This window comes from Anas platyrhynchos, chromosome 5 (genome assembly GCF_047663525.1).
Source record: "Anas platyrhynchos isolate ZD024472 breed Pekin duck chromosome 5, IASCAAS_PekinDuck_T2T, whole genome shotgun sequence".
NCBI classification, from domain to species: Eukaryota; Metazoa; Chordata; class Aves; order Anseriformes; family Anatidae; genus Anas; species Anas platyrhynchos.
In genome coordinates this window covers 3,387,720-3,507,715 of record NC_092591.1, presented here as the reverse complement: position 1 = coordinate 3,507,715, position 119,996 = coordinate 3,387,720, and the positions used below count along the sequence as shown (strand labels likewise).

At 48.7% G+C, this 119,996-nt stretch overlaps 6 protein-coding genes across 15 annotated transcripts in view; 2 read left to right on the top strand and 4 right to left on the bottom strand.

Annotated features, from left to right (window-relative positions):
• Positions 1-2,438: 2,438 nt before the first annotated feature.
• Positions 2,439-18,785, bottom strand: STYX (serine/threonine/tyrosine interacting protein). Its single transcript, XM_027457738.3, has 11 exons — positions 18,518-18,785; positions 9,946-9,978; positions 9,081-9,134; positions 7,901-7,998; positions 7,153-7,213; positions 5,822-5,858; positions 5,235-5,274; positions 5,086-5,136; positions 4,404-4,476; positions 3,352-3,445; positions 2,439-2,946 (listed from the first exon to the last, which is right to left on the bottom strand). Exons 1-11 carry the CDS (start codon positions 18,572-18,574, stop codon positions 2,873-2,875), a joined length of 672 nt encoding a protein of 223 aa, XP_027313539.1. The 5' UTR covers positions 18,575-18,785; the 3' UTR covers positions 2,439-2,872.
• Positions 18,786-20,732: 1,947 nt separating this feature from the next.
• PSMC6 (proteasome 26S subunit, ATPase 6) lies at positions 20,733-33,452 on the bottom strand. The gene is made up of 14 exons (XM_027457736.2): positions 33,293-33,452; positions 32,698-32,777; positions 32,309-32,348; positions 32,050-32,102; positions 28,330-28,397; positions 27,781-27,895; positions 26,792-26,879; positions 26,266-26,327; positions 26,057-26,180; positions 25,637-25,698; positions 24,489-24,609; positions 24,323-24,403; positions 22,338-22,409; positions 20,733-21,232 (listed from the first exon to the last, which is right to left on the bottom strand). Exons 1-14 carry the CDS (start codon positions 33,417-33,419, stop codon positions 21,114-21,116), a joined length of 1,212 nt encoding a protein of 403 aa, XP_027313537.1. The 5' UTR covers positions 33,420-33,452; the 3' UTR covers positions 20,733-21,113.
• A 2,873-nt stretch (positions 33,453-36,325) lies between these two features.
• On the top strand, positions 36,326-55,071 carry ERO1A (endoplasmic reticulum oxidoreductase 1 alpha). The gene is made up of 16 exons (XM_027457932.3): positions 36,326-36,484; positions 41,523-41,642; positions 42,998-43,081; positions 44,969-45,007; positions 45,462-45,538; positions 46,166-46,239; positions 46,713-46,833; positions 47,204-47,241; positions 47,989-48,000; positions 48,755-48,781; positions 48,974-49,066; positions 50,955-51,201; positions 51,937-52,006; positions 52,364-52,450; positions 52,991-53,124; positions 54,719-55,071. The coding sequence occupies exons 1-16, from the start codon at positions 36,377-36,379 to the stop codon at positions 54,777-54,779; spliced, it is 1,392 nt and encodes a 463-aa protein (XP_027313733.3). The 5' UTR covers positions 36,326-36,376; the 3' UTR covers positions 54,780-55,071.
• Positions 55,072-56,515: 1,444 nt separating this feature from the next.
• Positions 56,516-67,528, bottom strand: GPR137C (G protein-coupled receptor 137C). The gene is made up of 7 exons (XM_027457934.3): positions 67,028-67,528; positions 62,699-62,742; positions 61,737-61,965; positions 60,192-60,341; positions 59,646-59,768; positions 59,425-59,540; positions 56,516-58,821 (listed from the first exon to the last, which is right to left on the bottom strand). The coding sequence occupies exons 1-7, from the start codon at positions 67,397-67,399 to the stop codon at positions 58,653-58,655; spliced, it is 1,203 nt and encodes a 400-aa protein (XP_027313735.2). The 5' UTR covers positions 67,400-67,528; the 3' UTR covers positions 56,516-58,652.
• Positions 67,529-67,772: 244 nt separating this feature from the next.
• TXNDC16 (thioredoxin domain containing 16) lies at positions 67,773-109,598 on the top strand. 9 transcript variants are annotated; one of them, XR_011809392.1, is made up of 22 exons: positions 71,671-71,758; positions 72,999-73,202; positions 73,933-74,015; positions 75,102-75,175; positions 75,866-75,940; positions 76,268-76,389; positions 76,906-76,996; positions 78,322-78,478; positions 79,696-79,862; positions 80,859-80,919; positions 82,284-82,425; positions 83,331-83,477; positions 83,920-83,979; positions 88,342-88,404; positions 91,573-91,741; positions 92,400-92,536; positions 97,521-97,605; positions 102,033-102,171; positions 102,731-102,891; positions 104,533-104,723; positions 106,005-107,458; positions 108,286-109,598. XR_011809392.1 is itself a non-coding variant. In XM_072038089.1 (21 exons), the coding sequence occupies exons 2-21, from the start codon at positions 73,034-73,036 to the stop codon at positions 106,298-106,300; spliced, it is 2,589 nt and encodes an 862-aa protein (XP_071894190.1). In that variant the 5' UTR covers positions 67,773-68,197; positions 72,999-73,033; the 3' UTR covers positions 106,301-108,909. The 9 variants fall into 9 exon arrangements, 7 of the variants coding, with proteins under 7 accessions (XP_071894190.1, XP_027314160.3, XP_071894191.1 ...); XM_072038089.1 differs by lacking the exon at positions 71,671-71,758 and adding an exon at positions 67,773-68,197 and having other exon boundaries at positions 106,005-108,909; XR_011809393.1 differs by lacking the exons at positions 106,005-107,458; positions 108,286-109,598 and adding an exon at positions 103,520-103,825 and having other exon boundaries at positions 104,533-104,670.
• A 7,077-nt stretch (positions 109,599-116,675) lies between these two features.
• PTGER2 (prostaglandin E receptor 2) overlaps positions 116,676-119,996 on the bottom strand; it is a 4,590-nt gene continuing 1,269 nt past the window's right edge. Inside the window, exons 1-3 of one of the 2 annotated variants that reach the window (XM_027458896.3) lie at positions 119,764-119,996; positions 118,873-119,100; positions 116,676-118,076 (exon numbers count right to left, since the gene is read on the bottom strand). The exon at positions 119,764-119,996 is cut by the window's right edge and continues 1,269 nt beyond it. In XM_027458896.3, the coding sequence (XP_027314697.3) occupies positions 117,834-118,076; positions 118,873-119,100; positions 119,764-119,996 (704 nt within the window). In that variant the 3' untranslated portion in view covers positions 116,676-117,833. The remainder of the gene's footprint in view (positions 118,077-118,872; positions 119,101-119,763) is intronic. The other variant, XM_072038084.1, reaches the window with a different exon arrangement.

Genomic DNA, 119,996 nt, shown 5'->3' with positions numbered 1-119,996 from the left:
ATGGCAAATCTACTCAGAGAACAAAGGAACCAAGGATTTTATCAGGAATCATACATGGAAACGCTTTCTAGTAACCTGGAGCTAACTACCAGCTTCAAGGGAGGTTTAATCAGCCTTGGGCTTTCAGCTGGTTGACAGCTCTCTACCCATGAATTTCCAGCTCCTTCACTCAGCTTACCCTAAGCTGGAAAGGGAACTTTGGTACCTTAACATTCAGCTGTTGGTTCCCCAGAGACAGTACTGCAGTTCTCCCTCAGAATCTGGGAAAGGAAGAAAATTCAGCCTGCAGTGGTACCCTAAAGCCCCAGGGAGGGACCCTTGCTGCTGATTGCTGCTGCTGGTTTAGCCTCAGGAAGCAAATCGTAATTGAAATACGTACCAGCAGTAAGCTAAACAAAACGCAAGAAATGACAGCTTTAAATAAAAGGCAGAATAATAGCACATGAGAGGAAACCTAATCTCAGGCTCCCTTAGGATCTGAGAGGCTGGTATCTGCAGGGCAGCAGGCAGACAGACCAGAATGACTCTAAACCAGACCAGGATGACTCTAAGAAGTCCTCAGCAGGGGGTAATGGGATTAAAAAAAAAAGATTGGTGTAAAGTCCTTAGTCATGGAGGCTGTTGGTTTGCGAAACTGTCTCCCCAGGGAAACGCCAGGACCCCAGTGAGGTAACAGAACCAGGCTGCATGAACAAGCCTCGCTGGCAGGGAAGGGTTAGATGAATCAAGTGTTCTTCTGTCTGTGTTTCATCTCTGCTCTTTCCCAAGAGTTCCAAGAGGAGCTGAAATAGGAAGCAGTTTTAAGCAGAAGTTCTGGTTCCCACCCTTCTTTCATCAGCTTGTAGCCGGCAGCAGTCAGGGAGCTGTACAAAGGAGGCAGCCCCAAACTCTGCACTACAGCCAGCTGGTAGTGCTGTGGGGTGAGGCAGCAGGGGATTTATTTCCCAACAACCCCAGAAGCGTTCCTTTAGAGGCAGCTAACACCACAACCACCCCACAACGAGCACCCTGTACTTGGCTGATGTGCCAGAGGACAGCAATAAAGGGAAAGTGCTGCTGAATGTGGCTCAGCTCCCCTGAAGCAGTGAGCCCTCCTTGTACACAGCACTCCAGGGCCCTCACGTGCCACACGAGAGGATGATGAGGCTACAAAGCCTCATCCAAGTGCACAATACTCAGTTTTCAAACCAGAATCTGTTTGTAACAAGGTCTCTAGCCCTCACACAGGAAGAGCTCAGCAGGGACTGTCCCTCTGCGAGCCTTCTGGGGAGCTGCAAGAGAAGGCAGAGGCTCAGTGACTAAGCCAAGATCAATAAATCACAGGCGTGGTCAACGTGCCTTGAATACACAAAGGCAGAAGTCCTCTATGAAGTAAACAGGCAGTCCTCAGCAAAAGGCAGCCGCTGAAGAGATCCTCACAGCAAGTACAAAGCGATATCACTGCTCAGATCCACGCAGGCTGCTCCTTCTGAGGCTGACAGAGCACATCAGCCTTCTGCGTGCAGCTCTATCAGAGTACAGGGAAGGAAGCTGGCTGCTCAGATCCCCAAATGCCTTTTACATTGATTAAACTGTCTTAAGCCCACCTATTCGCTGTTAAAATACAGCCTAATGACAAGATTTCCCACATCCACCACTTCTAACAGCTTTGCCATTTGCTCAGTCAACACGCTGCTCTAAAGGAGCCATCGTTTCTTTCATATTTTTTATGCAATTGACCAACTGGCAAATAAAGCAGAAACGTAGAACTGAGACTGCACTTACATTGTGAGCAGCTATCACAGCTGCTGAGAAGGGGGAAGAGTTAAAGCTGCACAAACTCCCTTAGCAACTCCCAGTCTGAGAACTTTAAAGCACTGATAAATGTGTGGCCTTAATCATCTCTTCAATTTAGAAGAGCCACGGGGAATCCTTTTGGTCTTGATACTGCTGTGGTCACTGCTTCAGGCACCAGTTTTCAATACTCACCCATTTTTTTACCTCAAATGATGCAACTGTTGTCTTATGCTGGGAAATTCTTCAATACCAGTCTGAAAATGCACTATTCTAGTACACAACTCAACCACACTGGTTGTTCAGCTTCTTAAATGAGTGATTTAACAAGCAGCTGTTTAATGCTAGCTGAAAGAATTCAGTCTTGATGTGTGTAAAGTTGGTAGCTGCCTTCTGTATTTAATAAAATAGCCATGTGCTAAGTTATCAGTACTCTGGCAAAGTAAATTAACTTGCATAAAGCAAGTAGAGATTTTCAGAAGTTTTCTCTTAAGTTGGCCTCAGTGTCAGTCTCAAAATAAGTCAGTATATAATAAGATTTTAGAACAAAATAAAGAGTTAATACTGAATAGATCGCTGCTGTTGCTCAGTTGCCAATAGCAGCACACAGTGTGGCTTGTAAAGCTCATTTCTATGAGCGTGACCATAACATAGTGAGAACAAAGTGAGTTTTAGCAAATTTTTTCTTTACTAAAGTCTCTTGTTATAAATTACACAAATAACTTTATAAACAAATCCCCCCCGCTTGCATTTTGTTTAAAGTAATAACTTTATATCATACAAATAAAGAAATTTCAAGTATGAAAAGTGCATTATTGCAATAATACCTCTTTGCAAGTCCAAAAATCTTGGTTTAGAATAAAACTGTAAAGTGTAAAAAAGGAGTAAAACAATCAGTGCCATCTATTCATTCAAGAAGTCCAACATCTTAAAAATGATGCTTAGTGTGTTGCAGAGGCAGATTTGCATCTGAAAGCAACATGTAATTGAAAAGAAGCTATGTGTGTGTTCATCGGTTTGCATTACTAATTTTTTTCCCCTAGTTTTCTTCACCTTTCTTGGCAGGAATTCACAATACAAACAGTGCTGTCCTCAGGTATCATCCGTTCTGTGCTGCTGCCACTTGCATGGTACCAAGTTCTTCGTCCTCTTCGTGCATTCGCTTTAAACTTCCTACAAAAAGGAAAAAAAAAAAAAGAGGCTAAGTAACAGCTGTAATAATACCCATCTGTGAGCAGGGCTACAGGACAGCTGTTACTGTTTTCTTTGAGGAAGTCAACCCTTAAAAGGGGTCAACATTCAGTTTCTGGGACAGGCAGTTGTTTATAGCACTCTTCTTCCCTTGCTTTCCTCCACAACAAAGAGAAATTTCCTAGAACTCACTATTTTGGGGCTCTCTTTGCATCTCCCGCATGCTTCATTTTTCTATTCAAACAGAGCTTGCACATCAACTGCAATTATTTCCTTCCCAAAAGTCTGAGATTCACTGCTGCTGGGGGTTTCGTCTACTAAGAGTGTGAGACAATCACCCACAACCCCAGGCTAAGCAGCTGAGATCACAGAGAAGAGGTTTCTGACCTGTAGTACCAGGTGGAACAGAGAGGGATCTCTCCAGCTGCAGTGGTGACATCATCTGGATGGTTAATTTTGCTAGATAGATGGCTTCATATTCCTGGGGAAAAAGTAATACATATTGCTATTTATTTTTTTTAATGCTTTGTAAGGAGGAGAAGGACTAACTCAGAGTTCAGGACACATCAGAGGGTATTTTACAGCAAGGCAGAGATTTTAAAGGAGTGTTGTTTTGACACGAACAACAAAAACCACTAGGAAGGCAGAGTAAAAGAAAACCCACAGGGTGACAAGAAATGGCTTTAAGAAAGAGAGAACTGTCATCAGAAAAAAATCCCTGAGAATGTTTAGAGAACTTCTTGTTCCCAGCAGGCAATTCAGACAGCAGAAGCAAGCCAAACTGAGGATATAGCGACTGCAGAGATTTGTTACAAGGACAAACCACACAAGGACTTCAAGTTGTGTTCCGCTGACCCATCACGCCTGTTACTACCCAGCAACTCCTCACTAGGGATTACTTAAAAACACACACACACACTCAGGAGACATTTAGTCATCTCGCTGCCAGCCACTTAAGTAACAGCGAGAGTGCAAATCTATTTCACCACACTATCCTGATGCTTGCTGACCACGCACTCAACAGGCTCCTGGAATATGATAAAGCAATTTCGTGGCATTTAAGGTTTGCTGTTTCATACCCGTGAACTTCATCGTCTATGAATGCAAGTGTCAAGAAGCATCATGGATGTGTGCTAAAATATCCACTTCACACTTTCCTTAGCCACCAACTAAGCTATTTCAGAGCCTTTTGATCACTACACAACACTGAATTTTCTTTTTTCTTCCATTCCTGGGTTTGCTTTGTCTGAAGCTTATGCCTAATGAATTAGGATACCCACTCATCTTCCTCCCAGGCTCTGCTCTAACTTCTGACATTTACTTGAAGCATATCTTTACAGTAAATGCTAAACCTAAATAGAAACAATGGCTCTGGAACAAGATGATTCATCAAATGGGTTTTGAGCTATGACCAGTAAAACCAAAGAACAAAACATCACCTGAAGTTGATGGACAAATCCAGCATTAGGATTAATACAGAATCTTCTTTCTTGAACGTAAGTAAATGCATCCCTTAACAAGAGAAGGAGAGAGAAAATTCTTCAGTGGAAAATAGACCGTGACAAAACCATCTGTGATTTCATGAGCATTTCTTCAGGTTATCAGTTCTTAGAAGATATATACAGCCTTCTCAGAATCGGTTTGTGTAATTGAAATTGTCTGGGCAAAACAGGAGGCAGTAGTTGCAGCATGCTCTTTGCCCACCCCCACCTCCAGTCTTCTGCTTGCTGGCCTGCTTTCAACATGCTGCTTAAAACAGCCTCTTGGGGCCTCTCCCATAAAGTCTAACAGTGAGGCATCAATCTGTGTAGGCTGGCATCCTGTTCCCATTCACAGCAGGTACCTACTTCTTCACGAAATGCTGAAAACAAACCTGCAGTGGGAAGAAATGGAATAACCTGCCTCACCCGAAGTCTTCACTCAGTCTCAGTGGGTGACAACTGGCTGATGTGACAGTACAAGACTGCTCACCTTCCCTCCAAATTATTACTCATTTACACTGCTTGAATTAAAACAGCAATACCTACAGATATATCAGACTCTACGTAAGCACTCTTAGTGCCTTTTGAGAGGAATCATTAACTACATGACCACGCAGTGCTGTCCATACTCTGTTCTTACCTGTACTTCACTCCAAATGTTTCCATTATGTATGCAATAACTAAGGCAGCACTGAAATAAAAGACAACAATAAAAATCAGTAGAATATATTCCAATATATTCTAAAAAAAATATTTTTAAAAATATAAGCAGGGTGGGTAGTTTCCTACCTTCTAGAAATCCCTGCGTTTCCATGGACAAGAACTTTTCCTGAGGAAGACAAAAACCAAAACCACACTGGTATTAACTGAGGAAAATCCTGTGACATGTAGTTTTTCCTTGCTAAGAACAACTACACAGCAGCAAGGTACATCCTAAGAACAACATGTGTTGTTCACATATACTCTAGATTGCTAACTAAACTCTGTCCATTACTGCCCCAGGGATACAGAAGCACAATCTTTTGCTCCTCTGGGGATTTTGAGTAACAGAATCTCCATTCCAGGACTGCAACGCAGATTTTAAGGCCCTACATTAGGGAAGAGACAAAACTCATTCCCACACAAACACACTTGTGTTTAAAGTGAAAAAAAAAAAAAAAACAACAGATACATTAAGAAGTTTGTTTTCCATTTGGAGGCAAGAGGAAAAAAACACTTTACTCTGAATTTGTACAATTCAGCTCAAGTTGAACACAATTAGCCTCCCAAATTCAAGAAAACCTCATACTTAAGAGCACGTTATACACACCACCAACCTAGCTATAAAGCTTTAACAGCAATGCAGTAAATGAAGGGAAAAGTGAATCTGATTTTACCTCCACTTTGTAAACTTCCATCAATAAATTCTTTAGTCTAAAAAGAGAAAAAAATTACAAGACTGAAACATTCAGATTATTCTAAGCGTTACTACTACTTACATTTAAATATCATAGAACTTTGTATCAGTCTTTCTACAAAGCAACAACTCACTCTGTATGGATTTCAAAGCACCTGGCTGAAGTGATGTCTATTTTTTGTACTTTTTACTATCCATAAAATGGTCAGTGAAACTTAATGTGAAGACAGGTGCAAAAATGCTTAAAGGTCCATTGTGTGTGCTGTTTACATTCATTCTGTGACACGTTATGCCATTATAATAAAAAAGTGGCTTCCAGACATCTTGGTTAACAGTTTGAGGGCAGGAAAAAAACACATGCATCAACAGAAATGGGGCATAGATCACACTACTGATGCCCGTGTCTTCTGAAAAGTTCTCCAATGACATTTTCAGTAAAAAAAAGTTGGTCTCATCAGTCTACAAGTGGAGACATGATCTAGAAAGGTCTGTGAAATACTACGAGGTTTAGATGAAAAGCAAGAGCTAGATAATATATTGTGGGGAAAGCTCCAATCAGACTCTTAAAAATATGCCAATAGAAATATTAAGATGTCAGTAACTGGGATTTGCAAAGGATGCTTTAGACAAATGGCATCATGCTTTAGAAAAGCTGCAAGCCATCAGTTAATTTGCCACCTTCTGCCAAAACGTGACCACCTCTGCTACATGCAGTGAAGCCAGAAAAGCTTTTTTTTCCCCCTTTGAGTGGGGGAAGGAACAAAATACTTCTGCTCTGTTGCAAACAACCTCAAATAAAGACACAAAAATCGCAGAACAAACCTTTAGTTTTGAGCTATTTCCAAATTTGACTATGTCATGTGTACTGTTTAGTTTTAAGTTACCTTTTAAGTCCTCTACATGAACATGTTTCAAGATGCTGTAAAACTTACCCCCACCAGCTAGTTTCCACGTTCTGTTTAATTTACATCTCTTGTATCAAATACTAAAATAAATTCTTAGGAGATAAAAAAAAATACGAAAAACCCTACAGGCTAAGGGTTTCCAAAATAAATATTAGCTTCTCTTCTTTTGGGACCATAATACAATACAGCTCTTACAATTCTGCCTCTGTTTCTATGCTTGTAAGAATGATTTAATCACCCTTACTACAGTGGCAATAAAAAGGTCACTTAAGAGTTCTCAACCCTGCCACCTGCCTAGAAATGTGCCTCAGGCTGGGCTTCCCACACCTGGAACTAAGCGTGTTAGCTCATACAAATTTCACCAGAGAACTCTGTTCCCAACCCATTCACGTTCACAAATACTCACCATAGGGAAAAATCGTATTATATTCTCAACTGGATTATCTGCAATATCCAGGACTAAATACCTGCAATGAGAACAGTTGCTATGAGTACACAGTAACGCTTACAGCTGACTCAGCCCTGCGACAACACTCCAACCTGCAGAAGGAAGCCAACACTACCCACATGGCTTTACTCTCTGGTCTGAGCTCCAGAACTACTCCGAGCAAGCAGCCTTCTGGGCTGTCCTTACAAGGAAGCAAGTGAGGAACCTTCTCCAACATCCCCAGACAAAAATCACCCCTGGGAGCAGAAGAAATTCATAAATGCTGTGCTATCAGCGACACAGCTGTGTTTGAAAGCAGCACACTGTGTTCTCATATCCTCACCACCAGTATGTGAGTACGGGCCAGCATTCTTTTCTGGGGCTCTCTGTGCAGCTTTTTCGAAGGTAGACATTTTCTGATCAAGTTGTCTCAAGTGTTTTATTGACAGCAGAAACTACTCAGAACTAACAACCTCATAACTCAAGACAGTTACCGGACACTAACAGATACTTTTCATTTGGGGATTTGCTTATGTCTGGAGTTCAGCATGATGAAGAAACTCCACGGCTTGGATTTAAGAGTCTTTCTACACCGTATCACATTTCTCAAATAGTTTTGACAGTGTAAAAGTAATCAGAAAGAACACCAGCACAAAGAGATACCTCATTATTACAGAGTAAAGTTCTTAGAAGTCTTAATTGTTTACACATAATGCTCATTACTCACCTAAATAGCTGTTGGAAGTTTGGTTTAATAAAGTTTGCTTCAATATTTTGCCGTATGCATATTACATGGGTGATTCCATGTTTCTGAAGTATAGGTAGCTGCAGAAAAAAGAAAAACAGATTTTTAAAAACTGAATCCATCTATTACACGGTCATTAAAAGGACTGCTGTACATAAATATGCAATGAGTTACATCAAGTACTTGAGGAAAATCAGAGCTGGCTTTCTAATATTCACAGCATAGTGTGAAAAATTCTCTTTCAAAAAGGCAAAAACACAACCATTAGGATTTGTAAGAAAAAAAAAGCATTTCAATGATGAAAGGAAGAGGCAAGAAAGGCATTCAAAAACTCGTTTGATTTTGCACACCTTTCATTTCTCCTGAAATTGCACGTCTGCATAGGCTATAGCAATTTTTAGCTAGCATTGCTTCTTGCAGGAGTCAGACCATGGAAGGTAAGAGCAGTCAGGCCACAGTGCAAGCTGGCAGATAACAAGCTTTGTTTTTGCTTCTACAATCAAGTCAAGCACTGCTATGAGCTTAATTTTTACTGCAAAAGTTTCCAATTCTGATCTGTGTTGCAACACTTCAGTAAAGGAAACCGATTGCCTGATCAGCAATGTGCAAGTCTGATATTTTTTTTTTAAATGATTTCTTAAGAAAAAAATATTTTAAAGCTTAATTATAAAACTCACACACACAAACGTTCATCACTATTAATTAACATGAAAGTCACTTCAAACCTAGAGTTTGCTCTGGTTTGCAGGGCATTGGTAAAGCCAGTCAGCAGAAATTAAGAGCTTGCACGTGTGTGTACGCATGCATGCACAACTTCCAGCCACATGAAAAATCAATCAGGGCTCTTTTTCACTTTTTTTCAAGATTAAGGAAAATGCAGTCTTTGCAAAGTGTCAACTGCCCCAGCACATGGCTGCAGTGTTCAGGTTCTCTCTGGAAAGAGGGAGGCATCGCTGCCAGCCCCTGCTTATCCTCCAGGTTTAAGAAACCACCCCATAAGAGCATGATGCCTTACTTCTGCCCAGCAGGAAAGATGTCAGAGAACATAATGTTGCAACCAATTTATACCTATGTGGATACACACGTGCACTTGACCACATTGCCACAGTAACAAAGCAGCACAGCAAAGTTTCCTTATGAGACACTCCTCTGAAAATCATACCTTGCTTTTCATAGCCGAAGAATATGGGCCTAAAAATAACCCAGGTAGAATTTCCTAGGGGGACAGAAAACAGACAGTTAATACCAACCCAAAATTATCCGAAATCACACATTGCATTCGACCCCACAGGAACAAATAATTCACACGTTATCAAGTGCTGTTTCAAACAGGCCGAGGGAACAAAATCGGTTTGGCAAAATAAAAGCAGCACGACCTTTGTGCAGGAGATCTTGTTCTGGCACTGGAATTACGTCGTTGTTTAGACTAAGCTCCAGGTTGGCTGATACCTCTTACCCAGCCCCACCTGGGTAATTTAAAAAAAAAAAAAAAAAAGCTAATTTTAAGCAGTTATCTCCTCCTCAATAAAGACATGAAGGTCTCGTACAAAGATTTGGCTGACACGGCAGGAAACTTTTAATTGTCCAGAAGTCCTACATGAGAACAGCTACACCCAACGGGATTTAAGTTAAAAAGCAGAGCTCCAATATTTTTAGTAACCAGCTCCTAAAAACATTCATTTGGGGGGATTCTGAAGGAGATTTTTTCTTTTCCTGTACTTGCACAACAGAGACCCAAGCCCACCTTGATGCTAAGCCAGCAACCCTCTCCCCCTGCCACTAAACCCCTTGCTACCCGTAGTCCCTGATGGAACAACTGGAATCACATTAATCCAGGGGTGTCTGAGAGATATTAAACCTCTGTCCTTCCTCCACCGGAGCAGCACATCTCCCCTACAGTGCTCCCTGATGCTTTAGCCTAAGGACTGATTTTGATACCAGCTTTTTTTTATATGGCTTTCTTTTTTTCCCCCCTTTAGAAGGCACTGTGGGTTTTGACTCAAAGGGAAAATTAAAGTATGTCATACCTGCATCTCTCTCCTCATGGGATAGGTCCAATCCTTCAAAATAAAACAAAAATAATTATATAAACACACAGAAGGGAAAACAAATCCAGGCAGAGACCTATCCATGCACGTTATATGAAAGAATAAAGTCTGTTTTCTGCAGCGTGTACGAGCTACCTGCTACCTCTCCAGGCAGACTCCAGTGACACTCGAGGACAAGGCACATCACTCTTCTGAGAGCGAACGTGCAGAAAAATTCAAGCACCCGATGTCATCAGCGAGGAAGCCTGTGCAGGAGAGCCGGCGTGGTGTATATCCACGGCTCGGCTTTCTGCTTTGAAATGCCTCTCGAGAGGAGAGGAAGAAGGAGGGAGGAAGAAAAAAGGGAAAAGCTTCAGGACATTCTGTATGAGGCACAGAGGCAAGAATCCTTTGGCTGTTACATTCCTACAGCCCTGAACAAACAGGCACAAGGAAGCAGGCACAGCAGGAGCTCCCTTAAAACCCAGAGCATCTATCTCGCTGCCTATGCTCACACCGACTTAGCCTTGAATATTCAGGATTTAGCTTTAACAACCCCAGGAAGTCGTGTTCTGCATCACCACAGCAAGCCACAAAGAAACAGGTTTCCACGTTTCCCCACGCGAGGCCGTCACACCGGGAAGGATCCTCACAGAGTACCCACAGATGCCAGCGTTGGGCTGCATGAAGGTGATGCCCAACGTCTCCTGCAGGATCCCTGGTCCCTTCAGAGCTACCACGAAGTTCAGCTCCAATTATCCCACCTCTGCAGTGAGGTCTCGAGGGCATCGAGTAAGATCCAAGCCCTCAACCCACGGCTTTGCCCACCTCAGCACCGATTTCACAGTCAGCCCCTTTTCAGAAGGATACGCAAGAAAAATCCAGTGCTTCCCCCAGCCACACACACACACAGACACACGGAGAGGCTTTGCTAGCTCTTGGTAGGGAATTAGAAAGGATTTTAGTATCAGGAAAGTTATCCTGGAAGCCACTTGGATTGAATCTAGGGCAGCGTTTCTGAGAAAGCAAACAAACATGAAGCCACGCAAAACAATTCCCTGAATACTACGTAAAATGGTAGTACAAACAGGGACACAACACCACGCTGAAACGGTCTCTGGTACAGACAGAGGGCCAGCTAAGCTGTTTCTGTGTGTTCCAGCTGTAATAATAAAAGCTCCTGATAGCAGAACGTAGAAATCCTGTAACAAAGGGATGATATTTAAGGAACTGTGCCCTTCGAAGGTTGACCCAAGCATGTTTTAGCATAATCCCACTGCCTCACTGCATATCCAAAAGCATAATTTATTCACTAATATGCAAGGAAGTCCCGGTTTTGTCCAAGTATGAAAACAACATCATGAGGAATAACTTCTGAAGAGCTTAAGTTACGCTCCAGGAGCCCACAAGTGCCTAAGTGGGTTTGCTACTCTATTTATGCACTTGGGGAATTCAGAAGTCTTAGTCTGGAGCGTAATGAAAACACAAATTCATCAGTACTTTGGTCAAGGGGCCTTAATGTGTTAAAAATATTCCTCTCAAATGCATCTGAAGCAGGAAACTGGGTTAGTCACAAAAGCTGTAAGCTGTGCACAATAAGTAGGCAAGAATTTAGCGGTATGTAGTCCAAAGGAAAACAAAACCCAAAGGGCAACAGATGCCACAGATGTTCTGAACACGAAAACACGGCGCTGTTAGCTCCAGACATCAGCCACCAGCGTTTTCCACAGAGCCCAAAAGGTACAGCTTGCAAGGATTTTAGTCTGCAAAACAAATATCTGGAAGATGGCATCGCAGATTTAAGTGTTTTCCTTCTGCAACGACACAAACTAAGAGCGATTCCGCTGATTGCCTGACAGCCCTTACAGGCTTTTAAAATTAACAACGCAAGATTATTCAAACGGCATGCAAAAGGCCCTGAAAAATCTATCAGCGTAGCCTGAACACGAGCAGAGGTCTCATTTTAAGGAGTTCATTTGTTAACCGTGCTCTCCACGCTGCAGCACCCCGAAGGCAAACAACAGCTGGAAGTTTCCCTTTAGCAGACCAAAGGGATCTTTGATGCTTGGGAGACAAAATGGAAAGAGGGAATGAAAATAAAATAACACGAAGCTTTCCACAGGAGCCACTCACCTCTGGGGTCTGCCCAAGCTAGGCTGCGAGGGACAGGTTGAAGAGATGCCTCTCGTGGTTTTTTGGGGTGCTCACAGCACTCACCTGCTCGTGTGTTCAGGCAAACGAAAGGGTGGGGGCTACTGTGGCACTTTGTACTGCCTCCATATGGAGTGATAAGCAAGAGAAAAGGGAACGAAGCACGTTTCAAAGCCCTCCCTTCCTCACCTACAGCCAACCCCTAGCTGGAATAAATTCAAGATATGAACAAACGGGCAAGATTTTGCCTATGCTGCAGACAGCTTCCCAGTAGCCACCATCCAAACTACACCACCAAGAGTTACTTCGCCAAGAGTTGTGTTATTGATGTGTTTTGCCATAGCTGTACCTGTTCTTTAGGAGACCATTTTCATGGAAGAAAATGTTGACATGGCACTGATGTGTTCAATGCATGTATGTGTGTGGATTTTTTCCAGCAAGAGCGACCTAGGACTTCAATAACGTGAATTTGCAAGTTAATTTAGCAGCCTCGACGTTGAGCCTTGTCCATAATCAATACCTGCAAGGGAACTGCGTGGTTTTAAACACAGCTCCACAACTCACCCATAGAAGTGAAGGAGCAGAAGTGGATACCCAGCGTGGTATCACTTAGCAGCTTACTAACCTGTTAGAAGACCCCCTAGTTTTCACATATACACATATTTAAAAGCTTTCCTGACTGCTCTGGGATTCTGACCCCCTTTTCAATACTCAGACAGCTCTTTTACTGTGAGCAGCATTGCTCTCTGCACAGATTCCTCATCGTAATCCATCACAGCAAGACTTAGGATTGTTTGTTCCTCACCTACATCAAGAATCTAGGGCTATCAGGATCCTCTTGCCTACGTTTGTTTCCATGTCTAGTGGGATCTTCATATAAGCTATAAAACTCAAAGCGCCTCCTCTCATCCTGGTGCAACGTTCCTCCAGTTTGTGGAATTAAAGCTGAAGACAAACAATCTGGCAACGACAGCCCCACGTCCTGCTGAGCTGCTTCGGGTCCTTTATCTGCTCTGACCGAGTGATCTCTTGCCTATAATCTCGTACCGCTCTCTGCAGGAAAAGAAGATTACTGCTGAACAGAGCAGTCAGGAGATGCGATCATTTTAACCACCAACACTGCTGCTGCTCCCCCTGGCAGCCTGCAGCTTGGGTCGTGGATGGGTCCAACCCCCTGCCTCAACGGTCATCCTGACACAAAAAGCTTCACGCTTAACTCTGTGGAAGTCTGAAGTCTCCCAAACTCTTTGCTTTTCCATTATGTCCTCATTCCTCTCTCCAGAGCACTTTACCTGAGGTCCTACACTTCAAAAGCAGAGCTTTGTCAGGTGGGAAAGCCTGACTGGGCGGCAGCTGGGAAGCTGATAACACTCCAATCCTCCAGCTCTGCCTGGCTCCTGCATTCCGTTTTCTTCCAAGACCACTTCTACAGGCCGACAGCTCGCTGCAGCTCTTCAAGGCTGAGGTTTGTTCTTCTTTGCTTTCCAAACTAGACTCCCCTTCCACTTAAACTCTTCCTTTTCTAGCTGGTTACCAGGAAGCCTGGAAACGCGTTCACTGAAGGCCTGCACAAAAACAAAGCTAGCCACGCTGATGGACTTTGTAAAGTGCAAAGAAGCAGAATAAACTATTACCAGAAGAAATCATGAAATGTTAAAGCAGTAATAGAACACACTCAATTGCAATGTTGCAGCAAGAAAACAGATCAAGTCCTGAAAGCATATTCAAGAAAAACATTTGAAGACTACTGAAGCCTACTATATCTATCACCATGAAGCAGGTTACTCTAAGGGACTCAAAATTAGCTAAAGCCACAAACGAAATCAAAGGCTGTGTCTTCAGTTCTGCTCATGCTTCACGATCTCAGACACAGTTATTCTGGTTAGAAACATAATAAAGTATATGTATTTTTCCCCCAGATGAAAATATGGTGCAAATATATAAATACAGCAAATTAAACCCACTCTTTTTGCTCAGAGAAGCCACGTTCACACCACTACTGAGACAGGGGTAGCGGTGAGGATGAGCTTTGGCACTCTGCTAATGCAATGGAGCACCCAGCTGAAGGCAAGGGCACTGCCAGCTGGTGGTCACCGCACTCAGGGAGCTGACATGATCCCTAAAATCACCTATTTCTACATGAAATCCTTGCTCCAGGTCCCCACAGGAGGGACACAAGGGTGACAAGGCCGGCTGGCAGCGTGGGCACAGCCACTTTTCAGCACTGCCAGCTGAAGGATGGGCTTTGGTGCCATGGCCAAGTGGCCCCAGGTGGCCAGGGCTGGGACACCACTCCCAGAGATGTTTTGGGGATGTTTGTAAGCAGGAGCTGCAGCACGGGAAGCCCTTCTCGTACAGACATCGGTGCTTTTGAAGACACGAGGAAATGCAAAAGCAGGAAGGCGGGGAGAAAAAACAACCCGGGCGGGAATGACAGAGCACACGGAGGAAGGAAGAAGAGCACAACAGGAAAATAAAGGTGGTGTCAGCAAAGAGGACCACGAGCCACAAAAATGACAAAACGGGAGACTAAATGGTAAGTGGAAGCATAAAATCGATGAGAAACATTCATTTGTGTTTGTCCCATTCTGTATCTTTGGGCCAAAAGGCCTCCAGGAGCCTGCTGAATACCGGTTTTGGTGCCCACAATGAGCAGCACCGGCATCTCCCAGAGCGTGGCGTCCCAGCCAAGGGGCAGGGCTGCCATGCTCTTTGGCTTTGTTGTTGCTAGTTTTTATTTATTTATTTTGAAATTTGATTTAAATGGACTCACACAGAGCCAATCCCATCAGCTCCTCTACACTCCCCGGCAAGACTGCTCTGCGTTTAAATCTCCTTTGCTCTGCTTTGTGGGCAGGTGGGATAACACAGGCTTCCTACTTGCTTTAAGGAGTGCGTAGATGAGGAAAATTACTGCTTTGGTAAAAGTTTAAGACATTTGTTCCACCTTTACACGGCCTGCACTACCCATGGTTAAAAGCAGTCAGACACAAACTAGTGTCTCAGGCTAAATATAGCTGCCAAGACGTGAACGTTTCTTGAAGGAGTCATGTGCTACGAGAGCTCACTTTTACACGCAGAATAAAAAGGTGAGTTTGATTACTTCGCCAATAGGCTGATCATTCCACTACAAAAAACACAAACAGCCGTAAAAAAAAATAAAATAAAATAATAATCTACGTGGATCATGAATAGTAGTTTACTCAGCCGGCCCGCAAGCAAACACGGCAACGTCTTAACAAATAATTGCACTGGTGCTGTGTTCCTGCTGCGTACATCTCACCCCTATCATTTTTGGGGTAAGATTTCAAGGGATAACAATAGCCACCGTTCTTCTTAACTGCCCCAGTCCTTATTTACCATCTTTCCAAGCATGCGAAGGTGTCTCAGTGTTCATACAGCAGCATGCACTGCTGCTGGCCTCTTCTGAAGGGTCCCTAGCCACACATTTTTACACTGGGAGAAAAGGACCAGTATTTCCGAAATTTAAGAAAGTTTTAGACCCCGGCTTGGAAAGCACACCAGTTTTAGAAAAAAGGCACATAAATAAATCTAAGCCTAAGTGGTTTCCATGCTATGTTCAATCGGCATTACTCATCGGGCTTTGACATATTCCCTATCAGCACCCTATAAAACAACGCACACTATTTACAGACATTCACAGCAATTACCAGAAAACCTGGGCAAGAACGAGGAGTTACAGCTTCAATCCCCAAACATTACAACTGGAACAACCCGCGCGGCATACGGATATTTAAAAAAGGAGTTCAGCTTCTAACATAGGCTTGCCAGCACGAGACAGAAGCCGGCGGATCCCAAGCTTCGTTAGCTCACGCTGCAGACCCAGACAATTAGGCAGGCAGCACGCAGGGGCCAGAGGAAGCACTAAAAAGCGGCGCTGACACACGCTTGCACCGACGCGTGGCAGGCGCCTGTCTGTGCTTGACCTGCCAGGAACACGTTTTTGCCACCAGGATGAGCCTTAAACACGCAGCAGGTACAGGAAAAGGAGTGACACCCATTGCTAGGAGAGCTTCCAACGTGCTTGGGGTCCCTCCGTGTCGGAGATGTTGTTCCTGAGATGTTATCGGGGGAGGAATGCACAGGAGGCACGCAGGGCTCTCTCCATCCAGCAGGCAAATACCGCCAGCAAGTCTCAACGCGGCACTTCACAGCCTCCAGCAGGTACTTTTGGACGGGGTCAGTCGTTCCAAAATTCAGCAGGTTTTAGTGCTAAGCATGGATTAGGTGTGTTGCAAACCATCCACAGGCCAGGACATCCATCTCTTTTATCTCTATTTAATCTAGAACACCTTCCTGCTGAAGTCAATCCAGCAGCAGGCTCTTGCCACCCTCCCCAAGAGCCTTGCCCACTCTTACCCTTCCTCGTACCAGCACCACGGCGTGAAGCTGGGCAGTCAACCAGACGGGCTCACGAATTGGCTTTTTTTGTTTTAAGCCCTCACACAGATGCTGGTGTCAGTCAGAAGGGAGCTGGCAGCCGGACCATGTTAAAACAACCAGAGTTGTATGTGCTTGTGTTGTCCACATCGGAACGTCCACCAGGTGTTCCTCAAATTCTCCCTCCACTGCCCCTTCTCCAACCAACACCTTATAATCAAACCCACCACGACACCACACCACACTCAACCCTCTTCCTAAAAAAAGAATATTAGGGAGAATCCTCATTGAAGAGCCTCCTCACAGCAAAACAGAAGGGCTGATATTCAGCTCTCCATCAATTTGGAGGCAGAATGACTTCAGTTTCCTGAGGTTGCTTTTCCAAAGCATCTTCTCGAGGATCGGGCTGAAGGCCCACAGCTGCAGCCTCTTACCCTTTAAGCAAAGGGTAAAAGGGAAAAAAAAGCAAAAACTTTAAGTTAGAGGTAGACAAGCTTAGACATTCTCACACCGGCTGCGACTTTTCTGCTTCCCCAAACACTGTGATAGAGTCAGACACAAATGTGAAGCACTGAGCACGTAAGGCATATGGTTTTTAAATATAGTCCCTGAAACTCTCCACTACGGACCTGCGGCGTTTGAAGTTTTAACACTGTACTATCGAAAGAGAGATAAGAAATCAAGCAAGAAACAAACCCCGCTTTGTGAAGGACGCTGTCTTACAACACACCTTACTCAGCTAAGTGTAGCAAAACTGGCAGTGACCTCTCAATTTAAAACTATTTTAGCCAAACACTCCTTTTTAGCTATTCGAGTTAGAAGCAGGCTCGAGAAGTCACCCAGCCTAATTTACTTAACCATCTCCAGAAGCAACCTTAGCTAATGGGATTGGTTTCTCCAGAAAGAAAAGATATTTAAAAACAAACAAATTACAAGCCTGGCGGGGCTGCGCAGGATTTGCGTTCAGATCTGAACACAACGATTACAACTTGCCGAAAACAACCGAGGTGATTTGTAAACACTCGCCGAGCCCTGAAGTGGAGAGGGCGTTAAATCATGGCAACAAAGGCGAGAAAGAAGAAGGCAGGTACCCGGAATGCTGAAGGTACTCTTACCACAATAAAAGCATGCAACACTGGCTCCGTTGACACAGCAATAAACCGCGTTGTGTCTCGGATAATATCCTGAAACGCGGGGCAGCCCGTGGAGCCGTGAGGAGCTCAGACGCCACCAGCTCATGGCATGGATGTGGTGACATTTTGTGCCAAGTTCTGGATGCCACCAAAGAATCACGCTCGGGGCTGCTTGTGGCACATGAAGACACACCAACGGCACCCAGGGCAGCACGACGAAGCTGTGCCAAGCCCCGAAATCAGACACTGGCCCGGCTCAGCCTTGGTGGATATTTGCCACCTGCCTCCAGCCGCTGTCACGTCCCGGGGCAGAAATGCCTCCCGAAACGCCAAGAGGCTTGTGGAGAGCCTCAGAGCTAACTGCTTGGAAGGAAACGGGCAGGAGGGGCTCGTTGGTGTGGAGGAGAGGAGGTTGTTGGGGTATTGGGGCAGAAAGAGGGGCGAGGGAGGATGGGGGGACAGCAGAGGCTGTGAGGGGAGCGTTGTGAGGGGACATTGGGGGCTGTGAGGGGAGCGTTGTGAGGGGGCTCTGGGGGTTGTGAGGGGACTCTGGGGACTGTGAGGGGACCGTTGTGAGGGGACACTGGGGGTTGTGAGGGGACTCTGGGGACTGTGAGGGGTCCCCCATGAGGGGACCCCGGGCCGGGCAAGGACACGGAGCCTCCCAGCGGCGGCCCCCGAGGCCTGCGGGCAGGGCTGGGTGCAGGAACCCCTTCGAGGACCGAGGGAAGGGAGCAGGGAGAGCCGAGCCGAGCCTGGCCAGACCAGCGGGGAGCGGCCGTGAGGAGGGCGGGGAGCGGCCATAGGGGGCTCCCCTCACCCCCCGGGGGCCTCCCCTTTTCCCTTCACCCCGCTCCGCCGGGCGGAGGCGCCCAGGCCGCCCTTACCTCGGAGTCCTCTTTGGCCTGCGGCAGCGCGGGGAAGGCCGGCTTGGCGAGCTCCATGGCCGGCCGGGCTCTCTCCGGGCGGGGCCGGGGCCGGGCGGCTATTTGGGCAGCGGGCCGGCGGGGGGAGGCTCGGCGGTGGCAGCGGGGGGCGGCGGCGCGCTCAGCCGCTCTCGCCCGGCCGCCATGCTGCTGCTGCTGCTGCTACCGCCTCTTCCCTCCTCCTCCTCCTCTTCTCCTCCTCCTCCTTCTCTTCTTCTTCTCCGCCTCCTCCTTCTCCTCCTCCTCCTCCTCCCCGCCTCCGTCCCGCCCCGCCACAACGGCCGCCCGCTCGCCTCAGGGCTCGCCTCAGGGCGCTCCCCTCAGGGCTCCCCCTCACGCCCGCCGAAGTTTCCCCGTTGCCGGCCCTCGCCGCTTCCATTTTGAGGAGAAATCCCCCTCCTTGGTGGGTTTGGGCTCGCTGGCTGGTAGAAAAGCCAAAAAGCTGGGGTACGGCTTCGTGCCAGCCCCGCCGCCCTGCCAACAACACCCCCCTCCCCGTCAAGGCGCTGGTGGCAGCCAAGAAAAAGGCAGAGCCCCACAGTGTGCCCACTTCGTCCCCAGGCACACACACACTTTTGTCTCGGCTGGTAGACAAAAGGCATTTTTTTACCCCATCCAGGGATGGTCCTGGGCCAGGAGCTCAGCCCTGTGCTCTGCTGGGCCCCCTCACCCATAATTATCCTACTGTTTCGCTTGCTGGCTCATCTCCCCCTTGAGAAACCTGCGACAATCGTGTTTGAGCAACAGCTCTGCAATTTCCTTTTAGCGAGAGATCAAAAATGAACCAGTGAAGGGCAGCACAGCAAGAGAAGTGTGCTTCATGGCCCTGGCCGGCACCTTGAATAGGAACAAGGAGGGATACTTGGGACGTTGCCACTCAAACTTCAAAAATATAACCCTTTTCAGTACCTCACAAAACTGTTCTGTCATTTTTTACCCTTCTCCAAGGTAATGGAAGAAGCTCAGCTCAATTTTTACATCATCACAGTGCTCAGAGATTGACTTTCATTGAACATTGACTGTTCTGAGCACACCATACAGGTGTAGCACCCAGACCCAGCAGCTCCGTCTGAGCTGCACTCAAATGCGTGGTATGGAAAACTAGAATTGAAATTTGCATCTTATACTCCTGATACCATCACGTTAGGAAGTTTTCATACCAACCAGAATCCCTAACAGCCATTAGCTGTAAATGTGAAAATAGGGCCTGTCCCGCTGCAGCTGTTCTCTGCCTTCCCCTGCCTCTGCTTTGTCTCATAGTGATAGGGAATGAAATACAATGCTGGTTGTCAAAACTGCCAGGGAGATGCTGCTCAGTGGTGCCTTACCCAGAGAGCCTAGAGTTAATTTAATGTAATTGTCTGACAGCTGAGCATGCCCAAAGTAATCCAATTAGAATAGTGAGAAGTAGCCAGAAGTCCAGTCTAGTACACTGCTGTTCCAGTCTAACACTTCAGTAAGTTCCACTGCACACAGTAAGTCCATCTCCACACACACCCTCTCAGTGGAACTAATTAGAAAACAGAAATAATACATAGTGACAGAAGGCTTTAAGAAAAAGAACAGGTTAGCCACCACGTTTTTATTTCTGTTTGAATGATTACTCAAACAGCTGCAGCAGAAAGTTCCCAGGGAGCACAAAGCCAAGCCCACAGAAGGCCAAATTCCAGCCTTGTAAGATGCATCGCAAAGCATGTTGAGAGCTCCAGGAGCATTAGATATGCCACTTCAAGTGTAAAGCAGCACAGGTTCCAAGCATATCAGAAAGTTCCTGACTGGATGAAGTAATTGAAAGGGGAACTTGGAGAGGAAATCCAGCTCAGATTCTCCACTTCCACTTAGACATTTTGTCAATAAACTGGTATTTAGCATTAGACTTACCCTAGCATAAGGGAAGACAGCAAACATTTTAAAGGACTTCTTCAGTTCTCATACTCCGTGCAATAACTAAAGCTAGCTCAGCTAAATCCTCTTTCCTGACTTCAGCACTGAAGGAGTAAACACTGATTTTCTCTCCTTTGTCCCCAAGGATAAAAAAAAAGATGCTATGTTTTGACATGTAAAGCACAGGACTCAAATAAATACTCACTACACCAGAAAGAAAAGTTCCTCTCCAAATATTGAAGACACATGATTTAACTCTCTCCAAGAGAGTTACAGAGAAGGTACACTGGGGTAAGCCAATTTAAACAAGTTTTATTATTTTATTCAACTGTTTGATGAAAGGAAATTTACTGATATAAAAAAAAACAACAACCAAGAAATGAATTGACTTTCTTGAAGACTGCTAACTCATCCAGGCACATTTATAAAGTCACACCATAATTGCTATGAGAACACATCTCCACGCGTTTTACTTAACCTGGGCTGTAATGAGTATTGTATTTCAGAGTTGTACAGAAAACATTTCTGTAGCCAACTTGCAACTAGTGTTACCAAACTACTAGCTACATGTTATACAAACACCTTATGATAACAATCAAGAGGTACATTATTTCTCTTCTTAGACGTTAACCCAGTATGTCCCCTGCAGTCAATCCTGAATTATATGGTTAACTTAAACAGGTTTGTAGTCGAGCTTGGACTCCAGCTTCTTAGAATCGGCCACTTTTCTAACAGCTTTCATGAAGTCCTCCTGAACTACAAAGTCATGATCAGCGCGGATCGCAAACATACCTGCAAAGAATAATTTAACAGCAAGGGTAAGTTGGTGCTCCTTTCAGTACAGAAATACAGTACCTGAAGTCTCACTTCAACTTAAGTGGAAAGGATCCAAGCTACATTATCTGCACAGACTGTTACATGCAGCTTTTGTGAAGTTGGGAAGAGGATTAAACTACACCACAGTCACTGAAGCGATCAGCAAAATGTACAACTCACTTTAAACAACTTTAATTGTGTTACTCAGCTTTCCAATGTAGGCAAACCTTAAGTGTACAATAAATTTATGAAGCGAAAAAACATACTATTAACTCTCCCAACATGCAGGTACTGAAAAACTTGGATGCTCTGCAAAAAGGAGAAAAATGGGTACTACCAGTGTTTCTGGAATGCATCTCATTCTTATAACGACATGTGTCACGGTGCTTGGCCAGTTAAAAGTGGTTAAAACCAGACATGGGATAGCCTTTTTTCCCCTCTGTAGTTCAAGTTCCAAACAATGGAGAGAACTTTTATACCATGCATGTCACAGGATGGTGCCTACACCCACGTAATTCTGTGTGGATCCAGCCTGTACATGGCAGGGGATATTAGTGAGTATAATGCTGTATCACTGCACTGCTACTGCTCCTGACTGCCAGCAGGTCTGCACACATCAGCTGGAACATCTGTATGTCTAGCTGGTTTATTGGCAGACCCAATAAGATACTTGTCCATAACCTTAGAGGGAAGATGTAAAGAATCAAGTCCATCGTGACTGTATAGGTCATAAGGAAACTTGGAAGAAAAGCTATTTTGTTCAAGTTATTCCATCAAGCTTCAGGGCATACCACCACGTGGCTGCTTACGCTTCACAGTCTAGACACATGGGACATGCTGTGAGGTAAGCAACTGTTTTGGCATGTTGCTACTGATGAGATGCTAGCATTTCCAGTAAGTGCTGTCCACCCCTTAAGAAAGGGGTACAAAAAGTGAGCACCAGCATGCAAGGACCATATTCCAGCTCAGTATTTCTATCCTCCTGATTTTAATCGACTCATGAGATTTTAATCGCACGTGAGAAACAGCTCAAATGTTTAGCATGAAACAAGCCCATCAAAATTAAGAACAAAGAGAATACCTGCTTCGGTACAGACGTTTCTCAAGTCTGCTCCATTAAAACCATCAGAAAGCTTCACAATTGCTTCATAATCTATTCACAAAACACAAGTGCCAATTAGAAATAAATTCACATTTCCCCTTATGGATACCACTGAAACACACGCCCAGCTAACAAAGGAACACTTTACTTTGATTTCAGTGCAAATAGATAGCTGACTACCAGATTGATAAATTTAATCAGCTGAACCAATCTGCTGTATTCTCCCTTTCATTAACAAGGAAAGGTACCTCAGCCAAAAGCTCATGTTATGTAGTTAAATCCCAAAGTCACTAATTTGAGGTTACAAGCATTGACATAAAACGCAAGAAAACACATATCAAGGAAACGTTATCATCATTTAAATGATGTAAAAAGCAAAACAAAAACAGAAAATTTAAATGGAAGTGATCATCTCAGTCCCTTTCTTATTATAACTGCATCTCCAAAAGGCATTAAACGCCTTGACATAGGAAGCCTGGTTATAGTTTCTGTAATGAGTTTCTAAAACAGACTGTTGAGCCTTCAGTGCTGCTCATTAAAAAAAGCCATTTTGCAAGGCTTCACATTAAAAAGTCAGGACTTCTCTGCAGAACTTTTTGAAACAGTTTACCTAATGGATGAAACTCAAAACATTTGAACTGGAAGCTTTTATCTTAGAATCCAGAAAGACCTAGAGACTAGAAATTCTTTATTTGCTAATTCCTTGTAGCACGCTGGGGGGAGGAGTGACAGGGGACTAAAGCCATATCAAAAGCTGCAAAGTTTGGTCAGTTCAAGTCTTCAGTAGGCACCAGTACTAGAGCAGGAGAACCTCATGCTGGAACCTGGGACAGGTCAATCTTAAGATTTTAATGAAGCTCACACCCCATTTGGCTCATTTGGGACTTCCTTCCAGGATATCACATTCAGAAGTTTAGCCAGCATCTTACATCTCACTTTGCTACATGATATAAAGGAAAAGCTCCTACCCTGCTTCCATTCCAGTGCCCAAAGATGCAGAGAAAGAATGAAGTACGTTACCTCAGGTTCATGATTTGCCTTGGAGCATCTTCTGTATCTTCAGCTACAGTCTGATGCACGTTTAAACCAACACTGCTGCTAAGAAAGGCAATCCTCATCCCTCTCACCCTCCCCCAGCTCATTCCTGCTCCTGAGCCACCCTCTCTATTGAGCTGCAGCTGTTTGTGCAGCCAGATGGTGAACGAGATCAGTTCCACTATCCAGATCATGCTGCCTGGCTGCCTGAATAGCTCATGTCAGCAAAAAGGCGGGGGCGGAGTGGGGGGCAGCACAGGGCTGGGAACAGGCAGGCAGGGTCTGCAGAGCCATACCGAAATAAAAGGCAGCCAACATTGTTTTCAAGTCAAATCACAATTACAGCTTTCTCGAGGAAGGCTCTGCAGCTTTTACTGTGAGAATAAGACTTTGGAGAAGCTTAGAGTAACGCTGTATAAATGAACCTTCCCCGTTTTATCTGACAGATATTTCTCCCCTCTGGAGAAGGCTCTCTACAGCAATAACCAGCAAAGACAAGCTTGGTTTCAGATAACAAGGTTTTCGTTATGCCATCTCCATACTCCGAGGTTAAGTTGCTCTATGACTCTTAGAAGTTCTTTTGTTCTCAGACTCCTGCAGTAGGACTTCTTTTTTGGCTAAAGGTAATGCTGTTTGCTTGCATTAAGCTATTCCCTCATAAAAAAAGAAACTAACTGATGAGGATCATGCCCATTTGCTGGTTTACAGCTGCACTCTAAGGCTCATTTTCAACACATGCACTTATCTTTTGCAAAGGGAGGATTAGCACAACTCAATCAGGATTATTTTTTTTTAAAGTAGAATTCTGAGAAGGGAAAGTTTTCTTGCCGTTGTAAGGATAGGAACCCCAAGTGCCTCAGAGTCGGTCTAACAACCCTCCTTACACTTCTAAAAACCAAAGTAGAACACCCAGGCAGTTTTCTACTTACCTATTTCACCGTGTTTAGTGATAGGACCTGCGTGAATCTTCAGAATATCTAATCTGGCTTGTTCGTTTGGTAGATCGATATCTGGAAAGAATTACAGCTTTAATGAAAGCAGCACACTTCACACAGATGACATCCTCCTTCCAGTCACTGTGCTGAAGTAACTCACGGATCTTTCTATCCAGCCTTCCAGGCCGCAGAAGCGCAGGATCCAGCGTGTCTGGTCTGTTAGTAGCCATGATCATTTTAACTCTGTGCAGAGTATCAAATCCATCCATCTGATTCAACAGCTAGAAGAAAGAGAAGTTTGGTTTTAGAACACGCTAGAGGGTTTTGGCTTATTTACTGCACTTAATTCCTGCATATGTACTTCCACCAAGTTAATAAACGTGGTAAAATAAATTAGGAAAAATGCTACAAGCTTTCTAAAAGGTCACAGCTTCCTGCATATTCTATAACCAATAAAAGAAAGCTTAAGAGCCACTGAAAATGCTTCATTCAGAGAAAAAGATATCGAACAAAGCAGAGCTCAAATGTGAAAGACTTGGCTAAAACAATACGGCAATGAAAACAGTGCAAGTACTAAAGGACTCAGTGGCTGGCTGACACATTCTGAGTGCAATACACTAAGTCCAGGACATTCAAATTAGACTTGGAGAACAGCCTCTAGAATACTAATACACATATGAAGACATTTCATTGTGAAGATCCGAAGTACTTGTTCTTCGATCACAATGATTTAATTCTTTATGTGAGGCAGACACATTCTTTTGAACTGGACAAACTGTTTGCATACACAGGCCAATGAAGTCTCTCCCTAGCTTTAGAATTCTTAATTGTCACCAGTGTTTTAAAAATTCTCTCCACACAGCCAGATTCACTGCAACATTTAGTGCAGAAACAAAGAAATAACGGTCCTAGTTTCAGGAATCAAACTGTACAAGTTCAAAGATTTTGTGAACCAAGTGTCTTGGGAATAAGAGACAAGCTCTCCTTTTCCTCTTTTAAGAGGAGGCCCTTGAAACAAAGAAATGCAGTACACAGAATCATATTGAAGTAAGAAGAAAAAATACTCCCAAACTATTTTAGCAAATTTAAAAGCATTTTTTCTTTCAATTAGTCTCCAAGTTGGATTCAGTCGAGTTAGGAGGATATGCAGCTACCTTTTAGAAAAGCAGCATCTAGATCAATTTAGCTGAAGATATTAACTCAGAAAAAGTTCTACCAAGCCAGATTCCAGTGTAACAATTCACACTTGTGTTATAACTCCATCTTAAATAGGACCATGCATTGTGCAGTCAGAGTTCAGGCACTCACCTCCATCAGAGTCCTCTGAATTTCTCTGTCAGCTGAGGTGCCTTCAGAAAAACGGCGGCCACCTGCAGAATACCAAACTCAGTTACAATCCTTTACTTCTGCCTCCACATAACGCTATGTCTGAAGACAATAAGGCACCCCTTTTAACGGGGGAGAGGAAGGGAGGGATGAGTTGCTTAAACACACACATTCTAAAATGTAGTTTCATATAGCTGGAAAAATCTAAGCCACATATGAATCATTATGGTTCCCAGCCAGCTGTCATAGCTCCAGCAAGAAGGAAGTTGAACCACTTTGCTCTTTTATGTTTCCTCTCAAAACACAGCATGTAAATATCTTTGTTCAGAAGACAGACAGTAGCTCTGTAGCTGCTTTGTGCTAAAAAGAGCCTCCAGCCATCCTCCAGACCACGAGCCTTACCAATAGCGTCTATCTCATCCATGAAGATGATGCACGGCTGGTGATCTCTGGCGTAGTTGAACATCTCTCTGATCAGCCGAGCGCTTTCACCAATGTACTTATCCACTATTGAACTTGACACCACCTTTTGAAAGGCATAAGAAACACGAGTGAAGAGATTGGAGAGCAAACATTAAGCACATGTGCGTGCAGAATTAAGGTTAAACTACCTTCAGGAAGTTGCAGTCAAGCTGGCTAGCAACAGCTCTGGCCAAAAGTGTTTTCCCTGTACCTGCACAGACAAGAGGACAAAAAATGTTTAACTAGTAACCCAACATTACGTTAGCAACTTTAAAACAAACAAAAAAGGCTATTGCATCCAAGCATGACCACTAAGCTTTCGTTTCCATTTGATTCTAGGAGAATTTCAGTTCTTATCTGTCTGAAAGGTCTGTCAGGGGCTTGGTGTGGGATGGGGGGAGCTGCACTGCCACCCTTTTATACTCTGAAATCTACTGAATCCACTCTGTTCCTTTTATACTCTGAGATCCACCGAAAGGGAACAACATCTCAGTGCTCTGGCTGCCCCCTGAATTTTCTCCTGATGTGCTCCCGCCCACAGAAGCGGCATATGGGGGGCATTGCATCGCTAATTACCCAAGAGGTTAACGAGTCTGAACATCACCCTTAAGCCTCACCCCACCTCAGTGAGTGGGAGCCACAGGAGCTAAGAGATATCAACACTGAATCACTCACCAGGGGGGCCGTAGAGCAGGCAGCCTTTTGGAGGTATGATACCCACACGCTGGAACAGTTCTGGGTTTGTGAGTGGCAATTCTATTACCTGTGAAGAGACAGAAAAACAGTGACTTTGATTCAGTTTTAAAATAGATCAGTGATCTCAGGAAGCTAACGGAACACTTGCCAGCCTGTTTTCTAGATAGCTGTATTCTTAGCTATCTGTGCAGCATATTTTTGGATGAGAAACGGATGAGTAAGAAAGCACCTGATTGATCTAACTGATCAATCCACAGTCCTGCCCTTGTTTCTCTTGACATTCATTCAAACCATGTTTTCCCACTGTTGTAATACAACTACCTGAAGCAATTTTAGCTGTTTCTGTGCAGAATTAGCCTGGTTTGTTGGCTGTCACACCTAACTACGCCCTCTCAGTTGACTTTATAGTGCTCCCTTAGCTTAAAGGGTCTTGCATCTTTCAAACCCTCTTCTTTAGAAGATTTTCTTCATTTAAATTTCAATCCCAGCTCCTGTAACAGCAGAGATGAGTTATAACCAGCTTGAAAATTGGGATGTGGTGTTCAGAATAATCTTTCTCTGCTACTGTAAGGTGTGTGCACAGCACACAATCTCTGTTATAGTCAGATGGCTCACAGCAGCATGAGTGAGTCTTCAAACACCCACATTCCTGGGCAGGCTTGCTCAGCCTGCGGCACTGATGCCCAAACTAACAGAATTACTTCAGTGTGAGTGCACCAGCATCCTGGATCACATTGCTGTTTGCCATAAACACAATTGCAAAGCTGAAAAACATTTAAAATCACTTCACAAGTTATCTTCTAGCATAGAAAAAGTTAATGAAACACACAAAGCACTCATCTGACAGGATCCTCTAACAGCCTCTCTCATGGTAGTTTAGGATAAACATCAATAAAACATTTAAACACTGAAAAACTTCACTCAGAACACATCCCACTACTTGGTAAGCGTTTTGAGAGAGCAGATACCTCTCGCAGCTCTCTGATTTGTTCTGACAACCCTCCAATCTCAGAGTACGAAACATCCCCTGGGTCTTCATGAGACATATTATACACCAGTGGATCCACTTCCCTTGGCAAGTATCTGGAATAAAAAAAAAAAATAAGAGTATGCATATTTAATTGTGCAGGCATGTATACAGTTATTGCAATAATTCCTAGAGCAAGTATGAAAGTTGTTTATTCTCCTTTCACCTTAAAACAAAACAAACATTTGTTAAGAAATACACGTAGCAAAATTTTAAAAGCCTTACAGAAAACTGAAACAAAAGCTCAAAAAGATGCTGAAATGGCTGAGTTGTAAAGGAAATTATTTTTTAAATGAGTAGCCAACTGCTTTTTAAGCTAGTTGACAGATACTTGACTTTCCACAACAAAAAGTCCTTACTTAAGCACCATTTTACAGAAAATATTTACAAAATATAACTGATTATTCAAACTTTGGTGTAACCTATTCAGATCAGTGTTCTTTCCCCTTTCCATGTAAGCAGAACAGCAGCTGTAAGAGCAGACACCCACCTCATAATAGTCAGAGTGGTCATATCCAGAGCAACTCTTGTCCCGGGCTTCAGCTTACTTTTGTCAAGCTAGTGACAAAGAAGGTATTTCTGTTAGAACCACGTTCCAAAACAACATTTGGTTTTAGCCAAGATGTTTATTGTAACTTGTAGGCTTTGCTCAGTCACACGCGAGAAGAAACAAGGCTGCTAAGCTACATGCCAAGCAGCTACTCTAGTAAACACTGCCTGTCCCTCACCACCATTTTTGGGAATGCTTGAACTGGGAAAAAGCTGGCCATGGGAACACAAAGTGAGCCAGGAGCTGGTATAGACCAACGAACCTGGAAGTTTCCACATTCAGAAGACAGAAAAGCTAGAAGAGGCCAGAGAAAGTTATTTTTTAATGCTGAAAGAGATCTTGAACTTCTGCTACTTTTGAAAATAGTTTTCTAGACCATAATTCATACATACACTTTGTTTTTTAACTACCGTCAGTGTGACAAGAGCAGTGAGAGATCTAGCCCTCCCCTCTGCCCAGCACGGGATGGAACCAGCTGTTTCAGAACGAGCAAGCAATCCTTTAAGGACACAAGGAGCAGCCTGCCCCTTTGAGCCTGAACTTGCCACCAGTCTAGTCAATGGCTCTCTCATTTCTGGCCTGTCAGAAAGGGTGCATAGATGTTCCTGACCTATTTCCTTCCAGCCTTTCATTGTTTGTTAATTTCACATATCCAGTTATCTCTCATCTTCAAAGTCAGCTGTTCCAGTTGTTTGTTGTTTTTTTTTTTTTCTGTCATTTACCTCAGATGCCCTACTCATCTGCCTCAGAAGTTTTTGTCTGCCTACTCCACTTCTACAAGATTTTTTATTATTATTTTTTTTAAGTTTTAAAAAGAAAGTTTGAGATTTATAATCCTATTCCAGGACTCCGTGCTACCTGCTGGCAATTAGTTTTATATTTAAAACTAGTAATTTTTGTTTCTCACCTTGCTTTTAAGAAACCTGGTCTAGGACTGCAGTTGCACATCTCATACAATAGGGACTTGAACAACAACAATCATAAAAAAAATTATCATGTCACTGATTTATTTTTTTTTAAAGGTACTCAATCTACATTTGATGAATATAAAACTTATTTTTTCTGAGCTTTACTAACGTGGCATCTGAACACATTTCTACAGATTTCTACAACTGTTTGCGAGCAGTGCCTGAAGCTTTCCATCTCCCCCCCCGGGAGATTTATAAGGGCCCTTGCCAGCACGGGTTATTTAGTCTCTAGCAGGGTTTAGGATCAAGCTGTCACTCCTCTGTTACTCGAGTCACTGATAAGACCCACTTTCCAGCTGCCTAACCTTAAGAAGCATGTAGAAGCTGGTATTTCTATCAGATTCAACACTGCTCAAGAGATTTAAGTCATTCTGCATCGAAAAGACAAAAAGAAACCAATTGACCCTGAATTCCTTGGGAAGTGCGCTTTAGATAGGGAAGTAATTTTGTTTTAATTGAAGCTCTATGGATCCCCTTTCTCAGCACAGCCACAAGGAGCTGGATCAAAACCCAGCTCTTGTAGGCTGCAAAACACCGTGCAAAGTTATTTACCTTGATATTTCGGCATTTTGAAAACAATCATGGATATGTGGGTTTTTTTTAGGCTTCTTCCTGTCAAATCTAGGATCTTTTAAGATCAAAGAGTGGTTTTTGTTCCAGAATAAACTGCAGGGTACATGCTGCAAGGCCAGACCCATCCAAGAACAATTTATTCCTCAGCATTTATCTTTGTTCTGAACCTCAAGACTAACTTGTCAAGCCTATCATGTGTTGCAGAGAGATATTTCTTTATTCCTGTGAAAGAAAATAGTGAGTTTGTGCCATAACATATTGACAGGGTTGAAGCTTACAAGTATGCATTTAAAGAGCATTTCAATACTAGCAATTACTGCCGATGTTTTATGCAAGCAGAACCATACCACAGCCATATTCTTGAGGAAAGTCATAGATAAATGGATTTATACTACATCAACTGACACACTGACACTCCTATTTCCCAAATAGTTTGTTTCTAGGAGGAGAAAACATCCACTGTTACTGAAAAAAATACAATACAATCTATTGACAGTCAACACGATGAGAAAATGCTTCCTGCAGGAGTTTTGTTCATTGCCTGCTCCTAAGTTTTGTTAACTGTGGGCCTTCACCTGAAATTCCTGACAGCTAGACCGCCCCCCCCAGCAACAACAACCTTTTGAAGTTCTTTCAAGTATAAAAATCTCCCCAGTCTGCCACTTCCTGGTTGCCTCAACCTCTCCCTCAGCTACCACAACTCCATCACAGATGAATCATCAAAATAGAGTTGGGTTAACTTGCACATTAGTATGCTGTACTTCAAATTAACTTCCAGGTATAAAGCTTAAATTAATTCAGAGAACCAGGGTACTGCAAAGAATTTGCAAACACGTTTTCTTTCTTTCAGCAGAAACAGTTCAGAACTGAAAATTCCATAATGAAGATCAGTTTCCCTGCAGAAAGACAAGCCAACTGTAGCACCAATACTACACTGGCGTACCTTTCACTGAAAAAAAAAAAACTCTTTTTCGTTATTTATATAATATGCCAGAACACGCTATACTAATCATGAGGCTTTAAAATTGCAACTGCAGTTACCTTCACAAAATAAATCAGTTTGAGGTGAACTGAGAGGTCACAGCTGTTAAAGGAAACTACACTTATCTGTGCAGTAAGACAGCTAAATAAAACGCTGCTGCCTTCTCAGGATACACAATCCTATTCAGAAAGCAGATTTCATTCGTAGATAGGAGCAAAGATGAATATGTCAGTCAGGGATGAGTCTAGCTGAATCCAATCAGAGATTCCCTTCTGCCCACAATGGCTCTGCAGTTGCCGAATGCTTTCACTAAGAGTTGTGGCTCCTAAGCAATAGATAGCTTTGGTACGGAATTGCTGATCCACAGGGTTTTAATTACTGGAAGCGGGTCGCTTCCAATGCTCAATTAACCAACCAGCAGTTCTTAAGCCATGTCTGCGATGTATCACTTATACTTTTGTACAGAAATAGAAAATAAAGAGTACCCCTAAACTGGTTCTTGCTGACTGTATAAGATGGATTATTTTGTAAGCATGGTTCCGTATTAAGTTGGGCAGCTTTTATAAAATTTTATGTAGCTGAAAAAGGGGTTGTCCTACAAACTAGGAAGCATTGAAGCCTTTTTTAAAGTCATTAAATAAAAATAAAAAATCCTGATAATGTGTTCAGAACAGAGGTCTTGCCTATAATTATTTATGGAAGTAGACTAAAAAAGCATTATAAAAACATAACTAAACATACAGTTATGCTACACTAGACCTAAACCTTTGCATAACAGCTACAGTCCCGGGTAATGTTTACAGCATAGCAAGGGAGACCTCACACAGTTCGATGGCATGATGATTAATTTTCAGAGTTCAAGTTCAGGCAGAAAGACAGAGCTTCACACCAATGAAAAAGATAAACACATGCAAGGTTCCAGAAATGTTTTGGACTGCTTTGTCTCTACAATGAAATTAGTCTACCACAAGCTAGGAAAGGAGAAAACAAACAGATCCCTTTATAAAGTAGCCATATACAGCTTTAAAAAAAACAAAACAAAACACTTAATCCCATTAAGAACAGGGCTCATCCAAAGCAATGCTAATATTCAAGACCAAAACAAACATTTTAAGAATATTCACATAAATCAGCTACCTGACGGCGACAGCCAACCACATATCTTGGGCCATTCGTAGCCTTCACAATAACTAGAGAGAGAAAAATCATATAAAAGGTCAAGTTTACTTGATGCACTGCTCTGAATTACACTTCTGAGTTGACATATTATATTTTTCTGCTAATGCTCGCATCCCTGATATGCTTATTTTTTATTCCACCAAATCTTTAGACAAGTTTTTAACTGCAAAAGATTATTTTCAGGATTTCAAAGCCTGAAACAATCCAGCGTACTTACATTTCTCTTCTGTTAACTGTTTAAGCACCTCACCAACAATCTGCAAAAGAATAAATCCCATATTAGCCTACAGATAAATTAGCCTTGCCAAATGATATTTAACATGTTTCAGAACACGGAAGATAACTGCTGACTTGGAAATTAAATTCTCTATCCTGCTTCAAGAAAATTTCTTTAAAACATCTCTGTTAAACAGGATAAACACAGAGAACTTCTCTAACCCATGTGCTTGATGTGTCTGTATGCAGTAAGGCTTCTTTTGCCATTAGCTGTACTATTTCCACCTGCTTTTTCTTCACCCCAGAAGTGGATTTGACAACTGCTACTTCTGGACAACTTCCCCATCAACCACCCCCACAGGCTGCTCTACCCCCATTCCTCCCACATACCTGCCCGACGCTCTGCAATGCCTTAAGATCATTCTCTGACTTCTCATATTGCTTGGTGAGCTCCTTCAGCTGCTCCCTCACTAGGAAAGGAAAGAAACACCAGATTTGGGTAACTTTTAATCTATAAGGAACGCGGCACCAGGCCCTCCCACAGCAGGCGGGACCCAGCAACTCATCCCGCTGCGAGCACAGGAGACTCTGCCCAATACAGCAGAGCGTGGCAGCATTAAAAAAACAGAATTAAGTATTTTGGGGCTCCAAAACCCCAAAATGGTATTTAAAACGTGGATTTTAACGGCAGCCGGGCTCTGAGGAGAACCGGGAAGGCGCCATCCCCCCGTGCCATGCCCTGCTGAGGCCCCAGCTCAGCGCTGCGCTGGATTCCGTGCCCCTCCTCACGAGCAGCACCCGGAGAAGCCCCGTGAGGTGCCGGGGGCCGGGCCGTGAGGCAGCCGCAGGCCCCGGTGCCTCAGCACAAGGCCTGGAGCAGGCCCGTGACGAAGCGCAGCGGCGGCGGCGGCGCCTGAGGGGCCGCGAATCTCCTCACGGCTCCCCTCCCTAACGGCTCCGGGTGCTATAAGCGGTGTGCACTCACGCTCCTTGAGGCGGCCGTCGATCTCCTTGTGCTCCAGCAGCTTCTTGCGGTAGTCCTGCAGCGCCTTGTCCCGCGGGTCCGCCATGATGAGCAGCCGCCGCTCATAGGGAATGCCGGGAAGGGCCATGGCGCCGGGGGGCGGGGCCTCGACCACGCCCCCTTGCGCCAAAACCACGCCCCTTTTGTGCTAGGCCACGCCCCTTTTCGTCATGGCCACGCCCCCTCCGCTGGTCCCGGCGCCCTCTGGCGGCGCGGAGGGGTGGGGAGGGGTGGGGGGTGCGCGGTGCGTTGTACGCATGCGCAGAGCGGTGGGGGGGAAGGGAGGGGGGAGGCGACGTGCGGGGCCTCACTGAGGCGGTGGAGGGCGGGGTGGGGGCTGTGGGTGTGTGTACGTGTATGTGTGCGTGTATATGTGGATATATGCGTATATATGTGTCTTTATGTGCATATATGCGTATATACATGTGTATATGTGCGTATATACGTGTGTATGTGTGTATATATGCGTATATATGTGTGTATATGTGCGTATATATGTGTGTATATGTGTATATATATGGTTATACCAGTGTATATTTGTATATATACATTCAGACGTGTGTATATGCGCATATATGCGTGTATATGTGCCTATACATGTATATATGTATATACATATACACATGTATACATGTGTAATAAGTATATATATGTGTGTATGTGCATATATGTATAAATACATATATGTGTGTGTGTGCATATGTGTGTATATATGCATGAATACATATCTATATGCGTGTGCACATGTGTATATATGCATAAATACATATATATGTGTGTGCATATGTGTATATATGGGTATATATGTGTATAGATGTGTATATGTGTATACAGGCACATATATACATGTATACATATATACGTATATACATATGTGTATATGTGTATACTTGTGTGTATATATGTGTATATCACAGAATCACACAATCATCTAGGTTGGAAGAGACCTCCAAGAGCACCCAGTCCAACCTCTGGCCTAACACTAACCAGTCCTCCTCTAAGCCATATCCCTAAGCTCTACGTCTCAATGTCTTTTAAAGACTTCCAGGGATGGTGACTCCACCACTTCCCTGGGCAGCCCATTCCAATGCCTCACAACCCTTTCGGTAAAGAAGTTCTTCCTAATATCCAACCTGAACCTCCCCTGGCACAACTTTAGCCCATTCCCGCTCATCCTGTCACTAGGCATATATAAGTGTATATATGTGCATATACATGTGTATGTGTGTTTATGGGGGGATCCTGGGTGGCTCCCACCGCCACAACACCTGCCTGAGCTCAGGGGTTGTTTGTAGGGGTGAGGAAGAGGATGCTGGCTGTGAGGGCTCTGTCCTGAGGCAGCGCTGGGCCCTGGCCTCCTCAGGAGCCCCCTGGCAGCTCCTGCCTGCCATGACTGGCTGTGATCACCCATCACAGGTGGCTTCACCCTGTCTCTGGGCCCTTTGGGATCTTTGAAGGTGTTGAGGAAAAGATCACAGAACAGCTTGGGTTGGAAGAGACCTTAAAGACTACCCTGTTTCAGCCCCCTGCCATAGGCAGGGATGCCTCCCCCTAGATGAGGTTGCCCAGGGCCCCATTGAACCTGGTCTTGAGCACCTCCAGGGATGGGGCATCCACAACCTCCTCTGGGCAACCCGTTCCAGTGCCTCACCACCCTCCGAGTGCAGAATTTCCATCTAACCTCTCATCTAAATCTCTCTTCTTTTAGTTTAAAACCATTGCGCCTTGTCTGGTCATTATCTGATTGAGCAAAAAGTCTTTCTCCATCTTTTTTTATAAGCCCCTTTTAAGTACTGAAAAGCTACAATAAGGTCACCCCGGAGCCTTCTCTTCAGGCTGAACACCCCCAGCTCCCTTAACTTTTTTTCACAGCAGAGGTCCTTCAGCTCCTTGATCATTTTTGTGGCCTCCTCTGGACCTTCTCCAACACCCCACATCCTTCTTGCGCTGGGAACCCCAGACCTGGACACAGTACTTCAGGTGGGGCCTCACAAGGTGCGAGATCATTTCATCAAGATGCCAGATTATTCACAGTTTAATTGTAAATCCAGTTAATGAGCGTGGACGTAATGCTGACTGGCGTAAGTTTATAGATTAAGGAGCAGCCAAGGCCTGTGGAAACAGAACCCGGATGTGTTTTTTCCGCAGCTGAAACTGGGAAATTTTGGGAGGAAAGGGGGCAAAAAAGGAAGCTGCTGTAGCCGTCCCTTGGCCTCTACCTTGCACGCCCTCACTTCCCCATGAAGGTGGAGAAGGCAGGGAAAAGGAGTCACCATTACGGACATTTGGGGAACAGCCCTGCTCCGTGCCTCATGGAGAGCCCCAGGGCAGGACATCGAGGCCCTGGAACATGTCCAAAGGGCTACGAAGCTGGGGAAGAGCATGGGACACAAGTCCTGTGAGGAGCGGCTGAGGCAAATGGGGGGGGTTTGGGCTGGGGAAGGGGAGGCTCAGGGAGACCTCATTGCAACTGCCTGAATGGAAGGGGTGGGGAGCTGGGGGTCGGCCTCTGCTCACAGATAACTGGTGATGGGACCAGAGGGAATGGCCTCAAGTTGTGCCAGGGGAGGTTCAGGTTGGAAATGAGGAGACATTTCTGTTCAAAAAGAGCAGTCAGGCGTTGGGACGGGTTGCCCAGGGAGGTGGGGGAGTCACCGTCCCTGGGGGTGTTCAAGGAGAGGTTGGACGTGGTGCTTGGGGACGTGGTTTAGTGGGTGACACTGGTGGTAGGGGATGGTTGGAGGAGATTATCTTGAAGGTCTTTTCCAATTTTAGTGATTCTGTGACCGCTCAGGGACATGGGCACAACCCCAGCCCCACCCCGCCTGATCTTGGGCACCGCCAGGCACCCCACAACTCCTCCGGCCAACCTGTACGAGTACCCCAACCCCTTTAACGTCAACAATTTCCTCCTTCCCCTCCTCAAACTGGGCCATCTGATGTAAAACAAGGCGGCACCCGAGGACGGGCACGGCCCCCGAGGGCGGAGCGGGGCAGGGCCGCGGCTTCTTCAGCCCCCGCCGGCCGCGGCGGCGCCGTCGTGAGATGGCGGCGGGGGCCGGGCTGCTGCGGGCGCTGGGCCTCGCTGCCCTGCTGCTCCCCGCCGTGCCCCGAGGGCCTCCCGGCGGTGCTGAACGCCGCTGCTTCTGCCAGGTGGGCCGGGACCCCTGGTTTAGGGGTGTCTGAGGTGTTGAGGGGCTGCTCCGTGTGCCCGCTGCTTTGTTGGGTTCCCCCCTTGGCACCGCCTCAGGGGGGTGTTGGGGTATGGGGGCACGTCTGTCTTGGCCACCCTGGTGGCTCCTGAGGGGTGTTTGGGGGTTTTGTGGTGCTGTGGTGGTTGGGAACCACCTCATTCTTTCTGTTGGGGGTCTGTGTTAACATCTTTCTGCTATACGGGCTGTGGGAGGTGTGCCCAGGGTTCAGCATCTGCTTGGGGCTCAGCCTCTCCCAGGGTGAAATCTCCTTGCTGATGTGCTGCTGCTCAGCCTGGTTTGCCTCCTGCTGATGTGTGTAATGACAGAAATGTGTGCTCTTCATCGTGAGACTACCCCAGGCAGCTTAACTTGGGGGTGCAGGTGTTGTGCAGGTGCCTCTTGACTTAACTTTGCCTGAGCATGCTTGCAAGATCGAGGAGCAAAAGTGGTACAACGTGCTTGGTGCTTCATTTTTATTCTCCTTTAATAACCAGAGTTGTAAAGTTTACTGTTGTAAAGTCTGCTCTTACTGTGTTCAAGTCCCAGTGCTTAAACATGAGTCAGAAGTGGAGAGCGGCAAAAGAAAACGTGCAGTTGTGCACTTGGCTGCTGGGTGGCTCTTGACGCCCCAGTTTTCTATGGAAATGGGAGGTGAGATCTGCTGATAGAGCACCGAGATGTGTGCTTTTCCGTGCTTTATCTCTGTAGGGCTTTTGCTCGTGTGCTTCCTGTTAGACAGAGGCTTGTCTGGTAAGGATTGAAGTCTGAGTCAGCGTTCGGTATGGCAGGAGAAGCCCTCGCCGCTGCAGGAGCTGGCACTGGTGTGTTAATGGCTCTCTGGCTTTTTTCTTTGGATAGGAAGAACTGGCATGATATTTCATACTCCACTGGTTTGTTGCAGCACCCTCCTTGTTTATGGAGTAGCACACGCTTTGGTTTAAGTTCTCAACACACGTGTTGACAATTTTTCCTGTTGCCTTTGGGAAATGTGTTACATAGGGTGGAATGTCTCAGCCTTACTAACCACTTAACCTATTAAAAACACACCTGAGGGCTGTCTTGTTTGTGTGTTTTAATAATTTGCTGATCATTTGTAGCATATGGCTGGTGGATTTTATTTACCATCAAATAAAATACAGGGCAAACCTTGAATGGTTCTACCTTTCTATGTTTGTATGCTTGAAGGCAAGGGTGTAGTGTCTGGTTTCCTCCTGTGGGCCATCTCTTGCTGCCTTCTGGGCTGTCAGGTTAAGGAACATGATGGAAACCTTGATGAAGGGTACGTGGAAGGGCTCTGACTTGTCTCTCAGCCCATGTTGGGCACTTGGCAAGGGCTGCTTTTGAGTGTTCTTGCTCTAGCAGCATTTCAGGTGCTGGCAGAAGTGGGTCATAATTCTGGAAAAAGCTTTTCACTCTTCTGTTGTGGAGCTTGGTGCTATTAAGAGCAGTGCTCAAGTGCTTTTTTTTTTTTTAAAAAAAGAAACTTTAGTTCTTCATTTGCTCGTGTTGCTAACCAGTCCTGAAACTGTCATTGCAAACATCCAGCTGCTATTAGAAACACCGAAGTTTCACACCCTGTTCCTGCTTTCTGATCTATCTCATTAGCACCGATTAACTCTTCACAGGAATTCCCTCAATCTTCAGCCAGCTTATCCCCCGCCCAGCTCAACGTGTTCCCTGCTGCATCAATACTTTAGTCAGCCGTGAATCAATTCTCCATATTCCTGGTAATTATTGCTCATTCTTTGTTTACAGACTGACGAAGCCGTGCTAAGGCTGTGCTGCAGGTGCTTGGCAGACTGGGATTTTGATTGTGGGCTGGCAGAGTTTGTGGTCTGGCAGAGCTCAGGTTTCCTTTTGGGGTGTTTCTGTGGTCAGCAGGCTGCCATTAGGGGTGCGTGTGGGCACGGTGAGCTGCCTCCTCGTTACCTGAACAGATTTTCAAGCCACTCTTGCATTCTTGTCAAATTGGTGCTCACCTACCAGCCTTGGGGGCAGGAATTTGTACCTGGCACCCTTCTGATCCCTGTGGGGTGGCTCAGGAGGCAGAGAGCAGGACCTGCAGATCCTCCTTGGCCAACAGGGGTTTGCAGGTGTCACTTGGTGGCTTCTGTGGTTTAACATCCTTCTGAGGCTCCCGTGTGAGATCAGCTCCCTTGTTTTTTGGGTGGAAGATGGGGTGACAGCGAGGAAGCTCCTGCAGAGGCACCAGGGTGTTGGCTTGCCATTATGCTGGGGCTGGTTTGTCTTGGAAAAGGCAGCTGCTGGTGGAGTTATGGTTTAAAAGCAGCTCCTTTTCTCCCCACCATGGTGTTCCCTTCCTCGTGCTCTGTTCTAGCCACAAGTGGGAGATGCAAAAAAGATTTTGCCCTCTTCCCTACCCAGCTGTGCAATAGGTAGTGGTGTACAGGTCAGGGAGAGGGCTTACAGCAAGTGAAGGAAGCCCTAAAACTGCAACCCAGGAGCATTTCGGTGGCACTGAAGGAACCAGAAAGAGGTGAGGAGGCCAAACCCAGCAGCATGCAGAGGGAGCAGACTGGCAGGATCTCAGGATGGAGGTGAAGGAAGACAAAGCCAAGGCCCAGCCCGAGGATTAAGCAGAGCCCACGTGCGGCCGTTTCCATGCTGCGTTGCGCACCCAAGGCGGGCACATCAGTGGTGAGGGATCACAGAGGGCTGGCCAAATGCCTTCCTCGCTGCTTACTCAGCAGCCCGAGCCCTCGGTGTGCGCGTCTGTCCCGGCGGCTCCGTCACATCTCCTCCCTGGGGACAAACCCAGCCCTGCCCCTCGCCTCCTGCCAGGCTCTGCCGCCCCGTCCGGGTGGAGTGAAACCCATGGTGGGTTGGGCTGTGCCACCAGGTGTGGCTGAGCTTTTTTTTAGGAACTTGGGGTACAGAGCAGGAAGATGAAGATAGATGGAGATCTCCAAAGGTGACCCCCAGCTGCTCCTGAGTGCGATGAGAGCGTTCACGGGGCTTCACCCTCAATTATAATGGGTTGGTGCTGGTCAGCAGACCTAGCAAAGTCAGCCCTGGTGCAATCAGGACGTGCCACCCCTTTCAGGCTTGGATATCGCCTCTTAGAGGTGATCACTGCCATCCCCTTGCAGTGCTGAACGCCTGACATGGCTGCAGAGAGCGGCTGGAGACCCTGCAGACCTTTTTGGAGGCTTCTTTTAGGCCGGCTGAAGCTTGACCCAATCTGTAATCTGCCTTCCTCAAAGGCTGTCAGGCTTCCAGGAAACACAACGAGTTGTGGCTTTTTTTTGTTTTGGTTGCTTGGCCGTCTTCGTTTTGAAACAGCTTTGAGTTGGGTAACTGGATTAGCAAACGGGTGCTGGTTTTATTTTGATGGGAGTGATTTCGGCTACTGGAAAGTTTAATTGCTGTGCTGCTAATCTTCAGTTGCATTGCCTTGCAAAACACCCGACAGAACACAGCACCTGCGTGGGGCTGAGGTGCTGGGCAGTGAACACGAGAAGCAGAGGTCAGCCTCCAAATCCTGGTGCCTTGGCACAAACAATTTGCTCAGGTGGAGAAAGGGCACGGTGGCACTGACGGATTTCCCTTCTCTCCCCCTCCAACCAGGGTGGCTTAGTCTAAAATAACTGATTATTTTTGGGGAAAAATAAAAGCTCAGCTTCCCAAACAGTCCCACAAAGGAGCAGGAAGAAACCTGCACGTTCCTTTAAGGTGGTGCTGTGTATTTAACCCAGGCTGGTGTTTTTTCCCCTCCCAGTTATCTGGGCTCTCTGGGCATGCGTCAGGCCCTGGGCTTCACATTTCTCACGTCGTTCTCTTTCCTCTGCACACCATCATTTATTTTGCCCTTATTCCTTGCAGGCTCGTTTGCTACACTTCACAGGGGCTGCATCCAGGCTCATTCTGCTCATCCCTGCTTCCAGCTTGCTTTTGGGTGTGCGGGGAGATGACAGATTGGGCAAAACCTCCCTGGAGCAGTGTAGTGTAGGGTACGTTGTTCTTGTGTTGGCTGATACCAGAATATTGTAAGCTTCTGGGACAGAAGCAGTGAGAGGATTTCTCATCGTGAACATCCCATATTTCAAAAATCAACAACACCCACTTAAATCAACCGCCGTGGTCTTAAAACCCCCAATTTATCTGATGCTGGCGGGTGGCAGCATCCAGGGAAAATCCCCGGCGTGCTGCTGAGAGGGAACAAGCAGTGTGCTCGCTTCTGGCCGCGGTGATTTCCCCGAGTACGTGTCAGAGGGTGGCAGGGGAAGCAAACCTCCTCCTGCCTTGTGCAACGCTCTCATCCAGACAATAATCTACGTGTCAGAAAGCCATAGCTGAATTTGCATTGCTTTTTTTTTTTTTTCCTTCTTCGGGGCTTACACGCTGCTTGTTGTGTTTTGGGATGATGCAAGAAGCGTTGGCTTCCTGCATCAGATTCACAGCAGATGTTTTCCTGTCAAAAAGCTTTCAGAGGCAAGGGGGGAGCCTGCTGCAGGCGCTGTGGGTCTGATTAAATCTACCAAATGGTCATGGTGCTGTTGGTTGGCAGCAGGGACTTTTCTTGACCGCCTTAATCTTTGTTGTCAGATCCAGCAAGCTGGTTCTTGCTGGATTTGGTCTTGATAAAAACCTCTGATTTGTGTGACTGTATCTGATGTGTGGTCCAGGACAGGGGGTTTTCCTGTAGGTGACACAGCCTGGCTGAATGCCTGCCATCTCTGCTCTCTCACAAGAGTTCCTGATGCCAATTAATCTGTCATCAGTAAGTGTTAACGTACCTACGTGTGTTAGGGGAAAAATATTTCTAAACAAGCTGCTTATCCCCAGGTACCGATCCTGAAGGATGCATCAGAAGGAATGCTCTGCCAGTTCAGCACAGTCAGGTTTAATGTCATTTAATTCAGGTTGGACTTAATTGGATGGCTCACTGATAAAAGGAAAGACAATTCTGAATTGTTCTATTGTCTTAAACAACACTGACCGACTTGTTCCTCTTTGATTTTTTTCATGTCCAACAGGTTACTGGTCATATAGACGATTGCACCTGTGACGTGGAAACCATTGATGCCTTCAACAACTACAAGCTTTTTCCTAGGCTGAACAAACTCCTGGAGAGTGATTATTTTAGATACTACAAAGTAAGTTTCTTGTACGAGAAATGTCTGAATATTTCTCGTTCATTTTGTGAGCTTTTTTTAATTTTAAACTGATTTTAACATCAGTAACTTTCACAGATACCCCATTTCAATCTTGATCTTTACAAATGCAGTCAGCAAGTCTGATTTCTGCTATCAGGAGAATCTTAATGTGATATGACTTTCATATCCAATAAGTTGCACGATTTTAAAGATATTCTTATGCATTTTTCCCTCTAAAGAACTTAAGCAGTAGATCAATGAAATGTGCCCTTCCGTTGAATCAGGGCTCAAACATGTTAATGACTGGGGATCCAAATTGCAAAATTAAGGTATTCTTCATGTCTTCCTATCAACATGGAAAGCCTGGTCTAGTTATCAAACAGATTAATTGCTGTTACTGCAGGACCACTGTTATTAGATGCAATCTCACTGAATGTGAGCAGAATCTATATGACCAAATGTGTTTTTTTGGGTGTGGCTGGGTTATGGGGCAGAATTTTACCTGCTGAATATGATATTAAACAACTCTTTCCATTTTTTTAAGTATTCATTCTGCTGTACAAACAGCTTAAGAAGTTTCTAACTTCACTGCCCCACAGATTAGAACAGGTCCATATAAAACTACTGGTGTGGAGCTGCCTCTCCCTACTTTCCCCCATCTCCCTCCCTTCCCCAAGCTTCCTGGTGGGAGCACCAGAAGAAATAACAGGATGAAAAGCTCAACCTGTACTGATAACACGGATATGAGCGATAGCAAACAATCTGGTAAACACCAAGGAGTTATTTGTTCCCATCAAGCCCAGAAGTCTTGCACACCAACAGGCCTAGAGCACAGGGCTTTCCAGCAGAAGAGCTGCACACTGGCCCCAAGAGGATGACAGCAAGGCTCCAGAACACCTTCCTACTCCTCTGACAGAGGGGCATGCTGTAATCATGAGATCTCCAACACAAGGAGACAAAATCAATGGGTAGCAAACTTCCCTAAGATTCACCGAGGATGAAGTGAGCAATGTTCTGAGGCCAAAGATTGCTCCCAGCAAACAGTTTGCCACTGCTCAACAACAGCATCAGGGTGTGATTAGGAATCAGTGGCTCGTTTCTTGTCTTTGTTGCCAGAAACAGCCTTGGCCATGTACATGGGTACACACATCTTGTGTGAGAGACAGGTGAATGTGCATGATTGACTGAAATTAAGTCCTTTTTTAAAGTGAGTGACACCTTCTGTTTCTACTTATACTGCAGAACTTGGCCTTGCACTAGATTTTTTCACTAGAAGCCTTGCAGTGAGACACCAAAGATATGAGTTGTTAAGCCGTGGTGTGGAAGAAATGTGTAACAGCTGATGTTGTTTGTAGGTAAACCTAAAGAAGCCTTGTCCTTTTTGGAATGACAACAGCCACTGTGGAATACGAGACTGTGCTGTAAAACCCTGCCCAACCGTAAGTAAAGAATCAATCTTCTTCACTGTTTTCTGTATTTGGCTTTTGTGGACCAAGAGGAAAAAGCAGGCGGATGCTTTCCTCTAGTGGTTATTGCAGCTGGAGCAAAACTAGCTCTGATGAAGCTTTCTTAGGTGCAGTGCTACTGGGATCTGTGAAAAAAGGCTGAAATACTAACTTCTGGAAGCTTAAAGAAAAGCTAGGCTTCTTATACCTAACCTTCCATGAACAGAAAAACTTGTCCTAGCCCTTATTTTGGGTATTAACAAAATGATCTGGGGACAAATCCTCTTACCCTGTTAACTGCCAGGATATTCACCCTGTTAGCTATGCTGTCGCTTGCTGTTTTGCCTGACAAATTCAGCCAGGCCCTTTCCAGCAGTCTCTATATATTAAATGGCTCTTCCAGAGTCCTCTGCTCCCAGCAGAAAAGCAGACACCATTACCACTGCATCCTGGATAGGAGGGTGTTCTTCACTGAGCTAAAAGAAAGCCTCTTGACTGCAGGTGCCTGTCTGAAAAGAAGGGGAAGAGAAAGTGAGTGAATCAGTGTGGTTGCTGGGTTGATGGACATCGTAGAAATGCCACCCAGGCTGGCTTTGTGGGCTGGCACCCAGCAACAGGCTCTCGCAATCTCATTCTGGGATCTCCAGAGCAGTTTGTGTGCTGGTGGTGCACGGGGGTGTGCCATGCTGCTGGGACAGTGGAAGACCAGCAGTGCTCTCGATGGAGGATGTCTCCTGACACTATTTGCATGCATTTACCAAGTCATTGTAGCTTATTTTTATGTACAACTTAAAGTATAACGTGGTGAAACAGATGTCTGTCCCTCTCACGTGGTAACTCTGTGAAACCTGGTATAGTGAAACTCTTGGCTTGGCTGAAAAAAAAATCTGAGGTGATATGACACCTTGAAATCTGGTATAGGTGTGTGTGAACATTATGTTATATAAATTCTGATATGGATAGTAAATTAATTTGTCTTATTCTCCTCTCCCCTGAACTGCCCTTCAAATAAGTCTCCTTTGCTTCACTTGTCTTGAAAAAGCACCTACTGTGGAAGAAGATGGGATTATTTTTTTCCTTGTTAAGAATTTAAGCAAAATTTAGGGTTACTTTTTTTTATACTAAACCTTTTTTACTTACTGATGATGACAATGTGAAAGATGAATGTTACAATTACATTACTATTACCTAGAAGTTCTTATTTTAAGATTTCACTGTAGTTTTAATTATTTTAACCAGGATCCATTTCATTCTGAAAGCAACAACAAAAAAAAGCTCTTATGTTGCTCAATTTTCTTTCCCTGTGCTACTTGGCATCATGGTACTTTCAAATTGTACCATCACAGAGAAACATTGCCCTGCAATGCTCACGTGGTGTTTTTTTTGCCTTCCTACTGATTGAGGAAACAGAAGTTGAGAAGAACTTGGGGGCCTCTTGTGCATGCTGCTCAGGTTGTATGGGGCTGGGAATAAAACTCTTATGTGGTAGTGGTAGAAGGGAGGACTTGGCAACTCCCAGCCCCAACGTGGGTCAGTATCTGGGCATCACCCAAAGACAGGATGCCAGACATCAGCTCCTCTGAAATTTGTTGGATTCCTCAGCCTTATGCTTGGCCGAGCAAAACACAACCTGATGTAGCAGCCATAAAAAGCTGCTGACCTTCTGAGGAGTGTTGTGAAAAATCAGAATAAACCACCAAGAATATTGCTTAACTTTAGTCTGTGGAGGAGCCAGAAATTGGCTATGTTGTAATGTTGTCAGCTAATCTGGGTGCACTGAATACTTGCTAAGTTCTAGCCACCTTCCTGATCTTTTTCAAACCTTAGACTGAAAGGCTACACCAGCCTCACATGTAGCACGTGCTCAATTTTGTCTTTCAGGATGAAGTTCCTAATGGAATCAGATCTGCAAGTTACAAGGTAGGCTGGTCTGTGTGCACACAGTGCTGCTGCTTATGGGACCAATTTGTCACTGCAACTGATAAAAATGAGCTGTATTTGTTGAGATGCACCTTGTGGCTACATTTTTTGCCCTATCCAAATGTTTGGCATGTTGTAGAACCTTTGAGGTTATCATCCTGAAGTCAGGTATTTCCCCTCCACAAACTCAGGGCAGTTTAGGAGACTTCTGCAAGACCCCAGGCAGAGCTAAGCACAAAATGTTTCTATGGCAGTGTCAGAATCTGCTACGAGTCCCTGCAACAATCATCTCAATTGCATCAACCTCTGCAGACATCCTGTGGAAGTAGAGGGTGGAATGAATCATAAAGATGTTTCTGATGCTTAAACTGTTAGTGCACTAAAGGCAAAATTATAACATCAGGAAAAATGTGTTTTAATTTAATCATTCCTGCTCCTTTCCTCTTCAACCCAGTACTCAGAAGAAGCCAGTAACCATGCTGAGGAATGTGAAGAGGCCAACAGACTTGGAGCTGTTGATGAATCCTTGAGGTTTGATGACTTTTTGATCATAGAATGGTTTGGGTTGGAAGGGACCTTAAAGATCATCTAATTCCACTCCCCTGACATGGGCAGGGACACTTCCCTATAGGTCAGGCTGCCCCCAGCCCCATCCAGCCTGGCCTTGGGCACTGGCAGGGTTGGGGCAGCCACAGCTTCTCTGGGCAGCCTGTTCCAGTGCCTGTCCACCCTCTGAATAAAGAATTTCTTCCAAATATCAAATCTAAACCTACCATCTTCAGTGTACAGCCATCACTCCTTGCCCTATCACCACACCCCCTGACACGGAGCCCCTCCCCAGCTGCCCTGCAGCCCCTTTAGGCCCTGGTAGGCTGCTGTGAGGTCTCCCCAGAGCCTTCTCTTCTCCAGGCTGAGCACCCCCAGCTCCCTCAGCCTGTCCCCACAGCAGAGGGGCTCCAGCCCCTTGATAATCTTTGTGGCTTCCTCTTGACTTGTTCTAATATTTCCATGCCCTTGTTCTGGGGGCCCCAAGCTGATCACAGTGCTCTGTGTAGGGTCTCATGAGAGCCCCCACCTGGATTTTCTATGATCCTTACTTGTCTTGGAGGAACCCTTGTGCTGATGCTCCTTCTAATGGCCTTTCTCCTTTCCTTGCAGCAAGGAAACCCAGCGGGCGATGCTCCAGTGGACACGGCACGATGACTCTTCAGACAGCTTCTGCGAAGCTGATGGTATGTGGACCTATTTGATCTGATGAGTCTTGTAACGAGATTTAAGCAGTGCAAGTTCTCTGCAGAACTATCAGGCCAATGTGTAGTGTTTCAGCAAGCCTGCATGCTATTTCTTCTCTCTTTCCTTCTCTCCTGCCCTCAGTGTCTTGAAAAGACGAGGCGAATATTTCTGAACAGCTTCATTGTTGGTCAGGGTCTCACGGGGTTTGGCAAGTTAGCAGCTCGGGTGGAGCATGCTCAGAGTTTGCTTTGCCATCTGTGGTCTTGAATGCTGATGGCTCTGAAGGTCAGAGAGGTGCACCCTGCTGCATTGATGCACAGCAAATGCAATTCACCTGCCTGCTTGGAGAGGAATGAGCTGATCTCCCTGCTGGCGAGACCAATAAGTGTGTAAAGGGGTGGCTGGCTTAGCCATGGAAGATGTAATTTGCCTTTAGAAGCTTTTGTCACTGACCCAACGCTCTGCTTCACAGACATCCACTCTCCTGACGCAGAGTACGTGGATTTACTCCTGAATCCTGAGCGCTACACGGGCTACAAAGGTCCAGATGCCTGGAAGATTTGGAACAGTATTTATGAAGAAAACTGCTTCAAGTAGGTGCTTTGGGACACAGGTGCCCCAGGTCGCCAGGCACAATGCTGACTTTTTGGAGGGGCTGCATGTGCTACAGCTGCTCCGTTAATCCCCGTCCTCCTGTCTTTGCTGCACTGCTTGTGCACTGTGGGCTGTCAGAGCAGGGGACAAGCCATGTGGCTGCCCCGTGACCCCTGTTGGCTGTTTTTTCTAGAGAAGAAAAGAGATAAATTTCCCTCTATCCCTTTCCTGTTGGAGCAAAACTGAAGCACAGGAGGATTTCTGAGATCTCCTTAGGCTATTTAACTGCAGAGAAGTAGTTTCTTCTGTGTTTCTGCACAACAAGGAGACAGTCAACTATTTACTTTTTTTTTTTTTTCTCCCTCTTAGACCTCAAAATGTAAAAAGACCTTTGGCGTCTGGTCGAGGTGAGTCACTTACCTTGCTAAGTGGTTTGGTAGTGTGCTGATCAGAGCTACAGAAGCAGCGAATGCTATGCGAGGTATTCCTGAATGATAAATATTTTATAGTTCTTGATCAAGTCTAGAATTCAATGGCTAATTCAAGGGCACCTGGAGGGATGGCTCTCTAGCATCCATCGTGGAGAAAAAGTCTGATCCCACATTCCTGGAAGAAATGTGGGTTTGGGAGAGGCTGGGAACAGGACTGAACCCTGTGTTCTTTCTCAGTCCCTGGTTTTTGTACTTAGCAATGTATCATCCTTTCATCCATGAGAGACCAAAATGAGACCTTGGCAGGGTTGTTCCTCTGTGGAATCAATTTAGTAAGAGAAACCCTGCCTTAGAAATTAAGACTAAATAATGTAAATTAACATAGGGAAGGGTTTCAGGAGCATACCAAGAGCTTCTTGCCCAAGATTGCTAAGAGACTCCATGTCTCCTGATATCCCATCTTGCCCAGACATCTAGAACATCAGCCTCTCTCCCCCCTTCCCCCAGGGAAGGCTTGCTGTCCTGCAGGTGAGGAAGCAAGAGGACATGAAAACAGGATCTAATCTGATACCTGTCAGAGCTGATGCAAGTGACTAGTGCACTGCAGGAAGCAGGGGTAGGGTCTTTGAGCAGTCTTAATGTTTGTGCTTTAGAGTTTAATTTTGGTCTTGTGTAACTGATCTCCTCTCTTCTTTCCTCCCCCACTCATGCTTTTCTCATCAGGAGATGATGGAGGTGAGTGGCACTCTGTTTTTACTGATAACAGAAGCAAATGTGAAGTCTTTATCATGTTGTTGTGAGCTGTACCAACCTGGTTAGCAGAACCATTATTCAGGCAAAATCAGGAGCTGTCCAAAATCCCATGTTCAAATCCCATAGGAGCAAATCCCATTGCTCCCTGCAGCTTTGAGCCTGTGTATGTGACATCTTCCCCATTTCCAAACTACCTCCAAATTGGTTTTGTTCTCCAGATTATTCTCAAGCAAGTAGCAGGGATTAATGTGTAACACTGGTTTATGTGATTTTATTTTTTTCTAATAAAAATATCCCTCTCCTTACCTTCACCAGAGAAGAACAGCAATCTGTGGTCCTTGTTTCCCCCTAGGTCATGGTGTTCTGCATTGCTTTTGCTTCCCACCAGCTGAGATAGGTGGGAAAGACTTTTGTTTGGTGCCACCACGCTCTGTTAGTGGCATCACTTGGTGGGGAGGAAAGTTTGTGTTCTTCTAACACCCCTCTTCATGCTTCTGCGAACTGGAGTGAGCAGAATTCCTCTGGGGTCTGGCCCAGAGGTGGTTTCAGGGCAGCAGGCATGGCCGTGGGGACAGCCCTCCCTGGCTGCAGGTGGGTCCAGCCTTGTCCTGTTGGCATGTCATCCTGCTGTCCTCTGAAAGCTGCCTCCAGAGAAGTAGTTTAAAATAACATTATTTGTTAAAGCCCTCCTGCAAGGTGCCTCAAACTGATGTGCTGCTTTTCCTTTTGTTTCCAGGGCATATGTTTTACAAGTGGCTGAAAGGTAAGCCTTTTTCTAATAGTCTTTTTTTTCTAAACTTGGTTGCTTTTCTTGGGATGAATGCGAAATGGCTGGGAAGGGGGTGGGAGCTGCTTGCAACTCTCAGGTTGGGTTAGATTTTTGTCTGACAGCCAGGAGAGAAAAATTCAATCTATGGTATGCTTTCAGTATCTTAAAATGCCCGTTTCCTTTCAGGTGTCTGCATAGAGAAGCGTGCTTTCTACAAACTCATTTCTGGTCTCCACGCAAGCATCAACATTCACTTGAGCGCCAGGTACCTCTTACAAGGTAACTGCCACTTTCTGCCTTGCCCCTTCTGTGTCAGCTCTAAATTGACACTGGCGTACGCTTTGTGGCTCAGCTAAACACTGCTTGCAGCCCATTCCAGCAGGGTTCAGGCCTACTTCTGTGCTCTTCCTTTCTCTCCCTCAGCACACAGCTTGTGTAACAAAATCAGGAATGCGGTTACCGCATGCCTTCAGGTCTGAAAATGGCTGGACTGTGTGTGCTGCACCGAGGCTTCCAGCACGTATGCCTTTTATTCTTCCTCCAAGGTTATTTTGGAGTGGGTTTCTAATTGCATATCAAGGCTGTCTCTTGCGAGCCTGTTTTTTATGACAGTCAGTTTAGCAACAATCTCACCTAGACTGTGAAATGCTTGGCTGCGCTTTTCCAGGACTCTTGAGCCATTTCCATTTTTTTTGCATGCCTTTGTCCGCAAGTAAGGATCTAAATTTCAGTGCTGAGTTTGGAAATCTAGGGTGATGTGAAAACATGATTTACGTGTCTCGCATGGCCAAGGAATGTGGCGTGTTGTTCATGCAGTGTGGGATGCAGGCTCTGACTGACTTCCTGAAGGATTTAGTCACACTAGCTTACCGTAGTATCTGTAGACCAACTCTACCAGCTTTATTCTACTAAAGCTTACAGAAATCAAGTACAGAAGACTTGTGATAGCTGTTAGAATTTGGATAACTGATTTAATTTTAAGTAATCATATTCAAGTGTCTACGGCCTACCTACACCTCGCCTTGATGTAAGCTAGACAATGTTAGAGCTGAGAGGGTAATGAGAAACATCAAAGGCAAGAGATGAGTTGGAACTCTGCAGGGAAGATTAGGAAAATAAGGTGGCTACAGAGAGCAAAATAAGTGTCTTTGGCTTGCGTAGAAAGGGCTAGTTCCTGTTGGTGAAAGGCTACAGAAGATCTCTGCTCTGAGGAGCTGGTCCTTGGCTCGGCTTGAATCCTTGCAGAGATTCCTGTCTGAGGCACCATGGTCTTGCAGAGAGCCTGCCTCAGCTTGGATTTAGGGAAGAGTCCTTTCCTGCTACCCTGGTTATCAGTGATTTAAAAGATTCTCTGAAGTTTCTTTCCCCTTATATTTTTCTTCTCATTTTTACATGTCGGCAACTGTATTATCTCTTACTTCCACTACATGCTCTATTTAATCTTAAGCACACAATAGGACAGGCAAGCAGGAACATTCTTTGTGCGAGCTTGATAATAGGAAATAGAGATCAATCTCCTCTGATCCTTGGTTACTTTTTTTCTTTTCACGTTTCCCCAGTAGAAGGAATGTTCTTAAGGTTTCTGGGCTCATTAGGGAGCCTTTCAACCTCTGACTCCCCTGTTGTTTCCCAGCACAACGTGATCAGGAGGCTTCTGCTGTCTGCCTCTGCAGATGCTTGGAGCAAAACAGGGAGACGGCTTCTGAGTTCTGCAGCAAGTTGGTGGCTTTTGAGGGCAGGACTGATGGAAAGCAGGGACCTTCACAGCCTGCCTGGTACAGCCAGCCTGTCCTCTTCGTGTACACACAAATGCTGAACTAACTCCAGCTTACACAGAACTGCTTTCAGAAACAGCTTAAATGTCAAGAAGCTCTTCAACTGACTTGATCCTGCTTAAAATGAACAGCCTCCATTTTTAGCTTTGGCTTATACGCCTGGGACCTGCTTTAAACCAATTGGCTAAAATCTGCAGGAGTTCTGCATTTGTCAGGGTTTGCTTGAAAGCATGTCTCTCTTGAACAATTGGGGTTAGTGGAAGGGCTGTGACTGCTACAAAGCTTGGATCTCCTTGGTTAGAGATATATTTCACCATTTGCTTGGGACAGTGGGAAGCAGTGAACTGGAACCATACCCATCCACCTCATTTCTTTGTTTTTTTTGCTCTCAGATACATGGTCAGAGAAGAAATGGGGCCCCAATGTTACAGAGTTCCAGCAGAGGTTTGATGAAGTCCTCACCAGAGGGGAAGGCCCCAGAAGACTCAAGAACCTCTATTTTCTCTACCTGATAGAGCTACGGGCTCTGTCCAAAGTGTTGCCATTCTTTGACCGCCCAGGTTTCCAGCTGTACACAGGGAACAAAAGTCACGATGCAGAAATCAAAAACCTGTTGCTGGAAATTCTCCATCTGGCCAAGTAATTACACTCAGTACCTGGGGAGAATGGCTCTTTCAACCCTGACATCTCTTAACCTTTCACTTAAAGCACCTAGAAAGGCAGGTCCTCGGTTTGTTCTTGTAGTGGGATAGCGTGATTTGGGTAGTATTGTTGGGATTGCATTGGTATCTGCATTGAAATAGCAAAACAGGCTAATTAAGCCCACAGTTTAATAGCCTAGGCATCCTCTTGGGTTTAGCAGAATTGAATTTAATAACCACCTACATGTCAGCCCTGAAACTGGCTACCTGTTTGAGTCATCTGTGGAATACCAGTCCTGGCTTCATGTTTTTTGTCTAGAAAAAAAATCCTAAAGATGTTGGTAATAGAGGTTTGGACAGAGGTTTGAGGACAAGGTATGGAAGATACCAGAACCAGATGGAGTGGGTGTCTCCTAACATGATTGATGTTTGAATTTCTCTCTTCACACTCCCATGCCTTCAGTGCTTACGTCTGCTAGAAAACAGACTACAATTGCTTAGAAACCACAGAGCAATCGCTGAAAATGTCTCCAAGGTGAGATGCAAGTTAAAAACTGAAAGCCTCCAGGAGATCTAAGAAACAAACAGCTTGCACTTAAAATACATCTAGAGATGTTCAGCGTCTAACACCTATCAGTTTCACTCTGATACCTAACCAGAAACTTCTGTGAATCTGGATTGAAGTCATACAAACAAGCTATAGGGAGCTAAAACTCTTTTCATTCTATTTCAGGTCTTTTCCACTGCATTTTGATGAGAACTCCTTCTTTGCAGGGAATAAAAAGGAAGCTGCAAAGCTAAAGGTAAACTAAAGGTTGTCCAGCCCTTCCCTTTGGGGCACTTTCTCCCTAAACAGTATTTTGTGTGTGTCTGGAATAATGCTGGATCTGAATGGGACTCTTGCTATGGTCAAGGTACTGGATCAGGTATTTCCAGTCCATTTTGTTTTTCTGGATGGTTTGGTACTTGTTGGAAGCTACAGGTTGTAGGGTGTACCTTAAGGAGAGTGGTCTGAGGAAGAAGCATTTTAAGCTAAATTTGGTGAGACTTAGTTGGTAGAGTCCAGAATTAATACATTATTGGGTTTGAATTAATGAATTAATACATAGAAGTCCTAATTTGCATGTAAACGTGATCAACTTAAATGTCTTTTCCCCTAGGAGGAATTCAGGCTACACTTCAAGAACATTACCAGGATAATGGACTGTGTTGGCTGCTTCAAATGTCGCCTCTGGGGGAAGTTGCAGGTAAGCTTGGCCAGCAGTCTGGGGCACGCCTGGAAGCACCTCACGTGGTGGGATTTTGCTCAAATGCAGCTCTTAAATCCCATCAGCTCCCAGATACAGATCAGGGCTGCTTCATTTCTTACCAGGGTCCAGTCAGCAGGAAGCAGTGTGCTGCTGATTTTGGATCATACAGGAGCTGTGTGTTGCCTCTGCAGCTGAAAACCAGGTTACCCTGCTGCAGCTGAGAGTCTGGGAGAGTGGAGAGGGTGTGTAGAGCCTCTGGCAAACATCTAGGGGTTCAGCAGGATCCGCACTGACCTTTGTGTGGTCGAACTTAGACAGGAAGCCTCTGTTGGGCAGCTCTGCTATCAAAATAAGTCTAAATAAACAGAACGTCCTGGCTCCGTTCTGCTTCCTTCTCTTCAGTGTGCTAAGTGAAATCTAAGTCTTGCCCTGTGAAGCTGATGTCAACAGGAACCTTTGCAAACATGAAGAAGGGAAGTGAAGTTAAGCTTGTGAGCCCCCTCCCCTGTATTAAATGATCTTGTTTGTCGTGCACAGACACAAGGCTTGGGCACGGTGCTGAAGATCCTGTTTTCTGAAAACCTGATAGGAAAGATACCTGAAAGCGGTCCTTCCTACGGATTCCGGCTGACAAGACAAGAAATTGTTGCACTATTTAATGCTTTTGGAAGGTTAGTGTGAGAATTTGTCTCCAATCTTACATGTGCTGCTGTGTTACATCCCATGTAAGATTCACAGTTGATTTTAATTGCTAATATTGGTGTTAATTCCCGTTCTGATCATACTTTCTCATCAAGAAGCTCTCAGATGCCAGAGGATGTTCATGTAGAAGAGCAACAGGTAGAACAAAACAAGTTATTTATATTTTTGTAAGGAATTCAAGGAAGTGCTTGAATTAAGATACCAAGAACTTGGTTTTCAAGAAACTGTGCAACTCTGTCCTGTGAGCACACTGTCCCAAACAAAGGTTGCTCTTCTTACCTGTTCTATACCCACTTCAGACTCTCCTCCAAGCATCAAACTCCCACCAGTTTGTTCCCAGATCTGTCTGCAGTCATTGCATTTGTCAGGAAGCCATCAGTGCAGCCCTGTGGGGAGCTGGGTTAGGTTTTTGGCAGAAAAGGGTAACGAGGCCTTTAGGGGAGAGGGGAGATTGCAAGAAGCTTTGGTTATACATTACCACGTAGTGGTGTTGACAGACCTGGAGTTTCTGGCAATCAGGTTTTTAAAGGATTTTTTCAGTCGATGTTGCTGCCAATACTTAAAGCTCAGCGGTCCTGATTGTCTTCTGCAGTGTGAATTGGCAGCAATAGGGAGCCCCTAATGTGTATCAGTCAAAGCTGGAAAACCCCAAAAGACCCTTATCCAGGGATGTTATATTGCCTCCCCTCCTGCACACAGCTGCTCTGCTCTCCTTAGATGAGAGGAGCTGGGATTGGTTCTGCCTTTATATTGCCATGTTGGCACAGCCTCTGGAAAAGTCTGCATGCAGGAGACCTCCAGACCCTCTGAAAGTCTGTTTTCAGAGGAAGCTGAGGGCTGGCAGGCGAAGAGCCTTTTCTTTTCTTCCCCTTCCCCCTCTGCTGCCCTGCTAAAACTTTTCTCTGTAAGTTCTGCTGTGTGAAAAGACTGAAGGCAGGCAGTGTGTCTCTCAGCTCTTACTCCAACCTCACATCCTACCTATGTGGATTAGAAGAGCCTTTTAAAGCAGACCTGCATCTATTTTTTGCTTAGAAGTGATTTGGATGATTCAAAATATTCAAAACCTTAAAAGAGAGGGCAGTGTTGGCTGGGGAGGGGGTGGACCTTATTTCTCTGAGTCCAATCCAGCATTTCCTGCTGCCGATGCTCCAGGGGCAAAATGCATTCAGCAAGAAAATGAGGTAGGTGCGTGAAAAAAGCCTTCAGAAGAAACAAGCTTATACCACAAGGAGACTCAGCGGCCTGCCTGCACAGCTGGTAATATTATGGTCTGTTTCTTGACCTCTAGTTAATGGGTTTGTCTGATCACTGCTAAGCTCTGTAACATCCTGTTCCACTGTGCCTCGGTAACAGAACCTCATGTCTGTTTGCTTTATAAAGAGTCTACAAAATTAGTTAGGTTCTGGTTCAGCCAGGCTCTTAATTTAGCTGAATTTCTAAATTCTCTCTTCCCAAGAGCTGCTTGAAGGTTTTCTTGATAGCAGTCCCTTTCTTGATTTTATTTTATTTTTTTTAATTAAGTATGATGCATATGTTGCTCTGTTTTTCTTTCCTTGTACACAGGGTTTCAACGAGTGTTAGAGAATTGGAAAACTTCAGGAACATCTTAAGGAATATGCAGTGAATTCACTAGAGAAAGGGACTAAAGTTTTATTGTTTGTGTCCTGGGTTCTTTAAAACCAGACAAATGCCATAATTCCATACCACTCCTGACTGCTGCCAGGTGAAGACCACTTGCTGGGCCTCCTGTTCCGAAGCTGATTGTCTGTAAGCTGCTGATGCCAAATCTTTTGTACAAAAAAAAATAATACTATTTTGTATAAAAGTGGGGACTACGTGTAAAGTTTATTTTATATATTGGGAGATCATTCTGAATAATTTCCTTAAATATTGCTGAATAAATTTGGGGAAAATTCCTTGTCTGCTCCATGTTTCTTCAGCCACCAACGACCATGGTAGAAGGGTGTCCACCCTCCAACGTTGTTCCTGGCCCCAGCATTTGTTCCTAATGTGCCTTAACTCACACCTAAAGTCCCTGCAGGTTATTGTTAGCCTGGTAGTGGTGTTCCTGTGTTCCCCACAACAAATAACAGGGTTTAGACAGAGCAAGGTGAGCTGCTGTAGCAGTTCTGACCTGCTGATGTGTGTCCTATGATGTTCTTTATGATGCTGGACTGAGCAGATGGCATTTCAGGGCGCTGCTGCAGGGGGAGCAGTGCTCCTCGTGCTGCACCAAGGGTGCTGGGAGCTGAAGCACACACGAAGTTGCAGCATTGCACTGCAGGAAGCCTGCAACTTGCTATTTGGCTGGTCTTGGGCCTCTATTTTGGGTAAAAGCAGGTGGGAGAAGCAGCACAGGGCCCTCTCCTTGTTCCCATACAGGAAGGGAGAGGGGGAGCATGCAACCTGCTGCCAGAAACAAGTGGGGGGACCCTTTGGCTTCCCTCTCTCCCCACCTAGCCCACTCAGCCCAGTTTGCCCTAATTTATCTCACGCTGGTAGCTGGGCAGGGCTAAAAAGGGAAAGGATGGACCTGCTGCACAGCTGCTGCTCCTCCGAGGCTGGTACAAAGCTGAATTTTGCTGCTCCAAGGACAAGAAGCTGGGGCAGTAGGACAGAGCTGCTGCCAGGCACAGCCCCAGCTCCCTGCCTGCACCCTGGCCCTACAACCAGCCTGGTCCCGTAACTCTGTGCTTCATGACAGGGCCTAGGAGAGGCTCGTGGTTGGTGCTACGCAAGAATAAAGCCCAAAAATGCACATGCAAGGGGGTGAGCGCTGATTTTGCCCCCTAAAAGGAGGCAGGCAGTGCTGTGTGCAGCTGCTGCAATCCAAAACAAGCCCAAGGCCGTGCTGATAAACCTGTGCCAGGGGTGTTAGGAAGTGAGGGAACGCAGAGCTGCTGGGCTTTGTTTTTTTGCCTCCTCCACAGCTCACAGCAGGTGCTGGAGGGGCTGCAGGTGCAGACAGGAGCCTGAGAACCCCTGGGAATGCTGCGTGGGCACCCCTGCCTGGCCAGAGGCAGCTTTTTTAAGGAGCTAGGGGTGATTTTGTGGGGCAGCAGGCAGCTGTCCCCGTGTCCTGTGCTGCCTCAACCCCCCCAGCCCCTCACCTGGGCCGGGCAGACTCCAGGACCACTTCTGGAGCTGGGCAAGAGCAGAACTCAGCCGGGCCTCTGGCAAGGCAGCACAGAAACTTTTTCCTTTTTTTTTTTTTTTATTTCAACATCGTAGTGCTTGGTTACAGTTTAGTGAAGAACAAATAGGTACATTCATCGGCCACAGCTTCCTGTTGCAGCCAGCAGCTGCCTGCCTGCGAAGCCAACACGCTGTTAAACCAGACCGAAAAGAGAAAAGGAAAAAAAAAAAAAAAAAAGTTTAATGAAAGGCAACTATGCATTAAAAAAGTCATTGTACTTTTCTCAGCTATAAATTACTTCGGTAAAACACAAGCCCGACCCCACGGGGAGCAGTCAGAGCTCGGAAATTAACGGCCAGCCATACAAACGAGGGAAACCAAAACACTTTTGCCAGTCACTCACGAGTACATCAGCAAGGCGACTCACTGCCCCGACCTGCGATCCTACTGCCAGGAAGATCGTATTGGTGGTGTGTGCTTCAGTGCAATGTGAACAATGAGCCTGTAGCCCTTGAATTTGTATTTATTTCATCATTATTATTATTATTATTTTTTTTTTTTTTTGCACTACGCTCCCTTCCCTCCAAAGAAAAACTTAAAGTGCTCCTAGTGCTTTGGAATTTAAGCAAGAACCGGGGGCCGCTAGCGTCGTTCGCTGTCTTTGGTGACTTATGGGAGGAGAAAAAAAAGGGCAGCAGGGCTGGGGCCGCCCTTAGCTCTGCCATAAGTCGAGCGGTGATGGATGGAGCAACCTCCCCCTGCAGCCAGGAGAGCCGTGGCGGTGGGGAGGGAGCTCCCTGCTTCAAGTACTGCACCAGGGATGTGCCACAAAGCCCTGATCTGAGCCCTCTCCACCAAGCAGCTGAGGTTGCTCCTTCCCTGGGGCAGCAAAAACCACACCAAGGGGCTGGGGGTGCTCGGGGTGACAAGCGACAGCGAGCTCGGTGCAAGCAAGGCAGGTGACAGGGTGACAAAGGGGGGGTGGCCAGGCCACACCAGTGAGGCCAGGGCTGCCCCAGTGCTTGGGGCTGCTCGCACAAGCTGCTGGGGACACCCGAGCAGGGCAGCAGCACTTCCAGTTGACGTTTTCAGCAGAGGTCAAAGCAGCCACCAGCCCTGGAGCAGCCCCTCCAGCCCAGCACGAGTCCAGAGCCACTTTACTCACCCCACGCAGGGCTCAGAGACATGGCAGGGAACAGATCCAGCCTGAAACACAGAGTCTCACCTCCCAGAGCTGCCTATTCTGGTCCAAGGGAAGGACAGACTGAGCCTCCTCCCAGCCTGAGCCAGCACACCGAAGCCCCACGGCTACAGCCTGCTCCATGGCACCCCAGGAGAGAGCCAGGAGAGGAGGGGAAGAAGCCCAAGGACCAGATTTCAGCAGCTTCTGCCCCCTCCCTGCTCAACAGCAGGCTCTGCTGGTTCACATTTGCTCAGGGTAGAAGTTTCGGGTATCTGCTAAATGCCAGTGAATACTGAGGGGCAGAGCAGCCCCACGATGGGTGAAGAGGAGGGATCAGGACCACGCTCACCCCCAGCAGGTGAAGCAGCCCTCATTTCACACACACTTCAGGCCCGGGCATCGTTTTGCTGAGCCAACTCCAGCCCTAAGAGCCCCCAGCCCCCCATCCCCTCCCTCTCAGCAGCTCCAGCCCTCTTCCTCCGCCACCGGCCAGGGGTTGGGCACAAGGCAGCCACCTCAAGAGCAGCAGGAGCACTCGATCTCACCCTCACAGGCCTTCGCTGGGGATATGCTTCGAGCCCACGAGCCTTGGCAGGATGGGGACAGCAACCGGGGCCAGCAGTCAGAGCAGGACCACGCTCCAGCCCCTGCCCCTAACACTGGTAACTGAGCTCCACGCTCCCACGCGAGTCAGGATGCAGAGTACTTCACGGAATACATCTTTGCAGGAAGACAGTGCCTCTCCCAGCGACGGATGTGCAATTAAAAGAGTAACTAGAACAGTCTCAGACCAGGCGCGGTCCGAGCGAGATCCGTTCCTTCCAAGTGTGCAGATAAAAAGTGCAAATATGCATTGGATGTTTCTTTTTTTTTCTAGTGAGGAAGCTCTGGTGCATTTAGCTGCCAACATCTTGAAGACCAGACCAAGAAAAAAAAAAAAAAATAAGCTTCCAGAAGAGAGTTCAGCTTCACTTTGCTACATGGTACCTTAATAAAGTCACAGTTCTCTCGCTCACCGCCCGCAGCCGTCGGCTCAGTCCCGCTCAGGGCTGCGGCAGGTAGTGGAATGTTTGTGTCAATGAGTTAGATGCTTCAGGGGGAGGAAAAAAAAACAAAGAACAGGTTACAATCCTATACATGAATGCCACTTCTGGGAGGAAAGGGGCCTGGCAGCCTCCTCAGTTCTGCGGTGTGGGGCAGGAGCTGTGGTGGGTGTTTGCTTCCGAGCCGCCTGCAGCAGAGAGCAAGGGGGCACTGTCTGCAGCCCCGCCGAGCTGGGGACCCGCCGTGTAGCTGTCGTTCCCAGCCAGGGCCCCGTAGCAGCCAGAGCACTGAGGGGTGGCCAAGCTGGGAGGAGAGAGCAGAAAACCAGAAGGGGACTCAGGGATGGATCGTTTTGAACATTGCCTCTACCACCAGGCCAGCCCAGGGAAGAGTTTTGCCCCCAGCACTGACCACGGTGCACGTCTGTGGGTTAGGATGAGCAGGTTGGTGTCCCCAAGGAAGCAGGTGCAAAGAAAGGAGCACCAGGTCCTACAGAATTGGTCAAGGAGAGGCAGAACCTCTCAGTTCTTCACAAAAAAAAAACAGCCAGGAGGACCTCAGAGCCCCAGGCAGCAAGGCCAGGGCCATCAGGTTTCCTTTTAGTTCTGCTGGGGATACCAGAGCATCCTCCCCCATCCCAAATGTTCCTGCAGAGCTTTGTCCCAGAAACCAAATCTCTCCCAGGGCTTCACCACCTCACTTCCCAGCAGAAAAACTCCTCCGGAGGTAATTTAAGAGCCCCAATCCCCCAGCTGAGGAAAGATCAGCTTCCCTGGATGAGGCCTCCTGTATATAACCACTGCACATTTCTACCTGCAAGCAGTCAGCGTGATACCCACTTCTAATCATTTTTAACCCAATAAAAACAGCTCGGAGCTTTCTCCACTCGCCCAGCACAACACTTACCCTCCTTCTCTGGCCCCAAGCCGCGACAAGTCGTCATCGCTGTCGTAGCGCCTTGGATTGTCAAAGAAGTAGGCTCTGGAGCTGTAACTGTGACTATTGACCATTCCTGCTGGAGTCTGTGACAGGAAAAAAAAGGCCAGGAGTGAGATTTCTGACAGCCTTCCTAGAGTTCTGCTCCCAAAACAGGAGGTGTTGAGCCTCAGCAGCTCACCCCGACCTACCAGGTTCTGACTCAGTCTCTGAGCCCGGAAGAACAGCACCACGAAGGTTGTTGGCACCAGCTCCCAGAGAAAGAGGACCACTCCGAACACGACGTATTCTTCGCTGCTCACTTCCATGTGCACCTGTGGAAGGAAGTTGGAGGTCTCTAAATTCTTAGCTGTCAGAGCTACACGGCTCCCGGAGCTGGGCACAGCTCAGGGTAACTACAAATGCAGCAAGATCCTGATGAAAACTTATTCTGATCCTGATGATCCTTATTAAATATTGCTCCTCTGTTCTAGCTGACTTGTTCCTCCTCTCCCCCAAAAGAAGAGTTAGATTGAAATTGATGATAACAGAATCCCTCCTGAAGTAGGGAGACTGAGGAAGTTTCAGGCTTTCCCCAGTGGAGAGAACAAGCAGGGCTTTAGAACACAGAAATCCAGCTTATTTAAGGATTCAGAGGAACAGACACCCCCATGTAACACCCTTTTCCCCTACACATGCCCCCATGGGAGCTCTTTCACCTTGCTCCTAGCTCTGGACTCAGGAGGTAACAGACTTACCTTATCAGAAAGGTTGTCCCAGCCATAATTAAATGGCCCAGGAACACTGTCTGGAGATATGGCCACAGCTACCAGGTTATAGCAAGCCCTTGAGGAATACAGAAGAGCGACTACAGAGCCCACAAGAATAGCTTGGCAGACAGATGTTCCCTGGAACAGAAAGGAAAAAGCAGCTTTAAGACAAACCTTCCTACAGAGCTTGGATTTCCCCCCCCATTTAAATACACGAGAAGCTGTGCAGGCAAGAATGACCTAGAACATTTGTATGTTGCTAAAATATTCAGAGCTGGTTAAGAGCTTCCTCATGTGATGAGTTCGCTGGAGTAGCAGGAAAGGCTCAAGGCACAGGAGCATCATCCTCAGGGTTTTACTGACCAGCAGAATTGTTTGTCAGCTCCAAACCGGTGGTCCAGAGATGGCCCCACACCCACTGCCTTCCTCTGGCAGCCTCGCCAAGGCCAGCCAACAGCCACCAAGCAGATCTTGCTGCTTTTAACATCCTCAGCAAGCCCAGACTTTGCTCCTTGGAAGAATCATTTTGAAGGTGTTAGAAACCTCCACCAGGCAGTCCAGCTGGGTACTCAGAAGAAGCACAGTATGCTGTACAAGAACAAAGCCCTACAGGCAGCCCCAGGCATGGAACTAGAGGAAGTTTCCACGTCCACAATCTTCTGAGGAGGGCTTGATAAGTTAATTAATGCCCAGAGCCAGTTAGAGCTGGATGCCTGGGTTAAGTGAGCAAGGATTTGAGGAGGCTGGCAGCTTAGCATTGCCTGCTGCAAGAAGTTTATCACCTTTCTCCTGTTCCTGAGGAGGAAAGCATCCAACAGGGTTCACAAGCCCCATACTTTGGGTAACCTCCCTCCTGAGGAAGGCATGGCAGTGCTTTAAACCCCCAGATTCACCTGAGGAAGGTCTCTGAGGAGTCCCTCTGACACCTGGAAGGACAGAAGGGCTCAGAGCACACGAGGCGAGGCGCTGCATTACTGTGAAGGCAGCAGTTCAAAAATATCCGAGCCAGGCAGCTGACTTCCTTCTGCACCTGACTGCTCCCAGATCCTACAGTTTGCCCTACAGCTGCTTCCAGGCTGATCAGGAGACTGCTGCCTGCCCTTCTCACCAGGCAGGGGGAAATCAAAATCACTGCCTTTGATAGGGGTGAGGGCTTTTCAGAGGAAGAAACTGGGGAAGAGCTCTCAGGTGCATGCTTAATTGCAGCCTGCTGCCCCACTCAGGTGAAGCTGCTGTTACACATGTCAGAGCTATCAGTACTTGACTGTGCTTCGTGGCAATACACTGCAGGAACTACATCTTACTTCTTAGAGAACCCTCTCTTCCAAATTTAAATCCCAAAATTAAACTAAAAATTGAGTTCTGAAGTTAAACCTCTAAAACTGAAAAGCATGAGCAGCTGCTAAGCCTCCTGTTGTGCCAGCAAAACTGCAGGCACCTTCCCCTAAAACATGCAGGGCACATTATCCCTGTAGCAGGAGCACATCGCTCTGGAGAGAGGAGCCCGGGGCAGTCCACGAGGCTTTTCCCTACCTTGGACTCGAGGTAGACGTTTGCTGAAGACATCTTTCCCAGTTTGCACATGCAGCAAGCCAGGGAGATTGCACAGAGGATGAAGAGGCTGTCGTTGACCAGGGCACGGGCGAGGACCGTCCACCTCAGCTGGTCCTGCGGGACCTCCCCGTGGATTAGCATTGCACAAGTCAGGTTCACAACGAGGAAGAGGAGGCTGGTGAGGATGGAGCCCAGATATAAGAGGACCCTGGAGAGAAGATGGGGAAAAAAAACAGTTAAATCACATGGTTTTGGAGTCATACTTCACAATCCTTCAGTCTCATCAGGAGGGAACAAGCAGAACTCGAGGCATGCTACGAAATTTGGGCATTCCAGGAAGTTCCAGTGGTTGTACTGACAGCCCAGGTCTGCAGAGTATTTATTTGTCTGAGCTGCTCTCCTACAGCATGAGCTGTGTGAGTGGCCATGAGTTACCAGGCTCATCTTCTGACAGTCAGGCTCTTATCTTGCAGATTTTAAGTGTCGCTCGAGCTCTGCATTAACTTCAGTCGATACTTTCTGAGTCATCACAACCACTGCAGCTTTGAAAGCCACTGGAGCTTGCCTTTTCCACCATGGGATTACCTGGAAAAGGCCAGGAAGCACCTGGGCTGCACAGAAGTGTACCACCTTTTGCTCAAACATCTCTCTTGGAGGTGGGACAGCTCAGGAGGACCTTGAGAGTTCCCCTAGCTTGCTATCAGCACCCACACCGGGATGCTGATGGCACACGGAGGCATGCAGCACACGTTTCAGCTTCTTTGGCATCCTTGGAGCTCACATTCCTACTCCAAGGAGCAACACTGACCCTCTGTCAGAGCACAGCCAGGTAAGGCATTAGCTCTGTTCAGTTTTTGGGGTCCAAAAACCCCATTCCTTTTGCCACAGGCTTAATTCACCTTAAGCAGCCTCTAAAAAAATTATATTAAAGTACCACTTACTTGTACTTGTTGAATTCAGCTGCACATTTCACTTTGAATATGACCTAGGGGGGAAAAAGAAATTGCAGAGCATTACTGAACGTGCCCTACAGCTCTCCTTTAAGCTTGGTGATGATGGATACACCAGGAGCCACCATCCAGCTGGGGATCTTGAAGGACCACGGCACCTCTTAGCACAAAATCTTGCTTCGTACCCACTGCAAAAGAGACTTGCAAGGTGCCTGATGGGCACAGACACCAAATATCCCATAGGTGTGGTGTTGGAAACCTTGTCACTAAGGACTCAAGGGAGTAATTTTATGGATTTCAGTGAAATCAAGCATGATTGAGCTCCTGTTGGAGAAGACCACCTCAGCAAGACAAATAATGGATCCGAACCAGCCCAGTGGTGTCCTGCAGGCTGTAAGACACACGCAGAGCTCTCAGCTCCTCCACCCTGCAGATATTTGGAGGCCAAACACACCTGAGAAGTAACTCAGAGGGAAGAAGCCCTCCAGAGGTGGAAGGCTCAGCTTTTTGAGGTGTGTGGCACCTGGTGACAGCCCACATCGCTCCTCAGAGCACCAAACACTCTGTCCAAAAGGGAATCAGCGCTGCCATCCTTCCCCACAGCCCAGGGACCTGCGGGGTCACACTCAGCCTCACAGCTCGTGTCCTGAGGACTGGGATCCCGAAGGAACCGGGGAGGACAGAGCCTCCGAGGCAGATCCAGGGTTCAGCACAGATCTCAGCAAGTGCAGAGGTTTGGTTCCACTTCTTCCAGGAGCTCTCCCTGTCACCTCCCAGGCTGCAGCTGCAGGGAAGGATCACTCACCCGTCCCTCACAAGGCACTCAGCTGTTCCTCCTGCTGGGATTTCAGCACCACAAAGCTTCTGGAATCAGGCTCCTGCCACCAGGATTCCCAGCAACACTCCGGGACCTGAGGGCTGTCTGTTCCATTATGATTGTTTCGAGCATTTGAAGTCATTCCTACAGGAATTGGACAGCTTCAGACCCTGTGCCAAGTACTCCAAGCAGTTCCCGAAGCCCTCTGCCCCGTTGTTGAGGCTTGCACCAGTCAGAAGCACAAAGTGATGCACAAAGAGCCCATCCAAGAGGAAACCTGAGCCTTGGAAGGAGAAGCACGGTCACTTTGAGACAGAAATCCCCAAATCCTCCATCCCTGCCTTGCCTGTAGGCTGCATCCAATTGCTTTGGGAGCATCAGGACAGCCAGCCAGGAAGCCTCTTGGTCTGGCACACAGCTGTGCAGCACGGAAATCCAGTTCAGATACTGGTGCCAGGGCTCTGACTCCCATAAAAGCAGCCCACAGCCACAGCCTCTGCTAGCAGCAAGCCCCCAGACAGACAGGGGAAGGCCACGGGGCAGCAGAAGGGAGGTGCTGGCTCCAGCAGCCCCGTGCAGCTCCTCGTCTCTGCCCTCTGAGTGCAAATCAAGAGCCCTGGCTGGACAGCTGCAGGGTTTTTCCTTGCCTTTTTCCTTCCAGCCTTGGGTTTTTCTTAGCTATTTAGCCTCAACACCGACCTACAGATGCTCCTCTGCTTGATCGTGGTGCATTCAGCCACAAGAGACCTGAAAGAGGCAGAAACCTGTCATTTCCTGGTGGAATCAGCCTCAACCAGCACCTACGATCACCTCCTGGCTGCTGACACAGCCACCCGAGCACAGGAACCAGCTCCAGGATGGAACATTTTGAGGCTGTGACCCCTCAGCAGCTGCCCCCAGCGAGGACAAACATCTCCCAGGCTGGATGCTCTCCCCGTGCCTGTCTGCTCCAGAGCAATTAGAGGAGCTGGGATGAAAGAGGCTGATGTCATCCTGCCCGATGGAGCACTCAGACCCAGACAGGTGAAGGGTTAGGGCCACGCCAGTCTGGCGGAGCAGCCCCGAGCAGAGCCCTTACTCATCGCTGTGCACGGCTGCCGACTCCCAGGCCAGGCAGCGATGCCAAAAAGGTCTTGGAAAGGGTCAGGACGAGGTTGTTGTGGCTGCATTTATGGATGCTGGCTCCTGGTGATGACCTGGGGGCAGCAGCAGCTGGCAGGCTCTTGGGAGAGGCGGTGAGGCTCCAGCAGATGCCCGGCTGGCAGCAGAGGAGCTCTTCCAAACAGGGCTGGGAGCGTCCTGGGCGTCCTTCTGCCTGCTGGGAGCAGGGCTGAGGAATTCTGACAGACCCTGATCTCAAGGAGCTCCATAAATCGAGCGAGATCAGCGCAAACAGCGCAGCACAGGCCCCCTTTTCCTTCCCTGCTTCGACAGATGCCATTCCTCCGGCACCCCCACAAAGGCAGCACTGTGAGCAGGGACAATTGGCCATGCCTCCGGCACAAAAGCAGCCTCAGCTTTTATCTGAGGGCATTTCAACCAGGGACAGCAGCCCCAGAGCAGGGCCAGCCCAGTGCTCCCCTACAGGTTGCTGCCAGCTGGCCCGAGAGAGCTGGGAACTGCTGGGCCCTCCGAGCACCTCCTGCCTGAAGCCACCTGAGCAGATCTCTAAATCCTCAGTGTTTCCACAGCAGCTTCTTACTTTTTTCACTTTAAGGAAAAAATAAAGAACACATCCAAGCTGGCAGAAAGGTGCCATGTGTCGGTAGCTAAGAGGATGGGCTAGTTTTATCAGCCTGCTCTCCAAGCACAGGAGAACAAAAATCACCATTTTTTTGGTTAAAATGGAAGCCAGAAGAGCACCAAAGGTCCATCGAGGTGGATTTTCTCCAAATCCCACAAGCTCTGGCTTTCACCACCGTGAGATCACTCCAAGACACGACGTGCTGGCCACCCGTGCTGCTCGGGGCAGCCAAGTGTCAGGCCCTGCTCTGTGGGGAAGCATGCACACCCATTAAAATAAGTCACTTTATCCTTTTCCCCACTCTGGATGCTGAGCTCCTATTTCCTCAGACAGGATTTCCCTTGGCTCTAGGTCTGCAAGGAGACAGAAGCAGGGCATACCCAGCCAGAGTCCACTGCAAAACAGCCACCACAGCAGGAAGGGAGCCTGCCTGAACTCATTTGCCTTTCGTTAAGGGAGCTTTTTAATGAGCCTGCGAGGTGGTAAACCTGCTGTCAAGTCCAGCAGCCTCACGGGAAACAGAAATCCAGCCAGTTCGGGGCAACAGAGCTCGGGATCTCCTGCTGAGCTTGCCTCCTAAGGGACACACAAACACCTACCAGATAGAAAAACAGGTAGCTCAGGCTCCCTTCAATTTAAAGACGGATTATAGACATTATATCCTAAATATTATGCAGCATTTCTTATTCTGCTGGCACTCGACAGGCAACGCATCCGATACTGGCAGAATTACACCAGCTTCCAGGTGTTTGTGCCGGGCAGGGAAGCACCCACACAGCTGAGCAACCCCACGGCCCCAAGCCTTGTGGTATCGTGTGAGTGCAGACATCCTATGGAACGTAAAATAATCCCCACCGGTGAGGCATCGGAGCGGCTTCGCTGCCTGTGAGCGATTCCTTTGTGAGGCTGCGGGGTCTGAGCAGCAGCGACGGAGCTGGAAGGAAAAAAAGTGCTGCCTGTTTACGAAGCGAGTCCCCGAACCGGGAGGCTGCTGGCGAGAAACTGGAGCAGAAGGGAAATATTCAGAGGGGGAAGGGAGCAAAAGGAGGGGTCGGGGGGTGAATAAAACCGAGCTGAAGGGGGATAAAACACAAAACAAGCGATGGGGGAACACAGGGGAGGAGGGACACGGATCAGCACCAAAAACAAGCGGCTCAGCGCCGTCCTGGGGGTGTTGTTGTGCCGGGAAGGGGTTCAGCTCCACAGCCCAGGCTGTTATGGGGAGAAGCAGAGGGGTTTTAGGGTTTTTGTGAGGCACCAAAGGGCACAGAAAGGAGCGGGGCTGGCGGCGGCGAGGGGCCGGAGGGAGCGCAGCAACAATAGCAGAAGAGGCTCCGGGCTGGTGACGTAATGCTTGGCGGCCCTCCAGGCCCCTGCTGCTTGCTGCTGCCACTTCCCGGGCCCTTAGCAGGAGAGAAATCAATGAGAAATTAGAGAAAAAAAAGGTTAAAAAAAAAAGCCTCATGAAGGGACCCACGGCGCTGCCACCCCCACACAGGGAGGGGAGCCTGAGGGGGGCAAGGGGCACCCTGTGTGTGTGTGGGGCTGCCCCTCAACCCCTCCCCACCTCAGCACTCAGGCCACAACCCCAAAACCTCCCATTTTTCCCCCAAAACCCCCATTTCCCCCAAAAACCCTCATTTTTCCCTCAAAAACCCCTCCAAGCAGGGTTTTTAAGCCACCAGGCGCCCCTCCTCCCCCCTCGCCCCCCCACAAGCCCTAAAAACGCGAGAAAGCCCCTAAACTAAAAAAAAATCACCTCAGCGAAGTAGAGCGTGAGGAGGCAGAGGCTGCAGAAGAGCAGGCAGCCGGGCAGGCAGTGCAGCAGCCAGTGGGCGAAGGGCTGCGGGAGCCGGAGGGCCCTGGGGGAGCCCTGCAGGCAGAAGGAGAAGAGCGTGGTCCTGAGGGCGGCCCAGAGGAGGCCGAGGAAGAGGCAGAGGGTGCGGTAGCTCAGCCGCCGCTGCCGGTAGTAGAGGAGCAGCCAGAGCTGCAGGTAGGCGAAGAGGAAGAGGGAGGCGCACAGCGCCGTGTGGACGGCCGTCAGCCCCAGCTCCACGCCGGACACCGTCGCCGTCGCCTCCACCGCCACCACCGGGGCCGGCCCCTCAGAGGGGGCCGCCGGGGGGTTCATAAGGAGCGGGGGGGAGGCGGCACCGAGCCCGCGGGCACCGCCATGGAGCTGCTGACACACACGCGCAGCGCGGAGCCTTCCCCGCCGCGCTGCCCGCCCGCCCTCTCTCCGCCAAGCGAGTGAGGAGCGCCGGTATTTGAGGGGGTGGCTGGAGGCAGAGCGCGCTCCCCATTGGTTCTTCCTGGATCTAGCCCCGCCCACCGAGCGCAAAGAGGAGCGGGGATTGGGCAGCACTGACTGTCACTCTCCGCTAGGCCCCGCCCTCCCGCTCGCCGGCCTCTGGCAGCGCTGAGCTTCGCCCCCGCCCCCCTGGGGGAGGGGCCTGAGGGGGGTTCGCGGCTCTGATTGGTTGCGGGAGATGAGGGGGCGTGGCCGGACCTTTCGCGGCGACGCGAAGGGTCCTGGCAGGTTGAAGGGGGGTCCCGCTAGGGTCCTGGCAGGTTAAAGGGGCCCCATAGCAACAGAGCTGGGTCCTGGAAGGTTGGGGGGGTCCCGTAGGGTCCTGGCAGGTTGAGGGGGCTCCTAAGGTCCTGGAAGGTTGAGGGGTCCCCTAAGGTCCTGGAAGGTTGAGGGGTGCCCCAGCAGCAGGGCAGCTGGGGGTGCAGGTTGGGTGGCCACCATGGGGGGGGCTTGGGGTCGTCGCTTGGAGTCCCCTCCGTGTCCTCATCCCCTACGCTGAGACCCCTGAGGCTCTGATCCGTCACCCACAGCGAGCTGCGGCACGGGAACCCTGCCTGCGTGCTCCCAGCGGGGGACGAGGGACGAGGGAGCAGCGGCGCCTACACGCTGGGCACCCAGGTAGGTGACAATGACATCCCAGGTAGGTGACATCCCGGATAGGTGACACCCCAGGTAGGTGGCGTCCCAGGTAGGTGACATCCCAAGTAGGTGACACCCGAAGTAGGTGACACCCTGGGTAGGTGACATCCTGGGTAGCTGACACCCCAAGTAGGTGACATCCCAGGTAGGTGACACCCCAAGTAGGTGACACCCCAGGTAGATGACAGTGACCCCCCAGGTAGGTGACATCCCTGGTAGGTGACATCCCAAGTAGGTGACACCCCAGGTGGGTGACATCCCAGGTAGGTGACAATGACATCCCCGGTAGGTGACACCCCGGGTAGGTGACATCCCAGGTGGGTGACAGTGACACCCTCGGTAGGTGACACCCCAGGTAGGTGACACCCCAAGTAGGTGACACCCCAGGTGGGTGACATCCCAGGTAGGTGACAATGACATCCCCGGTAGGTGACACCCCAGGTAGGTGACATCCCGGGTGGGTGACAGTGACATCCCCGGTAGGTGACACCCCAGGTAGGTGACACCCCAGGTAGGTGACAGTGCCACCCCTGAGCCAGCTCGGGATCGTCCATCAGCGATACCATCCATCAGCATGGGGCCAGCTGCCCCGCAGGGGCTTTGGGGACAAGGAGGGTGCCGGGTCACACTGTGAGCTGTTGGCCGTGCAGTGCCATGGGACGGCTCTGCCCTGCTGGGAGGCTGCGGCGTGTCCTCCGGGGTGCTGGGAGGTGGGGGCTGAAAGTGAAAAAACTCAGGGAAATGAGTTTTATTTTTATATTATCCTGAAGGGCCCTTTCTGGGGTCTCCAGCAGGAAAGGGGGGTCCCACGGCAGGGGGGCAGCACGGGCAGTGAGACAAAGCACGCTGGAGAACAGGCTGGGATTTTATTTAATTTTAACATTTCCCAGCCTGTTGAGGACCCTCGAGAAGCCAAAAAGGTTCCTTGTGCCAAAAAACAGCTCCTGTAGCTCACGATAGCCTCGCTTTTGGGCACCCTCACCCCCTTATTCCAGCCCCGTATCTCATATGCTCACACCAGGGCCTCCCCTGGTGTGGGATCCGAAATCGCAGGGCATGGGGGAGGCAACAGGGACACTGGGGGAAGTGTCAGCGTGCCGGAGAGGAGCCCCGTTATCTCGTGCCTTGGTGTGCCAGATGTGCCTCCAGTCCCCTGAGCTGTGCTGGTGCTGGTCCGCGCGGCGGAGGGCTTGCAAAGCAGCCTGCAGCCTCCCGAAAATGCTGCTGGTGAAAAGGGGGTTTGTCTGCGCACGGAAAATCTGTGAGCACTCAGCTTTGAAGCAAGGATTGGGGACAAATAGTGGATAAACAGCGCTGCGGTGAGGCTCTGCCTGCCCTCCGAGCGTAGCTCCGGGCTCTCAGCATTGTCCCCACGGGGCAGCCGGGCTGGGACACTTTTTAGTACATTTGGTGTTAAAATAAACCCTTTTCTGTGTAGAAATAAACCCCTTTCTGTGTAAAAATAAACCCCTTTCTGTGGCTGAGGGCTCAACGCCACAGCAACATATGACAGAGGGCACCGCTGTGATCAGAACCGGGCCTGGCTTGTTATATGCCATGTGCCTCCTCCCCAGGCTGCTGGGGAGAAGGGGCAGGTGGAATCGGGAGCAGATATTTTTTTTTCTGTGTTTACAGATGAGTATGGCCCCTTTCCAAAGTGGCAAAGAACCAGCTCAGCGCTGTCACCTCTCCAGGGCGGCTTCTTGGCCGTACTCAGAGCAGCAGGGGCAAAGAAGTTGCCCTCAGAAATTTTGAAGGGAGCTGGCCGATGAGCTCGTTGTTCCAGCAAAAGCGTGTAGTGATAATTAACCTTAGACTCGTCAGCTGATTAAGAGAAGGCTGGTGCTCTCCACTTTTTCGAGGGAGGGCAGGGAAGAGAAGATTGTGGTGAAAAATATGTAAAGCAGTGGAAGATGCAATATCGCTGCCCAGCTATAGGATTCCACAAAACCAACGCATAAAAAGACAAAAAAAAAGACAAAAAGACTGAAATATTTTGCTTATTGACATCAGCAGCATTTCAACAGCTGTCAGCAGTATATGTCACCAGTTGTCAGGCATTTCACGAGGAGTTTGTGTGGTCTTTTGATGAATTAAAGACTCGCAGGACAGCCCAGGCCCTGGTCAGCGAAGTGGCCGTGGGCTGATGGTTTCCAGATGCACTTTAGTGGGATCCCAAGGGTGCTTTCTGTGCCTCTGATGAACCAATTTCCAATTTATCGTCTTCTTGGGAGAAAACAGGCTTGCAGACAGTACACCTGTTGGGACAGCCTCCGTGTTAGGACAAGCTAGCTGCAGGCCGACGTGCTGCTTTAGGAAAGGCCGGGCAGTCAGGTGTGTCCTGTGGGATTCTTGTGTGATCTGGGGAGCAGGAGGCTGAAACAAAGAGGATATTCTGTGAGTTTTCTGGATCCCCTAAAGAAATCCTGTGTGCACAGTCCAAAGTGCAGGATGAGCCCCGGGGCTGGCTGGCCGACGTTATGCTCTCCCTTGCGTTTTTCAGCAGCGTGCATATTTGTTCTGGGGCATCCAGCCATGCCAGGGCGGGTGCCACAGGCCATTTTTGCCTGCTCTAGCTCACGGGTTGAGTCAGCCCGGTGTGGATTTGGGGTTCTTGTGTGTCCCCACTGCCGGCCAGGTTTGGAGGGCTTCGCACTGCTTAGCTGCTGCTGGGGGGGCAGGACAGGCAGGGAGGCCTGGCTGCCAAAAACACAAAGCTTCTGGGTGCAAAGTGAACGTCCTGCTGCAACAAAAGGCTGGATCTGTAGAGATCATCACAGGAAAGGCCGTGGTGGCTCTGTTATCCTTTAGGAACATATTCCTAGGGAGTAAAAACTTGCTGGCTGGGGGCTCTGCAGCCTGGAAAATGCTGGTACAATGAGGTAAAACGAAGATGAAGCAGTAGTGTAATATATTCAGACCACTCAGGATTCCCAGGCTGAACCCAGAAATATCATTTGGCCAAGCTTTTCTTCGTGTTCTCCACAGGGGTTTTCTCCCCGTGCCCAGCAGAGCAGTTCCAGTGCTCCACCATGAAGCCTGGGGTGCTTCGAGGACTGCTTGTCGTCCCCTGGTGGGGTCGGGTCCCTGGGACAGCTGGGTGTGCTCAGACTTGATTTTGTCTGTAATAAAATACCCAAAGCTCCAGACTTGTTGGGAGGAAGCCCTTAAATCTGGTTTCAGTCCGTGTTGGTGGGAAGGCAGAGCAGGCCAGTGACTGCACCTCTGGGGAGAGGCCTGGCTTTATCGGGGGTTAAGAGATGTGTCCAAGGGCCTTACAAGTGATTTTAGGGGCAAAATGGGAGGTGGAAGGAGGAGGACACAGGCTGGCAGGCAGGATATGAGCAAAGGGGATAGGATCACTGCCAGATTTCCAGCTGGGCAAGTGGATAGTGTTGTAATAGCGAGGATGAAAGAACAGACAACAGACTGACAACAAATTCTCCTGCCTCGAACAGTGACTGGAGATGTGTTTGCAAAGGTTACCAGCTTGGACACGTTTATGGGACCTGATTCACGAAGAAAATCCCAAATACCCAGGTGCTCCAAGTCTCCCTGGATCATGGGTGATAAACCTCGCCTCCCGTTCTGTCTCTGTGCCTCCAGGGAGTGCTCCTGGAGCTCTTCTTACACCTCTGAGACTGGCACATCGCTGTGGGGAGCCAGAGACTGGGGCTGGGAGGAACAGAGGGCTGGAGGGTGGGAAATTCAGGTTCAAGAAGGAGGAGGAGGAGAGGGATAAGCAGAGGTTGATGTGGCCCAGAGGGAAGCCCCTGGGCAGGAAGGAGTAACGGGGAGGTGAGAGAACACAAATGGGGATGGGATGAGCAAATATGAGCACGTTTTTGGGAGTGAACAGCCAGAAAAGTGTGGGATGTGTGTGTGCTGGGGGGGTGGGACGGCGAGGGACTGTAGTGGGGCAGATGGGACTGGCTCTGGGAAAGGTGTAAGGAAGCACCAGAGACTTTCAGGTGAAAAGGTTTCATTGCTTCCTCAGAGTTATATTTATGCCTTCGTGCTGCTAAAGCCTCATCCAAACACCTCGTGTACGCGGGAGGGAGAGAAGGGAGCCTGTGAAGGCTGAGCATGCCTGGCTTTCCCCAGCTGCCTGCTCTCGGAGCAAGGCAGGGGGACTTTGCTTGTTTTCAAGCATTTGAGTTTGGGCTCGTAACGGGGCAGCGATAACGAGCTGACAGCATCTGACACGGTGCTGGGGGGAATGACAGTCCATGTACACAGGGGCATTTGTTAAGGAAAGCAGCTGCAGCTCGGAATGCAAAGCAAACATGTTCTTGGTGGCTTGAATCCCAGCTTTGTCTCGTTGTTGGCCAGGGACGTTGTTGACCAGCCCCGCTGCAGGGCACTCAGCAGCAAAGCTGGGTACCTGAAGGGCAGGCTGCAGCAGAACCTGGTTTTAAAGAGGGGAATTAAATGACAAAAAGATGTTTTCTCATCTTCGTTTGATTCCAAAATAAAAAAATAAAAAAAAAGGAGGGAAGAAAAACAGCCCTAAATTGAAAGCACAGAGGGTACATGTGCTTGCAGATACCACTCAGGGGAAAGGGAATGGCCTTTGCTGTCATTTTCATGGTTGTGTGGATCACCTGCTGCTCGAGTAACTAGTTCGTGATGTCCTCAAGGTGTTTGTGTAGCTGTCACATCTGTAAATTAGTCGTGCTGCACCTACCTAAACAGAAAACACTCATATATATGTGTTTTTGGTTTTTTTTGTTGTTTTTTTTTTGTTATTTATTTGTTTTTTGTTTGTTTGTCTTTGCAGTTGTGGCTCTCCCGTGCCTGTTACCAACAGTAACCATGCCAGCCCAGAAGGACAGATGGTTTCCTTCCTTCTCATTCCTGCTCTTCTGCGCTTACTTCATTCCGATGCTGGGAAGTACGAGTCTGCTACAGGAGCTGAGCCCCCAGGAGTATTTCGGTGGCTTGCAAGCTGGCAGGGCGTCCCTGGCTTACTTCAGCCCTAACGGTACGTATTCAACAGCATGCACATCAGCTGGGTTTGCAGGAGACTCGTGTCAGGGTGTGTATGGAAGTGGAATAACGAGGAGACAATTCTGAGTACTTTAAACCCAGAGCTGTTTTGAAGAGCTGGTCAAGCCCAGCTGGCAAATTGGGGTTTGCATAGCTCCCGAGTGCCCTTGGCAGGTGGAAGTGTCTTGGGGTGGCATCTGTCCTGGTTGTGTCCCTAAACACTCTCCTTCCAGCCTCTTCATTACTTTTCCAGATGCCCTGTAAGGAGCTACCCCCTGAAAGGTGCCGTGTTTCTTTCCCACAGGACGTCCCAATGTAATTACAAGGAGATCCATCACCTTTTCCTTCTTGTTCTGCTCCCCCATGACCCCCAGGCATGGTTTCTCAGAGACCTGGATGTGGGCTGAGGAACCCATGAACACTGGATGTGTTAGGAAGGAAGGTGGGGAGCTATCAAAAATAAAGCTGTGGTGGCTTTAGTGAAGGGGAGGACAGAAATCCAGCTGGATTCAGGGATCATCCATAAGATACAGCGACACTGATGCCCACCTTCCCCCTTGTCACAGCTAGCTCAAGAATTTGGTGACCCCCAGTCCCAGGGCAGTGAATTACTCCCAGCAAGGCTAGCAGAGCCTGGCCCAGGGAGAAAAGGTGTTGTTCTGCTCTCCTGCTGCCTTGTCTGCAAGAGGAAGGGATTGAAACCAGCTTTTTTTTTGCTGTTTTAGTTTCTCCTGGTGCCCAGCCCTTCTTGGAACAGATTGAGAACTCAGTCGAGGCTCTGCAGGACTATGGCATTTCGGTGGTGAAGGTAAATGAGGACAAGGAGTTGGGCAGGGTATTTCTGTAGGGCTGACTGTGGGGTGGACAGAGGTTGTCTCTGCTGACCTTGGTGATGGACAGCAGTGGGACCCCGCAGGAAAGGGGGTGCTGGCTGCACAGGGCATCCCATTTTTCTCTTGACCCAGTTTGTGGTAACCACAGCACACTGCTGTGAAACAAAAGCATCACACCCGCTTGGGGGTCGTGTCACACCTTCTGCCTGTGGGATGGGGCAGATTCCTGTATCCAGGGAGGACTTTACGTTGTCCACACTTCAAACAGAGCTTTGATTTGCATTCGTGGGTTTAGGAGATATTTAACTTCTCATCTTTTTCTTGAAAATTGTCCCTTTTCATGGGAAACCTCATGGGCCAGGCTTGGCTGGCTGATCTAATCTGACCTCCCAGGCAGCTGCATATGGTTTGTGGCATTGCCTGGTTACTGATGTGTGCCCCTAAGCACGGTGCAAGGAAGGATATGATCCCTGCTGTGTTGCACAAAAGAGCATCAGCCTGCTGCTTCACGCAGGGCATGGAACTTGCCTGACCCCATCTCGCCTTGTGCACTGGAAGAGGCTCAGACTGAAGAATGTTGGCGGGGGTCAGTTCATTTCTTTTCAATACTGTGCAATTAATGCTAAATAGGATGCGTTATTTTAAATTTTTTTGGCTGAATTTTTCTGCAGATGTAGGTGAGTGAATTACAGATTCATGCAAATGCAATTAGATTTTATAAGACGTGTTTATATATATGTGTGTGTGTGTGTTTCAATTCCTCCAGATGCAGACTGAGTTCAGTAAGCAAGCAGTGGTCTGTCACTTCGAACATGCTTGGCAGATCACAAGATCTCTTAATCCTGTCTGACCCAAATCAAGGCAGGCTTGAGCTGGGGAACTGAAATACCAGCTCCAGTCCGCAGCACTGCACTCTGTTCATCTCACTGTGTGATTGTATTTTCTCTCCCAACAGTTTTGGAAAGGCTGGCACTTATATCCTGGGATGGGAGAATGCTGTGGTACTGTGTGTTTGTAGACATTTGTAAAGCTGGATGTCCAATAAATACTTTTAATTCCAGGTTAACTGTCCCAAAGAGGATGTCTCAAGATACTGTGGCAAAGAAAATGCATTAAGGAAAGCCTACCTGTTCAGGTAAGGGGGGGCTTTCTGGGCACCACGCTGTAATTGCTTTGAAGTACAAAGGTTTGAAATGCTGTCAGGGAGCAGAGATGTCTGCATAGGAAGCATGGGGTCATGAGGACAGTAGTGCCATACAGATTTTAACAAAAAATACCCCAAAAAGGTTCCACACATGCAAAGCAGATGCCTTGTCCTCAGTGTGAAAACCCCTGTCCTGCCCCACATTCCTTTTTATCAGCACAGAGCTGTTCTGCTACATGAAACCATCAAAGACATCAGTCAGCCCCTCTGGGCTCCCACCACCAGGTCCCCAGGACTACAGTCAATGCACTACGTTCTGGATCTGCTCCTAGAAAGAAACACTCCTTGGTTCCCCTCCTGTTGTTGTGGTTGGCTCACCATGCAGGTTTAGCTCTTGGTCTCTGCGTGGACTGTCAGCTGGAAGCTTTTCCACATATCAGGTAGAGGGCTTTGTCAAAACAAATGTGCTCTGTTCTCATTGATTATAATATATGACAGAGGAGACCTTTTATCAGGGAGACCCTGCTAGTCCTAGGAACTCCCCAAGTTCAGCCCTGACATCTTCCTTCCAGCCATACCTGCCAGCAGACACCTGGAGACATCACTGAGTAGAAATGAATTTAATATGTGTTGCTAATCTTTCACAGTTTCTTTGCTGATATTTTTTTCTTCTCTCCCCAGAGGGAACATGCTGATCAGAGAATTTCCTACTGATGCCTTGTTTGACGTGAACTCCATCGTTGCTAATGTTCTGTTGTAAGTACAGACCAGATCCCATCTCTGTGAAATTGTTTGTTTTTCGTTTTCACGTGTCGATAGAAAAGTTTGCATAAATATAAACTGCACCAGAGGCTGTTTTCAGCCAAGCAGAAGGATCCTTCTCTCTTTGGGATGGTTTGACCCTGTTAAATCTGTGCCCTGGACATGACTTACCAGCACGTATCTGTATTTGTCTGTGAATCTTGCATCTGCCAGCAAGAAGCTGGAGTTTCACCTTTGTTTTTTTCTTTTCCATCGTGATTATGTGGCTGCAAATTCTCTCTTAAAAGAAAGCAGTTGCTAATGAGTTTTCTGGCTTCTCAGTGCCCTGCTCTTTAATGAAGTTAAATATGTCGAAACACTGACGGATCTTCAGAACATAGAAAATGCACTGAAAGGGAAGTCAAACATGGTCTTCGCATATGTACCAGCTACTGGAACTGCAGGTATTAACACCCAGCTTTTCTTCTTTGCTCACCCCCAGAGCCTTTTTTTACTAATGTGGAAGGGAGCTTGTTTTATGACTCAGAATCCTGGAAATGGAGAATTGAAGACATGTGAAAAGGCCACCCAAACACGAGCTCTCTATCTTGCCTTGTTGCTAAATGAATCAGTTTGGCCAAGATGGTTTTGCTGGGAGCACACAAGCTTTCAGAGATGGACAGGACAGAGAAAGCAAGCCAGTGGTTACTGCCTGAATAAATAAACCCATTGGCAGATCTCTACTATAGATATGTAGCAGAATGCTTTCACCTGCCCCACCTCTGTGTTTGCTGGAGATCAGCAGCTGGGTTCAGCCCGTGACTCGGTTATCTCCATAGCATGGCTTCAGCCCCTCGTGGAGTTTTACTGAGAGTTTCTGAAGGCCTGATGCTTGTCTTGATGCTTGTGAGTGGGAAGGATGAAGAGGGAGATCTGGACTGAGCTGCAGCAGTGAATTAGTCGCACCTTTCTCTCTGCAGAGCACAGAGCTGTGATGGAAGTGGCTTTTGTCTACGGGACTGTCCACCAGTTTGTTCTGACAACTGAGGCAACACTGTTGAAAGACACCAGGTATGTCCAAACACACACACCAACACACACACACCAGGTATATCTGCTCCCCTGCACTGCTCTTTTGGTTTCTCAGGTTCCCAGGTCAAATCTAGCATTGGCATCCTTGCTAGCTTGCACGGGAAAAAAATCAGTTTCACTAGAAGTGAACCTTGCAGCCTGTGTTTAAAGCATCCAAATGTTGCCAGGCCTGTAACGCACTAGTCTCACTGCTGGCTTCATGCTGAGCTAGAGAACAGATGATATCCAGTGAAAGATCAGCTTGGGGTCCTCCAGGATATTTAGGAATCTCCTTTCCAACCAGCTGGCAGTGTTGACCTTTCTCAGCCCCCTTGGATGTCAACAAGCTCAGGACCTACATATGTATTTTGCATCTCAAGGTAAAAGTCCACCCTAGGATGGTTATTAGGGTAACAGCCAAGGATAGATGGTGAGATCTGTTTTGCTTTTTCCAAAACCGATGCTGCTTGTGTTCCTGGGTTTGGACTAGCCATTGTTGACTGCTCATTCAATTGGATTTTGAAGGGGAAGAGCCTGACAGTGATCAGAGATCGCGTTTTTTGCTTGCCACTAGATGGCACGATTGTCATTTGGAGAGGACATGGCTTCATCCTACACAGAGCTGAGAGGGCACCAGCAGTAAGGCTTTGGGGTCTTAATACAACATCCTCTCTTCCACATTGAGATAGTAAAGCCCTTTACAAAAAAAAAAAAAAAAAAAAAAAAAGGTGATCCTTATGCTAGAGATGGTGTAATGGATGCATGGGGAAAAAAATGTGACCTCCCAAAGTTGACCCGCAGCCCAGCACCAGTGGTGGTACCAGAACCAGGAACCACCCCTAGCCAAGGAACCATCCAGGGAACTTGGTGTCACTTCTTCCTTTGTAACAGATAGAACCAATGCTGTTCAAAAGGTGAAATATTCCTTACATAGTACGTAAGATGTCATCAGGGAGGTAAAAGACACAAGTAAACCTGTATTTCACCTGTCCTCCCCAAGCCAGGGTCCCCATTGGAGTGGCAAGGCTGGTCCCAATGAGAAAAGCTTGGTTTTGTCCTTTTTGAGCTAAGCCAACTGCTCTGTGGTTGGGGTCATTCATACCAGGGTCTTCAGTAGACAGAGAGCATCGTTGTGAAAGGTGCCTGGCCACAACTCTACCTGGTACCAGTAGAGCTCTCAAAGTCCTATGTGCCAGTCACACCCTGAACTGGGAGAATATCTGCCCTGTAAAACCCTGCCAGCAAATACTGGCACTCTGTCAGGGTATTTTTAAGCCCCGTGATGGATCTCCAGCTCAGTGTGGGTTTTGTTTTCTCTCTCCCAGCAGCGATGAGCCTGATGTATCATCTGCCCGGCTCTTGTTCTGCCACTGCCAGCAGGCCACGGACGTGGCGCAGCCCTGCAGGAAGACACCCATGGAGCAGGATCTGACCGTGCTGAACATCCACAGGCACCTCAAACTCATGGGGGCTCCTCTTGTGGTATGATGGGGAGAGAGAAATGATGCACCAGGCTCGGGCTGTGCAGTGCGAGGGCAGCTGGGGCAGATGTGGGGATGAGGTGTGAACAGAGGATGAGGCAGAGAAGGGGAATCTGCCCCTTCCCCATGCTCCTAGGTTGAATTCAAGCAAAGAAATGGTCTGAGACTGTGAGTAACACTCTATTATATTGCTGAGCTTACATGGACCTCCTTTTCAGGGGTGCCCAGTGCCAATCTGTGGTCCTGTGGTTGCACTTAAGCACAATGAATGGGAACGTGCTTCATTCAAAATGGGGTGGAGGTGCCTCTTTGACTTTGCTGCGACTTCTGGGCTCCCCACAGGAGGATAAGCACCGCAGGGAGACAAGATTCACGCCCTGGTGGGGCACAGGAGACGGGAGGCTCCTTTTCCCTTTTCCCACTGGGCAGAGGGGGCCTCCAGTTCCCCCTGGTGACAGCTCTGCCAAGTAGAAATGAAGTCTCTACGTCAGCCAGCCTCCTGGAGTAAGCCCGTGGAGGGAAGTACTTCATTAAGCAGCTCTGTGCTGTCATGAAACAACATGTCAGAGGCACAAAGGGAAAGGATGCCAGCTCTTGTGTGTGGCAGACAAGGTTTCCAAATTGCCCCGGGGCACAGCTGTCAGATAAATAGAAATTAATGGAAATCTGACATCAGGAGGTGCCAGGTCACAAAAAACATGAAGATATAAAGCTCAGATTTTCAACAGGGATGGTCCTGAAAGGTCGGAACAGTTTAACCAGGGTTGTAGGGGTTCTGCTTCAGTGGGTGTTTTAGAATCAGGGTGGAGGTATCTGGAAGGTATTTCTGGAAGGTATCCTTATTTCGGTGGCTGGAGAGAACACGATGGCTTGGGCTGTGCAGGAGATCTGCCTGCCAGGTTATCTATTGGCCTTAGAAACTGCAGGCTATGAACCTTCTCCTAGGCTCCAAATTTCAATGAGGAAGTTGTTCCAGGCTTTCAGTCTCACTTTCCAGCAATTTTTAAAGCGATGGTGATCTGGTGGTTGGTTTTCCAGCTGTTTTCCTCAGAAAAATGAGGCTTCTGTGTCTCTCTTTCCAATTACTTTTGAGCCTGTTGATCAATTTCAAAAATAAATTCAATGAAGTTCCATTGAAATAGGCAGCTGGCTAGAAAAGAGCTGAAGTATGTCAAATATGTAGAGATGTGCTGCAGTATAACCATGTATCTTTTCCAGACAGAGGTTGCTGAGGACCCAGAGAAGGTTTCCACTGTTCACTTACAGCTTGGGCTACCGCTTGTGTTCATCCTCAGCCAGAAAGAGACCTACGAGGCAGACAGGAGAACAGCAGAGTTTTTGGCCTGGCAGCTCTTGGGGAAAGCAGGAGTCGCCCTTTTGTCCAGGTATTTGCTTCCCTGTGTTTGGGGAATTCTCCTTGGTTTTCATGGTGTTTCTGAGCTTGGTTTCCCCACAGCAAGGACAATGGGATCACAGTCAGTGGGTTTAGTGACTGTGATCCCATTTTTTCTGTGTGAGAAGCAGTAAGAGTATGTTAACATATGGTGAGAGGATGTCAAATTAGAGGGCATGATTCTCCAGAATCACTTCAGTTTGGTTTCGGACTCTAGCTGGAAGTGTAGCCTCTGTATTTGAGTCTCTTGCTGATTTAGAACTAGAAGAATAGTCAGACTGAAAGAAATTTCAGAAAGAAAACTTGGAAAGCACAGGCCAAGATCACAAAGATCAAAAGACCAAAAACCAGAGATCTTTTGAGGGCTTACTTGCCCATCTGTGCAGGTGATGTTTGAGCTGGAGCCGGGAGAGTGGGCAGCCCGTGACAAGTCAGGATCTCCCATTCCTGAGAGGCTGCCCCCTCCTAAATTTTGTGTGTCAGCGGGTGATGCAGCAGCTGTGGGTTGGGACCTTGATGTGGCATGTCTGCTCTGTGCCCATGCTGCTGGCAGCAGCGCAAGTGGAAGGAGATGCAGGAAGGATGGGTGTGGGCTGTTTTCTTACAGCTTTCTGCCACCGTGGTATCTCCTAGCACAGAGGCACTTCTTGGCTGCGTTCACCCTGAGCCAAAATCCACCGTCAGAGCAGCTGCGCTGGGATGTGGCTACCAGTGTGTGAGCACAGACATGAATCATGGAAAGGGAATTCAAAGCCCTTGTGAAATAAGCACAGATTGTGTCAGTCCCACCGGGTCGCTCGGGACTTAGCTCTTCAGCACTGATTTAATTCACGTGGGCTGGGCTCCCACAGGTACTGTGGGGCCCTGAAGCCCTCTGTGAGGATGTGGTGCTGCTCAGAGCGGGGTGATTGCCATCCAAGCAGGCTGGACAGAGCAGGTGACCTTGCACATCCTCACACCATCTAATATTCTCTTTGTATTTTGGAAGGGACCTGGTGGATTTGAATGTTCTGCTCCGGTCCAACGTCGCTCTCAAGACACCAGATGAGGTTTGATGTCGGATTTCTTTATTGTACAACTCTTATTTCACTATCTGAGAATATCAGCTCTCGTGAGAGGGTGTTGCTTGCCTCTGTTGTGATTTGACAACCTTCCCAAAAGCTCAAGGGAACATAGTCTTTCCATAGTTCTATGCACGTATTTGGAACCGCCTGAGCTCGGTACAGCAGGGCAATTGTGCCTGCCTACAGGAGATAAAAGGAAGTGTTTATTTTGGGCTCTAATCATGGGGTGGTATCTCCATTGCACAATAAAGCAATGCAAGGTTGTGAACTACTCAAGGTAGTAGTCCAAGTGTAAATTCCCAGAAGATTTGGACTTCTAAAGGCCCTTGGCCCGGTAGGAAAGGAGTTCAAAAGATGGAAGGGGAAATGAGCATGAAACTAAGAGCCAGAAAGCAAACAAAGGTCTGTGCCAAACTGATGTAACCAAATGCCTCTGGCAGTGATCTGTGAGAAGGGCAGAGCCTGAGATAAATGAAGCTGATCAAGATGAGCTAAACTCTGGAGGGGCCTGACCCAGCTTGTGAGGCAACAAATGCCAGGGAACATGCATTGCCCCAAATTGCGTGAACTGTCACTTTTGAGATTGGAAAGAAACAGGATCAGACCTGAATCTGAGTGTCCCCCGAGGGCTTCCCCCAGCCTGGTGAGAGATGTGCACGTTGTGTTTCTTCTCTTAGAGGTGCCAGCAGTTTGTCATTTCTCTCAGTTCATTATAAAACTCATTTTCTCTGAAGTGCCTCTTGCTGAGACAGTGCCAGAACTGGTTTTAAGCTGACAAGGTCTCATTTCTGAGAAATACACTTTTGGTTGGCAGTCCATTACACTTGGGAGCACTCGTCTTTATTGAGCTACATGAGATAGAAGATCTTCTGTGCCGTTTTCCCAGGCTGTGATGGGCTGTTCTGGCCTAGCCTGACCTCTCTAGGGGCTAGGAAGCAGAGTGGACCATGTATCTGTAGCTCAGCTCCCACTCACATTCAATTCTCGGCTTCTGGGCTTTTTCCTCACAGTAGGAGATCCATGTTAAGATGTTGGGAGGTGGAGCAGGTGTCCACTTTCACCATTCCTGCTACAGACAGAGGATCCCATATAGCCACAATTACTTTCTGAAAATCGAACATCAATTTGGAGTGAAATAAGCTCATGTGCAGATGAAACTGCACCAAAGAAAGACGTCCCAGGATCTCCCCTGTTTGGCAGCTTTAGGAATCTGTTGAAACACCCTAAAAATAATGGGCTAGATGGGAGGGAACTTTAAATTCCCTCCCCATCAGAACTCCCCATCAGCCTTGAGTTTGGTTTGCAGCTAGAATAGACACAGGGTGATGTTCTGCTCCTATTTTCCTTAGGGAGTGCCGATCAAATACCTGGTCTTGGAAGACACCGATGAAGTTATAACCTTGGTGGAAGATAAGAGCAAGGTTGAACAAATCCAGGAGGAGGAGGAGGAGGATGAGGAAGATGAGGATGAAAAAGAGAATGACAATCAAGGTGTGTAATTAAACAGTGAGAAGCTGATTGTCATCAGGTAGGACATGCAGTCAACATCTCCAAGACATATGTTAAAGCATTAAAGAATGCTCTTGCAAATCCAAGGCAAACTATCCCTTTGAAGGGTGCAAAGAGGACAGGGCCAGGTGCTTTTCAGTGATGCCCAGTACCAACTGGAACTCGTAAGGTTCCCTCTGAGCATCAGGAAGCACTTCTGTACTGTGCGGGTGATGGAGCCATGGGAAAGGTTGCCCAGAGGGGTTGTGGAATCTCCTTGGAGATCTTCAAAAGCCACTTGGACATGGTCGTGGGCACCCTGCTCTGGGTGTCTCTACTTGAGCAGGGAGGATGGACCCAGAGGTCCCTGCCAACCTCAACCAGTCTGTCATTCTGTGGTTATCACAGTCACACGATGGCTGTACAAAGTAGCTCTTTAATTCTCTGCAGATCCCTGGAGTTTCATGACAGACAGCTGTAATTTTTAAGGCAAACACTACGGACAAAAATCAGCAGCTGTTATAATAACGGTTGCAGAGATGCTGCAAGAGGGAGGGGCTCCTTCTGCTTAAATATGCCCAGCTTCAGGGGGGCAAGGTGTTTAAAGAGCACCCGACGCTGTCTCCTCTTCAAGCATCAGAAGAAATTATGATTTATTTGTCAGAATTATCTGTCCCTTTGGAAAGGTTTGAGACATGTTTTGGTAAGAGCTGTTCCAGACTTGCTTTCTCCAGGGAGAAAACACCGGCCCCTGCAATGCTTTCTTGAAAACATTTGTTTTCTATACCAGATTGTTTTTGTTTAGCAGAATTATTAAAATGTTCTAATGGGGTTGCAGCTGGGTGTGTAGTTCCCTGTGCCTTTTGTGCACATGCTTTTCTTCATGCACGGCTGTTGGCCCCTTGCAGACGTTCAGGATGATCAGGTGGTGGAAGCAGTTTCCAGGGACAAGAAGCGAGAGCTGCCCTTGGAGCAGATCCTTACCCTGACGGAGGAGACCTTTCACTCTGCCGTGTTGAAAGCTGCCCAGACGGTGGTGCTGTTTTATGCCAGCTGTGAGTATGAAATGTGGAGTGGCAGGCCCTTCACTAGCTCTCACACTTTCCGTAGAGTGGTGATACCGTAGGCAAGTTTAAATCATAAATATATGCTGCATCCTGTTCCATGTACCCCCACCCACTGGTAGCAATCAGATTAAATTACTTCCTCTCATTGACTGATAATGTGCGACGACAGAGCATCTCTCAGTATAAAATACATCAGGGGTTTTCCACTTTGACAGGGGCTGAATGAGGGACAAGAGGGGAAATGAGTGCGTTGGACTCATGGGATAACATAGAAAACCCAGTCACTGGCTGCTGCAGTAAAATAAAGTCAAATTTTCTTCATTTCATTCAGTCTTTCAGAGCCTGAAGCACCTTAGGGTGCAGAAAATGGTAATGTAACATTGTCAGTCACCTATATGTAACTTGGGGCTTTGTCTCTTCTGTGTTTCAGGGGAAGCAGTGTCCCTGGTAGTGCTGCAGACTTACGTGGAGGTGGCCGATCACCTGAAAGGTAAGGTGCCACGGGTCTAAAGTCCTGTACAGCTGGTTTGCATCTGAAGTATGAACCAGAAGACTGGGAAGATATTGGTGGTATCTCAGTTCCTCACGCAGAATATACTCATTTTCAGTTCCTAAACTTTTAAGAAAGGCATACCCACATTAAGTTGTTTAGGAAGAGGATTTGTGTCTTAATTAGGGATCTTTGCAGTCCCTTTGTGCCTGCATAAAGTCATGGGACTGGCAGTACAACCTTACACAGTCACCTTCTGCTTTAGGTGTAAATTTGTACACACCAGCTGCCCAAGCTGCCTTTCAGCTGAGATTGTGGTGTTGATGGGTTCAGTGATTGCACGATAAATGCCCAATATCATGAGGAGACAGGACAGAACATCAGAAGCAGTGAGCATGGGCTTTGGAGGTAGAGGGACAAACAGCAGGCACCCTGGCCTGCATCCCAAAAACAGGATCCTGTTGGTGACCTGTAAGGAGCAAGAAGACGCACTGCTTGCTGCACAGCATGAGGCTTGAGAGCCAAATTGGTGTACAAGGGGGCTACATCAGGTCTCCTGCACTTGGAAGTCACCACATAAGCACTTGATCTGGAGCAGAGCAGTAACCAGGCTTTGGTAGAAGGCATAACAGACAGGTGTGGGCAGGCCCAGATCCAGAGGGGGAGCAGAATGGTGTCAGAGAAAGAATTTAAAGCGATGATGCCTTCAGGGCCTGTAGACGGGCTTAATTACATGGGAAGTCTCACAGGCAGCCACAGATTCCATAAATAATACATGACAGCGAAGAATCGGTAACATTTAAAGACAACGCACATCAGGCAGTCTGCTAATAAAGGCAGGAGGGATTGGTGCTTCAGGTGTGTGGTATTTCCTGAGCAGTGTTAAGCGCCAGTTCAGCTTCATTCAGGGCTTCAGCCCTGTCCCCCTCTATAGTCAACAGTATATGGGGGGGTTCTTCTGCACTATCAGGCTTATATGGGCTGAATCTCTTCTAAAGATACCTGTGTCTGCCCCTGACTTACAGGGTTATACCCAGGTGACTTCACTCCCCAACTCATTTCAGTAGCTGGTGCCTTCTGTGTGTTTTCATTCTTCATCAAGGCTTATTTCTCATCCTTATTTCTCACTCCTCTGGGACTGAGCACCTTGTCCTGCCAATTGCAAGCAGGATTCAAACAGCTCTCAGCAGAGAGAAAATGTATAGGGTGTGCAAAGGACTCAGGCAGTTTTCTGGGAAGCGGATGCACTGGGAGTTGCTTACAAGACACCCTCCTGGGAACACTGAGGACAGCGCTGTGGTTTGGATGAAAACAGTTCTGCATTCATAGTTTTCCTGGCACCTTTTATCTGAACTGACATCCTGGGAATAAACAGGAAAGGTCAGGGAGAGTTATCATTGGTAGAGAAGTCATGGTTATTGATTCTTTGGGGTTTCTTTCAGACTCTACAGCTGTTAGACCAGCTGAAGTAGCAAGCTGGGAGAGTCAGTGGATGAAACCCTGCCTCTTCCTGAACCAATGATCAAAACTTGGCTGGCTGTGTGAGGCTAAGCTTTCACCATGTGTTTCTTTAATAATTTGATAACAATCTCAGTACATGGACGCAGCCATAGGCAGATTCTCAACAGAGATTATGAACTGATTGAGGTCAGGGCCTTTCCTCTGCGATCAGTGAGGTCCCACTGAAGAATCCCAGGCCAAACTGGAATCATGAAATGACTCCCGCCTGTTTTTCCTGCTGTAACCTTGGAGAAGATGGAGAATGGCTGCTTTTGTGGAGCTGGAGAGAAATGTAGTGAGTTTCCTGCAAGTTACATCTTTGTCTCTGCTGCTGGGGAAGACTTGGTCACAGGCAGGTCTGTCAGTGGAGCTGGAAGACCTAGAAGGATGGAGGTCCCCAGGTTCTCTGTTATGGCCAGGATGAGGGTGTCTCAGACCTGGTAATTAGGGTGGTCTGGAGTCAAGAGCTTAAAGACGCCAAAGGTTATAGCAGATCAGGCTGAGAGCATGAGCCATATCGACTGTGAATGTTCTAGTCCAGGGGGCATGGCTTAAACTGAGTTTCCAGATGAAAATCAGTGAATCTGTGAACTCCCAAGTAGGAGTCAGTGTCAGGGGATCCAGAGCAGGGCTTGGTAGTAAGAACAGAGTGAGGCAGGGTAGCTGGGAAAGTAAACTGGTGCAAGGGGCAGAAGTCTGGATCAGGAAGAAGAGCTTGAGCTATGTAAGACTTAAAACATGGATTATGTCTTTGGTGCAGTCTGTCAGCTCCCCCAAAAGTGCTGGTATTCCTGTGTCTGCCGTTTGGGGTGGAGCTAACTTCCTAAAGATTCAGAAGCCAAGATCTGCTGTCTGAGGCATGAGTCACCCACACTAAAAGCACGTTTGGAGATGCAATACAGGTCCCACTCGATGCCAACTTTCTGTGCAAAATGGCAGTGAAAATAGGCCATAGGAGATACAGAACAAGAGAATGGAGGAGGCTGGAAACCGGGATGACCCCATGAATCACCCAGTAACAGATGATCAGCAGTAGATCATCACCAGATAAAGTTTAAGTGGCCCCCCAAAGTGGTTTCCCTTTGTTAAGAGATCTGATCTAAGAGGAGATCAGGAGAATCATCTCGGTCTTGCTGAACAGAGCACATTTTCTGCTCTTGCGTCAAGAGCTTTCAGTTCTCTCTGCCACTGGGGCTAACGGCAGCTCTTGTTTTCTTATAGAAGATGTGAATTTATGGAAGGAGCACCCCTAGGACTGTAAAAGAGGTTGTGAAGGTGAGACAGAGTGGTTGCATTTCTTAGGTGTGTCAGTGGACTGTTTTGAAAAGTTCTAGATGGGAGAAACCAATGTGAAAGAAGAGTAATATTCTGAAAAACTGAGCTGAAAAACAATTCTGTTTCCCTCTTCTGTGCTCATGGAGTCTTCTTGGCCAATGACTTTCAAAGACAGGGGTGTGAAGTTGTAGTTCAAAGGTATGAACATCACCTGGGTGATTTAGCAACACAGACTCATGCAGCACATATTCATAGAATATCCTGGACTAGAAGGGACTCATGAGAATCATCAAGTCCAACTCCTGGCTCCACACAGCACCACCCAAAAACCAAACCCTACATCTGAGAGCGGTGTCCAAATGCTTCTTGGATTCTGGCAGGCTCAGTGCTGTGGCCATGGCCTCGGGGAGGCCCTGTCCCAGTGCCCAACCACCTCTGGGTGCAGAACCTGTCCCTAACCCCCAGCCTGACCCTCCCCTGTCCCAGCTCCAAGCCGTCCCCTTGGGTCCTGTCGCTGTCCCCAGAGAGCAGAGCTCAGCGCCTGCCCTTCCGCTCCCCTCGTGAGGGAGCTGCAGGCCGCCATGAGGCCTCCCCTCGGCCTGCTCTGCTTGGGGCTGAACAAACCAAGGGACCTCAGCTGCTCCTCACACATTTTGCCCTCCAGACCCTTCACCATCTTCATAACCCTCTTTTAGACACTCTCCCTTCATGGAACCTGAATCTGAAGCAAGGATTTAGGAGTCTGTTATGGATTCCTAGGCCCCCAGGCTGGAAAAGACTAACACCAAGGAAACATCAGTATAGGAAATGAGGGAAGGAGAAACCAGATCCCCTGTGGTACTGGGGGACGTGGAAGTCTCTGCAGTAGCTGGCAATGAAGAGGTCTGGAGGGAAGTTCCCAGGTTGTGTGTATTATCTATGAGCTACGTACAGAGAAATTGTAACACTCAGGAAACTTTTGGCTGGTTATTCCCCATTCTGTACTGGATTCCTCCTCGTGAAGTGCAGCACTTCACACATAACATTTCTTTTTCATCTCATAACCTTTGGGCCAGCTCTCCATGTGAGCTGTTGATAATGCCAGTCCTGCCCTCCAAAGGATTAGCTGCTTAAAGGATTCTTGATTTTTTCTGCATATCCTGCATTGTTCCCTGTAGCCTTCAGTGATTTGTTGCTTTTAGAAGACCCCTTGGACAGAGTTTCTCTCTATCACTTTTAGTTTTAGTTTCAGTAGCACCTAAAATCACGGAACAGAAGGATCTTATATTTCTCTTTCAACTTTCTTCCCATCCAGCAGCTCAAAGGTGACCACAGGGCTGAACAAACTTTTGCTGACTCAAGTCCTGAAACTGCTTTGTGTTCGGTAATTAGTAACATGGTGCAGCTTGGGATGGTAGAGTGATCATCCCGTACACAGCGTTCCTCAGGCCAGCCAGGGCTTCCTTGGAGATCTGGGTCATTTATGGTACATAATCCCCCAAGGTGGTATCCAAATACTTAAACTTGCATTTTGTGGATATTTAGAGCAGCCTCGCAGCTCAATTTTAACAAGACATCAAAGCCTTGTTTCCATGTCATTTGTTTCAGAGTTGGGCAAGACACAAGATTATGTGGTAACAGATGATGAGAACCAGCCATACCGGATCAGAGGTGTGAAATAAATCCAGGGGCAGGCTTTCAGTTTGAGAAGTTATTTCACAGCCTGGAGAATGACACAAACCATTTTTGCTCTCTCGGAGTGTTTTGAGAGACTCTGGACTGTCTGAGTGGAATTGCAGACCCTTAGATTAGTGCCACTACTTGCTTTTTCTGTACATACATTTGACACAAGGCAGAACAGCAGTGAACTCACGTGAAAGAGCTGCAAAACAGAAACTAAAATAAAAGCTATATAAAATGGTCCAGTGGGATCTCAAGGACAGAAGGATATGGGATGGGAAAACATGCAAAGGTCACCTGTGCTTTCACCCTTGTCTTTGGGGTGCCTTGCCAATCCCTGGCAAACAAATGTCTGTGAGCCTGTGACTAAAACCCTTCCATAGCTATTCTGGCTAAGACTCAGTTATGCTTGTTTCTCAGAAGCTTATTTTAATACTTGGTCAACCTCCCCAGGCCTGCAAATGGACTGCTGCTTGTCCTTTACCAACTGGCAATAGAGAGAGATCTCACTGTCACCTCTGGAACAGACTTTGCATATTGTTGGATTTTATTGTTTCCTTCTTCTAGCAAGTTTTTGACTGAAACAAACTTACCTTCTCCTCAGGGGACATCTTCCGAACTTCTCTCTTCCCCAGATTTTGTTTTATCTGCTTGCACCTTTCAAAAAACGTTTTTCCCAACCTGCACAAAGGCTTGATGCGCTCTGCAAAGGTCTCACCAGGACAAAATAGAAGGACATCATTTTCATCCCGTGTCTTGCAAACGCTGTGGAGAGTTCATCCCAAAATGAGCTTTACCCTTATCCACAGCACTGATGATATCTGTGCATCCTGTTTCTCCTTACAGAATATCACTTTTATTTAGACTTCAAATTTCTTTCTGTCCCTTTGAGCTTTGGAATATCTGAAGATTGGATGTATATGCTTATTCTGTCAGGCTTTTAGTAAAGATAGTGATCAGAATCTAACCCAGAAAGGACAGAGAAGAAAGCTTGGTTGTTTTAATCTGCTGTGCTCTTGAGAAATCGTCATCATCTGCCCTTACCCAGGTTTCTGAAGGACAGAACACTTTGTGATAATCTGCGTGTACTTGCCTCAACGTTTCATCCCATCTTTCCCATGTAACTGTTGAATCTTGTTCAAACAAATTTACCAAAGGCATAAAGATCTCCGAGATACCGAATTCCTGCAATGGGCATGGACAATGTATGGCCTGAGGACTGTACACAACCCTCCTGTCGTTGGTCAAGCCTGCATTTAAATAGGAGACAGGTTGGGCAAGGCTGACAGCCAAGAGGTGGTGGCTAGTGAAGCCAGTGACAGTTCACCTGCCAGCCGGTCAGCACATGCTTAGCAGTGGACTAGCAGCAGCCTGTGCTGCTTTCCACCCAGCCCTCAGATGAAAGGAAGGCTGATGAAGACATGCTGAAGTTACATGCGCTGTCTTGGGCTCCTGGAAAGTATGCAGGAAACCAACATTTATTTTTTTCACTGTTTATGGACCCCCCCTTGAGTTTATCACTTCGGTGTGGCCCATAAAAAGCTTTTTTTTTATTGCTTGTCCCTGGAATCAAAATTGGAGTGACTGCTCTGTAATTCTCAAGAGCTCTTCCTTTCCCACTTCTTTACTTGTGAGACCTGAGTCTCTTCCTTAAGGCCCTAAAAGTACCTGCTAATGCCATCAGACCACCAGACTGAATTACATTTATTTTGTTTGAATGATTTTGTATTGCTCTTTGTGTATTTAGCACCAGGTATTAGGTAAAACAGACACTTTTCAATACCGGGCACCTTATTAAGTGAAAAAGCCTCAAATGACAGAATGACAGACTGGTTGAGGTTGGCAGGGACCCCTGGATCCATCTGACCCAAGCAGGACCATCCAGAGCAGGCTGCCCACAACCATGTCCAGGTGGTTTGTGAAGATCTCCAAGGAGGGAGGCTCTACAACCTCCCTGGGCAGCCTGTTCTATTGTTCAGTCAACTACAAGGTAAAGAAGTGCTTCCTGATGCTCAAAGGGAACCTTCTGTGCTCCAGTTTGTGCCCATTGCCTCTTGTCCTGGCCCTGGGCACCACCAAAAAGGGCCTGGCTCTGTCCTCTTTGCACCATCAGGTATTTATGGACATTGATGAGATCCCCCTGAGCCTCCTCTTCTCCAGGCTGAACAGTGCCAGCTCCAATCCCTTCATCATTTTTTTCCACTATGTTGGACTCTCTCCAGCATGCCCAGGTCTCTCTTGTACTGGGAGGCTCAGAACTGGACCCAGCACTCCAAGTGCGGCCTCACCAGTGCTGGGTAGAGGGGGAGCCCCATCTCTCTTGACCTGCTGGCAGTACTTTGCCTAATACAGCCCAGAATACCATTAGCCTGAGCTGCAGGGGCATAGTGCTGTTCACATTCAGCTTGTTCATTGGGACCCCTAGGTCCTTTTCTGCAGAGCTGCCTTCCAGCTGGGTGGCCCCCAGTATGTCTTGGTGTCTGGGAGTGTTGCCCTCCAGGTGCAGGAGACATCACCTTCCTCCACCCCAAGCTTTTTCTTCCCTCTTTCCCATAAGCAAGGGCCTGCATGGTTTCTTTGTCTTGGCCTCACTCCTAAAGTATTTCCAGCACCTTTCCTTACTGCCTTATATGCTCCTGGATGCTTGCCCCAGGGTTTCATTGCAGCCAGATGTGAATGTCTCTGGGAATTTCTTTCTGAGAAGTGTAACCTGCCACTTCCCTGGTTTTGTTCTCTCCGTGGTCTGTTGTTTAAATCAGTTTACACCTGCTGGGATGTTTAATATAGGCTGGAAATAGTCTTATATTCAAAGCTGTGATGCACGTCCATGAACGGTTGCAAGAGGGAGATAGCCTAGACTCAAAGGGATTGTTTATTTTGGGACTGGGTTTTGACATCCTGCCCACACAAAGCAGCTTTTGACTCTGGGAATGTTCTAGCAACTTGTCAGTGGCAGCCCACCTGGCCTCACACCATGTGCATGCCTTGGGTTAGGATCTGTAGGATGCACACCAAAGTAAACAGAAGCTCCAGCAGCACTGAAACAAATCTATGCAATAATGTCCAAAGAAGCTCACGTAGCTCCCTTTTTCAATCATTTCACTCCTTTTTTTTTTTTTTTTTGGATACTATTTATAACATATTTGTTTTCTCTTCTAGGAGTTCAGGGGGTTTTGCTGTCTCGGGTCAACTGCTGGGACTGGCCTGGTGTTTGCACGACAGAGAATGTCACCCAGTTTCCTACCATAAAGATTTACAAGAAGGGAGAGCAACCATTAATGTACAACAGCATGTTGGGAACTGAAGAACTGACCAGCTTCATCATGTTGTAAGTGCCTGTTAATGGGTCCCCACACAGTAGGAATTGGCACAAGTACCAGATGATCTGGATACTTTATGGCCTGTGTCATGGAATGCCTTTCTGGAAAAATAATGTCAGATCTAGTTGTAGACCTGATTTGGAAATTAGCTTAATGACTTCCTGTGCTTTTTTTTTTTTTTGTCAAAAACATCTATTATTGAACAATATATCCATCTGTTGCCACTGTCCCTCTCTGGAATTCATTCTGTTGTTTTTAATGTGGGTCTCAGTCCAGGAAGGCCCTTTGGGTGTGGTCCTAAGGTGATGATGTTGGTGGCAAAGCCCTCTGTGGTTTTATTGGAGGCAGAGCCAACCCATTAACCTAAACCAAGAGATCTCTGCAGTTTAGCTGAGGGATGTCAGCCTGTCCCACGTGCAGAAAAGATCTCAGAAGAGCCAGTTTGGCTTAGGGCTATTTTTTTCCCCATAACCACTTCCAGTACCTTTCAGTGACTAGGCATTGCCATTCCTTCCCAGAGGCAACTGATTTTTGTCTATGGTGAGGTGTAATGGTTGTCACGTTGGGTTGGGACATTGTTGTTTCAAGGATTTAGGTTGCCCTTTGTCTCTTCATCCCAAAAGTGAAGAAGAAGACAGCCCATGTTGTTTCTCTTCCTTTCCGTAGGAGCCGAGTTTCCTGCCCTCTGAAGCTGATGACGATTGATGAAGCAGAAGGGTATTTAAGAGGAGAGCTTCCATCTGAGCTGTCATCCTACCACCACACTTCGGTTCTAGGAGTGTTTAGCACAGCCACAAGTAAAGGTTAGTGTGGTATTTATGGGTTTAGCACTCAATTTGATTCCTGACCAGAGATGGTTGATTCCAGATGCTTAGAAGTTCCTCCACGTTTTGTTTTCTCTAGTTGACCCACCGTGTTTGCTCACATCAAAGCCTGCCAGGCACCACCTTTCTTACTTTTTGCAAGTAGGTTTCAGGTAGTTCCACATGTGGGGCCTAAGGTTTGAATCCTGACTCAAAGGACATTCAGCGGTTAGCTAGCAACTGTGGGCATGTTTATTATACCCATTGTGGTAGCATCTGATAACCCTGACAGGTATTGGAGACATTGTGCTTAGAACAGTACAAAAAAAAAACAATTTATTGGGTGAGCCAGGGTTGCATGATCATCCATGCAAAGAAGGTTTTGCAAATGTCCAATATGAACTTCCCAAGGCACAGTTTGTGCCTGGTGTCCCTGTTTTATCTCCTGCCCCTTACCATGAAAAGTTTGTCCTTTTCATACACCCCTTTCAAAGGAGTTGTAGGCTGCTGTCAAATCTCCTCTCAGCCTCTGACTGAACAAGCCCAGATCCATCAGTAATCTACATGCAACATGTCACAGCATACTGTTTTGTAAAGAAAACCCTTTCCACTATTGGATCAACAGTTATCTTGCTAACTCCTCATGCAAATGTGGTAGTCCCAGTCCTTCCAACCAACACACAATCTGAAATCTAAAAATTTTACTTCAGTAAAATTGGAGATTCTTCTGATATTGGTGAAAATCAAAATTTCAGAGTATTTTTCATTTGGAAGCTTCGTTGTGCCCATAAACTTTGATTAAATGTAAATAAAGCTACTTTCTGTCATGAGGAATTCCAGGAAGAATCTAATATGGTCAGAGGTAAGAACAAAATAAAATGTCAGGAACCAACCAGAAAACATCTGGGCTGTGCTCACAGAGCCAGCTAACGTGCCTCGCTTCTTCTGGACGGCCTGTACCTAAGTCTGTTAAATATAGGAGGAAATCTTGTTGATCTCAAAAAAAAATTTAGACCATTTTTTCATGGTTTTCATCGGTTGAGCTCCAGAATCTTCCCTGTATCCCAGATATTCCACTCTCTGTAGTAATGGAGCCTGCATTAGCCCAGATGACAGGATTTCAGATAGGATGGGGGCTGGTTCTCTGCAAGGAACCTGCTTGGATCCAGCTGGACTGGTGAGCTGAGACTGTTTCCTGTATAGAAGAAGTTAATTTCCTTCTAGACCTGCTCTGTGGAAACAAGAGCCTTGGAGGTTTCCAGACAGCTCCGTGTGGAGCCCGCAAGATTGCCTGTTCCCTTAGGGCATGCTCCATCTGCAAGCTGGAATGGCATCTGCAGTCTGGGTAACTCAGCCACAGATGCCAGGGGAGATGAAATACGTGATGCTTTGGCAGCGTGTAACCTGAGGGAGATTGGAGTGTCATGCAGAATAATCTGAGGGAACAGAAAACAGGAGCCAGCGGTTCTGGCACCAAACCCAGGCCTGGAGTCAGGGAAACCACATTGCTGTCCTTATCAGCCCGCAGACTTCTCTGGAATTTCCAATTATTTTCTCATGGCAAGAATTCCTGCTCTTACCTGAACCAGCAACGTGCCATGTCATTGTCCTCTCTGGTTAACTGAAACAGAGCAACGGGATGTCCAGTTAAATAAAGCCCTGTTCTTTTTCCAGCACTTAATGTGAGAACTATATTAAGAAACCATTAAGTGGACCTAAGCTAAAAGAGGTTTGTCAGAAAAATCATAATGAAAATTTATTACAAAGAGGTACACAGTATTGCTAGGGCAATGAACGAGCATTTTCCTGGAAACCAGAGGAGCTTGTAGGAGAGGAGCTTGTTTGCTACTCAGAAGCGTACTTGGAAGCAAAACAGTGTCCAAAAATGTGCAGCAATTGTTTAAAAATACACCTGTGTTCCGTGCAGCTCTGGTAACATCGCAGGGCTTGCCAGCATCAGTGTAAACCCAGCAATAAACATTAACTGAGTGTCCTCTCTGTGTCCTCCAGCACTTTGGGAACAGGTAGGCTGCTTTTGATTTCTGCTGAACATTTTGATCATGCGTGGGGCTTTCTGCACAGGCTGCTCGCTTAAAAAGAAATTCGTGATCACATTTATGTGTGGGCAGAACAAAGAAAAGGACCAGCGTAACCCTTGTCTTGTCTCCAGCATTTCAACAGTAGACATTACGGAAGAGGATATAAGACATGTTCAGAGGGATTTCTTTCCTTGGCAACATGGAACCCAATAATCAGCAATTTAAGGTCTTCCTTAGTTTAGAAATCTCCTCCTTGCTTTGTATCTGATAGCTGCTGGTGGCATAATCTGAATCTCTGCTTGGTATCCAGAGTATGCCATGGCAGTGACGTTAGTCCTTGGAGGATTTTATGCGTGGCTGTGTGTTTCCTGTTCTCTGGTAACTGTGCACAAGCATTTTGTTGGCTGCAGGGTCTTCTGTTAGTAGAAATGGTGAATAATTGATCCTGATTTGCTTTATTTGAGATCTTGTGTTGTCTAAGCCATCCTTTGTCACTCAGCAGATGCAGTCGGACACAATTAACACCAGCAAAAGTAGAAAAGCAGCTTAGCTGAAGCAGCTTCAAACTTTCACTCGATACAAATCAAATTACACACTATGTAATCTACAGTCTTTAATAGTTTTCAGGAGAATAAAAAATTCTCCAGTTAAAAGAATTGGAGTTTTCTGGAAGTCTGCAGTTAACAGTAAGTTCTCTCGTGCTTGGTTTGAGACCCCTGTCTTTACCACGCTGTGTGCTTGACGCTGTCTACCTACTAATGTGTACCCTTAGGTATGTAGCTTTTCCATGCTCATGGAACTTTTCTCCTATTGCAGTGAAAATTTTCAGCAGCATTTTAATTTGCAAGCCAGCTGGGTGGCGCCTTGGGCTGGAAGAAGCCACACAAAGATGCCGCAAGTACTGCTGGAGAGTGTGATTTCATGACATGCCTTTTGCTGATGCTACAGGAATGAGGGACTCAGATCCTGCCTCTGAAAGCTGCAGGAACTATAGGCTCTTCTTCCTCCAGCAGTTTTCTTTCTTGTCGTTCCAAAATCCCGCTTTGAAGCTGTGCTTGTGCAATTCATGGGAGCTGTCAAAAGGCAGCTGGGATTCCAGCTCGAGGCACATACTGCAGTGAGTGACCAGCTCTGCGGGGACGTAAAACAGGGTTCTCAGGGGAATTGGTTTTCTAGGAATTACTTAAATAGCTTATTTGGAAGCATTTTGTATCTGTAGTGGAACTGTGTGAATTTAGGGGGTTGTTGCACAGAACTAAGCATGTTGCTGTGAGCTGTGTGTAACTGCGTATGTCACAGATAGCCCCCAAAAGGCCGAAAATTTTGGAAGTGGGGTGGGAGGGAAGTGCGAAGTGGAATTTGATGGGGAGGAAAGGTCTCGGTGCAAATGAGCCTGATGAAATAAGCAAGCCTGGATTGTGCTGAACGTTGTCCAGATTTAGGAGAGAATTCCTGCAGCCAGGGCCTCTCCAGGGCAGCACTTGAGCACATGCTTACGTCTCAAGTAGAGTGTTTAAAGTTAAATGCCTGTGGAAGTGCTCTCCTGAGGAAGTTTGGATTTAAGCCTGCTCCTTCCATGTCAGGCTGAGTTCCTTAGTGCCTTGTAGCATAGGGTGTGCTCACAATCTTCCTCACGGCCTCCTCTTCGGAAGCTGGACCACCAACAAGTTTCCAAAGGATTTCTTGCTGAAGCTCACAGTATTCCTCATCGGCTGGCCCTATGGCTTGTTTTTGTCTCAGCACTGATAAAAACAAGTGGCAAAAGAAAAACTGAGTCTGGAAAGCGGTGTCAGACCCATCCCGTGGTATTTTCCCTACATCACAAGATGAACTGGCCAACCTGTCTCACGAGCTTTGTGACACACGCGTTGTTTTTTGCAATGTCTGAGCTCCCAGGGAGCCACCACTCCTTTTAGGATCTGAGCTTCCACTTGGAAAGGAAAACAGTGTGAAGGAAAGCTCGTGGTCCCTGTGGTTCCAAGGGATCACAATGGAAAATACGGCCCTGAGTCTTGCAGGAAAGCCAGGGGCAAAGAACCAAAAAGTGACCAGTTTGAGCCAGCTTCGGTTTATGGAGGTCTGAGTCACTGGTCCCAAGTGCTTGGGTTGGCCAGTTGTGACACGATGGTGGATGTTAGGAGGAACTGTAAACAGCATCTGGATGGTATTTTGTTTGGGTTAAGAAGCAACGTGGCTCTATCTGAATCGTAACCTTAACTCTTGGGCAAACCTGACTCCTCTAAACTTCTCTAGGTGATTTCTCCCTCTCCGTAAGTCAAAAGAGCCTTCAGTTGCCTGGCATAAAAAGAGTGGGAGAGTTGAAAAGTGCTGAGTTTTCAGGCTACTTTGGGCAGCCTACTGTGTCTTCAATTCAGTCCAGGCTCTGTGTCTTCAATTTAGTTATCCCTCTGACCCTGGATGCCTGTAGCAGACCCTCCTGCTGGGAGGAGCAGGGTAAGACCAGAAGACGCTTTGGAAGAGGTTGGTTTATCTGTTGGGCACTTAACACTACTCCCGTTCAGCCATCATCAATCATTTCCAAAAGGTCACGGGGATTTATGTGATTTCTGTTTAGCCTCGTAAATGGCCTCCTGTTTCTAGGAACACTTATGGTCTTTAAGTCCTTAAGGGCATTTCACTTTCCATCAATGTCTCAAATCCTGGAAGCTCAGTGCTGGTGGCTAAAGAGCAGACACGGTTCTCATACTAGGAACTCTTTGCTTCTGATCCTTTCGGTTGCTGCCAGCTCCTGCCTCATGTAGCCTGTGGCCATGAGGCGCATCCATTTCTCATCAGCCACTAATCATAGTTTTGTTCACAACTGGCAATTTGCTGTGGGAGGGCGTTAAATATGCAGATGCGGTGATTTGGTTTCCAGAAGGAAGCTGCCACTTCTCCATTGTTTATTTATGTATCTTTGTCTTTTTTTTTTTTTTTTTTTACAGCCAAGGAAGCTTTCGTAGAGGCAGGAAGCATCTTAAGTGGGCACGTGACAATGGGGATGTATTTTGAAGACGATGCCTTGGCTTTGTGAGTTGTTTGCCTTTTCCTTTGGTGAGAACTCAAACTGGCCTGCATTTAGCAAAAGTTCTGCCTAAGCTGAGCACTGTAGGTATCTTCAGTCCTCCAGCCCTGCCAGTCCCCTGTGTGTTTGTTGGGTTCCCCATAAAAAAAAAGGGCCCAAACATACAGGGGAAAAAACAGGCTGCAGAAATGGTACCTTATAGCTAGGATCAGTGTGCAAAAAAAACAAAAAAAAAAAAGAAAAAAGAGTTCTGCCCTTCTATTTCCATCGAGAAGAAATGAAGACTTGTGATTCTTCTGCCTCTTTCTGCAATCCCTTCACGTGCTCTTTCCCTCTTCCCTCTCCTGACGCTGCAGAAGTGCATGCTGAAGTTGGGGTGGGTGGGAAGGGAAGCCTGGGAGGGTTGCTGCAAAGCCAGAGATGTAAATTGAAGTTTTGCTCTGGTGGATGCCCCCAGTTGCCACTAGCAGCCAAAAGGGAGTCAGTGTGCTACTTGTTTCTGCTGGCAGGCTTTATACCAAGGAGTTCTTGGCTAGTGGTGGAGTGGGGATTGTGTCTGGGTGCTGGAGAATGGTTTGAAAGCCCTTAAATAAATGCTGGCTGTCCGTGGAGCACTGTAAAAGGCATCAAACTCCTTTGGTTTCATCCAGCTTCCCAGTAGACGTTCACATCTGGCTGTGAGATGTTTGCAGCTGCCAATACCAGGAAAGAATCTACCTCTGTCACTTCTAAAGTTTATATTGTGGTGGACTTTTTTTTTTTTTTTCTTGAAAAATGTGACCACCAATGGCAAGAGCCAGACGTTCCCACCATTTCCAAGCATAACTTAGGGCAAGTGTACCTTTCCTGGAAGAAAAAAGCTGGGAAAATCCAGCAGCCTTCTTCCAGGAAGTATGGTAAAGGTGAAGCCAAAGCTTTCTCGTTCAGTTCCTGATTGACTGAGAGAATAAGTCGAGGCCCTGACTTGAAGCCAAATTGGAGCTGATCGGATATGGGCATGTGTCAGTGCACACACTGAGCTGTATCAGTAACACCAACGCAAAGTTGTTTGGATAAGATTGTGAGAGATGCTTCAGGGCTTATAAATGCTGGTAGATCCAAAGAGATCTTTGGCTTGTCCTGACATCTCATTTCCATCAGGAACTGGCCATCAGGGCAGCGTTAAAAATCCCCGAGGGTCCTTGGCGTGTTTTCCAGGAGTGGATTTTAACAGCCACTAATGTAGCAGCAAATTATTTTCATTAGTTTTTTTTACAGATGTGCTGCATCACTTGCATCATTTGTGATGAGATATGGACATTTTTCTGATGTGCATGGAAAATAAAAATGTAAATTCGTTGGCAGGACGCCTCCATGAATTAAAGCGTGCTCAAAGCACCCACTGTGGTCAGGTATTAGAGGTGAGGCAGTGCAAGGCCTGCTCAAGCCCTGGGGTAATGGCAGGAGCTGAAGTCACAGCCAGCAGCATCAGGGTGAAAAACCTGCACCCAGCAGCTGAAAGATCTTCTTCTTTCTTCCCTAATGATCACTGCCCAGGTAATAGGAGGAAAAAAAGCGAAGGAAGGTAGGATGGTCCTGAAAAACAAAAAGACACCGATAGAAAATGTCTGTGTTTTGTCAGCAGTGACACATGCAAGAATATACCACCGTCCTCCTGCTCCAGCCATAGCCTGGAGCGTGCTCCTATTTCGTTGGAATAGTTAATACAGTTTCTATTGATATTAATTCTGCCAAGTTTGGATTTTGGCTGTGGAAGGTGTTTTTAGCTGTGATTTGTGGGTGAAGCTACTGTAGATGGTCATCTTCTCAACTGTAAGTAGAAAGTAAACACTTACAGGAATTCCTTATGCAAGAGCCAGGCTCACTTCCCTTCTTTAAAGAAGAAAAGCTTTTTTTTTTTTTTTTTGCTAGGCTCTCACGACGAAAATGTTTGTGGCTCCCCAGTCACTGAAAGCTGAGTCCTGCTCACATTTCTCTCTTCCCAGAGAAAAACGTATGCAAAATGCACCAAGAATGTTCTCAGCAAAACTGTTTGCTCAGCAAACACCTGAGCAGTTGGTAACAAATGAAGAAAAAAAAAAAAAACAAAACACTAAGGAAGAAATACTTTGAATGAAGTCATTCTTTATTTCTCGCATATTTAGATGTCACAGATTCCTGCCAAGTATTTGTTTGCAGATGGTTTTGATTTAAATGTAAGGCTCATATTACCCATCTAATACCCCTGCCGTATAAATAGAGAGCTGTCATGAGCAACAATACAGCCACTTGATGTGTATTGGTCGTATTACCAGTGAGATAAGACGTGACTGCTTTGTAGACTTTATCGATTGGATGGATAATTTGTTGGTTTTCTGTCAGCATTTAGGAAACTTCCTTATGAAAGGCAGCCGAACAACTCGATCTGGTTAGCCACAGGGAACAAGAGTCTTTATCTCCTCCTTAGAAGTGATCGAGCCAGAGAGACACTTTAAGACCTGGGGGAGCTTGAGAAGTTCAAAATTCCAGGATGTCTGAGGTTTTAGTGTTCTCAAACAACAGCAAATGCAGGTGAGTTTGAAAAACAACAGGCAGGAAAGTTAGCGACCTTCGTAACAGATCAAAGGATTCCCAGCCACGAGCAGAGATGTGAAATAACTTACTAGACTGGAGGAGCTCTGGAGCCGAGGCAGAAAGCGTAGCTCAGGAATGGATTTACAACTATTTTTGGAAGGGAGAAGAATGTGTAAGACACAGCCCTGGCTTTTGGTGAGCTGAGAGAAGGCCAGAGGTATCTGGCCTTCTTGTTGATGTCAAAATACGATGGGAGTTAAGAAATTGCAGTGCTTCCGTGGTCTGTAGAAAACTGGGTTGGTTCTGGTGGGAAAAAAAAAAAAAAGGTGTTGAAATGGCCATAAAACCAAAGATTTTCCAGAACACAGAGGCCAACAAAGCAGAGGATGCTCCACAACGAAACTGAAAAGGCTCCGAGAAACCCAAGAATGGGTTAGCAAGGATTTCACAACATTTGAAAGCCTCAGCAAAGCACAAGGCTGTTATTGCTGCTCAAGATACCAGTGTAGATCGTGGGTGACCCTTGGAAATTTGCAGGGGCAAATTTCCAGACAAGTAAGTGCCGTGATGGGGAAAGGGAAAGGCCTGCGTTTGAGCTGAACATCATGGAAATGTGCTGTCTGCAGTCACCTTCACTCTGTTTGCCACTGTGACCCAAAACAACAAACACCGAGATCTTTAAAGCAAATCTGAACACATCTCTGTCCCATTCAGAACTGCTAAAATAAGTGTCCAAACTGGATTTGCCTGGGCAAACCCCGGAGGGGAGTGCAACTGGTTGTAACATGACTTTTCTATGAGCTTCCCTTCATTAAAAATTACTGTTCTGCTGTAGGATGAATCCGTGTTGCACCTTTTTCATATGGAAAAAAAAAAAAAACAGGCAGACCAGATTACCTTTGAAAAGGAAATTTAAGGCATTCTACCTGACAGCTTCCAGAACCCAAAATGTTCCTATGCCTCTCTCACATGGGCTCACTTCCTCAGTAATTCTAGTGCCTGTCTCTGAAAAATTACCAGCAACCTTTGAAAAATAAATGACAGACAGCCCCCAGAGCGGTCGAGGCGGTTTACTTCCTCAGTTTCGCCCTTCCTCTGGGCAGTGACATCTGGAGCCCCCAGGGCTGAAGTTCCTCAAACTTCCAGAAAATTGCTCACCCGCCTTGGTATGGGCTGGGCCCTTTCATTGCCCAGACTTCTCCTATTTTTTGCTCTTTCCACCTGCTCAGCTTTTCTTTAAATACCCTTGAACCCTTTTACCAGAAGGGTTTTGATGGGGAACAAAGACCGGGCTGGTTTCTCTGCTGAGAGTAAGCTCAGAGGCTGTGTGTGTCACTGTGACATAGCTCTGGACCTCAGCACCACCACACATGGTCACCAAGACAAAAATCAGTCCCCGTGGGCTGGTGCCCAGCAGGGGCAGTCTCAGACCCCTGTTTGCTATGGTTTGGGAGATGCTGTAAAGTACTGGGTGGATATTTGCACACCTGAGATGTGAAAGTGAAAGGTAAATGCCAGCAAACCCTTTAGACATGGTGGATTTTTCACTTATTATTTTTATTATTTCACTTATTATTATTATTGTTCACTTATTATTATTATTGTTCACTTATTATTATTATTGTTCACTTATTATTATTATTTTTCACTTATTATTTCCTGTTGGCTCACGCTGGGACTGTGCAGAGACTTGGAAAAAAAAGGGGAGATGGAAAATGTGGCGTGCAGGGAGGCAGCTCGGGACCCTTTCCTCCTGCAGGTGGTCTGCACGGCCGGGTTTCCAGCACCACTTCCCCATCGCCACCTTTAACCGTGAGGACGCCAGCAGGTTTGGTGCGTGCCGAATCCCACACATTTCATTGCTGCCCCCCTTTTTCAGGTCCCGTAAATACGCCGTGTCTCCCCCAGCCCTCCTCCTTGCCAGGAGCGGAGATCGGAGTGTGGAAGGCATCGCTTTGTCCAAACACAGTGCTCAGGACATCGTGCAGACGATCAGATACAGATTGCTGGACACGTTTGTAAGTAAAAAAAAAAAATATTATTTCATTTATTTTTTGTTTTTTCCATTGCAGTCATTTTCATGAGCTCTGATTATAGCATGGGGCTGCGCAGGATAAATGTTTGCTTGTTATTTCTGTCGTGCTGAGTTACATGTGTGTGTGCTTTATGACTTGGAGCAGACGGCCTGGACAAGAATCTGTTGTTTGCAGTGTGGTCTCATGGGGCGAGACCTGGGAGCCTCTCGGCTGGCTTGTGCTCACAGTCCCAGACCCGCTGCTGTGGCCTTGGCGTGGCCTCCTGCAGGGCCTGCTCCTGCACATGGATTTCAGAAGCTGCGTGGAGCTGGGCTGAGCCTGCCTCGCTTCTCTGCTCACCCCCCTTCATCTCAAAAGGGGTTAGACATTTCCAAAGTGCACCCAAATCCCATCATCCGTACTTGGTTTTAGCTTCCTGCATTCAACGTGGACCCTACAGGCTTGTTTAGCCCCTGCCTCACTCACGTAAGAACAAAAAAAACAATTTTGTCTTGCTCTCTCCTCCCTCTAAACCCCAACTTCTTGTTTTGATGTCTTGCAGCCCGAAATCACTGTGCAAAATCTGCCTCGCTACTTGCAGCTCAGGAAGCCCTTCCTCATCTTGTTTAGCGATGGTGACATCGGTCAGCTGGAAGGCAAGGAAATGCTGAAGCTGGCAAAAGGGACGCCGCAGCAAGCGTTTGTACCTTGCTGGTTGAACTTGTGAGTATGCGAAAACGTCTTTGTTTCTTTCCATTAAATTGCTCTAAGCATTTCAGGGCAAGAAAAAAAAAAAAATGAGCCCGCAATTTCTCCAAACATTATCTATCTGGTAATGTGGTTATATGGTCTGAAATCATCATGGGTTGGGAGGCCAAATCATTTAGCAATGATTCAGTATGTATTCTGGGCAGCTGCAAAATTGCACCAAAAAAAAAAGTTAAATTAGTAAAACCTTAATTGATTGCAGAAATAATTGTCAGTAGAATAAAATGTTCTCAAAGATACAGCACGGTAGTTTGACCCTGGCACTGAAGTTAGTTTTATTTTCTTTTTACACGTGGGTAAAAAAAGTAAATTTGCCCTCCTGGCGTGTCTTAAAGCAATTATTCCATCAGCAATTAGAGGGAAACACAGCAGGGCTATTAGTAATTGCTGACCTTAGGAAAAAAAGTTTCCAGAAGAAGAGAGAACCAGAAGCAGCCCTATAAGACAACCTTAAAAATATTCAAGAAACAAAATGAATCCAGGAGGTAAGAAATACAAAATTATAGAAGAAGGGATTATTTTTTTAAAAATCCTCTCCTCCTGTGTGCATTTTGAGTTTTTAGCCCCTGTTTGTTTTGCCCAGAGACACCTCACTGTCTTAATCATAACGTGCTTTGAAGTCTGGGAAGCGCCTCGCAGCGTGGGCTGAAGTTTTGCTAAAGGGAAATGCACATGTTTGCAAAGAGAGGACGATTTGTTTGCCAGTAATGCGCAAGAGATGAGAGCCCCTGGAACTTCCCCACCTACGCCTCTGCCTCTGTTCTCCTTTACTGAGAAAGAAAAGGCCGTCCTTTGTGAGGGCAGGAGCGTTTCCACAGGAGAAGGCAGAATACGACCACTGGCTTTTAAAAGAGCAACAGAGTCCTAGAAAGAGGACCTCGTTCCCATGGTGAGAGCCAGCTCAGACCCCGTGCACCACCGAGCCTCAAAATAGTGCCTGAAGGCCTCGTCATCCTCGTGTCCTCGCTGTCCCTGGGTCTCAGTCATTTGTCCTCTTGTGGTTCTGTGGTACTCGGGGAAGTTGCCACTCCAACTCCTCGGTGCTGGCTTGTAGGAAACCGCCCTGTTGCTGCCAAGGGACTGGGTTGAGTGAGCACACCCCTCTGTGTTAACCTCTTGTCCTTTCTTGCAGGGTGCTGACAGCAGCCAGGCTGCAGGGAGCTGGGAGTTCTCCCCCCAAAATTGCACCACAGGGGCTCTGCAGGGAGCTGGGAGCTCTCCCCCCAAATAACACTACAGGGGCTCACCACGTTGGGGGCCGCTCTGTCATTTCTATCTCACCCATTCTTCAAAACTTCTGGTGGAGCAAATTTCACGCCTTCCTACAGGATTTATCCCAGCAGTTCTCTGCTCCTCCTGCTAGAGGATTTCTTCACGCATCTCCTCCTGCTGTCCACTGTCTCTCCACTAGACCCTAATGGCTTGCTTAAGTCACTGAGCCCATAAATCACACTGGGAGCTGTCCCCTGGGTAAAACTGTGTTCGTGTGCCTTGCTGGATGTGACCCAAGGGCTTTGGCACTTCCTTGATTCCTGGTCACGTTCTGTTGGTTGCCAAACTGCTGCTGAATGAGTCAAATCTCTTTTTTCTCACCAGGAAGAACACCCCGGTGGGCCGCGGGGTCCTGAAGGCGTACTTTGCCACCGTGCCTTCGCTGCCTCTTCTCGTCTGGGTGAACCTCCACGCTGGGGGTCAAGTGTTCAAGTTCCCATCAGAGCAGTCCATCACCCAAACGAACATCTTGTCTTGGCTGGAGAAGCTGAAGGCAGGACTGGAGATTCCCAGCAGTAAGTGGAGGAGCGTTTGAAACGTTCCTAAGTGTGCACTCTTCGCTCCGCTCTGTTTATGAGAAGATGCTACGTGCAATAAATTGTCTGGCCTGGAATTTAATGATGGAAAAACTAGCTCTTCTAGTTTGAGTTGGAGCAGTACAAATAGTCCGGCCAGAACAGAATACCCATACTCACGAGTTTGCTTTGGGACTGTTTAATGTTCAGAGCCAAGCGTGAATAGTTCTGAATCGACATCTCTTCCCTGTAATAATCCCCAAGGCTGGCTGTGCTCTCCGCTTGCTGAGGACAGATTTGCTGAAACAGTGCTTGCTGTTAAAAAGTCTCCTGACTCCTGGCTGTCAGGGTAAGAAATAGCTGCTCTTTAGGCACCTTCCAGCATTTTTTTTTGGTCAGGTGAGTGGAAGGAAGCTGGTGTTTTGCTGTGGTCTTTGGGACATAAAGGGTTGGCAAGCTTTTCACTGAGTCCCTCCTGCCTTGATCAGCTAGGGAAGATTAGAAGAAAGGCAAATATGCAAAAAAGGGGCTGACAGCCTGCTTCAGGCTCCCAAAAGGCGATGGGGATTTTGATCTTTGATGAATTTCAAAACGAGCATTTCAAAGCGCTTGTTTCCAAACACCAGCCCCAGCCTGGATGGGTAGGACGTGTAGTAGGACGTGTGTAGGACGTCTCAGTACCCAAAGACATCACTGCTGACCCAGTAAGGTCTCTGGTTGGGACCTTCCCTCAGCTTTCAGGGCATCAGAGGGGTGCGCTGATGGTTGGGCAGCACGGCCAAGGGCTGTGCCAGCCATCACAGCCTCCTTTCTCGAGCTTTTAAGCACTGTGAACTGCACGATCAGCCTTAAAAGCATAAATTAAAGAGCATCCTCACTTAGCAGTACCGCTTCCTCTCTGCAGAGACAGCAGTCTCGCTCCATGCCTAATGACATTTCAGTAATGCACTCATTAACATGGCTATTTGAGGCCCATCCACTGCTGTGTTGCTGCTCCTCAGCTTCCCAGTTTGGAGCTCTGAGGACTCAGAAGCAGGTCTTTGAGGAGAGGAGCCCTGGGCCAGCTCCAGTAAATATTAATGCATCTGTGGTCAGTTTGATCTGAGGGTCAGTATTAGCCGTGGAGGAAAAAGTGATCTTTAAAAAAAAAAAAGAGATCTTTAATTTTGCATTCGCTGGAAGTACAGAAAAGCTAAACTTGGCCTGAAATGGAAATACCTGTGAAGGGGGTCACATCACAGCCTCTTAACTCATTAACAAGCGACTGTGTTCACTTCTCAGGTACCTTGTCTGAGGAAGACTGGAAACCACCTCTTCCTGCTTACGATTTCCTCCAAATGATGGACACCACAGCGCCCGAATTCACCCTCCCTACCCCCTACCGCCACGGGGCCGGGGCTGGGCAGGAGCAGCAGCAGCCAGAAGGCTCTGAAGAGAAAGCCACAGCCAGGGAGGAAACGCCTGAGGAAGCTGGGCTGAAGGCAGAGAAAGTCCAGTCCCCTGGGAGGGACCTGCGTGGGACAGCCCCGAGGCTGGCAGGGAGGGAAAAGCAGGCCAAGAGACACAGCGAGCTGTGAGAGTGAAAGGCTGTGGGACAGTGCCCAGAAAAACACTCTCGCTTTCTCAGCCCTCAGTGAGCCTTTGCAACAGAGAGAGAGAGAAAGAAGGGAGTTTGGCTGCGAATTGGTGGCGAGGGGATAAAACAGCCCCTGAATTTCAGCAGGGAGGCTGCTGCCGAGGAGTTCTGCCCTCCTGGTAATTGCTGGGGAGGCAGGGTGAGCTCACCGTGCATGCAAAATGTTTGGTTCCCCAACAAATCATTCCAGAAAAGCTGAATCAGCACAACCTTTCTGTACAGTTTATATCTCACAAAGATGCTCTGATCACCCTGGGCAGGAAGAGTGAGTGATTCCAGGACAAGGAGCACTTCTCTCCCCTTGGTTCCAGTCTGCACGAGGGCAAAAAATCCACTCACCCCAAAGCTGCTGTGTTTAAACTGACGTGCAGTTTTTTTACACCTAAAATTATTTCCACCTGAGTCAGGAGCTGAATTCATCAGTGCCCATCCTCGGGGCTGACAGCAGTACCTGGCTCAGGTGGCTTCATTTTGAGGGCCAGAATTGGGGTCAGCACAGCAGCTGTGAGTACCCGGCACAAATATTTGGGCCATGGCTTTTCTCAGCGCTGGCATTTTCTTGGTTGCAAGCCCGGGGGGTTATTTACAGCCTCTATTTTGCTGTGGTCTCAGTAACGGTAGCGAGGTTGGTGCCTTCTGAGCCAAGGAGGGTGCAGGGAGGGAGGTGCGTGGGGAGAGCAGCGGTACAGAAATGAGGGGAGAGAGGTCTAATCCCACTGATGGCTGTGAAAATCTTCTTCCTTTTTAACCTGCTCTGTCCCACAGCACTGCCGAGAGGTGCCAGGAAGGTCAGATCTTCCTCCTTAGGGCTCTGAAGTTCCTGGTGAGGGGAAAAATTGGTGTTAGGGACCCACCGAGAGCCTTGTGAAGCCTCTCTCTCATCCCGCAAGCAGCCTACGTGGTTGGGAATATTTTGAAATGCCGAGAAATAACCCATTACTCTTGTGCTCTCCTTCAAGCCTTGAATTGGAGCAGGCCGTTTTTGGACTTACTGACCGGGCTGGGAGCCAAAATATCTGTATTTAAAGTCCTGAACCGCAGCGTGCAGAGCGGAGCCTGCCGAGCAGCACGACTTTCCCAGGGGAAGGAGGAGAGGGCGGTGAGTTCCCCTCCCCGAGCTCCTGGCGCTCCTTTACACGGCACGGGGGCATTTCCAGCTGCTGCAGCACCCTCCCACTTTGCACAGGCAAAGGGCAATATTTGGGCTCATCCTTCGGCCTTAAATAAATGATCTCTCGAGTTTAAGCACTCTGCGTTGGTCCCAGTTGCATGGAGCAGGCTGATGTCCCGGCCCCGCGTGTCTGGGATGGAAGCACTCTTCCAGGAAAGCTCCTTCAACCTCTGCGTGCGTGCAGCAGAGTTCAGAGCCCCAAAATCCTTTACTTCAGCAGATTTTGTGCAATCCCAGGAGCCTTCCCGGATCCCCGCTGCTCTTGGTCGTTTTTTTATCAGGGACCTGAGCCACGCGGGAGCTTGTCACTAGGGGTCAGTGCCACCTCTTGGTTATGGCTGGGAAAATTTGCTTAATGCCTCTTGGAGAATCACCACCGAAGCCATGGGGGGTCAGGAAAAAGGTTATTTTGGGGGGCTGAGGGACTTTTGCTGCTGGGGCAGTGGCCAAAGCAACCCTAAGAGCTGAGAAGTCACAGCGCTACGGGGTTCAGCACATCACCAGTGGGGTCCCTAAACCCCGAGCCTCCCAGCAGGGGTTTGGCAGTGCCAGGAAAACCCCAAAACACATCATCAGCTCCCTGTGGTGACACGGGGAAGGGACAGGCTTGTCCACGACCCATCGAGCTGGCTGATATCCGCGTCTGATGGAGCTGCTGGCTCCGAGCAAGGATTTGGTCAGGGTCCTGCACCCCGTGGGCCTGGCTTTGAATTTATTTATTCCTTTAAATGCAAAATGTCTTTTCCCTTGTGCAGCGCTCGCAGGCACTTAGAGACAACCTCTCGAGGCACAGAGGTGCCAGGATACGGACAGAAAGGGAGAAAATGTTCCGAGGGCTGGGAGCAGCCTGATTGCGCTCTGCATCCTCCAGCTCTCCCGCTCGCTGGCAGGAGCAGCCCTGGCTTATGTTATTTTTAAGAGCGACGGCCCTGGGGGAAAGACCAGCACGGAAAGAAGTAGTCAACAAGCCCAGCGTGTGTTTATGGATGGGAGTGAGAAGAGAGCCCGAGGAAGAAGAGCTCTGCAGTCCCGCTGGGGTGGAGAAGAGGAATTTGGAGCGGTGGAAGGAAGCCAGGGGTTGCTGCAGGATGCTGTGAGTGTCTGCAGTGTCTTTGTGTCCCGGCACGTGCTGATAGGCAAGAGAAGCACAATCACAGTGAGCATTGACATTATCAGCTCCTTTTTTAGCCATTTAGCATCAAAATGTGTCTGTTTGGGCCAACTGCAGGGCTCTGCCTCCGAAGATGATGCTAGCGAGGTGCACAATGAGCTGACGAGCTGATTTCCTGATAGATTGGATTGACGGAAAGTATTGACACTTTGGGGGCTTAAATCACACTTCTTTTGGCTGTACTTCAGCAGTAAAAGTCAGAGGTGGACGTTTCGTGTGCTTCAGTTCCCTGGAAGCCTTGCAGGGGGTGTTCAGGTGTTGGTCGTTGACCAGGAGACAAAATGATGGTACAAAATCATGGATTGTTGGTACAAAATCATGGATTGTTGGTACAAAATCATGGATTGTTGTCACAAAATAATGGATTATGTGGCTGTGCTCAAGAGAAAAGCAGCTCAGCTCTCTGTCCCAGGCGATACGAGGTGCTCCGTGCGCCGTGAGCTGCCTGCGGGGCCACCACCTTCGGCTGGGCAGCAGCAGGGTGCTTGCTAGAGGGACCGAGGGATCATTTAGGGTACGCATTGGGTTTTCCATGCTTAAAGGGATGTCAGAGGAATAATTACAGAGGGTTCTGGTGCATGGCTTGGCTGAGGGGCAGCAAACTGAAGCATTTCCAAGCCCCAGGACTTGGCTGTTCTCAACCCATCCCCGTCCCCGTGCCCCACACCACATTTTAAGCTCTCTCCCCTGTGGCTGCACAGCAGGAATACAGCTTTAGGACGGCAGCAGGAGGCGTGCAGGAGAGGAAGGGGCACGGGAAGGACAGGCACATGCTGGCTGCCAGCTCTGCCAGGATGTGAACCAGGACAAGAGCCTGGTTTGGCTAACGGTGCCTGCGCTCAGCGGTCCCTGGTGCCGCGGGGACGCAGCATCTGGCAGGGCTGGGGGAAAAAGGAAGAGGAGGAGGATGGCAGGCCTTCCTCCTGGCACTGATGGGAAGGGGATGGGAGAAAGGGAGGAGCCGGCGTGGTGTCGGCAGGGCTGGGGATGGCAGAGGAGCTGTGCTTGTGTGCGGCTGGGGAAGGGAGGGCGCGGGGGCAGGATGGAGCTGGGCTGGGAGATAACGGGTGGCTGCGGGGCCGGCTGCCTTTCCTTATTGCCAGCGTGTCCGCCCGGCACTTCCAGTGCTAAAAATACGGCTGTGACCCTGGCACTGCCCGGGGGAGAGCTGCGGGCAGGTAGGAGCAGCACCCAAAGCCGTGGCTCCTTGGAGAGTGGCTGCCGTGCCCGGGGGGCGAAGCTGGAGGAAGGGGAGCCCAGGCTGGAGGAGCAGGACCCAGAAGGGACCATCCAGCGTCCCTGTTCACCCCTCCGGGGTGAATTTCCCCCTGGATCAGCCCAGTTTAGGGGAGCCACGAGGGTTACAGAGGGCTGGGGGTGGAGGTGGCATGTCCCCGGCGCCACGTCGCTGCCTGCATTGTTCATTGTTCCAGCGTGGGGACGGGAGGTGATAAGGGAGGAGAGGGCAGCGCTCCGGTTCCTGCTCCTCGACAGGTTATTTCCCCGCTCGCCTGACCTCTCCTTAGGTAAACTCAGTGCTTCACCTCCCCGGAGAGTTTGCTTTGCTCTCCCGCACTCGGCGGCACGGCGCGGGGCCCTTGGACGAGAGCGCGGCTCTATTAATAGCTCGTGGGGTTGCCAAATCCCTCCTGGGTGTTGAAAGAGAGGCTGCAATCGGGTGATTCAGCCCCGGGTGGTGGGACAAAAGCGCCTTCCCCACGGGGCCGTGCTGGGAAAGGTCCCCTCGTCCCAGCCTGGAGGGGCACAGCCGGCTCCCCGGCACGGAGCAGAGGTGGGGAAGGGCTTTTTGCTCCGTGGGATGCAGGTTCCTTGGCTGGCTTGCAACACAAACAGCTGTATCGTGAAACCAGGGCTTGTTCCTCGCCGCTGGCTGCTGCCCAAGCTCCTGGGCTGGGCTCGTGCACCTGTAAAAAAAAAACAAAAAAACAAGATCCTTTGGTCGGGGACGCAGCCACGGATGCGCCACCGCAGCGCCTCGCACGCAGAGGTGGAGAAGGGCTTGAAAACCATGAGGGGCTCGGTTTTGCTCCATCAGCAGCCCTGCCAGGAGGAGAGTGGAGGCAGAGCCTCGCTGTGCGCTGCAGGAGGGCTCCTCCTCGGCTCCCTTTTGGGTTTTGGGTCCTGGGGTCTCCTCTCCAGCAGCTGGGCTCCTTGCGAGCGCCCCGTGCTGGGGAATGGGGGCTTCGGGGGGCTTCGGGGGGGCTGGGTGAGCCCCCGGAGATGCTCTGGGTGACCCCAAATCTGCTGGAGGAGGTGGGAGAAGTGGTCCCTGGGTGGGATCCAGGCGCTAACACCCAGGCAAATATTTAGCCAGGCACTTTGTGCCCAAAAATAACCCAAAGTGTTTTCAGGAGCGAAGCCAGCGCAGTATCCACGGGCCTCGCTCCCAGCCCGGGGCAGGGAAGTAGGGCAGGGACACGGCCAGCACCTCCCCATTTATTTTCTGTGGGGTCTGAGCCCTCCCAGCAGGGACAAGGAGCGAGCTGGGGGGCTCAGCACGTCCCGCTCGGGGGGGCAGCACACCGAGAAGCATCCTGCAGTGCCCGAGGGCTGGGGCCGAGCATCCCCACGGGCTGGTTGGTGTCTGTGCTGCTTTGGGGGGAAAAGCTCGGGGATGCAGCAGATCCCCCGGGGGCTGGAAACGGCTCTGGCTCCTCCGACAAAGCCCCTGCGTGCTCCAGAGCCGTGCCTGCAGCAGGCACCCGCGGCATCTGGCTCCGGTGTGCCGGCGGCGATGGTGTGCGCAGAGCCCCAGCCCAGCCTTCCCTCACCCTCCCCACGGCCCTATATTTCTCCCCCTGCTCAAAAATCCCTTTTTTTTTCTCCCCAGACCACTGTTGGCTTCTCCAGCAGGTCCCAGAAACCCAACCCAGCTCACCGAGTGTGGGCACCAGCTCCGGTAACAGCCCGGGGTGCGACCGAGCGTGGCTCAACCCGTGGGATTTTGGGGAGGAGAGTGGCAAACGCCAGCTCCCAGCCCTCTCCTGCACCACCCCGTTGGGGATCTGGCACCTGGAGGGCTCCGAGGCCAGCCGAGGACCCCAAAAGGGCAGACCCCACAAGGGCTCCGGGTCCCCTGCTCTTCCCCAGGGAGGAGGCAGGAGGTCCAGGCAGAAGGAGGTAAAACTTGACCCCAAAAATGCTCTGAGTGCTGCACTGCTGATGCACGCCCCAAAACAAACACACAGGTATGAAATAAAATCCTTCCGGGCTTGTCCTGCCCTCCTAAAAACATGGAATGACTTCAGAAAAGGGAGAGAAAAGAGGAGCTGCTCCCCCCGGCAGGGGGAAAGCAGCAAAGGGGCAATGGGGTGGCGTTTGCTGGGCAGAAACCTGTCCCCATCAGCACTACCAGGGGTTGGGGGCACGGTTCCTGGGGTCTTACAATGCCTGGAAAGGGATGAGCTGCCCCAAAAAGGGGTGGGTGATGACCGCGTGCTTGAAAACCCTTTGTGGAAGGGATGAAGGAAGCTTCAGTGCCCCAAATAAGGGAGATTCAGCTTCAGGTCTAGCAGAGATTATAAACCACAAACCTTGCAGCTCTTCACAATCCATCCTAACAACCAACCCCGCTGAGAAAAGATCCGAAAACCACCCCTGGCTGCGGTGGCACGGCTGGGGACAGCCCCGGGGGGCTGCGGGGACGGCGATGCCCGGTGCCCGGTGCCCGTGCTGGGAATGTCGGGGCCGGAGCAGCTCCATCCCCGGGGCTGTCTGAGAGCCATCGAGGCTGCAAGCGAGCTTTTCCCATCCCTTTTGGGCTGGAAGAGGCATTTAGGGGAGGAAACAGCAGCTGCTCGTGACAAATAAACGTTCCCTGGTGTATACAGCCGCTCGGCACGACAAAGCCCATCGTCCCCCGGCCTCTGTGTGGCCGGAGCTCTGGATAAACACGGGGAAAAACCAAAGAGCCCGGTGTAAACACAGCCCTCGGCTCTTTTTAACTCTGCTCAGAGCTCTGGCCGCTTTGAAAGCTCCCATCTGTCCCGGCCAACGCCAGCCCTCCTGCCCCTAGGAGGAGAAAAATCTCGCGTGCCCCCTCGGCACCGCTTGGGGACGTCGAGCTGCGGGGAAACGGCACCCTTAGGGGATTTTCTCCACCCTGCCAGGGGTTTTCTCCACCCAGCGCCATTCCTGGGCTGCAAATCCTGTGCAGAGCCCTGCAGGGATGGGGACGGGGACGGGGATGGGGACGGGGATGGGATGGGGATGGAGGAAGCGTGGGGCTTGGCTGGGTTCCCTCGCGTGCCAAGCAGCACCCTCAGGCTCTGCGCCCCGAGCAGGAGGCAGCCCAGCCCTCGCACGCAGGTGGTTTCCCTGGTCGTGGCCACAGCAGCCCCAGCTTTTATTCTTTTTTTTTTTTTTCTGGAGATTCCCGACCTGACACGGGCTGCAGAGGGGCTGCAGCACCAGGAAGATTTGCTGCCAGAGCACGGAGAAGTGCGGAGTCCTGCAGGGTCTCCTGCCCCGCACCCCTCGGCCCCGCTGTCACCGCCGTGCCCCGCGGCTCGGCGTGGTGACCACCGAAAAACATCGCCCACGAAGCAGAGAAATAACCCTTTTTTTTATTATTTTTTTTTCTTTTTTTAGGGGTTTTTCTTTCAGCCACAAACTGCCAGCTTCTGCAGCTGAACCGCAGCGAAACCAGGCCAGGTGGGGGCTGCTCTCGGGAACCCAAACCGTGCCCAAATTTACGATCTGCCCGGCCCTGTCTGGTCTGCACGTGGCTGCCTCCAAAATCTGGAGACCTTTGCTCTCTTCCTCGCACAGACCCAGCTCCTGGGGCTGCTAACGGGGCTAAAAAGCTGATAAAAGGGCTTGGATTGCAGGAGAGGTGGCAGCAGGCAGCGCGTGGGGCAGGACGGGAGCCTTACGGCACGCTGAGCCCTGGGTTTTAGCTTTTACGGCCTCCCCGCGGCCAGATGCTTGACATGGCTCTGACACTGTTTAGTCTCCTGGTTTGGAGGGCTCGGATTGCTTTGGGAAACGCGGCTCGGCTGCTTTTCCCCACGGGCTGCGTGGCTGGGGTGGACGCAGATGTTTCCATGATTCAGAGGAACCCACTTGAAGAACCGAGCGGCCCGGCACGTGAAGCCCTCGTGGCTCCCCGCAGCGCTCACGCGTCAGGGGCTGGGTGAAAAACTCCTTCCAGACTCCCCCCCCGTGGGGGTTTTGCCATCAAAGCTGGTTATAGGGGCGTAAGGGAAACCCCTTGGTAATTTTGGGGCTGTTTTTCTCGGGGTGGCACATCTCCAGTCGGGGTCAGCGCGGGTACCAAATCTCCTGCCAGCATCCGCGGCGCTGGCACAGCCCTCGGGGCCAAATCTCCCCTCTCAGGGAAAATAAAAAAAAAAAAAGATTTGTCTTCGCTCCTCATGCAGCAGTCGTAGAGGGAGAGGAGGCTGGAAAAAAACAAAAAAAAAACAAAAAAAACACAACCCTGCGTGCCTCAGCTGGATGCTCTTAGCGGGGAGGACTTTCTCCGGGGGCGAGCGCCGGGGCGGCGGGGGGCTCGCCGTGCGCACGCAGCCCCGGAGCAAACAAACAAGCGGCGGCCCTGGAGGGTTTTTGCTCTCGTGCCGGGGCTGTATTTTTAGCTCCCTGTCCTCGCTGGGTGCATACAAATGTCCCCCTTGTGCTTTCAAGAAGCCGGAGAGCCTCTTGCCAAGCCCGCCGGGCATCCCCGCCGGTCGCTTTCCCAGCGCGGAGCATCCCTGCCGTGGCCATCCCGGGGCCGCCTGCTGAGCTGTGCCTCTGCTTCCTGCGTTCCTCCTGCCTGCACCAGGAGCCGTGGCCGGGTACGGGTGGGACAGGGCACCCAGAGGAGCAAAAGTCCCCAATAAACCAAAAGGCAGCACTGCTGGAGGTGCTGGGGGGGACCTCGACCGCTGCGGGGCTGCACAGAGCCACCGAAATCCCTGAAAATGAAAATAAATATAAATATCATTCATGCATTGCAAAAAAAAGCTGAAATATGGCCACTGAGAAGCGATCCCGCTCGCATCCTTGCTGTTCCCAAGATCTTGTGGCCCTCCTGTGCCGGGCTGGGTCACGGATTTGTTGATCCAAGCTCTGGCTGTGAGGCTGTGATGCTTGGGGTACCCCAACAGGCTCCGGGGCGATAAAATGCAGCCTGAGCCCTGCCCTTGGGGATGCTGGAGGTCTCTGGTGCCAAAAAGAGACTCGAAAAAACCAGGAAAATGGGATCCAGAGGGGCTGGAAGCGTTCCTTGTGAACGCACGGGGACGCAGAGAGCTGAGAGCAGCTCCGGCCAGCTGGGCTCGCCGCCCCTGCCACGTTCCCACCCTGGAGCCTTGTCCCCTTCTGCCAAGCCCCCGGAGAGGGACGTGGGGCTCTGGAGGAGCCGCTGGAGCCCTGGGAAGGACCCAAAACAGCCAAAAATCAGAAGGCTCGCTCGCTGCCAGCCCTTGGATCACCCGGCCCCGCAGCTCTCCGGAGGAAATATTCCAAAACAAGTCGGAAGCCAAGGGAAAAGGAGCGAGCCAGAGGGAAACTCCCCTCCCGTCTTCCCTGCTGCCGGAAAAAAAAAAAAAAAAAACAGTGTCCCCAAATCGTGGCGAGGCGCAGGGCCCCCCGCTCTCCTTGGGGACGAGGCAGGAAACAAGAAATGATGAAGGGAAGGGCACAGGCAGCGAGGTGCCACTCAGGCACGTTGCGTTGGAGGGCAGCAGATGCCGGCTGAGATGACGAGAGGCCAATTAATTTCATGGCTCCTTCATGACGCTGATGAAAGCGGCTCAGGACGCTCTTATTTGGGGCTCTCCTGGGCCCTGCAGAGCGCTAATTTGGGTGGTTTTTTGATTGATGGGGGACCTGGCAGCTTTTTCTGGGGGTAACCCAGTGCGCCCAGCGCCCGGGGACACCGGGGCACCAGCGGAGAGGCGCCGCTGCTCGCTGCCGGGCTGGTGCCAGGGGATGGAGCTGGAAGGCACCTCCCGGCCCCGTGCTTCCTGCTGGGGAAGCCACAAAACTCCCAAAAAACGAGCAGGCGGCAATTAGCGGTCAGCAGCCGGGCTGGTGGCTGGCAGAGCCCAGCCTGCGGCGAGCACGGGACCGTCCCGTCCCATCCCATCCCGTCTGTCCCCATGGGTGACCCTGGGAACCTGTGGTCACGTCCCCTCCCCGCTACCTCAAGGGGATGCAGCCCTTCCCCTGCAAAGTTTGGGGTTTTTCCACCCTTCGCATGCCCGGCAGCTTTTCCTGCTGCTTTAGGATTAAGCAACCCGAAATTCCAGCCTCAGCACCGGTGTCGCGACCGGCCCCAAACGAGCGCGAGGACTCGTGGCTGTCCCCAAAGGGATTTAGGATGCTCCTCAAGCCCCCCCATGGGACATCGAGCCCCCTGTCCCTGCCCAAAAAAAATGGGGAGGGGGCAACACGGGTGGGCAGCGGGGAGAAACCTCGTGAACCTGGAAAGCCAGGGCTTTAATTAATTAATTGCACGAGCAACGGGGCAGGGCGCAAAAAGCTGGCGGCTGGGGGGCGAGCAGCCCGTGCTCACCGCTCCCCCCCCAAAAAAAAAAGCCCCCCCCCAGCTGCAGGAGCTGCCAGCAACCCATCTGCGGGCCTTGAGCAATAGCATCCCAGGCCTGACATCTGCCCACACGCATTTCGGAGGCCAGTAAACTTCCTGTGGATATTGGCAGGCTGACAGCCGTGACATAGATCCTGCCCTTTTTTTAGCCGTTGGGGTTGGGTTTTTATTTTTATTTTTTATTTGTGTGTGGGTTTTTTTTTTTTTTTTTTGGTGTTTTGATAACAGGTAGGGGCTTTGTCAGCCTCTGCCCGGCTTCGGGACCCAGGTGTCCGGGTGATGTCCCCCCACATTGAGTTATTCTCCTGTTTTGTAGGGCTGTGGGCACGGTCTCCCCTCTCAGCCCCTCTTTTCCCCCGTACCAAGGGGCACAAAGTCACCACCACCACGCAGCTGGCTCCTCGGAACGACATTTATTACAAGAAGGGGTTTCGCATGGCCGACACGGAAAAAAGCTCCGAATCTTTGCCCGTTTGGGCTTTTTTGACACCACTTTTGATGCTGCAGCTCCCCAGCGGGACGAGCACCAGGACAAACCCAGCTCAGAGGGTGGCAGTGCCCCCGGGCAGGTCCCCTTTTGGGGAAGGCAGAGGGGTTTGGTGCTCCTTGCCCTGGTGGGAACCACGAGGATGAGCCCCCCTCCTTCACACCAACCCCAAACCCATCGGTGGCATCACCGTGGGTGAGACGCTGTGATCAAAGCTGCTCGCCACCAGGCTCTGTGTTCCCGTGGGATAAAGAAAGCCCCTTGCAAAACGGAGCAAAAACGGGGAGCCCTGTGGTTCCCCGTGCCGTGGCAGCACACGGAAAGGCCAAAGCTCGGCTGCTTTCTGCCCTGCGCCCCTCAGACACGCGGGGCTGGCACCGCCCGGAGCCCGAAACTGCCGGGAGCAGGGGGGACGAACAGACACGGACACACAGAGCTACACCCCATAAAGTGCTTTTCCTTGGGCAAGCAGGCTGCCAAAGGGGAAAAAAAAAAGAGGGGCGAATGCTTTTTCCTCCCCTGCATAGCAGCTGCCTCCTCTCCTGCCTGGTCCCCGGTGATCCAGGTCCCTGCGGCCAGGGCTGCGCCTCCACGAGCAGCCCCCGGGGACACGGCTTGGGAGGAAAGTGGCGAAAGGCACACGGGTTGTGCCCCGTTTCCCCAGCAATCCCAGCACGGGGGATGCGGGAGGAAGGGCAGGAGATGTCTGGAGATGCTCGAAGCCCCACAAACGGCCCCTTTAACCAGCAGCATTCATGCGCGCAGCGGCTGCGGTGTCCCAGCAAGTCACCCCGTAGCTCAGCCCCTACACGACGTGTCCGAATGCGGCACGCATCCATCGCAGGGCAGGGGTGGCCCCATCTGATGGAGGCCGTGCCATCCAGGTGCCCCGGTCCCATCCCACTTTCTGCCCTGTGGGACACCACACCGGCTTCGTGCGGCTCCCCGGAGACACGCGGCGGCACCAGGCACAGCCCCGACAGCAGGGACGTCTTTTAGGGGCCATAAAACCTCGGTAACACCCGCCAGGGCTGCACGGCACCCCAGCCAGCAAGGTTTCCTGGCGGATTTACTGCCCGCTGGGGTCCAGCCTCGTCTCCAGTTTGGTCTTTGCGGGGGACGGGGTGTGCAGGTCCTGGCCGGCGGGGGACAGCTGGCAGCACAGCACCGAGCGCAGGACCCGCAGCACCGGCGGGCGCAGGATGGCGAAGACCCAAGGGTCGAGGATGGGGTTGATGGAGAGGAACCTGAGCGCCAGGAGGTCCCAGTCGTAGTTCTGGCCCTTGTTGAACTTGTTCATGTAGGCGCAGACCTGCAAGAGAGCAACGGGGGGGGGGAAAAATGATGCCGGGGCTGCTCCCCCAGGGGCCGGGAGCCCGGCAGGTGAGCGCGGTTTTCAGAGCAACAGCTGGGGAAATGCGGGCTGCTTTCTGTTCCACCAGGTTAAATGAATTTCCTGCAAATGAAAGCCAGCTCTGCGCTCTGCCTGCACGCAGCGAGGCTTGGCTGAGCCCAAATGCAATTAAGCTGGAGGCTGGTGAAGGAGGCGGCGAGCGGCCGCACGGGATGGGGACGCAGCGGGTGCGGGGTGCTGGGCAGCCCCGGTGCGGTGCTTCCTGGCGTGTGCCGACTCATAGCGGCTTACGGGGCTTCCTGGCAGGGTGACTCAGCTCTCCTTACTCACCCCATCGCCACCCCCTCGCTCCCACGCCGCGGGGATGCTCGGATGGGGAGCTGGGGGCACGGGGAGCGCGGTGTCCCCGCTGCGCCCGGGGTGCGCCGGGTACCGCTGGGGGATGGCGGAGCTTGCCAGCCTGCCCCGGGCTCGGGGCATTTTTTTGGGGAAGGGTTTGTGATTTTGTGGGCTGGGAGTGTCATGGTTCGTGTGCTCCTCCTCGGAGGGTGGGTGCTGTGGGCCAGAGGAGAAAGTGTCACGCCCAGGAGGCAGCGTTCGGCGTGGGAGACGATGCCAAAGCGCTGCCCAAACGCAAACCCACGTGGGAGCCAAGCGATGGGAAAGGAAAAGGGACAAGGTTAAGAGCTGCCACCACCGGGCCCATGGGATCCCCATCAGCGGCACTTTCCCACCCCGCTTGTCCTAAGCAGACCCGGCCAAGGGGTCCCGGCATCCAGAGCCGGGCTCCTCCAGGCTGCGGGGAGAGCCGCCCGGCGCGCGCGGGCCCATTGACGGGAGCTCTCAGGATGTTGAGTCTGGTTCCCGGGATGCTTGCGAGCTCCCGGCCATCGCCGCTTTGTCTTTTCTCCCTCTTACAACCCAGACAGCCTGGCTTGGCTACAGCCTGCGGTCGTTTTCTCTTCCCTCGGGACTCTTCCTTCTGTGAGTGCGAAAGGGAAGGTAGCGTCCATTTAAGTCCACGAGCACAAAATTAGTGCTGGCAGCACGCCCGACCTTAGCGGGGCTCGCTTCTAATGGGAACTAAACGACGGCGAAGGAGCCTCCCACCGCGGCAGGGCTCGCTCACGCGGCTCCGAGCCTCCCGAGCTGTGGCTGGAGGTGATGGAGAGCTGCCGGCGGTGAGACGCAGCCCGGCGGGGTGACCAGCAGCCCCCAGGTGAGGAGAGCACGGCCCTGCTACGCGCTGCTTGCCTCCCAGCCCAGCCCAGCAGGGGTTTTCTCCCTCCCCATCCCCACCTTTCTGTGCCTCGCTCCTCGCCCTGCCACTGCTTGCGCCTCCGTGGTGAGCGCACGTGGCCCTTGGTGATGGCAACCCCGGGGGACCCCGGCGTGCCCGGGATGTGTGGTGCCACCCTGCCTGGCCTCGAAGCCTCTGCGGGAGGGGAAGGTGTGGGAGAATCCCTGGCTCCCCGTGAGCATTGTGAATCGCCCGTGGTTTGTGCCAGACCCAAGGTGTCCCGAGCTTTGGGAAGGAGCTTGGATTTTGGGGCATTGGAGCAAGAGGGGAGCCTTAAAACAGGAGAGAGAGAAGGCGGGATGCTGGGGAGGGGGCTCACCCCCGGGGAGAGGTGGTGGCACTCACCGTGAAGGGCAGGGAGCAGATGACGAAGGTGATGGTCATGATGGCGAGGAGCAGGAGGTGGTCGATCTCCTCGGCCATGGAGAACATGCACCGCCCGCCGCCCCCCGCCGCCCGGGGCTGCTCCGGCGCGGCCATCCGCCGGGTCTTCTGCCCCCGGCGGTGCATGCGGGCCAGGTTGCTGATGACGCTGAGGTTGCAGAGCAGCACCGAGAGGATGAGGAGCAGCAGCAGGG

Bases quoted from the DNA above. Each gene is read 5' to 3' on its own strand.
- STYX (XM_027457738.3), bottom strand. From the start codon at position 18,574: ATGGAGCTCGCCAAGCCGGCCTTCCCCGCGCTGCCGCAGGCCAAAGAG. The intron at 5,137-5,234 runs GTAGGAAACTAC...CTTTTATTTCAG, and splicing joins AACGCAGGGATTTCTAGAAG to TGCTGCCTTAGTTATTGCAT. The intron at 3,446-4,403 runs GTGATGTTTTGT...CTTTTTCCCCAG, and splicing joins GATTTGTCCATCAACTTCAG to GAATATGAAGCCATCTATCT.
- PSMC6 (XM_027457736.2), bottom strand. From the start codon at position 33,419: ATGGCCCTTCCCGGCATTCCCTATGAGCGGCGGCTGCTCATCATGGCG. The intron at 28,398-32,049 runs GTAGCTGATTTA...CTTTGTCACTAG, and splicing joins TGGTTGGCTGTCGCCGTCAG to CTTGACAAAAGTAAGCTGAA. The intron at 24,404-24,488 runs GTGAGTTACTTC...AATTCTTTCCAG, and splicing joins AAGGCTGGATAGAAAGATCC to ATATCGATCTACCAAACGAA.
- ERO1A (XM_027457932.3), top strand. From the start codon at position 36,377: ATGGCGGCGGGGGCCGGGCTGCTGCGGGCGCTGGGCCTCGCTGCCCTG. The intron at 46,834-47,203 runs GTAGGTGCTTTG...TCTCCCTCTTAG, and splicing joins TATGAAGAAAACTGCTTCAA to ACCTCAAAATGTAAAAAGAC. The intron at 52,451-52,990 runs GTAAGCTTGGCC...TGTCGTGCACAG, and splicing joins GCCTCTGGGGGAAGTTGCAG to ACACAAGGCTTGGGCACGGT.
- GPR137C (XM_027457934.3), bottom strand. From the start codon at position 67,399: ATGAACCCCCCGGCGGCCCCCTCTGAGGGGCCGGCCCCGGTGGTGGCG. The intron at 59,769-60,191 runs GTAAGTCTGTTA...TTCCTTCCACAG, and splicing joins GGGACAACCTTTCTGATAAG to GTGCACATGGAAGTGAGCAG. The intron at 59,541-59,645 runs GTAGGTCGGGGT...TTCCTGTCACAG, and splicing joins AGAGACTGAGTCAGAACCTG to ACTCCAGCAGGAATGGTCAA.
- TXNDC16 (XM_072038085.1), top strand. From the start codon at position 71,686: ATGTGTTTGCAAAGGTTACCAGCTTGGACACGTTTATGGGACCTGATT. The intron at 76,390-76,905 runs GTATTAACACCC...TTCTCTCTGCAG, and splicing joins ACCAGCTACTGGAACTGCAG to AGCACAGAGCTGTGATGGAA. The intron at 79,863-80,858 runs GTATTTGCTTCC...GTATTTTGGAAG, and splicing joins GGAGTCGCCCTTTTGTCCAG to GGACCTGGTGGATTTGAATG.